This window comes from Chelmon rostratus, chromosome 21 (assembly GCF_017976325.1).
Source record: "Chelmon rostratus isolate fCheRos1 chromosome 21, fCheRos1.pri, whole genome shotgun sequence".
NCBI classification, from domain to species: domain Eukaryota; kingdom Metazoa; phylum Chordata; class Actinopteri; order Chaetodontiformes; family Chaetodontidae; genus Chelmon; species Chelmon rostratus.
This window is the reverse complement of record NC_055678.1, coordinates 3,881,129-4,003,024: the sequence shown is the minus strand read 5'-3', so window position 1 is coordinate 4,003,024 and position 121,896 is coordinate 3,881,129. Positions and strand designations below refer to the sequence as shown.

General features: G+C 42.6%; 8 protein-coding genes across 14 annotated transcripts; 2 read left to right on the top strand and 6 right to left on the bottom strand.

The window, feature by feature from the left end:
- Positions 1-11,473: 11,473 nt before the first annotated feature.
- On the bottom strand, positions 11,474-14,465 carry ch25h (cholesterol 25-hydroxylase). The gene is made up of 2 exons (XM_041962845.1): positions 13,993-14,465; positions 11,474-13,767 (listed from the first exon to the last, which is right to left on the bottom strand). Exons 1-2 carry the CDS (start codon positions 14,413-14,415, stop codon positions 13,432-13,434), a joined length of 759 nt encoding a protein of 252 aa, XP_041818779.1. The 5' UTR covers positions 14,416-14,465; the 3' UTR covers positions 11,474-13,431.
- A 613-nt stretch (positions 14,466-15,078) lies between these two features.
- On the top strand, positions 15,079-22,884 carry LOC121624742 (interferon-induced protein with tetratricopeptide repeats 5-like). Its single transcript, XM_041962598.1, has 10 exons — positions 15,079-15,236; positions 15,903-16,082; positions 17,683-17,872; positions 18,711-18,902; positions 19,286-19,513; positions 20,359-20,503; positions 20,591-20,714; positions 20,821-20,962; positions 21,188-21,235; positions 22,175-22,884. Exons 1-10 carry the CDS (start codon positions 15,232-15,234, stop codon positions 22,370-22,372), a joined length of 1,452 nt encoding a protein of 483 aa, XP_041818532.1. The 5' UTR covers positions 15,079-15,231; the 3' UTR covers positions 22,373-22,884.
- Positions 22,885-23,246: 362 nt separating this feature from the next.
- noc3l (NOC3-like DNA replication regulator) lies at positions 23,247-33,202 on the bottom strand. Its single transcript, XM_041962691.1, has 21 exons — positions 33,065-33,202; positions 31,568-31,772; positions 30,797-30,923; positions 30,476-30,630; positions 30,287-30,358; positions 29,575-29,705; positions 29,275-29,436; positions 28,551-28,644; positions 28,283-28,458; positions 27,422-27,550; positions 27,194-27,325; positions 26,548-26,628; positions 26,365-26,465; positions 26,219-26,291; positions 26,042-26,105; positions 25,882-25,953; positions 25,306-25,487; positions 24,725-24,853; positions 24,287-24,384; positions 23,841-23,925; positions 23,247-23,645 (listed from the first exon to the last, which is right to left on the bottom strand). Exons 1-21 carry the CDS (start codon positions 33,071-33,073, stop codon positions 23,499-23,501), a joined length of 2,424 nt encoding a protein of 807 aa, XP_041818625.1. The 5' UTR covers positions 33,074-33,202; the 3' UTR covers positions 23,247-23,498.
- A 206-nt stretch (positions 33,203-33,408) lies between these two features.
- Positions 33,409-40,261, bottom strand: LOC121624793 (TBC1 domain family member 12-like). Of its 5 annotated transcripts, none has more exons than XM_041962692.1 (14): positions 39,089-40,261; positions 38,487-38,589; positions 36,982-37,109; positions 36,786-36,868; positions 36,554-36,686; positions 36,285-36,391; positions 36,099-36,167; positions 35,915-36,006; positions 35,726-35,797; positions 35,327-35,485; positions 35,046-35,155; positions 34,584-34,741; positions 33,971-34,074; positions 33,409-33,881 (listed from the first exon to the last, which is right to left on the bottom strand). In XM_041962692.1, exons 1-14 carry the CDS (start codon positions 39,805-39,807, stop codon positions 33,840-33,842), a joined length of 2,079 nt encoding a protein of 692 aa, XP_041818626.1. In that variant the 5' UTR covers positions 39,808-40,261; the 3' UTR covers positions 33,409-33,839. The 5 variants fall into 5 exon arrangements, with proteins under 5 accessions (XP_041818626.1, XP_041818629.1, XP_041818628.1 ...); XM_041962695.1 differs by having other exon boundaries at positions 35,357-35,485; XM_041962694.1 differs by having other exon boundaries at positions 36,569-36,686.
- A 431-nt stretch (positions 40,262-40,692) lies between these two features.
- si:ch211-207i20.2 (uncharacterized protein LOC568537 homolog) lies at positions 40,693-45,967 on the bottom strand. Of its 2 annotated transcripts, none has more exons than XM_041962834.1 (5): positions 45,583-45,967; positions 44,812-44,971; positions 44,652-44,710; positions 44,475-44,574; positions 40,693-42,399 (listed from the first exon to the last, which is right to left on the bottom strand). In XM_041962834.1, exons 1-5 carry the CDS (start codon positions 45,757-45,759, stop codon positions 41,375-41,377), a joined length of 1,521 nt encoding a protein of 506 aa, XP_041818768.1. In that variant the 5' UTR covers positions 45,760-45,967; the 3' UTR covers positions 40,693-41,374. The 2 variants fall into 2 exon arrangements, with proteins under 2 accessions (XP_041818768.1, XP_041818769.1); XM_041962835.1 differs by having other exon boundaries at positions 45,542-45,666.
- Positions 45,968-46,834: 867 nt separating this feature from the next.
- Positions 46,835-50,579, bottom strand: nudt13 (nudix (nucleoside diphosphate linked moiety X)-type motif 13). 2 transcript variants are annotated; one of them, XM_041963075.1, is made up of 9 exons: positions 50,539-50,579; positions 49,457-49,576; positions 49,229-49,371; positions 49,037-49,144; positions 48,810-48,916; positions 48,525-48,650; positions 48,107-48,218; positions 47,819-47,973; positions 46,835-47,643 (listed from the first exon to the last, which is right to left on the bottom strand). In XM_041963075.1, the coding sequence occupies exons 2-9, from the start codon at positions 49,537-49,539 to the stop codon at positions 47,449-47,451; spliced, it is 1,029 nt and encodes a 342-aa protein (XP_041819009.1). In that variant the 5' UTR covers positions 49,540-49,576; positions 50,539-50,579; the 3' UTR covers positions 46,835-47,448. The 2 variants fall into 2 exon arrangements, with proteins under 2 accessions (XP_041819009.1, XP_041819010.1); XM_041963076.1 differs by having other exon boundaries at positions 49,457-49,579; positions 50,539-50,557.
- Positions 50,580-51,031: 452 nt separating this feature from the next.
- On the top strand, positions 51,032-56,301 carry rpp30 (ribonuclease P/MRP 30 subunit). Its single transcript, XM_041962978.1, has 12 exons — positions 51,032-51,155; positions 51,904-51,962; positions 52,368-52,424; positions 52,543-52,608; positions 53,170-53,241; positions 53,453-53,542; positions 53,789-53,905; positions 54,086-54,115; positions 54,198-54,235; positions 54,500-54,579; positions 54,897-54,989; positions 56,137-56,301. Exons 1-12 carry the CDS (start codon positions 51,074-51,076, stop codon positions 56,181-56,183), a joined length of 831 nt encoding a protein of 276 aa, XP_041818912.1. The 5' UTR covers positions 51,032-51,073; the 3' UTR covers positions 56,184-56,301.
- A 113-nt stretch (positions 56,302-56,414) lies between these two features.
- On the bottom strand, positions 56,415-62,861 carry si:ch211-221j21.3. Its single transcript, XM_041963128.1, has 4 exons — positions 62,497-62,861; positions 61,909-62,004; positions 60,138-60,200; positions 56,415-58,353 (listed from the first exon to the last, which is right to left on the bottom strand). Exons 1-4 carry the CDS (start codon positions 62,563-62,565, stop codon positions 58,324-58,326), a joined length of 258 nt encoding a protein of 85 aa, XP_041819062.1. The 5' UTR covers positions 62,566-62,861; the 3' UTR covers positions 56,415-58,323.
- Positions 62,862-121,896: the final 59,035 nt, after the last annotated feature.

Below are 121,896 nucleotides of genomic sequence, written 5' to 3'. Positions count from 1 at the left end.
CAAGAAGCCTGTGGACAGAAGTCAACTACGTCTCCCACGATGCATTTCACCAACAAACAGCCAATCACGGCTTAACAGTGAGCTGAAACTGAACATTGCTTTCTGCTCAAACATTCAGCAGTTTGATCAGCTCAGTTTTATTCACCAGCTTCCTCTCCATCACTGCAGTTACTGAGGCTCATGGGTATCGTAGTGTTTAGAGTCGTGGGTTGTGTCGGGATGGAGATGTCTACATGATGACTATAACATTTCTCTACTGTATGTTTCGGTCATTCAGGAGACGCCACTCTGGTTCTCCTTAAAAGGAAACTTTACTACGAGGAGAACAAAACTTCCTGCATCGGAGACACCACCCACTTTACTACTGATCTGGAACAGAAGCCTTCTGAGTAACTCCAGGAGGAAAATGAACAAGATATGGCAGAAAAAGTAGAATAAGAGCAGATTAAATACAGCATAAAACAACATAGAACAGTGAGCTTTGTCTGTGTCTGTATCTTTAGCTCCAAAAAAGGAAGTGGTCAGTAAACAAGAGGAGACTCTGCCTCCTCGTCCTCGTCCTCCTCCTCCTCTTTGTCTCATGTAAGGAGAGGAAACATTGTGGGTGTGGTCTGCTTGTGATTCTGTAGAAAGTGTGTGTGACTCCTCATACAGACTGTGTACAGTCGTATTTCTCTGTGTTCTTCACTATGTCCTTGTTTAGTTGTGTTCATCTCCTCCTCCGCCCCTCCTTCAGTGTCCCTCATAGCTTCATACCACACTCGCTTATTTCAGCTCCTTATGTCCACCCGCTTTCACTTATCATGCACTAATGTACATATTGTCATGCACATTCACAGCAGATGTTAGCTTAGCTTGCGCTAAAGATATTATTTATGTCATATGAAAAAACATTATATCGGACTCGCTAAATATTTTTTCAGGTGTTAAAAATACATCATATAATCATATTTTTATTGGATTTTGTGTTTCATAGTTTAAATAATGTCTAAAATAGCTCAAATAACATGTAAAGTCGTAATGATCTGTCTACTGTAACATGGTAAAGGTAGCTACAAACAGCTAGCCTAACATTAGCTTTGATAAGCTAGCAGTTTATTGCTAACATTTGTTACTCAGATATGTGAAATATGCTAACTGTCAGTAGCCATTATAACGTCAGTTAGCTAAAAAAGTTCCCTAATATTTGGAAGTGATTTCATGATTGATCATTAAGGCACAGTTACACCAGACTGTGACACAACAAACTACATTTGCACGATATTATATTTTAATGTTGTCAGAATTATTACATTTGCAAATTATATTCACTCGGTTGTCAATTTACTAAAAGCTGCATTAGATTGATGTCTTCGTGTTTCCTACCTGTGTGGAAACTATGTTTCTGTGGGGGTGCACTTTATATTGTTGTTATTGTTATTATTGTCATATGTTATGAATTTATTTCACAAAAAAGTATTATGGTTCACTAACATTCAGTGTGTGTATGTCTGACTCAAGCCAAAACTTTAAGTTGTTCCAGTGGTTAAAATTATATTTGTTTTGTGTTTCACAAGCTAAATTTTATCTGAAATATCTGTAACCAGTAGCTAGCCTGTCAACACCAGTTATTGTTGCTTCTGGCAACTGTAACATGAGTCAGCTACAAAGAGTTGATATTGCTAATACTGATCCCGCTAACCGTTTGAGGGTTACTGGCTTGCAGTTTCCTCTGCATCTAGCCTTTGTGCTAAGCTAAGCTAATCACTTCGTGTCAGTAAATGTATTGTTTCTTTGAAAGCAGTGTCAGAGTGACCTCCTTTATACCCACAGACATTTTTTTTACATTACGTTGCAAATTGTTATAAGAAATAATTTAATCAAAAAACACAAAATAATGAAATTATGAGGTTTTGTGTATTTTTGTATGTATTTTTTACAGTCTCTGCAGCAATCAGCATGTTTAACACACACAGTCTGACAGTTTTCCTTCTGTGTATTGGTGAAGTTGACTCCACCTGCTTCACCTCCATTCATTCACACTCATGCAGCACACACACACACACACACACACACACACACACACACACACACACCCTGCCTGGACTTTGACCGAAAATGGGAAAACAGCTGGACTCCTTACAGGGATGTCTGAAACTGTTTCTGATTGGCTGACAAATATCAACACTCGGCAAGCTGCTCACAACCAGCTCAGGAATGTGTGCCTCTGTGTGTGTGTGTTTGTGTGTGTGTGTGTGTGTGTTATGCCTTTTTTCTGTTTATGGCAACAGAAGACCAATGGTGGAAGAAGTACTCATGTCTTTTACTACATTAAAAGTAGTAATAGTAGTGTAGAAATACTCTGTAGTACTGCATTCAGAATTTTACTCAAGTAAAAGTACAAAAGAATTTGCAACATACTTAAAGTACCAAAGATTAAAGAACTCATTATGCAGGACGGCCCCTCTCATAATCATATATATTATATTATTGGATAATCATTGTTGATGCATTAAAGAACCAGTGTGGGGGTTTAGTGCCGTCTAGTGGTGAGGTTGCAGACTGCACAAAAATGACCAGCCCTTGCCCCCCTCGCAGTGTGTAGGACAAGGATGGGAACATCCGTATATAACCTGTAGGCCAACTCTTAAATATAAAAAAAGCAACCACTTTTTCTGCAATAAAGAAACCAGCATAAAATAGTTGACTATCACAGTCTTCCAAGTGTTCCCTGAATGCAACACACATTGATAGCATAGCGTTGATATCACATCAATGCATCATGCCACCTGTCAACAAAATGTAAGTAGATGCAAAGTGTTGCTCTTTCAAAGAGAAAAGGACAAACGATTTTTGTTTTCTTGAAGTAAAAGACAAACCAGTGTGTCTCAGTCTTGTCATGTGAACAAACTCACAGTGATGAAGAAGGTCAAACTCAAGAGTCATCACAACTACAAACATGCTGAACTGGACGAGCTGCAGGACAAATGCTCTTGGATGAAGTTAACACTCCTCTGTGGAGTTTGGATGCTCAACAAGCAGCTTCCACGGACCACGTTCTGATAGGGATGCTGTTCTGCAGGCAGGTTTTATGGTGAGCTAATAGCTAAGAGGCTGAAACCTCAGTCAGAAGTAGAATTTGTGCAGGAGGACCTTGTTGCTGCTGTGGAGATGCTAACACCAGACAAAGACAAACTGTTTCAGAGTGTCAGTTTGTCTGGAATAATTCATGGAGATGAAGCAAAACCTGATGTGACGACTCACTGCTGATTCTGCTGCCACTTGGTGGCTAAGAGATGCACCTACAGCCAAAGAGTCATTTAACCTTGTAGTGACTGACAGAAGCTCAAACTCACTCCTCCTCTCCTTCTCTATGTCCTCCTGTTCTTCACTATGACCTCTCTTTCTCTGCCTCCTGTTCTCTTTCTCTACCTCCTTCTCATCTATCTCCTCCTTTCCATCCTCCTCTCATCTTCCTTTCCCTCACTACGTCCTCCCCTCCTTCACTATGTCCTCCTCTCCTTCACTATGTCCTCCTCTCCTTCTCTACGTCCATCTCATCTCCTCCTCTCCATCCTCCTCTCCCTTACTACGTCCTCCTCTCCTTCTCTGCCTCCTCCTCTCCTTATCTACCTCCTTTTCTTCTGTCCGCCTCCTCTCCTCCTCTCCCTATCGTCCGGTCCTCCACTGTCTCATGTGTTAGCCTGTGGCTTCCTCTGCAGGAGACACTGTGTTAATGCAGGTCAGTCAGTGTACTCACACTGCAGTTACACTCAGTGACCTGCAGGTGGACCTTCTGCTTCAGGGTAAAACATCAAACCAGGACACAGAGAGCTGAAACTGAAAATCACTTTTTTTTTAATACATTTTTTTTCTTATTTACTTTAATAATCCCAGTGGGGATGGGAAGTGGGAAATGACTCTCTGCATTTAACCCATCACTGATTCACTGAAACACACACATGCAACATGCAACAAAACACACAGGAGCAGTGGGCTGCATTCAAGCACCCGGGGAGCATATTGGGGGTTAAGTGCCTTGCTCAAGGGCACATCAGCCGGCTAATGGAGGGGTAGAGGATACTCAACCACACCCAATTCTTTTTTCTGCCAGTCCAGTGAGGGAATCGAACCGGCGACCGGTGATTTTTGCCTCTAATGTCAGACTCAGTTTGAGCAAACACACAATGTTTTTATTTGACTTGAAGCTCACCTGGACACAGAGATGGCTGTCATTGTTTCACCTGGGCACACAGGAGACAGTCAGCATTTCACCTGGACACACAGGTGACAGTCGACGTTCTACCCGAAAACACAAGTAATTGTCAGTGTTTCATCCGGACACACAAGTGACAGTCAACGCTTCACCCGGGCACAGAGGGGACAGCTGATGATTCACCTGGACACACAGGTGACAGTGAATCTGTTTTATGCTGCTTCATACGTTGTGTCAACCCTCTCAAACCTGTCTACCTGTTACTTGTGTTGTGTGGCTGCAATCTTTGCAGGTGTTTGGTTGACGTTTGGCTTGTGCTGTCGCACCATCCCATGATGTCACCGATCACACCTGATTGGTTTCTGTTCTTAGTTTTTTCGTAGTTTGCTGATTTGTTTGGTCTTTTTTCTTGGAAGAAGAAACACGTGATGAATGGAAAATGATTCTGGACTTCTAAGCCAGGAGTTTCCCAGAAAATGTTTCAGCCGGCCAGCGAGACATGGCAGGAAATGAGACCAAACAATACGCCCACTCACACAGACAAGGTCAGCTGGCTGCCGTCATCCAGTCCTGTTCTCTTAAGATGCTCCAGCTCAGGATTTGTGGCTGCAATGAAATTTTCAAGCAATCCACATTTTCAATCATCTGGTGCCAAATAAAAGTCAAAATGAGGCTGTGGTTGAAATGTGGTTAAGAGTCATCACAGATGAAGAAACAAATGATTAATTTAACCAAATAAAGTAAATTCTGCTGAGCTGTGCAGCAACACGAGCATTAACAGTTGACTTCTTTTTCTTACTGAGTGAAGACGGGCTTTTTATTGTTTCACTGAATATATATATATATATATATATATATTATTATTATTATTATTATTATTATTATTATTTTCTTCCAGGTGTCTGTGGTGTCATTTCTAGTCAAATTTGCAGGTATGTGTCTAAACGAAGGTCTACATTTGTTTGGGAACCACAGTGTGAGAGTGTGAACGAGTTGTGCTTTACATGTGTTGTACGTTAAAAAGTGGCCCTTCGGCTTCAGTTTGAGATAAGATTTCGTCCTGCTATCAGCCACAATCACTCAGATACTTTACTTTGGTAAGGATAGAAATACACACTATACAAATACTCTATTACATGTAAAAGTCCTGAATTGAAAATGGTACTTGTGTGTAAAGTATAAAGCAAAAGTACTAATGATGAAGAATGTTTCTTCTCATAGTGTTATATTATTATAGAATATTATGTTATTCAGTTTGTAAGATCATTTTAATGATGCAGTTTTCAATGTGGAGCCACTTTTATTTATTTTGTTTTCTTCTGGGTAGATTGGTTGTATTACAGTACCACATCATATCATATAAGAATATCATGCGTTTTCTTGAGTAAAAACTGCAGTATTTCCCTCTGCAGTGTAGAGCAGTAGACATGTAAATTAGCAGAAAATAGAAATACTCAAGTAAAATATAAGTATGATTATCACTTTTCAAAACCATTTAAGCCGCACAAACCACTGTGGCTTTAAGTGATCTAACAGTCAGTTTCTTGAAAAACAAGACATTAGAGCGGATCTTTGATCTGTGGCTGAACAAACGCAGAATAAATCCTTGGACGTGACTTTGGATTGTAGGAATGTACGAGTCTCTCTGCGATCACCAGAATCTGAATTTACCTGCACTGAGACACCTGTGAAGTATCGGCCGGTTGATGCTTCATGGTACATCAGGGGAAGACAAATCTGAAAAGGTCTCAGAGCCGAAGAGATAAGACAACTTTGATCCGTTTCCAGTCTCAGTCCATCGCCTCACTTCTTCATTTTCACCATCGATCTGATCAGGATTGTTCAGGTGACTGATCCTGTTCCAGCCTTCAGGGTGAGACTGTGATGACATTTTTGTTTTCAGAGTTTGTCCCATGCTTGATTTTACTGGACCACAATCCCAGTTCACCAGGTGTATCAGACACAGCACACCTTCTTCTTCTTTGGTGAATGCTCTGTACATCCAAATGTTCTGGCCTGCACAGTCCCAAATTATCCAATTATCACAGTGTAACTGGGCCAGTGGTGTACATTTACTCAAATACTGTATTTAAAAACAAATCCTTTTAGCCTGTGAAGTTGCTCTCAGCAGCTTCCTCTAGGTTCAGAGAGGACGCTGCAGGTGGTGAACGTCGTCTCTGCCCTGGTTGTGTTTGTGAAGCGCAAAAGTCTCAGCTGCAGCGTTTTCAGTGGCTCAGTATGAAGGAGAAATTACAGCATTTATGTGTTGCGAAATGGGTCGGTCATGACACAACAGATTTCATCCGATCCCCTTCCCCCTTAGTAGGCCTTTCCTCTGAATTACACACCACGGAAACCTTCACCCCCCCCAGCATCAGGATTCATCATCTGCCACATGCTGCAACGCATCACCCTGCACTAACTTCGACATTTTAAATAAGTTGGTTGCTTCGGTGCAACAGTTGTTGCTTGTTGTTACACTGCAGATGATGAAGATCTAAGAGCACAGTCTGTTCTGTTTATCTTCATTCATGCTGAATAAGAGCTTCCTCTCATGACAATATTATGTAACGGCCCAATATGTCACAACAGGCCTCAGTGTGTTTGGGTGTGTGTGTGAATTTGTTTGTCAATCAGGTTTCTGATAAAAACCGTCTGAGGTACTGTTACTTGCAGTATTTTTTATACTTACATGTATAATTTTCAGTCTGTAATGTTGTACTTTTTGTTTCACTACATTTCTGTGACAGCAGTTACTGTTTATCTTGAAGATCGAGATTTTAAAGGTGCAGTATGTAATATGTACGTAAGAATCTTAAAAACGTTGAATAATGAACAAATATTGCAGTTCTGACATCCTGTTAAAGATGTCTTTGTACCGTGTAAAAGAGAAACCTGCTGAAGTTTTTTTTTTTATTTGAAATCACAGCCTTTTTCTGCTTCCTTCTCTTTGTGCTCATCCTCTTCTGTGTTCCTGCAGAATCACTGATGATGTCGGTTCTCTTATTATTTGCTTCATGTAGCACAAGAACTCCATTTGCTCTCTTATGTCACAATGTTGCACAGTCTCATTGGCGCTACGTTTAACGTACTGCTGTCTGTAAAGCCTCAATTCAGTAATTAGACTGTTTGGAAATTAGCCTTGTGAAATAACTGGCTAGCCGAGCTAGCTTGCCCTGTATTACAGTGTGATACTACAGCGATGGTGGTTTCTGCAGCAGTTGATGTTTAGTGTTCACACAGTCACAAGGAGACTGCGTTGATGTTATTTTACAACATGTTCTGTGATATCCCGACATTATTATCTAAAATACATTTAAAAAGGGAATCTGCTGGTCCTGTGTCATCAGTGGACACAGCCACATAAAGTTGTGTGGCATAAATAGGTGACTGAGAGGTAACATATATAGATTAAAAAGACCCTAAAACCGATCCTTGCAGAACCTCACAAGGTATTTTGGAGGTTTTGGAAAAAATATTGAGGAACAGCAGTTAAAAACAGTTTGCGACAGCAGAGTGTGAACTGTGTGAGCGGCTATATTAAAGGCAGCACTCAGGTTGTTTTGCTGCTTTACTGCCATCTACATTTGTCCTGATGTCACTCGCTGCTTTAAAAAGGGCTGAGATCAGCCCTAAAACTAGACTGAAACACTGCTCGAGTTAATAAAAGTGATCAATTGGATGTAAACACGTTTTTTTCTGAAATTTTACCTCAAAATCGATGATAGGATAGGATCAAGGCTACTTTCCTCGTTGCATCAAGCGATTAAAAGCCATTTCAGCATCAGCCAGGCTAAAACTGTGCAGCAGGGCCTCACACTGTATGCTGCAACGCAGCACAACAGTCTTGGTCCTGGAGGATGTGTTCAAATCCTTTCCTTCAGTAAAAGTATTAGAATCAGTGAAATGTACAAAAGTACACCAGTTAAAGCTCATCGACCTGCCTCGACAGGTGAGCCACGTCACTGACTCACTCTGAGGGGGAGTTCAAGAATTTGTACCAGCTACCAGAGCCAACGTGGGAGCAGAGAAAGTTTCAGAGACGCAGTGCCTGCGTAGGTCGAGGCATGTTTCTACAGGTTCAGGATCAGATCCAGGAGAGGGAAGCCCTAAAACACTGCAGAGCTTAAATGCTGAAGGTGAAGTGATAGTAAAGTTCAACAAAAGCTGTTCAGCAGGTCATCATGTTGGCTGATGCTTTGTAGGGCTTCACACAATGAAATATATAAAGCTATAAATATGTATGTGTGTGTGTGTGTGTGTGTGTGTTAAATAAATGAAACGTATGAAGTCAGTACATTTTTGTCACATTATGTCATTTTAGATTATTAAAGCAAAAATCAAAACCTAATTTGGCTTTGAGTTGATCTATTTGTTCAAAATCCTAATTACAACCAAAACTGATGTAGATTTTTGAGGCTTTGCTTTACGTTATTTGATTTGACTTCTGAAATCAAGTGATTTATTGGAGCGATGGTGTAATAATCCTACTAATTTTCACTCCATGTGTTTAGAATCACAGCTGAAAATTTGTGTATTAAACGTTTTTTACAACCTGGACCTTATTTGTAGCATTAAATACGCCCATTTACTCACCCAGACAACTTTGGTGGCATTTGGAATCGTTTTGAAGAAGCTAGCCCCAGAGGAGCGGCGCGTATATCCATATAATGCGAGTACTCGGGGCATCCATGCGCAGCCTCTATATAACGCATAATCTGCGGCAAAACTCGATCATATTTCAATATTTTGTTATGATATGCTGGTGCTATTCCCCTCTGAGCCGGCGGTCGGCTAGTTTAGCTGTAGTTTGGCGCAGCGATGGTTCGTTGTTGCGTATTCGTAGCCGACCGCCGCAGAGTTAGCCGTATTGTGGCTGGCTGCTCGCAGCGGCCGGCGTTCAGTAATGACATCATCCACGTCAGAGGAAGTTGTCTAGAGATGCCGGATGTTGATACCACTGGCTAGCACCAGCATATCATAACAAAATATTGGAATATGAACGAGTTTCGCCGCAGATTATGCGTTATATAGAGGCTGTACGCGCCGCTCCTCTGGGGCTAATTTCTTCAAAATGACTCCAAATGCCACCAAAGTTGTCTGGGTGAGTAAATGGTCGTATTTAATGCTACAAATAAGGTCCAGGTTGTAAAAAACGAAAGTTATCCTTTAAGTATTTCTGAACTTGTTCTTTGAAAGTGCTGTTGTTATCATTATTTTTGTATTAGATTTAGGTTTTGTAATCCCACTGTTGCATGTAATATTATTTGTATGTTTGATATATTTATATCTCAGTTTTCCTGCTAAGTGAGGATGCAGGATCTCTGTGTTTGAGGCTTCAGGGTTTTCCCATCTTGTGGGACAGTTTTGGCTCGTTTCCAAGCTGCAGACACTCTTGATGTTGAACTATATTACAGTAAGTGACCTGGCCTGCAGCCTGAATCACTTCCCTTCTGAGGATTTCTCCTCCCAGTCTTTGTTCTACTTAATTGTTTTGTGCTTTTATTTTGAGTGCTGTTTTCCTTTTACTTGGGAATTCCACCTTTTCTCTTTTATTATCCAAACATCCTAAAGCTTTGGTCTCCCTTCACTTCCTGCGTGATGTTGACTTCCTGCAGATCTCTGACTGGATCTGACCGTCGTTCAGTCCATGATGAGTCAGTCGGAGCTGAGGCAGGGGCTGCTGGGAGTCGAATACTTCTCCTGTGACTCATCAAGTGAAATGTGTTACTCTCTGTGTGTCACTCTCTTATCAAAGGTTTGTAAATGTCAAGAAGGACTCAGAGTTAGTGTGAAATGGATTCAGTGTGTTTGACATCGTGCTGGTGTTTTCCCGCTGAGGCTGCACCTCAAACACTCACCATGTTTCATCAGATCCCACCGTCCTGTGGACACGTCTGTCACACTGTCCATCACTTCTGAGCATGATGAAAGGAAACGAGTACATTTTCTCAAAGTACTGCACTCAAGTTCCATTTTGAGGTACTTGGACTTGGCAGAAGCATTTCTGATTAACTTCATTTCAGAGAGAAATATTGTACTTTTTCACTGCATTATATTTATCAGCTGTAGATACTTTTCAGAAGAAGATTTCAGTAAGATTTTACAGAAGAAACATGTCAAACTTATGTACTTTTACTGCTGATACTTTACAGGAAGCTGATAATCCTTGTGTACTTTTACTGCTGATACTTTACAGGAAGCTGATAATACTTGTGTACTTTAACTGCTGATGCTTTACAGGAAGATGAGCGCCACCAATCACCAATCGTACCTGACCTCAGACCTGGATTAAAAACCAGATGCAGACCTTTGAGTGATCAGTCTGAGAACTCCTGATTTATAAAATTGAGGCAACTCACCATTGAAGTATCATAGTAATCCATCGATAACAATGACAAAACGCTGTGATTATGTTGGCAAGGGTCCAGATGATCCAATCAAGCAAATTATTTAGTCCGAAATACTTTAATAATCCACAGAAAGATGTTTTAGCATCTTATCAGTTTAGCTGGTGGACGGGCTAATCTTCCATGTTTTTTCCAGTAAGCATGTACACATGGGAAATATGTTGGTTTCAAAATGGCCGCTGCACCTCTGACCTTTGGATTGACACCTCAGTTGACCAATTAGGATCTTCCATGTCATGTCCATACCCAGTAAGAGCCAATGAGAGTCTGCATTGAAAGGAAGTGGCCTATTCTCTTCTTTTGTGTAAAGATCGAGCTAATTGCAACTGAAAACACACATCATGACGCCTTATCCACCTCCGAGCTCAATAAAAACTGATAACAATACCACAGAAACAGAATATTTTCATGTGTCCTCCAAAAAAAAATTGGCATTTACTATTCTTATCTAGATAAATATATTTATATTTAAGCCAGGCATGTCTAAAGAATTCCATCAGAGCCGTGTGGCTGCAGGCTTTTGTTCCAACCAATCAAGAGGTCACCCAATTATCAGCTGACGCCTGAGATCAGCTGATTAAATGAGTCCAGCCTGGTGTGCTCCTCCTTGGTTGGCATGAAAACCTGCAGCCACATGACCCTTTATGGAATAGTTTGGACATGCCTGATTTGAGGTATCTATTCTCATATTTAGGCTATATACCTTTTATATTGAAGCCAATCACTGTTATCACGATTTTAAACTCTATTTAATATCTCTGCTGGCTGTAAATTACCTGCTGAAGGCTTTTCAGAATTGGCTATACAACGTGCCAACCATTTGCACAACTACTTGGAATATTTGGACTGCTTATTTATTCCACTGCATTTAATCTTCAAGTTCAGTTTTATATTTGATCACTGCAAACACACACTTCCTGTGCAAACACACACAGAACAAAGAGTCATTTATCAAATAACACATGTGAGGAGACACTACACATTTACACACACTGTTAAATATTAATATAACAAAGCATGTTGTTTCTTTTCCTCACCTTTACAGTTAAGTCAGAGAGTTCGGATGAGTTCAGAAACCTCTTGATTAGTTCAGAAAAGATTTTTTTAGATCAGTTCATAGTCTCACAATCGATTCTGGACCCTCCTCATCAGTCAAGAAACATTGTTCACAAACATCCCGAACACTGTAGAAGCTTTTTCTTCTGAGCACCTCAGAACCTTCTGGATGAACTCAGAGACATTTAGCTGCATCCATCATTTCAGATCCCTGTTCATCTCCTTCTGCAATCATGCAGAGGCAAATCTACAGCCCTTAGTGTGGGAAGCTTCATAAATGACTCAGAGTGGTTTGACATTCAGGGTGGCAGAAAAATCACAAAGCAATAAAAAGATGAAGGAACAATAAGTGTGTGTTTGTGCAGCAGTGTGAGTCATTACTCTAACACAACACACACACTTTACAAGTGCTGTGTAAGTGGGAGAGGTGGTTTATTACAGCAAGGAAATAATTTGATTCAGGTCACAATGTCGGGCACTCTGACCAGACAGATTCTGAAACAACGCTGTCTTTCCTGAAACATCAGTTTCAGCTCATATGGACGTTGACATCACAGTGTCTTCCTGCATGAATGGAAACGTCTCTAAGTGTTCCAGTTTAACCAGCTGGGACAGTCGTCGCTCTATCATGTGTCACACTGAAAAGAGCACAACTCAAATTTGTGGGAAATGTGGAACAAAATGAGACACAAATATTTAGCTTTTCTTCACAAAGTGTATTCTCAGATCAGAGTAATAAAAATACTGTTTTCACATTTCATTAAGTCACATTTTCCTCCTGTTCATCAATCTTCATCCACAAACATGCATCAACTCACTGATTTACTCTCTTCACCTTCTAAAGCAGCTTCAGTTTCACACCTTCACAGTTCAGTCATTTGACCTTCTTTGATCCGTCTTAGATAAATATCACAACATGAATATAATAAAAGAAAATTCAAATAAAAGCATGGCGTTCAACATTTTGCATGATTGTTCAATATGAACATTTTTTTCTGATGCGATGAAGATGATCTTTAATATGTCATCTTAATGCCGCATAGCAGCACATGCACATAATTCTTCAGTGCTCAATGTTACACTACAAAAATCTCCTTTTCCACAAGTCAAGTTTCAAGTGTTATTTTCTTGATTGCAGTCAATTAATCATTCTGTTCAGTGTCAACACACCAAAACATTTCTCTTCAAACAAGTTGATTTCATTGAGAAGAGTTTCTACATCTACGTGTTGTAAGTAAATGAGGATTTTAGACAAAATTATGACGAACACTTTGCAGTGTGAACAGATCAAGTCAAACAGGCCTCATTAATTTAATCAGTTCTGGTTGAAGTTCTGAAATAAATACATGGAAAAAAAAATAGATAAAGTGTGTAAATAGTATATAGTGTCAGTCTTTTAATATAAAAGACGTCCTACAGTGGAGATTTCTGCAGCCCATCAGCCAGCCACAGAAATGTCTTCATCTGAGCTTTAGACCAGATCAGATACCTCTGGAAGACTTGAAAAACCTTCCCAACCACTTCAGGACCCATTCAGAAAACTTTTGATGTGTTCAAACATTTACCTGGTTCAGAACTTCTGTACCAGTTCAGAAATCTTACAGGCAGTTTTAAAACCTCATCTTTAGTTTAGAAACTAGTCTGTTTAGCTAGTTTTCAAACCTCTTGTTCAGTTTAAAAAATGTCTCTTTCAGTTCAGAAACTTTTCGTTCCGGTCTGAAACTTACTGATTGGTTCTGAAATCAGTTTTCTCCATCAGTGCAGAAACTCTCAGTCGTGTTGTGTGCACAACGTCCCTGCCAGCCAGTCCCAGTGGGTGAAGTAGGGGGCGTAGTTGCACTTGGACTTGAGGTGGTGGAGGTCGTGGTGGCGGGCCCCGCCGTACAGCCCCAGCGGCACCAGGCGGTGAGTGGCCCAGGGTAGGTCGTAGCCGCAGTGGTCCTCCACTGACAGCCAGATGTTCACGACGAAGAAAGCCAGCTCAGTGAGCGGGTGGCAGCCCAGCAGGACGGTGTTGGCGGTGGCGAAGAAACCCAGGCAGAGAGTCTCCCAGACTCCGGAGTACTCCGCCGTGAGGGCGAAGGGAGAGGTGTAGGTGTGGTGCACCTGGAGGAGGAGAAGAAGAAGAAAAATGAGATTGGAGTCTATGTTTAAGGGGGTTCCTCACTGATTGTCCTGCTGTTTTCAGTATTAATAGCATTACTCCTTACAACTGAACGATGATGGTCATCATTTCTTCAGAATGATTGATTGCCTGATGGTTTCAGCTGTAGATACAGGGTTTCCATCTGTCACTGGTAAGTGATAAATTGTTTGAGTTCAGATACAAACCTTGTGGAAGTTGCGGTAGAGCCAGGGCACTTTGTGTTGCAGCAGGTGCCAGATGAAGCTCTGGGAGTCGAAGAGCAGCAGGCAAGCCAGCACCTGAGCCAGCAGGTGGGGCAGGGACGGGGCCTCCTCGGGCAGGTGGATGGGCCTCAGGTACCAGTGCATCACTGTTAGCGGGAAGATGAAGACCAGGTGATTGTAGATCGTCAAAGCCAGGCAGCTCCACATCGAGGCCCAGCTGACGGAGCTCTGAGGCTGCAGCTTGTACCTGCGCACCAGGGCCCACCTGGTGGACAGCAGGTCCAGGAGTAGAAAGGGCAGGCAGAAGGACAGGTAGACGGACAAGGAGAAGATAACGGGGAAGAAAGGTGAATGCAGGAGGGAGGCGTGCCCCAGCAGGAAGTTCCAAACAGGCTGCAGCAGCATTCTGCCATCAGATTCAGCTTCAGTCTTTGTGTGTTTAGTCTGAGTCTGGGCTCAATACAACGGTTTCATCATCCCAGCTGCCTTTATATAACCTCTGCTGGATTCTGGACTCCTCCCATCATGCCCTTATAAGGACTTCTCCTGCCCTTTGGGAAGTCAGTAACAGATGAGGAAATGGAAACTGAGCAGCGAGTTCAGACAGAGTTTGCTGCTGCTGCTGCTCACTGTTGAAATCGAACAGACATGGTTTCGAGGATCAGTGTGTGTGTGTGACAGCTCGCAGTTTTTACTTTGATTTATCTTCATATTGTCTTTGTGTAGCTTTATGAACTGCCTGTCTGCATGACGGTGAGCTCTTCATGCCAAGTAATGGACACCTGAGGGTGAAACCTCAACTAGCCAGTGAGAAGACACGTAGTCTACACGTAATGAGAGACACACCTGAACTTACACAAACCCGCCTGACAGGCTGACAGCTCTCTGAATCCAAATATTTCCATTATTTTATCATCATAGTGTCTCATTTATGTGACTGTTAGTGTGTCATGGGATGCTTTGTGAAAGCACTCTGGATGTTTTAGATCAGCATGTTAATGTGAGAGTGACTCTGTGACTTTCCGCCATGAGAAACCTCACTCTTCTTTACGTGATTTCAGGGGGACAGTGAACGCATCAGGTTCCCTTTCGGTTTCATTTCTTCGCTTTGAGCCTCTGATCAGTTTCTGATCTGACTGACGAAGCAGCTGTAACATCACCATCATCATTACCATCTGAACTTTTGTCCTTTCAGATCAATGAGGAGGTTTTTATTTCAGTATGAGGTAAGTTTGCTTCAGTTTAACAGCAGTTTAGCATGTAGAAGAAGCAGAGTTATAACAGTCTAATATGTTTGTCTGCAGATATAGAGACAAGTTAACTGGTGGCTTTTGGTCTCTTTGTGGTAGTTTTGCATGTTTTTATAGTTGTTGTGAGTCTCTGTGTTGTGGTTTGGAGTCTCTTTTTGGTGATTTTGCATCTCTTTGTGGTGGTCTTGACTCTGGTCTGTCATAATTTTTGCAGGTTGCAGTCGTCACTGCAGTAGATATGAGTCAGTTTGTTTCTCCTCATGTTTTTTTGCACTATGCGGGTCGATACAAACATCATTTATAACATTACAACCTGACTTTACTCCTTCATATCATACCCTCATTGCAGCTGTAACATAACTCCTTATCCAGAGGAGCACTGAATGATCTTACTGAGGCTGCAACAATTGCTTTCATTTACACGAATAACCAAAAAAAGAGCAGCAGGCGCTCAAAGTTATTAAGGTCCAGACCTCAGGGACCTCAGAGGTGTTAATCTGCCTCTTAGTGAAAACCACCAGTTAATAATAACATTATAAAACTGGGTTACGATTGCGCCTAAGCTTGTGTGTACAGTATGTGACAATAACGTGTCTTCAGTGGTGAACAGCCAATAAGCATCCTCTCCTCTGTGACCTGCAGTGACGCTAGCAGCACTCTTCTCTCAAGACTGCAGCAGCTGCAGAGTCGCTTCACCTGGGACCTGAAGAAGGAAGAGATCGACCTGGACAACCTCAGCACTCGACTGCAGGACCATATAGACCTTCAGCTGGGGCAGCGGGGTGCAACGGCTCGCTCCTACAGCTTCTTGGCATATGTCAGGTAAAGTGTCCTCTGCTCACCCGGCTGAGAGGCTCAAGGATTGTGGATTTGCTGGAACAGTATATCTTTCAGAGCAGGACGGTGTGAAGATTAGTTTGTGCTTGAAGGCGACAGAAGAAGAAGTTGCCTGTAGCTGACTAACAGCCATTAGCTTATGATCTGTAAGATGCGAGCCAGGTAGGCATATCACCAAAAAGGCCACAGGACCAGATGGCACATCTGCTTTTCTGCTCAAATCCTGTGCAGAGGAGCAACAACAGCTTGGTACCCCATCTTCCAGAGATCTGTGGATTCACACACAATGCCCAGTCTATGGAAAAAATCAGTAATCACTCCGGTTGCTAAAAAACTATGTCCTGTGGCCAACAATGACTTCAGGCCTGTGGCTCTAACCTCCATAGTCATGAAGTGTTTCGAGAGGATGATGGTGACTCTGCTCAGGAGGGAAGTAGATACACACTTGGACTTTTTTCAGTTTGCCTATAAGCAGGGTCGAGGCACTGATGATGCTATTACAAGTGTCACTCATCTGGTCAGCAAACACCTCGAGGACCCCAAAACTTATGCACGTGTGTTGTTCGTTGATTTCAGCTCAGCGTTCAACACCCTGCAGCCGCACCTGCTTCTGGGAAAACTGAAGGAGATGAATGTTAATCCTTACATTCTAAAGGTGGTATCACTCCTTCCTGACACAGCGCACACAGCAAGTCAGGGTCAACAGCGCCCTCTCGGAACCAAGATTGATAAGCACAGGCGCCCCACAGGGCTGTGTCAGCTCCCCCGGTCCTCTTCACATTGTACACACACTATGACTGTGTAACAACACACTCAGAGAACTTTATTATAAAGTTCTCTGATGACACAGCTATCGTCAGCTTGTTGCATGCGGACGGTAGCCCACTGGACTAGTCATCAGATACAGCATTGCGGCCTAGTACGGCAACCTGACCTGAGGTCACAGATTGCCAGTCTGGTGCGGACTGCCATGAAGATTATAGGGGTCAGGAACCATCCTCCCCTCCAGTTGCTTTATGAGCAGTCCGTCACCAGACTAGCACAGAAAATTGTGTCTGACCCGACTCACATTTTACACCAGCTCACAGTTCGAGCTTCTACCTTCTGGCAGCCTCCTCAGGGGGGCGCCAGAGAGGCGAAGAGGAGGCAACTCAGCCTCCTCAGAGTCATAACTGAGTCAGATGTGAACAAATGTTTATCTGTTTCTGTATGACTTGTGTGATCATGTCTCTGATGATCCAGAATAAACCTTCAGAAATCCACTGAGAAACCAGAGAAACCAGATTCCTCAGAACAACAGATCAGCAGATACACTGAAAGCCTCCAGTCTGTTGTAAAAAATCCTGTCACTTTGGTTTGGACTGGGGGCCTCAGAGTTTTAGAAACCTCGGTGCAGTGGCTCGGTGTCTGGTGTATCTCGCTGTCTCACCCTAGTACCTGAGCCAGTGCACGCTCACCGACACTGAGGGGTTGTCTTCAGTCTGAACACCTGCTGATGTACCTGCAGCGCCAAAATGTTTGGAAACAGAATAAAGCATAATTTAGCAAAAAAGTTGATGTAAACATTATAAATGTCTCTCCTCAGTTATCTTCAGGGTCGACCAGAGGAGGCGGTGTCGCATCTCGAACAATCAGAGAAGATGACCAGAGAGTGTTACGGTGAGGAGAGCACGCGGCGGCTCATTGTGACGTATGGAGACCTGGCCTGGCTGAAATACCACACCGGAGACTACACACAGTCAGAAAGTTACTGCCAGAGGGTCCAAGACATACTGGTATGTATCAGCGGAGGCTGCTGACTCAAAAAACTGGAGAGGACAGGAGCAAAACCAACGCATGTCATGTCATTTTAAACTAATCGGCTAATACCTCTACTGTCTTATGCCCAACAACAAACTAAGGAGTAAAACAAGAATTGTCTTTTTGTCTTGATAAAAAAAAAAAAACTACCCTAACTTACACAGAACATCATAATCAGCTCTCACCATAATGAACACAAGGCAGTCAACAGAAATGACTGCACTGCTGTTGTATTGTGCTGCATCAGATGGTGGAACTCATAAACTGGAGGGACGGAGAGAGAAAACAGCTGAAAGTAGGCCAAGTAGGACTTGCTGACTTCCTGGATGAAAAGCTTCAGTTTCATGACCAGTGTGGCTGCGTGTGTCCACCTTCCTCAGCTTGTCCTTCTGCTCCACCTTGACACCACCAGGTCTCATCAAAATTAACCACGAATTTGGAGACTGACAGCGCCTTTCTCACCTGCCCTGCAGGTGTCACTGTTGAAGCATTTAAATCAGAATTTCAATATTGGATTTATTCCAAAGAAGAGAGAAACATCATTTTTAAATGAGTGTGTGATTTGATAGTGGTAATTATGTCAACCAATTACTCATTGTTATATTTTAATCTCCCTCTTGCCTCTAAAAAGCAGCCTCCTCCGGTATTCACACACTGCTTTAGGACACACTTTAAAATGTGTTGAATCCCTATGAGGAACTTGTATTAATACTTATTTCAATTGTGAACTCGATCAGAGTCACCACTCAGTTTACACAGCTTCTAAATCTAAGTGCCGTTTCTTTCTTCACCCGCCCTTCCTTTTCTTTACAGTTGATGTATCCAACTAGTTCCTCCACAGTTCTCCACCCAGAGGTATATGGAGAAAAAGCTTGGACCTACCTTAAGTTTAGGAAATCGTACTACCCCAAAGCCATCGACTGTTTCCGTGAAGCACTAAAGCTGCAGCCTGATGACAGCGAGTGGACTGCCGGTTATGCTATCGCCCTCTACCGCACAGAACCGGTCAGTTTTCTAAAAAACATAGTTGAGGTCTCCATCAATGGTGATTATTCAATCAGAGAATTTAATGTCAACATGTTTGATTGATCCCACACCAGAAAATTAAGATGTTATAGACAGCAGTGATAGCAAGTATAAAAAGGAGATGTGGAAAAAGAACAAATAGACAATAAAAAGGGATTGAAAATAAAAATTAACTATATAAATATACATTATATACAAGAAGAGTATACAACCAATATTGCACAGTCAAAATATACAACACAGTCGAAAAAGACTGCATGATCACAGTTAAAAAAGCTACTAACGTTCTTGGCAACTTGGATTGTGAGAGATTTCTAGCGCATGAATTTAAAACAGTAAACTGACTGGACTCTCATTTACAGAGGGCGTCAGAAACACCCAACCAGGACGAGGAGTCACCGGCCACTAAACAGCTTCGCCGAGCCCTGGAGATCAACCCTGACGATGGTGTTCTGCTGTCAATGCTGGCTCTGAAGCTGGTCGACTACAAGAAACACCAAGAGGCGGAAGGCCTGGTAGAGAGAGCGCTAAAGCTCGGTCCCGACAACCCTCATGTCATGCGCTACATAGCCAAATACTTCCGCATTCAGGTGGGTGTGAATTACTCTGAGGTGAGCTGAAGAAAATACTTACTATGATAGACTAGAATTCAATTTGGGCAGGCCACTCAGGGGGTCATCACAGTCCCCCAAATGAATTATGGAGTCTCCTGGTGGAACCACCTGTCGGATCCCATCCAGGCACTCGAAAAGGCTGGATAACTCAAGCTAATCCATGAATACAAGAGAGTCGCTGGGATGTAAATTTTATCATCAGACGGTGTACACATAGGCTTTGTATGGACATCTGAGTACCTCCAATCTGTTGGGCAGCCGCTACGATACAACTCATCCTCCAAGCGGACTCCAGAAAGTAGCATAAACAACTGCTATGCGTCCATGATCTGTTGGGAGTGTAATCTAAGATTCAGCTTTCACTGTGAGATGTAAAATTGCACTGAAGTAACCTGGGAACAACTGTAACAACATTGCCATTTCATCCGTTCCATGAACAGATGCTTGATTGAGGAAGACTTCAAGGAACTGGTCACTCTTATCGTTTGCATTTTCCGAGTTTGGCTACTTGTCTTTCTTTGTTCTTTCACTATATAAGGTGAACACACTTTTGGCAGAGAACACTTTGGACTAGTCCTCCATGCTGCATGAAGTAAAAGAGATCTGATTCATTAGATCAACTTTATTAATCTCCAGCTGGGGAGATTTTGTAATTCCATCACACCGTGTTTGCAGTTCTTCAGAAAATCAGCAACTCTCAAATCTACAAGAAGAATTTCTTTAACAAGGCGACTGTTTGATCTGATGGATGGGGGGCTAATAATGCGTCTTCTTTTGTTTCTGACCTAAAACTGAACTGAATGTGTGTGTCCATGAGCCAGGGCGAGGACGATCGCTCTATTGATCTGCTGAGGCGAGCACTGGAGAGGACCGACCATTCGGCTTTCATCCACCACCAGCTGGCTGTGTGCTTCAAGAAAAAGAAGATTGCTGAACAGAGAAGAAAGCCAACCTTCGACAAGCAAAGTACAGACACACACACGTAGGTCCAAAGGCGCTTTCCCATAATATGTAGAACTCTAAGCTAAACTATGTTCTTCTGCATTACTCTAGAGGTGAAGCAGTTGAGGCATCTCTGTATTCAGCACCTGGACAAAGCTGTGAAGATAAAGACTTCATTTGTCCTTGCGATTGCGGATCTGGCACTACTGTATGGAGAGGAAAAGAATCTGAGCAGGTACTCTGACTCTTTGACTTAATTTGACCAACCATTTCTCCACTTCTTCGTCTTTTTGTTCGTATGCGCTCCTCATCATCATCGTCGTCATCTCTTGGTCTCTCAGGGCTGAGGAGTTGTTCCAACAGGGCTTGCAGAATTTATCGGGGACGGACAAAAGCATTTCTCAGGTTTTTCATCTGCGTTACGCTGAATTTCATCACTATCACACCAAACAGGAGGCTGATGCGATCTCTCACTACACCGAGGTGGGTTTACGTCTGTATGTGTGTTGTATGTTGACATTATACTGAATAAGATCAGCTACACTGATCCACCGTGTGAGAGGTACAAAATGAAATGATCGATACAATTCTTATTATATGTATAAAGACATAACATTTAGAAAAGCAGATGTTAAACATCTTTATGATTGATGACTGGCTGTGTCCCTCTGCTGTACTGATCCGTGTCCTGGTTTACTCACTCAACAGGGTCTAATGTTAACACAGAACACATGGGAGTGGAGACAATGTGCAAAGGTGAGCATCAGGTTATACAGAACTGCTGACGCCGCTGTGCAAACCAAAGGTTATGTACTGTATCTGTAGTTTTGGTGGCTCTCCCGTTCTCTACCAAAGAGCAGTACAGTAAAATCAATGAAGACTACCATCTCAGCCAGTCTCAGTGATACTGTACTCAAAACACACAGGCTTAAACCCAGAGACAGATACATATGACAGGTATGATAAAAGTCCAAGGTCATTTCCAAAAACATGCAAGGGTCAAATACCAGACCAGGCAGGCAAATCTGATAAGCGACAATGCAAAGCCAGAGTCAGGCTCAGGATCAGGCAGGCAGAAACAGACAGACATGAACAATGCTGGAAAGCTAGGCAAAAGCAAATTATGTGCAGGTGGAGAGATGGGCAGGTAAGCTCAGGTGAGGGGAATGGCAGGCTCTGGAGTGACAGGAGTGTTGGAAGGTCTTTGTTGGCCACGTAGAACCCAAAGTACTTCCACACTCTGCTTCTCAGATGCTTTACAGTTTAATTTTTTTCCTGCGTCTGAAACTGAAGTGTGAACAGTGGCAACCCTGAGTCCTGTAAAGGGTGACGCTTTATCAGCAAGATAAAGGAAGCAGATAAAAGAAGATGTAGGTGTAGAGTGGCCCGCAAGCTGGAGGCCAGATGCTCGACAGTATTTAAAGGAGGGGTGATTCATTCTGGAGAAAGTTGGTTGATATTTACTGAATTTGAAATGCAGCGAATGTGTACTATTGAGGGGGAGGGAAGGAGAGATGGGGGGAGGAATGGTAAATCTGGTATGATAATGTTGAATCGCACTCTGAAGAAGGAGAGACTTAATTTCACGTGTTTCTCAATGACTCACCCCTCCTTTGGCAGCCGGCAGATGTCACCTAACGTAACCTTGAATAGACATAAATGAACCTTCAGATGTTGCTCCTGCTTTTCCTTCAGAAGTTGAAGCAGATCGCAGAGCGACGTCTCTCAGAGGACGAGAACGACGACGAGGCTTACGGCCTCTTGGGTCGGGTGGCCAGAGCTGAAGGCGACAAGAAGAAAGCTGTGGAGTATTACGAGAAAGCTCTGGACTGCAACGACAACGAAGACGAGTACCTGTCTTCTCTCTTAGAGCTGCGCATGGAGCTGCAGTGATGAAATACAGAGAGTCAGCGGTTCTTCTGCAGTTATTCTGAGCTCATCAAGCTGTCAATGTTGTTAGGTTTCCATTTTATGCCTTTTTCAAAATGTTCTCTCTTAAGAGCTGCAAACGATACATTAAACTAGTTAGTTTGACACTAAAGCTCTGCTGATGTTTGGTTGCACCACAGACATGTAAGGTTCATCTTCACTACCGTGGCAGAAAGTCCAAACTAGCCAAAATAAAAAAACCTGTGGCCAGTTAGTGAAAAGCCCTATACTTACTGCAGTGTTCACTGCCGTGTTGTTGTGCCCAGTTATCTTTGAACACTTAGCTACGCAATAGCAAAGAGGCTAATGGCTACAGTATGGTGTATTGTCACAGGTGTAGTTTGTAGCCGGTATTATTCTCTATGTAATCTGATGCACACCTGTGTAGAATCAGCTCATTCAGTGCGCTGATAAAAAATAAAATAAAGAAAATGTGTATGTGTGTAATAAATGAAATGTGTGTAAATAAAATGCATGATTCAAATGTATAAGCATATTTTTGATGGTGTGGAGACACCTGCAGGCCACAGCTGGACCATGATCATATGAAAAACCTTTCACCTTCGTCTGGAAAGCTGCAAATCACAGGAACCGCAGTGCTGTGAGATTAAATCCACCTGAATATAAATCAAAAGGCCTTTTCACAAAAAATACCACAGATCATCCGTGGTTTCAGTTTTACTTTGCTGATCGTTCAGAATCTGGATCGTGAAACGTGAAATTAATCATTGAAAAACTTAACAGTATAACACGTACTGTATGTGTCTTCTTTCACTAATGATCCAAAGAAAAACCATCACTACGTATGAAAACAAACATCTTAAAAACAGGATTCTGTTCCAATAAAACACAAAAACTTTTATTCAACGGGAAAAACAAGTTGAACCTCTGAAGAAATATGAAAAGTGATGAAGAGCATCTGATCACTTCTGTCTGTACAGGCAGCTCGCTTTGAATGTTCCTTACACCTCCAACTGCTCCGTCTCTCGACCCGCTCACATCAGGCTGTCATGTTCTTAATATCTGATAGCAAAGATTTTTATTTTGATTTCTTCAGACCAAACGAAGCAGCTGTGTGTGTTTGTGTGTGTCAGTGTTCAGTGTGTGCTTGTGTGTCACTGTCCGGTGTGTGTGTTGTATTAAAGTCCAGCTCCGTCTCCTCGGTGGCGGTCAGGGCGCTCTCGGCTCGCCTCTGCAGCTCCGCGTCCAGCAGCGTCCCTCCGAACACAAAACGATCCTGATACACAGAAACTTTTTGAATAACAGAATAAACTTTCCTGACAAATCTGTGCATATAAACATGACACTGATCAACAATCAATGAGTCGTACTGACTGAGGTTGTGTTAAACAGTAAAATCAAAGACTCTTGAGATGAAACATTAACGTTTGTCCTCTAAAATCATCTAAAACCTTGAGAATGATTTTATCACCTTCTTCTTGGTGCCAGGTGGAGCCACAGGCGGGTTAAAGGTCATATCTGTCACACTGTAGACATTAAACAGCTCCACCGGAGACCTGGACAGGAAGTAAACACACAGCCACTGTGTCAGATCAAAGAAATCCCTTTTTTCTGAAGGAGCATTACACTGTTTCCAAATGTTATAGGATTCATTTAAATATGATCTCGATCAGGATTCATGCCTCTGTAAACATATTGAATCTGAAATCTGAGCAGGGAGGTTAAGTGCATCAGAACAAACCCTCCTAAAACTCTCGTGTTCAACAGGAAGAGCTGCTGAAATATTTCTAAATGCACATTTAAATTCAAGTGGGTGAAATAACACCAGACCAGATTCACTGTTAGACTCACTGGAGCTCAGGGTGTGGTTATAGAAAATCAGAGGGCTGCTCCTGTAAGGTGTGCAAGCGTTCGTACCTGCGGCTCAGCTCCACACTGAGTGCGCCGGATCCTTCACTGGGAGCTCCCTGACACAGGTGGGCGGCAAACTGCCGCACGACCGGGTGGTAATGTCTCTGTAAACACGCAAAAGATGATGTCACTCAGTTTAATTATGTGTGTCTATATACTTGCAGTGTGTGTGTATATAAATATATACCTACAGTGTGTGTATACCGCTGCAGTGTGTGTTTATACCTGGAGTGTGCGTTTATACCTGGAGTGTGTGTGTGTGTATTTGCACAATGTGTATGTGTACACCTGCAGTGTGCGTATATACCTGGAGTGTGTGTGTGTATTTGCACAATGTGTATGTGTACACCTGCAGTGTGCGTATATACCTGCAGTGTGTGTATATACCTGGAGTGTGTGTTTATACCTGGAGTGTGGGTTTATACCTGGAGTGTGTGTTTATACCTGGAGTGTGTGTAGCTCCCACAGTGCTGTGTTCTGTGCGTTGCAGTGTTCAGGTTCGTCCAGCTCTGGCAGGTAGAAGCCGCTGCCCTGAACCTCGTTATCCAACAGGAAGTCACACTTCGGGAAGGCCTGAGACACACACGTGCACGCACGGACACAGTTTTTCTTTATCTGAATCGAGAACCTCAGGACAGAGGGTGTTGCATGATGTGCAGCAATCTTTACAGATCTGTCTGAGCCTTCTATTTATCAAGTTTCAGCTCAGATATGTCGACTGCACTCCATACATAGCTGAGTTTCAGCATGCTAACGCTTTGTCAGTTGGTTCGGTCAGCTACACAACAGCTACACCTGCAGTTAGTGGGTGGAATTATTTCTAACAACTAATCAGTAAGAACTAGTTAGTGATTTGCAGCCTGCTTTGATTTACTGATGATGAAGCTAAACTGAGTGAACGCTGATATTAGCATGCAGCCAAGTCTGACCTGAAGAACAGCTGCTGCCACTGACTGATGGAAGTTATCCTTTTTCTCAGGATAATTCACAAACACACACACACACACACTCTGTCTCTGACTTACATGCATGGCGGCTCTGTTGGCGGCGAGGATTCCCACGCTGGCGTTGGGCAGCACGTGCAGACTGAGGGTGCTCAGTCTTTTGACGAACGCCATCGCCCTCTGCAGGGTCACCTGCTTCTTGCGGCGGGTCAGCATGGCATCCAGGCACTGCAGCACGATGATGTTTTCATCATTGGGTGCCCCTGAAACAGACAGCAGCTTTTAAGTCTCAGTCTTGTTTGAAACCACCTACAGTAGCAGCACGTACTGATTTGGCCAATCTGCAGCCTGTAGTACGCAGCATGCAAACAAAGCAAAACTTTCAGTACGTCAAAAACATCCAGATGTCATACTGATTCTGCAAAAATCTCCAGTCTGCATCGGACCAGTCTCTCATCTACTGTGTCCCACAATGCAAAGTTGCACAGTGTGGAAGTGGATAATGGCAGAGGGAAGCCAGGAACACCACAAAAACTATGAAGTCTGTAGCGACATACAGAATGTAGTACATACAGTATGTAGGAACATGCAGTATGTAGTACAGAGACATTAGAGTCCAGTGAAGAGACAGTGAAGAGGTGACGGAGCGTCTCTGACCTGCGTGCAGTTTCAGCAGCAGTCTGTACAGCTGAGAGTAGAAGGTGAGTGGATCGATGTTCAGGACGTCACCTGAAGCACACAGAAACAAGAAGAAACTTTATTGATGCAGGTCAGCTTGACAGAGGCTGAATCCAAACACACACACAAACACACACACCTTGTCCTGACAGTATGGTGAAGACGGTCTGGGTGCAGTGGAGACTCTCCCGATTGGTCAGATCCTGCAGAGGTCAGATCAGGACGATCAATCAATCAAACAATCGATCAGTTTTGTCAATAACAGTGACTTGTTGGGGGGGGGGGGGGGGGGGGGGGGGTCAAAGCGAATACTCACTCCTGATTGGATGAGGTTTTGCAGCACGTTGAGCAAGTCGTCAAAAAACTCCAGGTTGATCAGGTGAGCAAAACTGACAGGAAGTGACATCACAGTCAGTACGACAGAAATATTAATGTGTGTGTGTGTGTGTGTGCGCGTCATACTTAGCCAGGCCCTCCAGTACAGCAGGAAGCAGAACAGACTTCTGAGCTTTCTTCAAGATCCTGAAGTAAATGAGGAAGACGATGTTCAGAGTCTCTGTGTGCTGAGGAAGAGGAGGAAGAAGAGGAGTTAAACTTTAATCTAATTTCTCATATTAAAATTCCATCTCTCTGCTTTTGACTCACCAGTTTGATCTTCTTCTCTTTGCTCTCTGAGGCTTCAGCCTCCAGCAGCTCTTTCTCCAACTTCTCCTCTGCCTTCTTCCACTACGCACACACACACACAGACACACACACACACACAGAGTTTAAGTCAAGGTGTACAGGTGACCTCAGGCTGTGTGGTCAAACAGTTCCAGCAGGACCACCTGAAAACTCGACTCACGGGGAGTTAATTTAAATCATGAAGGAGCTTCATGTCATCGAACTGACTCAGCTTTATCCTGAAACATGTTCGGAGCTACAGGACAGGTGTGTCTCTTCACAGGTGAGCAGTGACTCTGCTGTCCTGCTCTGAATACAGAAGAGTGTGACTGAGGAGCGACCACAGGATCCAGGGTTTGATCTGGACACATGCCGAGCAGCAAGTTAGCTTCGTCGGTCAGCGTGACGTCTGCACCCTGAACACCTGTCCGTTGTGTACCTTTGTGTACAACCACGTCTTTTTGTGTTGTTTGGTGCAGCAGGACGTCTGCGCTTCATGTTTCCAAAGACCGCAGATCCATCAGACTGAGTTTAAACCTTTCATAAAACCAGCAGCATCAGGGGAAACATTGCAGAGCTTCAATGAAGAGCTGCAACAAGATGATACACAGAAGAAGAAAAGATTTACCTTCCTCTGCATCCTCGACAGGTTCTTCTTCTTCTCTTGGTTGTTCATGAACTTCTTCTTAGGTGCAGTGTCCTCTATGTCCTTTTTCATCTGCACCTCCTTTATCCTTAGACTCAGCAGGGTCCTTAGCACCTGATGAGGGGGTGCAGTACATTCCATCAGTCTGTCTCAGAGTTTAAAAGCTGACATCATTGGTTGTGTGTGGTTTGGGTGTGTTTGATTTGTTACCTCAGGCCTGATGTTGTAGTTGAGGCTCTTCACAAGGCCGGAGATAACCCGCACAGTGGCCAACGCAGTCCCACCCATTTTGTCCTGCTGGAAGAGCTTCCTGAACGCATCGCAACACATAACTGACACCTGTAACACACAGAAGCACCTGAACGTATCATAACACGTACCTGACAGCTACCTGAACAGCATCAGACTGGTCTACCTGAACAGCATCAGACTGGTCTACCTGAACAGCTTCAGACTGGTCTACCTGAGCAGCATCAGACTGGTCTACCTGAGCAGCAACAGACTGAGACACCTGAACAGCTTCAGACTGGTCTACCTGAACAGCTTCAGACTGGTCTACCTGAACAGCTTCAGACTGGTCTACCTGAACAGCTTCAGACTAGTCTACCTGAGCAGCGTCAGACTGGTCTACCTGAGCAGCAACAGACTGAGATACCTGAGCAGCAACAAACTGAGATACCTGAGCAGCAACAGACTGAGATACCTGAGCAGCAACAGACTGAGATACCTGAACAGCGTCAGACTGGTCTACCTGAGCAGCTTCAGACTGGTCTACCTGAGCAGCAACAGACTGGTCTACCTGAGCAGCAACAGACTGGTCTACCTGAACAGCGTCAGACTGGTCTACCTGAGCAGCTTCAGACTGGTCTACCTGAGCAGCAACAGACTGAGATACCTGAGCAGCAACAGACTGGTTTACCTGAGCAGCGTCAGACTGGTCTACCTGAGCAGCTTCAGACTGGTCTACCTGAGCCGCAACAGACTGGTCTACCTGAGCCGCAACAGACTGGTCTACCTGAGCCGCAACAGACTGAGATACCTGAACAGCAACAGACTGAGCCAGTTTCTCACCTTCTTATCAGGGTCGTTCATCAGTGGGACGAGGACAACGATGATGTTGTTGTGGAAGTTGAAGTGAGGCAGAGCGAGCAGCAACTCGCACAGGCATCGAATGGCGACTTCAGCGAGGCTGCGGTATGACTGGAAACCCACTGCCTGACTACGCTTCTTCTTCTTCTGTTTCCAGTCTAAAGATAGAAGTTAAACACACTGACATGGTACCTGTATCTTCTGTTGTCATGTTTTGTGTATGTCATTATATGCCGCTGCGGTCGTGTACCTTTGATGGTCTGCTCCAGGTCCTCCAGGTAGAACTTGTACTGGCTGACCAAACCTTCTTCAAACTCTCTGAGCTGCTGAGTCTCCTTCTTCACCTGCAGGACAAACCAACCAAACACATTGACAGTACTTTTATTTATTTTACACTTCTGATGCCTTGAATACTTGCACAGCTGTTTTCAGTGAGTGAGTAGTGGGGATGCCCTGATCAATCAGGAAGCGATCATTATTGACTGATGTTTATTCAAATTTGCGAACGGAAGATTAGGATCCATGCTTTGGTGGTGAGTTTAGCTCGCTAGCAAACATAAAGATGAAAAGCCTTCACTCTTCTGACAGATTCTTTATTTGATGATGACACTATGCCTAAAGTCAGTCTAACATTTGATCATGTGATCAGGATTCACTTCAAACTGAAGCTGACATTGCTTTACTGTTTATGCTGGTGGTTAGCCTGTTGAATTTGGCGTTAACATGTTCCACAGTTAATATGGCTTCTAGCATCTATTGTAGCCCACAGGCTTGAGCAGTGTCAGAGTTTTTAATATTGAGGGGCAGTCAAGAGGAACTATGTGAACGTTCAGCCCCACCAGAGGCCAGACCAGCAAGACTCAAGCCAAGACAAACATTTACAACCGCTGGTTTACAAATGAGAGAAAAGCAAATAAAACGTACTAAAAACAACCAGATAAAGCCTGGGTTAAATGTAAACACACGCTGGTTACCTTGGCAGCCTTCTCTGCAGGGGTCAGAGGTCGTATCCTGTAGGTGGGGGTGATGTCTTTAAAGATCTCCATCAGAGATACCATCACCAGCTTCCGGACCGTAACCGCCACACAGGGGTCAGACTCCATCAGCATACCACGCAGCTCCTTCAATCGCTTTATCTGCTCACACACACACACACACAACAACACACACACTTTGTGTTAAACGTGAGTACTGAACAGCTGATAAAACACAGAATTATTAAATAACATTTCTTTGGTTGTCTGTCTGAGCCCAGATCAACAGTCCAGTCTTACGTTGCGGTAGGGGTCTGAGATGATGGCTGATCCCAGGCTGGCGATGCACAGCTTCTTTTCATTTATCTTGTGAACTCTGAGCTGCTCTCTCTGCTCTGCTGTCAGCTCTGCGGAGCTCTCTAGCTCCTCCTCTGCACAGGAGGACACATTACAGGGTTAGAATTTATATATGCTGGATATGGACACAACTCATTTGGCAAGAGTTTCCTTTTGTTGGCTATGGGTCGCTTGGCTCACCTGTGAAGATAAAACCGTGTCGGACAAAGTGTCAAAAGCACACATTGGAACACATTCTTAAATATGACATACTGGGACACATTGGAAATCTCTCTCTACTTTAGCGCAGGGCTGTATATAAACGGCAGGTCTGTCTCCACTCCTATTGCAGGAACCACTTTTCTGGTCAACAATTCTGCACATACACACAAAAACTGGCAGGTGGTGAAAGTTGGCTGATTATGATTGAAAAGTGTTACAGGCGACAGACTGATGAACATGTCGTCGCCGGGGGAAAGTCTCAGTGAGTGAGACTTCTGTTAGGGCTCCTAAATTTTTCCTACCCCCTCTTTTCATTCCAGCATGTAGGTGTGCACACGTGTGTCATGTGTTTTCATGGTGTTACAAACAGCTTCATAGTGAGGAGCCACCGCAGTGACCGAGGCTTGTTTACCTCCACCTGCAACCAGGTTTCAGGGTCAAAGGTCATTCATACCGTTTTCAAACTCCTCCAGCCCGTCCGCAGCATCTTCTTCCTCATCTTCTTCCTCTGGCTGCTTTTTGACGACTACAAACAAAACAGAAGCGATGTCAACTCTTTAATCTACAGATCAGGAAGTGGATCAGTTGGTGCATCAGCGAGTGGATCAAGTGGATTATTGAGTGGATCAGCAGTGTGTCGTACCTCTCTCTACACTCTGTGGGATGACTCCTGTCTTGTCTTTGATTGGCAACAGGTGGATGACTTCTTTCTCCTCCATTCTCGCCATTTTCCGGGGAACCTTCTCGTAACTCCGAACTACTTCTGAGCTCCGCTTCTTGCCGCCGTGCACCGGTCCACTGGGACGCCCCACCACACGAAACAAACACACTCGAGTCACTGTGTCTTTATCTACGATCTACGGTCAAATCTATCAAAACTTTTCCACGAGGAACTGACGACAGTGATGATGAACTTCCTACTTTGTTCCATAACATTTTAGGTGTGTGTCTGTGTTGGCGTTACCATGACGACAGGTCTCTGGTGATGAAGGAGGCTCGACGTGCCATGGCGGTCATCTGTTGCAGATCATCGTCCTCTACCATGTCCAGCGGCAGACTCTCCAGAAACTCCTCCTCATCCTCCTCCTCATCTGTCAGAGACATTCATGAGAAAGGTTCACACCACAAACAGGTGAGAAAAACTCTGAGCAGTGCATCATGGGAGAAGAAGTCCACTTTTAACATTTAACTCCACTGAAAATATTCTGAAAGTGTGTTTTCATGAGGAAAACGCAGCAGACGATAAAAAGATTTTATGAGTTGACACTCACTTGAACCTATGTAACTTGCTGTGAGGTAATTTATTATGCTAATTAGCACATTAATTAGCCAAACATTCTGCGCTACATCAGCTTACTTTGATGTAGAACAGAGAGAAGAAGAAAATCTGAGTCATTTGAGAAACTGCAACCAGAGAAATTTTGACTGACTGAAACAATTTATCAATTATTAAAAGAGATGATTAATTTTTTGCTGAGGAATTAATCAGTTAATCAACTGACAGCTGGCAGAGAGGTGGGATTATGGGAAAGTCTGTGATGAAGGGCATAGACATTTGGAAAGGTGCTCATGAGTTCACCTCATGAGATCTTTAAAGCTGTGCAGCCACAAGGGGTCCAGCTCCAAACTGGACAGGATGAACCTGTTCCAGATCAACTCTGCTACCAGTTTGTTTTTTGAAAGCTGAAAATCAATGTTTCACACCAATCAGCCAATGAGCAGCCCCCTCTCTCACCAGGTCTCTTCCTGTATGTTTCCAGCGGGCGGGGCGTCCTGATGGCGGCATCCTTCACCGCCTGTCTCAGCTTCTTCTGCTCCTTACGCTGCTTCTTGGCGACGTTCTGCTGCTTCATCTGACGGTTCTTCAGTTTGTTTTCTAGCTTCACGCCACTCGTCTTCAACAGGCGGCGGAACGTCGGACGACGTTTCTTTGACCGAGGCTGGAGGGAACAAGGAAAGGAAGGAAGACAGGAAACAGGAGTTAGAATTGTACAACATCAGCATATTTCTACAGATAAAACACACAGGAATTTAAGTCTTCACTACCAAACAAATACTGAATGATAATCAAGGTTATAGAGGTTTCAAACACATTACAAAGAGCTCAAGTTAAATCCGATATAATGTGTGCTATGTTTTATTTGACATCCACCCAGAAAAAATTGATCTTTTGTTCTGAAAGTGCAGGATTGTCAGTGTGATAATGCAGATAGAAAAATATGATACCCTTAAGAAAGATATAAGAAAGAGATGCATTTTAAACTGAGATGAAAGAGTAAAGCAGCACATTCACACATGTTTGGTGTTTTATTAAAGTTTATAATATCATTGGTCATGATATCAGCCGTCATTAGCGCTGAATGACACACAAAAACACTGACATTGTGGTTATCTTGACAGATGAGCTCTGTAACAAACATTTGGTGATTTGATGATTTGTAGGCTGCAGCACCACAGTGCTTCAAATCTAATGATTCGTTCTGACACATTTTACCTTTATCACAAAACTGCAGCTCATATGGAATCGGCCATATTACAGCTTGGATATTATATGAATTAATTGTACAGTCCTAGTGGTCATTGATTAACTACCACCTGTCTAAACAAACAGCTGGTCAGTGACTGTCAACACTGCATTGAACATGTATTTTTAGTCAGGACAGGGCTGAGGGCATTAGCACTGACTGTATCCCAGCAAACACTTAATTTAACTGTGTGCACATTCATAGAAACCGTCTCTAGATAACTATACGGATGCCGATTTTATCAAAAGACTGAGGCGATTCGGGATATGCTTTATACTATGTTCAACACACTGGGTACCTTTCACGCTTAAATTCGCATATTCCTCTATGGAGTCTGGTGCCACACAGAAATGCCAGGTACTGCTCGTGCAGACAGGCAGATTTAATTAAATCAAACTGCAGTTTCACCAGCGTGAAGAGATTACATTCTGTAAGATAGAATATAACAGTGATAATTTTCTGTTTGTCAATATTTTAATGCGCTCCGGTGTGAACTTGTTGCAGTACTTTTGAAGTAAAAACGGAAACTTTAAATTCGCACATTTCTCAATGAAATCTGGTATCAGACACTAGTTAAATAGGAGGTGATGCTTGCGCTGAAAGGCAGTTTTATTTAAGTGTTAACAGCAGTTTCAGCAGTGAGAGCATGAAGCTCTGACAGAACAGACTCCGCTCCGCAAAATGATCGTTTAGCGGTGTGAACTTACCGGACCCATGGCGGCACAAACTCTCCGTGTCCCTCCGCAGCTTCCTCAGTGTGTGTGTGATAAAGTGTGTCGATGTGTTTCGGTGGGAAAGTTAGAATCTGTATCCACACGCGTGTCGATCAGAGAAACAGGTTCAGATCAATAACCCGGAAACACTAAACCGAACTGATGACGCAACAGCGACACTAGCGGCGGGAGGTGAAATTACACAAAACAATCTGAACGACAGATTCTTATTCTTATTCGTTGAGCGGAAAGAAAAAAAGACAATGTTGGTCCATGTCATTATTAAAAATGTTCAACAATCAAACAACAATGAAAACAAAAACAGGTACCGCTTTATTTTAAAGGTCTGTTATTTAATTAAACACGTCAGTGTTAACAAATAAACAATTTTCACGGAATGCTGAGCTGTTCGCCACTAAAAGGTTCATCTAGATATGAATTAATATTAATTCAAAGAAAGTGCAAGTGAGTCCATTCCAGAACCTATCCAAGGAATTTACAATTATAGGAAGGTTTGGGATCTGTAAAGTAAGAGGTAAACATAACTGAGAGTTAATCTATATGAGCTTTTCTAGAGCTTTAACTCAGTTTGACTTTTAATGTTTTATTACACAAACTCTTAAAGAAAAATACAAAATAAATTAAAATAAATTTTCTGACATCTGACATCATTTTGATGAGATTAACCCTGTAAAGCCCAGAATATGAAGGCGAGTTCAGAAGTTTCAATGACACATTTTAAATAAAACAAATAAAAACACACTGTGGATCAGCAGCTGCTTGTCTCTGATTCCTTGTACGACGACAAAACCTGAGAGAGAAAAAAAAAAAAATTCACTCAAGCTCCGTATTATTTTATTTTTCCTACAGAGTGATCAGGCTGCATGTCAGATCACTCACCTGACTCCACTTCCTGTTCCCACTTAGCATGGGTGAGGCTGAGATGCAGGAGAACAACCTATCAGAGAGCAGCTCTTCATCAGGGAGGCGGGACAGGAACTGAGCTGAGAAGGACACAACAGAACAGATAGAGTAGTTTTCCAACAGGATATTTCCTGAGGATCAGTGCTAGCTCCTACACCTGATGTATTGATTATGTGCCTAAAAATAACCATCCCTCCTGGAAGACCATGATTAAGTCTCAAAGTCACCTCGGACGAGTCTCAACTTACTCAAAACTGGTCCAAGTCAAGTCTCAAGTCTCAAGTGAGACAAGTCCAAATTGAGTCTTAAATCACCCAGAACACTCAAGAAAAGTCAACGACTCCAAGTTACTTGAGATAAATCCATGTAAAAACCCAGGTCACTTGAGACAAGCCAAAGCCGAGTGCCAGGTCCTTGTCAAAGTGCACATCACTCAAGATGAGGCAAATTTGAGTCTCACTTCTGTCAGGTCTGAAGTCACCTGAGATGACTGAAGTCAAGTAACAAGTTTTGACACGTCTTTTTAAGGCAAGTCAAAAGCTGATTGGCACCTGTATGAGTGAGGTCACTGAGATAACCACATGCTCACCGATGCTGATGAGGTCCATGTGCAGTAGGACGTCCTGGTAGAGCCTCAGGATCCCCAGAGCTGTCCTGAACAGGAACTCCTCCCCGTCCCGGAAAAAAACGTCCCAAATTCTGCATGCCACGTCCAGAGGGAGGGGCTTCGTGTAGAGAGACAGGATCCTGGAGGGTGAATGTGTGTGTGTGTGTGTGTGTGTGGGAATGTGAGTGTGTGTGTGTCGGGGGGGGGGGGGGGGGGGGGGTTAGTAGGAGTGAATTATTTATTATTTATTTCATTCAGGCATTTGTGTTTTTACACTGACTTCATGACTTCCACGTTTTTCTGAATATTCAGAAAAGCAGTTTTCCTGTTTCCCATTTTTGTGCTAAGCTAGGCTAGCAGTTTCTTCCTGGACTCTACTGGACTCTGTTGACTGCTCCGTTAAAGCTCACTTTATTTGTGGTCTGGTGTAATTCAGAGGCTCACCAGTCCATGAGGTAGAGGTCAGGAGTCAGACCCGAAGACTGGAAGTGAAGGAAGAGACGAGGAAGAGTCTCCTCGAAAAAAACCTGGAAGGCCCCGAAATATCTGAGCATCTACAGACAGACAGAGAAGGACAGACAGACAGACAGACAGACAGACAGACAGACAGAGAAGGACAGACAGACAGACAGACAGACAGACAGGCAGTGCTTAGGTATTTAGTTGTGATGGTGAAGGTTTGGGTTGGGGCTTAGGGGATGCATTATGTTAATGAGGGCCCTCACAAGGATGGAAAGGCAAACATGTCTGTGTACCAGCTGGTGGTCCACTCTGTAAAAAGCCAACTGACAGGGTCTGTTGATCAGGTTGGAGAAGCTGATGAAGGCTTCAACCTCGTCCATGTTCAAGATCAACATGGCTGCCGTGGAGGACATACCCTGCACCTGGGCGAGAGACATCCAGAGAGAGTGAGACAGAGAGAGAGGTTGGGTAAGGTGGACTCTTCTTTAATGACAATCCAACTCATTTACAATAAGACAAATCACACTAAGGCAGGTCCTGTTCATGTCTCAAGTCACCTGAGATTATGTTAGTTCAATGTCAGGTGTCACTGTCGGGAGATGCTGTAAGTCAAGAGTCCAGTCCTCAAACCAAGTCCTTTTGTGTGTGTGTGTGTGACTCACATATCCCACATCAGGTCTGTAGCAGGTGTAAGCTCCAAGAATGTTTTGCAGCAGGTCGTGGTAAGGACCACCCTTCAAAATAAAAGCCCAAATTTACTTCCTGTCTCTCCAGTTTAACAGACATCTTCTGAATTATGCAGGTTATGGTTTTTCTACTTGACTCTATTGTCCTGAGTTCTACTGTCCCACCTTCTGGAAGACGCAGAGTGAGGGGAAGGTTCTGGAAATGTCCCGTGTGATCAGCTCCAGACTGGACTCTCCGTCAGCCAGTGATGCTCCACCTGCAGGTCAACATCCCAAGGTGAGTCATCCTGGTTAAATCTGTCCGAACTTTCAAATTCAGGTTGAAAGTTAAACTACGTATGTTTCTTACCATCAGCCTGCGTCTCAGTGAGGTTCCTCCACTTCTGCTTCGCTCTGGAGAGGAAGATTTCATACAGCTCTGAGGAAGAGGAGGATGAAGGTCAAAGGCGGGAGGAAAATGTTTTCTGAAAACACTTTTTTTTCTCATTAATAAATATGAGGGACAGAATTTAGAAGTCTTTCAAGTTGACCATGCCTGCGGTGATGTTGAGCTCGTTGCTGATGGCGAGGTTCCAGACTCGTCCTCGCACACTGGGGGGTAAACCCGCCCACCACAGGTCCCGGGCACGACGACTCGACCTCCTGACATCACCACAGAAACACCAACATCATCATAGACAACTGACATCATCACACTCTGACATCATTGGAGAAACGAGGATGCCAACTGCTGTATGTGACAGAACTCTAGCAGCTAGGTGATAATAAGCTGATTAATCCTGACAGTTGTGGTTTAACACACACACAGAGTGGTCGTACATGGAGTCCCATTGTGGCAGGATGTGCTGGTTCCAGACCAGCGTGGCGCTGGAGATCACCTCCTCCTGTCTGACCCTCTGCTTCATCTGCTGCTGCTTCTTTTGAGCCTCTTTCAGCTCTGACAGACAGACAGGAGGCATCATGAGGGTTTACTGTGTGTCTGTATGCACTCTGTTAAACTCCACCCACCTGGGATGTGCAGTAAGTTAAAACAAACCTTTCCGCTTGGCTCCAGCCACCATCTGCTCGTACTGCTGTCGGTGTCTCTGGGTCTCCTCTGCTGACTTGGCTGGAAGATTCCTGCACACAAACAAACTGTCAGGAAACAAAATGGCCGCTGGAGACGCTGAACTGCCAGACAGGAAGTGTTTAAACAAACAGTGGACAGACACAGAGACAGGAAGAAGCCGTACGGTGGTCGGTCCTCCAGAATCAGCGCTGTGGTTGACAGCGGCTCGAACTCCACCTTCCCCCTGCTCTGCTGCCCCGAGGCATTATGGGTAGGAGAGCTGCGGGCTGCGACCTGCCGCGCCTCAAACTCCTGTAATGACATCACAAGATGAGTCTCAGTCCCCGTGACAACAACTTATGAAAACAGAGAGATGGAGGTGACTGATGGAGGACAGATGGGATGAGAGCTGGTCCAAACGATCAGACCCTGGGCTGGATCCCCAAACTGTACAAAGACCTGAACACAAAACCAGAACCTGAACTCCTCTTTCTCAGTCAGTGTTTTCTGAAGTTCTGCCTTCAGTCTTCACTGGTCCAGAAACAGACCCGTGGAAGTCCAACTTGAACAAAAAAGACCTGGATCAGGACCAGGACCAGGATCAGGACAGTTTCTCTCGACGAATGAAACTGACGTACAATGTTCTCATTGCTCAAAACTCCTACTGATGATCATGTGTAGACAGACTTACACAAACTCGAGCAGAAGTGAATTCACACTGAGCTGCAGAAACTGAAGCAATGAGAGGCTAACAGAAAGAACGTGATGTGTGATGAAGACTGATGAAGACCGCGGGTTTAGATCTGCAGTCAGACCGATGACAATGATGATGGTGGACGAGCAGTAAAGAGTCCCTACCCCAGAGTCCTGGAGGTCTGGGGAGGATCGAGCGCTCAGACTGACCTCAGCACTCTGCTGGATGGAAACAAGGCAGCGTTATCTCACTGATCTGAGCTCAGACATACACTGCAACATCCCAGTATAACACTCTGACCGGCTGTACAGGGAACAATCAACAACTCTGTCCTTAATGCAAATATCTCAGCAGCCAATCGTGTGGCAGCAGCTTGCATTGTCGTCGTGATGAAGAGGTTTAGTCGTTGTTCATCAAACATCTCAGAGACTTTTGTAGAGTTCACACACAGTGGATCCACATCAGATTCAAAAATCCACATCAAGACTCTTGGGATCCTTTTCAGAGCTCTGCTGAGATCAGATCTACTGCAGCAGCAGGTCTGAGGTCTGAGGAACTAAATGAGGAGTTTTGTCATGAAGGAATGAACGGAGAGTGAAATCTCCACAGTGTCTCCACAGGAAATGACCTTCGAATTTCTTTAATTTCTTTGTCTTCTTCACTGGTTTTGTTCTCTCTGCTCTCTCCTTCACTCTTACTGGACTGAAGATGAGTCAGGAAGCTGACAGCACAGATGAACTGTGGTTTTAGCATTAACAGTAAATATCTGACCCTCATCCTGATACAAGAGTCCGTCTTTGATTCATGAATGAAGTGGGACACAAGTTCAGGTTCAGGGCTGACAGTTTATTATCTCCTAATTGTGTCTATATGTTTTCATCCTTTTATTGTGAAGTACTCTGTGATGTCTAAACATTAAAGGTGAACATAAATAAACGCTTGATTTTACTTCACATCAGATGCGATAGGCTCCTCACAGGAAGTTCACTCAGTACCTGCTGGATGAGCCACGCCTGTTTGGAGGGACTCTGTTTAGGAGGAACTTTCCCAAACAACTTCCAGCCGGCGACACTGTGACTGATGGAGCGCTGCTTCCTGCTGTACATGCGTGCACACACACACACACAGTCGCACGCACAGACACACACATAGATAAGTTTAGTCTCAACCATCATCTGCTGCAGCTGCAGATTTTACACATTTTGTATTGTGGTAAGGTCAGGTGGTTGGACCTCCATATACTTGCTTCCAAGTCTAGTTTAGCTTTTTTCAAGTTTGAAATTTCATTTGAATGTTGGAAAAATAAAATACTGTAATGAGTCATCTGAATTTAAGATTTACAGTCTACGTGTACAGAGGAGGGTCCAAGGTACTTGACTACCACTACTGCTATCTACTAGTGATCTATCAGCACTCATTGCTTTTAAAATAAATGGAATGAATGACATTAATTTTAATTCGTGTGACGGCCCTTGAGTGTCATTCTAAACACGACCACCAGGTGGCTCTAAACTTAGGACTCTTTCACTCACTCTTTTCCTCTCAATTACCGTTTTCATGAGTAGCCTCGTAGTGACCGGCCTCATGTCTGATTTACCTGCTGAAGTACTCGATGATGCCTGGCCTTCTGGACTGCAGCTCAGACTCTGACCCCCTGTCGTCCTGCACCAGTTGACCCGGAGCACTCTGCCTGCGAGCGCACTCAAACGTGTTCCTGGAGAGAGCAGTGACGGCAGGAAGATTGAGCTCGCCGGGTAGCGGCGGCTCCGTGATGAAGGCGTCATCATCAGAGATGACCTGAGGTAGGTCAGAGGTCAAATCCCCCTCCAGTGTCTCTGAGTCAGAGTCTGAGGTGAGGGTCACAGGGTTTAAGTCTACCTCTGAGGTGGGCTCATCCAGGTGGAGGTTGGTGGCTCTGGTAGCCCCATCCTCACATGGACAATCACAGTGGTTAACCTTTGACCCCTCGGTGCAGGACGCCACACTGTTGGAGCACCCAAGTGAACAGTTCATTACCACAGGCCCCGCCCCCTGACCATCACCTGTCATCCTGACGTCAGAGCACCATCTGATTGGTCCTTGTGGACAGTCGTCTGACCTGGAACAGAACGCACAGGTGGCAAGAACCACGCACTGCATCAGAGGGCTGGACGCCACCTCCTCGCCATCTCCTGAGCACGTGACCTGCCGAGCACCTGGACAGGCTGCATGACCCCGGGTGATGACATCAGCAGAAGAGGAGGGGTGATGATGATGACACAGTGAGGGCTCGTTAACAGTCACTGGTGAAGAGGAATCATCATCGATTCTTTCCATTTCACTCCAACATCCGCGACAGTTGTTAAGCCTTTATTTTGAAGGTCCAGTTGTCCTCCCGGGTTTTATCCTGATGGTTAAAACGCTGCTTTCCATGTTGTTATATTACAGCTTTTATTTTGAAAGTAATCCTGCTGGTTTTCGGACTTGTTACATTACATACTATTTTGAAGGTAAAGCCCACTGGTTTCCGGTCATGTTGTCGATAACTTGTCGGTAACTCTCCTCTCCGTATCTTTCGTCAGCGCTGCGGGGCAGAAACGAAGCCGGCTGCGGCTCCTCCTCTTCGGTGAGCGGACAGCAGAGCCCTCGGAAGCGTCATGCCGGGGCACAGAGTCCTCAGGTCGGCAGAGTGGCGGTCATTCCAGCCGCTCCCGGTTGTCTCTCTGCCCGGTCGCTGCTCTCATCCTCGGCGGTGACAGGTGAGCTCGCAACGGAGAGGCGCCATGTTGACAGATCTGTTGACGTAGAGGCAGCGTCAGCCTGACGTCAGATGTATTTGTGGACATCAAGGACTGATAAAACCTGCGTTGAGAAAAACTCGACTAAAATATTACTTTCAAGAAGTTATCTTATTCTTAATCTTAAGAATGAATTCCAAACATCGAAACACTTGATTGTCGGCTAAAAGCTGTGTGTTACTGACTGCATGCTTCTATTTTGCACATTGTTCTTGTTATTAAACACAATTAAAACTGATGTTGATTTATGGATTTTGTGTAAAATGTATTATTTATTTATGAAACTCCAGTCAAATATTGTACAAAGAAGTAAAATAATCTGTTGTTGCATTGTGTAAAATGTGGTACTGAGTGTCAGAAGTGTCCTGTGACCATAGGCTCACCATGTAGAACTGTTGTTTTAACTGGATGCTGACAGATGTGCTCCTTCCACAGGTGTTTAGGTTTTATTATTTATAACAAATGAAAAATATCATCTAATAAATTATAAAAAGCAACAATGTGCATATGTACACATTTACAGACAATTTCAGCAACATAATTAACAGAATTAAAAATCATGGTTTCATAATACAGCATTTCAATGGGTGTGGCTTATATCAGGCATTATTATTTGTTCCACATTCAGTGTCTGAAACACCAGAACAAACCAGGTAACACTGAGCTGAGAAAGGTCAAAGGTCACAGAGTCCTCAGTTACCTGAGGAGAGAGGTCAACCACAAGTCCCAGATAGCTTTGCTGTAAAGAATATTCAGACACTTGCTGGGCAGCTGAAGTTATATGTTTAGCTTAGTGGAACTCATTGGAGAAAGTCAGAAATTCATTGATTATTTATAAATATTGATTCTGATGTCACAGCTCTAGATGGAGGCATCTCCCTGGTAACAGACACTGAGGTTCAAGTGTTAAATCTGACGGCAAAACAGGTCCACTTCCTGTCTGACATCCACCCTCCCTTTCAAGAATCAGAGTATTCTATCTTGAACAGAACATTAAGCAACATTCAGCTTTTTATATTCTCTGAGTGTTCCAAACTCCATTGACGAAACTGTAAATTTTATTCCAAACATGTGGCAGCTCAAAACTGATTCCTGGCTGGTCACATTCACGCGTAGCCGCACTTGTGCAGCTTCAGGTTGCGTTGGTCCGAGTATCTCTTCCCACACTTGTCACAGATGTACTGCTTGCCGCCGGCGTGGACATGCCTCTTGTGCGTCCTCAGGTGGCTGCCCTGGCTGAAGGTCTTGCCGCAGATGTCGCAGGTGTATGGCTTCTCTCCGGTGTGGACACGCAGGTGCAGTTTCAGGCTGTTGGCATTGTTGAACTTCTTGTCGCAGGAGCTGCAGGCGAATGGCCGCTCTTTAGAGTGTGTGCGACCGTGTGAGATCAGGCTGCTCTGCTGGCTGAACGTCTTGCCGCACTCCTGGCAGCTGAACGGACGCTCGCCGGTGTGGATCCTCCGGTGGATCTTCAGGTTCACCGACTGGCGGAAGCTCTTGCCGCAGAGGTCGCAGGTGAACGGCCTCACACCGCTGTGGATCCTTTGGTGGTTCTTGAGGTTGGCGGCGTGGCGGAAAGTTTTGGGGCACTGCTCACATTTGAAGGGTTTCTGTCCGGTGTGGATGAGCTCGTGCGTTTTAAGCGTGACAGCACGGGTGAAGCCTTTTCCGCAGACGCCGCAGACGAAAATCTTCTTGCCGGTGTGGGTGTGTGCGTGGCGGTGCAGGTTCTGCAGCAGGTTGAAGCGGCGGCCACACATGTCGCAGCCATATGGCTTCTCTCCGGTGTGGATGATGGCGTGCGTCTTGAGCTGCGTCTGCTTGGAGAAACACTTGCCGCACTGCGGACACTCGTACGGTCGCTCGCCGGTGTGCGTCCTCATGTGACTCTGCAGACTCTGCCTCTGACGGAAAGCTCGGCCACAGACGCTGCAGTCAAACGGCTTCTCTCCCGTGTGGATGCGGTAATGAGACTTCAGATTGCTCTGCGACGTGAAGGATTTACTGCACGTTGTGCACATGAAGTATTTCCACGTGACACTCTGCAGAACAAACTCCTGCGTGCTGGAAACTTTCTGCTGCTGCTGCTGGAGGTCAGAGGTCACCGGCTGAGCAGCTTCAACTCGAGCTCCTGGAGGAAAAAACACCAACTGATTAAATTTAAGTCTGTCTTTAACTGAGAACAACGAAAAGCCTTTTTAAAAAAACTTTTCTGAGTGTTTCTGCTTGTGTGTGCATGCCCTGTCCGTGCGCATGTGAAATACGTTTGTAACATGTATGTCTGTATGTAATTTATGTGTGTTTTTCTGTCTTCTTTCCTTATAAAACTGTTGTCTCCTGTCTTTGAGCTAAGCTAGGCTAACCACAGCCCCGAGCATGCATTGCACTTGGACAGGAAACTGATAACTGACTCTGGACAGGAAATCAAGAATTTCTCTGTTTGATTCTTCCTTGCAGAGCTTGAATATACAATGTGAAATTCCTGCAATTTAAGGAGCAGCTTCACTGAAAATCTTGTGGGTGTGGTTACTGGTAAAACACTTCACACACTAACCACAGTCAATCACATGTGAGTTTTTGTCAGTGACTGTCTGATGTGATAAACGTTTATTTTGTAATCTCTCCTGTTTGTTGGAGCTTTTATCTGGGGTCCGTTTCACAAAGCAGGTTCAACAAACTCTGAGTGTAACCCTGAACTCTGAGTTGATCTACTCTGAGATAGGAAACTCTGAGTTTTCGATTCCACAACAGCAGATTTGAGTTAGTTTGATTAACTCAGAGTAGGTTCACCTCGAGTTAAGCGCGTGCACCGCAACTATAAAAAGACAGCATCAATGGAACCCCGATTTGAGAAGTCACCATGGCAACGGGGAAGCAGAAGGCTGCCTACTTCACGCCACTGGAAATTAGACATTTTAATGCGCTCATACTGCGAATATGAACACGTTTTTAGACGGAAGTCCAACACCGCTGCAGCTGCGAAGGAGAGGGAGACGGCGTGGGAGAACATTGCTGCTCGGGTCAATGCGTGAGTATAAATGTAGTCCTTTGAACTCACAATAATATTACAGGGCAAAACTGCTTGAATGGTTGCCTATTAATTTATTTCATTTAGGTGCAATCCCGCGGGGGAGACGCGCACTTGGCAGCAGCTTAAAATGAAATATAAAAACATGGTTCAAACAGGTAAGACCTCGGCATGATCTCATGGAGGTAGCAACCTCATTTTGATCATGTTTTACATTGTAAAGTAAATATTAAGTGGCTCCCTTTCATTGTAAAATTGGTTATATTGTGTTCATATAATGTTTTGTTTTTTGTTAACGAATGAAATAAAATTTAAAAATGAAAAAAAAAAAAGTGTTCTCATCTATATCATGTTATGTTAAATAATTAAGCCTATATTTAAACTAACACAGACTAACACCTAACTGTCTGGAAAAGCAAGAACATCGTGGTCTGATAAATATCTCCCGACGAATATTTAATTCTCTGCGCAGTATCGCTGCACCTTCATCCACGGGATCATGATCAAAAGACGTTAACATGCCATGTTAACGAAAAAAGTCACCACCTACTGTGCCTAATGGACTTGACTTGACTGACTGTTTTTTTTAATGATTTTTTTTAATAACAGACGGCAGAACTATGCCAAAACTCGTCTGCCGACTGAATGAATGAATGAGGAAATGAAATACGGTGTGTGGTTGAAAGAGGACGGAGACACAGAGAAACTCTAGGTTCCTTGAGTAAAACCTGGTCCCGACCAGGTTAGGTTCATTGAGTCAGTTACCGCAGTAACTGACTCTGACTTTAACTTACCTCTGTCTGTGAAACAGGCTTGAGTTACCCCTCTTTCTCTGGTTTGACTTACCTTCCTATGTGAAACAGAAAACTCAGAGTTTCCCTCATTTCAGGGTTAACATGCTCGGAGTTTTCAGTAAACCTGCTTTGTGAAACGGACCTCTGTATTTTGTGCATTTAAAAGATCTTAAGCATGATGTTTTTCCGCTTTGCCTTTATCTTAAGAAGCTACCATTACTGAAACATGGCACTTCCTGTCAATGTGTCAAAATAAAAGGCCACCAGGGAAGTAGACAGATTCTGTCCGATGAACTACCACATGCTTTTACTGTGAAAGAGATGGAGGAAGTGGTGAACAATGGAATGGACATCAATCTGATCTGTTATTGAACAGGTACTCACGCTCAGCGATTGCTCCGAGGTCGATGTTGCCATGTTCGTCTTTAACGGTGACTGCCAGTACAAAGGGATTTTCATGTTCCTCTGGTTCCTCTGGTTCAGTCTGCGCTAACACAACGTACAGACGTCACAGTCAGGTCAGTGAACACATCACTGATGAGCAAGTGAGGAGGGTCTTACCTGAGTGGATCTGTGCGTGTCGGAGCTTTCGAGTCGGACTCCGTACGAGTGTTCGACTTCTGCAGTAGACAAATCACACGGCACATTAGTATGACATTAATGTGTGGGAGCTTTCCTGATTGGTGTGTTTGATTGGCGAAGGCAGGGCCCACGAACATACCAACACGCGCGTTGTTGAGGACGTTTAGGATGCTGGTCTGCGGTCTTTTGGCGCCCCTCCTGGACTCCAGCTCCACCAACAGTTTAGCTTCATCCACGATGTTCATGATCTTCCCCAGAGCCTCATTCCCCAGAGTCTCCATGATGGAGGCAAACAGCACCTGACAGGTCAAAGGTCAACCAGACAGATGCCAACATCAAACACACTTCTGACAGCAACTCTTTACAAGCTGGTTCTGCAGGTTTGACTGTGGATTTTCTGGTGTCACTGAACCAAACTAAAGCCCTCGTGAGGGAGAATGAAGTTGATCTGAATCTGAGGCAGAATGAAGAGACTCTTCATCAGGGTGGAAACAGTAGAAACAGATTGTTTACGTCTGACAACACAGACAACAAACTGGTGAAATTGTTTTCACATGAAGAAACAATCATGATATGAAAACATTATAAAAAAGCAGAAAAACAAAACATTGAAATCAGAAATTATTCATTTACAAGACACACGACAGGGCTGCTACACCAAGTCAATCAAGATCACCATTATTTTATCACGATTATTTAAAATGAATATTCACTGACTTTGGAAACATCATGCTTTTACTGAACTTTACTGAACTTTAAAAGAAGACTTGGCTTTTAGACAGAGGATTTCCTTGAACTTCAAACATAACTTTAACTGAAAAACAAATAAAATAAATGTCCTGATAATAACATAAATACTTGTTTAATACATGGTGGTACTGGAACCAGGTCCAACCGTCTCCCTCCTCACCATCTTCTCCAGGCTGTCGGGCTGCAATTTTGCCCGCAGATGTGGCTCCACTTCGTCGCCCCCGGTCTGGTCCTCCGGGCTGTCCTCCACCAGCTTCTTCAGCTCCGCCACAGCAGCGTGGACCAGAGACTCCATGACGGCGGCCAGCTCAGTGTGCAGGCCCACGGAGGAGCTCATCCTGCCCGCCGACAGCCGCCGCCACTCCCGCTCCACACAGCCGCTAAATACGGCTAACGGCTAATGCTAACTAGCTGTGCGAAACATGAGCTTAGCTCGGTTTGTTTCACTTTGTTTTTATGAGATAAAACGAATGAAAAGTTAAACTTTAGAAGTAAATAACTGCCATCGGCTGGCTAACAACAAACTGTTAAGAAAAGCTGCAGGAAGTGTTTCCCATTTCTGTTCCGGGTCAAACCGGAAACGTTTCTTCTTCTTCGGTTGGTGTGGACAGAGGACCAGTGTTACAGTATTAAAAGAAAGCCAAATACCCGCGTGGACACATGAGTTAGTGTAGAATGCTGAAAGAGGATTTCTTGTATATCTTGTCTTAAGTTATTTTGTAGAACATTTCTTCTCTTTCTTCCTCACATTGTTTAACATGTAGTGTAACGTGCTCTGCTGTCAGTAGTCACATGTCTGTTGGTATCACATTACCTTCCAGTCTGTGTTTGCTGCACTTTGCTCCTGCCTTATTGAAACTGTCAAATCAGTGTCATTTTTTTTTTGTAATTCTTACTGTCTGAGCCATCATATGACCTCTGTATGTTTGTTGTACTGCTGAATGGATAAATGAATGGATGAATGAATGAATGTGGCGATGAGGCTGAACCAGTGACCTTCCTCCAGTGTAAACTGATGATCATTGACTGACCTGTTTCTCTACTTTGAGATGTAAACTGAACTCCTGAATGTATCTGTTGGTGCATCATCTCAAAGCCTGGTACTGAATGTCATCTAACCTTCTCAGAGAGCTGCTGGTCCTGCACAGATCTAATTGATCCAGTGAATATGGCCTTCAAAGCAGTCCTGTGTGAACACCTCATTATGTTTCATTCTGACTGACTGAACATTTACAGCTCCTTAATTCTTTCATCCAGTCAGTTGTTTCACTCTCCAGTTCTTAAGTAAATCATTTTACAGGACACAGGACACTTCTGTCACTGCAGCATTCTAAAGCATCATCAACAGATGAAGACACAGGTTGGAACTGTAGCTATAAAAACTTTATTTAACGGTTGAATCCCCTTCAGGACAAGAGATATGATTGGCTAATGGAGGAAACTCACCAATCGAGCAAAAGTGTGTGTTTCTGCTAGATAAAAGTTTGCAATCAAACAGTCGTTAGTTCATTTGTCCGTCTTTCACGTTGCTGTGAAGTTTTACTGGTTGATGAACATGATAAATTTCACTGACACACATCACATCTTTTATTTAGCTTTAACTCCTGTTAGCAGAGATTACTGTTACTGGATCACTGTGATCCTGAAGAAACTAAAAACAGAAGGATTCCCAGGTCTGAAGAGTCTTCTTCTCTGAGTGGATTCTGGAGGTTTATTCGGGATCATCAGAGATAATGATCTCACAGGAAGTGAGGTCACAGCTGTGTCACCGCTGCAGTTCCACCCTCTGACAAACTACAGTTACTGACTTCCTGTTGTTCTTACACCTGCATGCACCTGTCTCCCTTCTCCACTCCACCTGTGGAGGTTTGAAATCCTGTATGAGATGATTCAATGTGATTTTTGCTCCATATGTTTGGCAACAGACTCACAGCTGCAGGGACATCACATGACCTCCAGTCCTGACTGAGGTCGCAGACTCTAAACTCTCCATCTGGATGACTGCTGGATATCTTCAGTTAGGATGTTACTGTCCTTCCTCACCACGTCGCTGGCGGTACATCCACTCCATGATAAGGCGGTTAGCGATGGCGTGTTTTGGAGGAAGCCAGAGGACAGGGGGGTCACCTCTCCGGGGCGGAGTCTTCACCTGCAGGGCGGAGCTGATTTCCTCCACACTGAACCAGCGAGCGTCCTCCAGCTCTGTGTGGTTAACGTATAACTGCACGACAAACAGCACAGCAGGTCAAAAAAAATATCATCAGTTAATTAATTGCAAAATACTTGGCTACAGAAAAAAATCTTTAATTTACCCAAAAACACAACAAACACCTTCATCTGAATTATAATAACTAAAACCTGTGAAAACAGCTGCACCTGGAAAGAGTGACGCTCACCTGAGTGTGGGCGGGGCTAACCGAGGCGTGGCAGCCCAGCATTAGGGAGCTGTGTGGAAAAGGCCAATGCTGCGAGGAGCTGTAGGAGATGCTGTGGACCTCCAGACCAACCTCCTCTGCCAACTCCCTGCTGAGAGTCTCCTCCAGAGTCTCACCTGAAGGAGCGAGAGACAGACAGAGATGGAATAAACAGGAAACAGGTTGGTTAAACAGAAATATTGTCATGAAACCAGGTACACAGACAGGTAAGTCTGTAGACAGGTGGGTGTGTAGACAGGTTACACTGACCCATGTCACAGAAACCGGCCAAAGCGCTGTACATCCCTCGAGGGAAGGACGACTGTCGGCCCAACAAACACCGTTTCCCATCAGACACCAGGACAATCACCACCGGAGACATCTGGAGGAAGACCAGGAGAAACCAGTCAGCTTGGGATGAGAACTATATACAGACTACCTATGAGAAAGTAACAAGCTGGTTTGGAGCTGGTTTGGGTCTGGTTTGAATGTAGTTTGAATCTGGTTTGATTTGGGTTAGGATTTGCTTTGGATCTGGTCTGAAACAAGTTTGGATCTGGTTTAGATCTAGTTTAGATCTGGATAGGAGCTGGTTCAGATCTGGCTTAGATCTGGAAAAGATGTGGGTTGGATGAGGTTTAAAGCTGGTTTGGATCTGTTTAGATCTGGTTCAGAACTTGTATGTTACCTTGGGATAGTAGATGATGCCGCTGCTGCTGCAGACTCTCTGACTTCCTGCCTGGTTGCGGTGGGTCGGCTGGCCTGTGGCGCTGCAGAAGCCGCTGGTTTGATGCCACCGCAGCAGAGCCTGAGCCTGCAGGACACAACCGAGGATCTAAAGTGACTCTGAAGCTGGTGTTGGGGGTGGATCATGAAATGATTCTTCTGCTTTTAGGGGAAAAATATCTTATGAATCAGTATTATTCTGAATGAGATGAAGATTTCCTGCAGTACATTAGTTGTAGTTACCCACCTTGGCCACTAGAGGTGCCTCTGATCCCGTCAGAAGAAAGAAAGCTTTCCTCAGATCAATAAAATTTCCTTCACAAACTTCCTCTACTGCTGCCTGATCCAGGTCTCCTACAGCACCAAACACAGACAAGAACACCACAACATACAGAATCTAGAGCCAGTGTGGACTGCTGAGTTCAAAACGTTTTCACTGTAACAAACAGCATTCTGGATTTAATGTGGTCTTACCAACATCCAGACAGAACTGAGCCTGGTTCTGTTCAGAGCAGCCAATCAGAACCGACTCCTTCAGCAGGGGTCTATCTGAACCGAGTCTTTCCAAGATCAACTGAACATCTGAAACAACGCACAAAATGGTTCTGTACCTGAGCTTCTCTGATGTGTACTTGCTGCTCTCTGCTTAGTTCTGTGGTTCTGTACCTGAGGACATCAGTGCTGCTGGTCTGAAGGTTCCCTGCTTTGTGCGTTGCAGAAGAGGAGACAGACGATGGAACAGGAAAATGTGAGCGTTCTGTAGTGCTGCAACACATGCTTCATCATCCTCCTTGAGCCTGTTCACATACCTGAGAGAACGAGTCAATCAACCAATCCGTCAGTCAATCATTCAGTCAATCAGTCAGTCAAACGGGTTGCTGTGAGTTACTGAACCTCATCCTGGAGACGAAGCCAGAGCAGCAGCGGGTCAGAGGGTATTTTGTAGAAGAGAGGAGGATCTTCAGAGGCCTGAACATGGCTGTCTCAACTGGTCTGAACTGTTCTGGACTGACTCTGCTGCCAACACACAGATTAAGGAGGAGGAAACACAACAAATAATTTCAGATTTCAGAAATTTTTACAAGAATTCATGTGATAAGAATCAACTTTAACCTTCTCATCATTTGGAAAACTGCTAGCTTAGCTTGGCACGAAGACTGAGGTAGTTATCAGACTGATATCTCAGTAAACGCTGGTCAGACTGACATGAAGGTTTCTATAGATGTTCATGCTCTTCAGAGGATGAACCCTCTATCTTTTTTTTTGATTCCATGATCTTTCTTCTAGCGCCACCATCAGGACCAACTTTACATGTTTTTATCTACTACTGGTAAGAATAACGAGAGAATTAATTCCAGATTTTATAGATTTCTTCCTTGAAACAGTCAGATTTCATCACAACTAACCACAGGATACCTTTAACCTGAAAGGATGTAAAGTATGGAGAGGAGACGCTGTTAAAGCCTCAACATGTTGTTCATGTGTGGAGAGACAAAAATGCTGAATCCCCTTAAAAAATCTAGCACTTAAGACTTTTTTGTTGTTTTACATAACATTATATAGCTATCACAATATACCTTGACCCAGAAATCTAAATCTACCGGTTCCACTGGAAATTTCGGCAGACATTTAGTCAAACAAGCTGCTTTATTTAATCAGAAACAGATTATAGCATATATGCTTTTACAATTCACATGATCTTCGTCCGGGAGACACTCAGTTCTTTTTGTGTGAAATAATAATAAACGTTCAACATCCAGTTTCTGCTCTGATCAGATGAATGCTGACACACCAAAACAGTCCGGACTCTCAAAACTTTCAATGCTCTTCAACAAAAACAAGGGAACCATAAAGTTGCCAGATTTTGAATGAAGCTTGGTATGAAATGGCCTGCAAAGCAAGATTCAAGGGTACGGACAGCAGAGCTACAAGCAACCACATCAATGTGTTTTAATGTTTAACTGTTGGCGACGTACTGCGTGTTTGCCCTCCTTCTCCCTCTTTTTCTTCTTCGCTTTCTTTCTTCTTCTTCTTCTTTTGAGTTTTATGGCGGTTGGCATCTATATAAAGTGCATTACCGCCACCTATTGGATGCTAACAGCTATTTACAGTGTCCACCCAAGATAGCAGCCCCAGCAATTAATCGCTACAGTTACATGTTACATGATTTGGCCAGGAATTCATTTTAATGGGCTTGTTGTTCAGATGTTTCAGTAATAATTTCCAATAATGCTGAATTCTATTATATCTATTATCAGTGAAAAGTCTTTTGGTATAAATTAATATAGTAACACACATTTGAACACCTCAATGTGTTTAGAAAAACAATTAACAGAAATGTTGTATGTCGTTTAAACAGTTACAGAGGAGTCAGAAAATATGATTTTGTTTTTAAAAGAGACTAGATAAATTTCTGACTACAGTTGTTTTGCAGTGGAGGACTACAGTTCCCATCAGGCCATTCGGCTCCACACGCGTGTTGCAGAGTTGTGGCCACCAGGCAACAGCATCATGTCTGTGTTTATGGATTTAAACCTGAGCTACACGACAGATAAGAACCGACTGCAGAGTTTGATAGAGACGGCAGCTCACCGTGAGTCTCCTGCATCCAGGTTTCACTTCAGAAACAGCAGTTTAACAGCGGAAATTCAGTTCCTGCTTAGCGGGACGCTAACGCTGCTAGCATCGGAGCTGAATTCAAGAGTTTCAGATGTGGTGGACAGTTTGTGTTCAGGGCCGTCTGTTAGCAGCTGGTTCAACACCTGGTAGATCAGTGTGTGACTTATAAAACAGTCCATGAGCTCAGAAAACCTGCTGAAAACTTTCCACCAGACTCCATGTGAAAACCTGTCAATTTTAAGTTTCCCAGCTTTTTGGTAAAATGACAGGTCTTCTTACACAGAACTTATCTCGCTTTTTTTTATCATTATAAACTTGGTTAATTGATATAAGGGTAATTTATGATTTTTTTTGTTCAGCTATGAGGGTCCATATGGTCTTATATTTCTAGTAACAGACATGAACAAGACTACAAATCCTTATACCAGACTCCGTTCAAAAATCTCTCTAGTTAAAATGGTTTCATAAAGAATAGAAGTTGAACATAATTTAATGAAGCAAACCTTCTGCTGTTTGTCAACAAACACAAAAAGCTACCATAAACAGAAAAATATGAAACCATAAAACCTGATTGGAATATTTTAATAAAGGTTAAGTATTATACAATCTTTGAATTCTTAGAAGCTGTAAAATGATAAATGATTGTTTTGTGATGAAGGTGATCAATAAGTTTTGCAATGAACTGCAGCGGTGAGTTCGTGTATTTTGTCTGCTTCCCGCAGTCGGTTTCTCCACAGTCGCCATCAACTATGTGTTTGAACCGACGGCCAAAAAGAAACAGGTGAGTGTCCTCACCTGCTGCGCTGCCTTCACGAACAAGCAGTGAAACACAGACACCATCTCAGCTCTGTTTATTCAGTTTTTGGGACCCAAATGAAAAAAAGCTGATGTGCACCTGAAGGCTTTTGCTCTTCAGGAAAAATCAATTAAACTGAATTCGATCGAAAATTCGATCAGTTAATCGTCAGAAAAAACAATTCTGTTAATCGATTCATCAATTGAGTAATTTTTTCAAATCAAAAACAACATGAATATTTTCTGGCCAAAACAAGACATTTGAAGACGTCACGTTGCATTCTGAGAACCTTGATTTTATTATTATTGTTTAATCGATTAACTAAATCGATCGGTTGTGATGAGACGTGATTATTTTATTTTGTAAGTCTGTTTTCTTTCCTGTTTGAAGGAGATTCCCTCCCCGACGCCCATCAAAGATCTGATTGATCCGCTGCCGGTTGTACAGGTACGATAAGGACGAAGCTGATAATGACGACGATGACGATGATCATGACGATGATGATGACGATGATGATGATGATGATGATGATTCTTTTCTTGACGTGTTCCTCTGTCTTCATCAGGGTCGGTCCCGGCCAATCAGAGTGCTGAACAGATTGACAGTTGTGATGTCAGACTCCAGTCACTTTGTGAGTGTTGATTTTATTTTTATTCTCTCACTTCAGCTGCTTTCAGTCTCATTTCTCAGTTACTACGACGTCCATGCCTTTCCTCGCCTCCTCTCCTCACTTCTTTCTTCCTCCCACCTGAGAGGAGGTGAGGAGAGAGGAGGTGAGGAGAGAGGAGCAAGGCAATAGATGTATATAACCACACAGATTCATTTCGCTGAGACAGAAAACAGAAGAACACTGAAGAACATTTGGGATTATTTGATTATCAATATATACGTTGATTACTTTTCTGGATCGATTAATTGTTGCAGCTTCAGAGTTCTCAGTTGTTTCAAACCACTGATCCGATCAATATTATTACTCGTGAAAAATATCTTTTATTTAAACAGCATTTGTTAAAAGTGTTTAGAGTTACCCATCCCAGTCTGTCAGCCAATCAGCAGTTGGATATCAATCACACACAGTTTGATCATTAATGCAGATTATTTATCAGAGAATAAAGTTCACACATATTCTGCATTGTGTGTGTGTGTGTATGTGCGTGCGCGTGTGTGTGTGCATGCGTTTGCGTGTGTTCAGAGGCCAAATGCTGCAGAGTATCGGTGTTTCGACCTTCTGGCCATCCATCCGACCACAGAGAAACTCTTCCACGTGAGATTCACTGACACTCTGTTCACACCAAAGTAACTAAGTACACTTACTCAAGTACAACTTAGAGGAAGTTTCTTTGAGTTGTTTAACTTTATATTTCACTGCATGTATCTGAGCGCTGTAGTTACTGTACACATTGATAAAACTATCATGTAATTTTTACCCTCACCCTTACTGAAGTTAAAATCTGAATGTGTGTGTGTGTGTGCAGGCAGCCTGTATGATGTATGATGTTGACATCATCTGTATCACAGTGACAGAGAAGCTTCCCTTCTTCTTCAAGAGAGCGCCGGTCAGCGGGGTAAGATCTGTTCAGAGTATAGTCATAAACATAGACGATCAATCGGCGACATCGATCTCTGACTCTGTCGTCAGTTTGTCAGAGCGGAGAACATTCAGGAAGCAGCGTCTCGTTTAAAGCTGCTGTTTCACTCTGTGACCACAGCTGTGCTCTTCATGAATGTGATGAAAGGAAACTCTTTCTTTTACGAGTGTGTAATTATAAACATACATAATGTTATTATTTTGTGTGTGTGTGTGTGTTCAGGCTGTAGACAGGGGTCTGGTGTTTGAGGTCTCGTACTCGGCAGCCATCAGAGACTCCACCATGAGGCGCTACACCATTGCTAACGCTGTCTCTCTAATGGACACCTGTAAAGGGAAGGTACGTCCTTTTTGTCAGGATGTGATGTCACCTGTCTGCACGTTGGCAATGACTCAGCTTCCTCTTCGATATGGTATGACATTCAGTGTTGTCATACTGATGTCAGAGGAGGCAGAGCCTACAACACCTGTAGTGTGACTCACCTGTGAAGGTAAATCAGAGTGTTTGTGTGTCTTTCAGAACGTGATCCTGTCCAGCGCAGCCGAGAAGGTCAGTGATCAGTTTCCACCTGTCGATCGATTGATTACGATGAGCTGATCTCTAATAATCATTAATGTCTGTGTGTCCTCAGCCTCTGGAGCTCAGAGGCCCATATGACATCACCAACCTGTATCCTTCTACTGTGGCTACTGCTAAACGCTACTACCACTGCTAACTGCTAGTGCTAAACGCTACTACCACTGCTAACTGCTAGTACTACAAAGTGCTACTGTTACTGCTACTGCTAATACTGCCGCTAACTGCCATTGTTACTGCCACTGCTACTACTAGTTTAACAGCATATCCAGTTGTAATATATGTATGTAGTATTTGCATCTGTGTGTGTGGTTGAACCACAGTACTGCGAGTTGTTCTCCTGATCTGGTTCCTCAGAGGTTTGTTGTTCGGTTTGTCAGACGGAGACGCGAAAGAAGCCATTTCCTCCACCTGTCGGTCAGTCGTTCTACATGCAGGTAAAACTATTGCAAATACTGAATACTACTTTAAATACTACCACTGTAAATACTAAATGCTACTGTAAATACTAAATACAGCTATAAATACTAAATACTACTGTAAATACTAAATACTAATATAAATACTAAATACTACTGTAAATATTAAATACGTTTTTTTGTAAGTTGGGCTGCAACGATGGCATAATTGGCAAATAATCAGTTCTTTGATTTTCTAGGCACATAATTGATCTTGTGGTGTTGAGCAGGAACCAGTGATGAAGGCAAATGTGTCCCCTCACTGTTTGATTGTTTGTTTGTTTGTTTGTTGTCAGAGACGAGGAAGACGGCCTCTGGGATCATCTACACCATGAAGAGCTGCAGTGAGTCGTCCTGCCAGGAGGGGGCTCCACCTGCTGTTGCAGACTGTAGGTTTACTGCAGGGAAATTGTCAAAGAAGGAAGCGTCAGTTTGTCACTGTGTATTGTGAACACACTCTGGTGCTGCAGGTGAAAGCTAGCGTTAGCGTGGTGGTAAACGGGCTGGTGCCTCCTTTGAGTCCCCTCTCAGCTGCAGGTTGTCAGGATGGGTGATGGAGGTGCCGCAGTGTAGATTTGTTGTCATTTAGCTGATGTTTCATGTGTTTTTAACCCACATCTGTAGGTTAATTCAATGATTTAAGTGCATGAAAGTTGCGTTCTAAATAGATTTATGAGACTGGAGCCTCCATGTGATTGAGGTTAGTGGTAGACTAACGTTAGCAAGTTAGCTAAATGAACCCTGAGCCCATTAGCAAATCTTGTATAACGTAATCTACCGCTTCTGATATGGAGACCAGGCGTGAGGCAGATTACAGCAGACAGATGGGTGCTGATTTAGTCACAGCAGAGTTCTTTTTGTTGTTAAGCGTTGTAATTAAAGTTTCTGAAATTTGCCCTACTTGTTTCATAGCTGATGGTTTCAGCCCATCAATGCACAATTACTAAACATGTATGAAACGTATCATTTCAATACGTGATATTCCCATAACATCATTCGTCCTGTCAGTCATCAGAAAGCCTCCGGACCGAAACAATGGAAGGGAGACGTGATGAAGAAGGTCGACTTTTTAAATTATTATATGTTATTATTTATTTATATATGACTCCTGTAAAGTATGTCTACAGTCGTATTTAGAAACAAGCGAATGCACACATTGAGTCAGTCACTGTTCTCTGAAGCGTCTTCTTTCATTTGGTCAATTCATCTCTTCATCAACGAGCGTATGACGTAGATACTTTCTTCCTGCTTCTCCTATACGCTTCAATAGAGCTGAAGCAGAGCATTAGAATATAGTGATATGATGACGTCATGACTCTTCCTTCTTTCACAGTGTTCTTGGTTTACTGTCCAACATGTCATTGTTTTAAATCATCAGATAGCCGTTTTGATGGTCTTTTGTACTATTTTATTGCGAATTGATAGACTAATCAATCATCAAAACGACTAGAAGCTCTGACTGCAGGTGTGATGCAGGTCACTGAAGCTGAAGTGTCATTTAAAGGTGGATCTGTTTTCTTTGGTTTACCTGAACAGGTGACACTCCTGCAGCCAAGAGAGCCAGATGTCACCTGACTGAGTGATTGACAGCTGAGGAGGGCGGGGCTCTGGACTGAGAGGGGGAGGAGTCGACAGTGATTTCAGCTGTGGTTGATAATGAACTCGATATGTTTTGTTGTTGTTGGATTTCAGTGTTTTTGTTCAGACAGAGTAAAGTTTTTGAAATTACCAACTACAAACAGTGTTGAGTTGACTTTTTCAGTTCGAAGAAAACAGACCTCACACCAGTTTTCAGTCAAATATTTTATTTTGAAATCAGTACAAATGCAGTGCTCTGATTGGTCAGCCCCAAAGCAGGAAATAATGTCATCAAAAATAGAGCTCTGCAGGAAGCTGCTTTACATTCAGTCAGATTCAGTAAAAACTGCTCCAAAATATAAAAATCTCCCTCATAAAAATATAAATCTATAAACAGGAAGACTCTTCATGAAGAACAAATTAACATTTGAATTTATTTCCCTTAAATGCCAAAACCCCTTTAAAGGGAGTCCAGTGAGAATACATTTTTCATTATTTTACAAGACCACCTTAAAAAAACCCTTAAATTTTAGCTGCAACAGACAGAAACTGTCTGAATCTGAAAACAACGGCTACATCAGTGCCTTTTCTCTGACACATAAGACAAACTAATGTCCGTTTTGCAGTCCGATCAATACTGATATTGATAATTGAAATAATCAGATGATAGTTAATTAACACTTTGATGTGGCTCCCTTCAATTTGTGTTAAAAAGAAATCTGACAGAAACATTTTACCTCAAACATAATTAGCATTAGCTGTTACTGTGTTGGATATGGTTGTAAAGGACGATTCACATGTTTACGTCAGATCTTTTTGAATGTGACGCAGAGAGCAGAGAGAACTTCAGTTCTGTTGCAGACATAAGAAAAGTTTGTTTCTTACAACACCAGGAACTAAAATTCAGGAACAGTTTGTTTTGTGTATGTTTAGATAAGAACGAGTTTAAGCAAATGCTCATTCAGTATTTCTGTTCTTGCTCGGCCTCTGGTGGACACCACAAGTCGCTTCTGAAACTGGCTCAAAGACCTCGTGTACATGGTCTAAGGAGGAGAGCTGTGGGACGGTGCTGGGCCTTCGGTTTTTGTGATCGATAAAGTTTATCTGATCTTGTAAATGTCAAAGACATTGGACTCTGTGATCAGGTGATTCACTCACGACTAGTTCAGCTTTCAGCTGTGAATTCACCTTGTTGACCAATATCAAGCCATCCTGAACGGTCTACGGTCAAATCACTGACCATGTCAGGGTGACCAATCACAGCAGAGAGTCACTGATTATAAAGTAGTTATTGATAGCTGCTTTAAAACTACTCATATCAAACTTGCGAGTTCACTGCACGTAGAATCGCGAATCGCAATTGTTGCATTATTGTGTGTGACGGAACATGTGAACCAATCAGACATCAAGTAGGTAGAGGAGGGCGGGTTGAGGGGCAGGGCTAATACAATGATGTGGTTTATCGATCGTACATTACGCCATTAAAGGAGCTAAACATTCCTGCTGATTCTCCAAACTCTGTGTGATGGTATGTTCAAAGACAAGTGGACACCTGAGAAGCGAGAGGGGATGCTGAACAGGAGCCTTGTTGTTGGAAAAATCAAACCCAGAAGAAAAAAACATGAATTTTGTCATTTCTCCAAAGTCTGGCTGATTTCCTTTCAGTTACTCATTTCAAATCAGTCGGTTCAGTTCAACACTGTAAGTCAAAGTGAAGACCTGACTGTCATGCAAACTTAGACGTTGGAGGGTTTTAAACACACCATCCATGACAACTGAGCAAACTGAGGAAGACCATTAGATGTGGCTGAAAGCTCTGGAAGCTAGTTGGACTTTCAGCTGAGAAAAGTTTAGAGAGAACAAAGCTTCACACTGGATCGAGAATGTAAAAATAATAGTTTAGTTAAAGGGACAAAATCTGACAAACAAGCACCTGATTGGTCCTTTAAGTGGGTGAGGTCATGATGACATCATCCAGCTGGAGTGAAGTGGAGAATCTCATTGGACGGCTGTAAGACAGTGTCATGACTGGGCAGTTTCTGATGTGCTAAAGGTTTTCCAGGATGACTCGGAGGTCCCTGAAGGGGTCAGGGGATTGGGATGCCTCCTCTTCCTCCTCCTGTATCAGTGGCGTTGATTGGCTCCTCAGTGGCCCATGATGTGGTTGATGTGACCCTGAAAACACATGAAAACTTAATCCAGTAAAGATCAAAGAAAACAATCAGTACAATAAACCATTGTTCTTCTTCTCTGATCTTAGTCCAAAATATATTGATCTCGTGATGCAACCACAGTGATGTTTCAAACAGAAGAATGGTCTCTGACGGCCCTCTGGGGGCCTTCTGTGGGCCCTCTGTCAACCTTCTGTCAGTTTAATCATAGTAGTTAATTTATTTAAGTTTAATTTAGTTTTAGTCTTGTTTTCATCATTAAGATGAAGACTTAGTGTGTGTTGTTGCTAATGCTAGCTTCACATCATTATGTTACTGCAGTCAGTGTTACAGAGAGGAACATGTTAGTTACTGGATGTAACTCCAGGTCTGTGAGTATGTTTGTAGTCCTTTACCTGCATGTTATTGCAGCCACAATAAAGCAGATTATTTCTAATATGCTAAAACTTTTATCACGGTAATGACGTGTTGTAAAATCCATGTCGTGGCAGAACGTGGCGATGGCAAGGAAACCGGTACACCACCCAACCCATCTATGATAAATATTTTTGTCACAGATTCAAGTGTTTAATGCGAGCCTATGATAGCCAGCAGAGACAGGCAGCAGCTACAGAGGTCTGGTAAGATCACTTCTGTCTAACTTGAAGTCTTCAGGCCCATTGACACAGTTCCCTCTGGAGACAATAAAGGCTTTAACCTCCTTTAAAACATATTTTTCTATTTTAAAGTGACTCTGCAGTGTTATAAACAGGTGTACAGTCAGGTGGCTCCACAGTTGGAGTTGTTGTCTTAGGTTGAGGGTCAGGGTATAAACCAGCTTGAGCAGCTTTGATCATGTGAACTGTGGCCACTCCTTCATCCAAAGGTAAGGTTATTATCATCTGTTTACAGCCTCTGAGTCATTCCGTCCATATTCTTCAGATATCAGGACGAAGTGCTGAGCCAATCACATCACTGCTTCATCCAAATCATCTTCCTCATCTCAGCCCTGAGCTCATACTCATCAATCAATCAGCCGTACATCTGCCAATTTCATTCAAATAATCACATTTCCTCCAACATCAGAGAGCAGCAGATGTGTGAAGGAAGTTCAGAGACAAGTTAAACTTTACAGTTTTTTTATTGATCAGGATCAATAATCTGTCAGCTGCAGCAGCATCTTTCCTTCAGAGCATTTCGAGTTGGATCTTTTTCTGTATTAAACAGGTGTTTAAACAAGAAGAATGAAGCTTGTATTGCTTCTGTTTCCGACCTCTCTCAATAACTTTTCTTTATCTCTTCTCAGCTTGTGCTGATTGGTGATCAGATCAGATATTGGCGACTGAAGGGATGATCAAAGATTGTTTTTCTCTCTGATCTGAGCATTCAGAGATGATGTGGGGCAGCATTTTAAACCAGTCTCTGTTTTGTATCTGACAGCCTACAGCTTCTCCATACGTCTGCTCACCAAAATGTTGCTCTGGCTCTATGAGACTTGTCATGTTATCAATTATTGATTGATGACACTGATGATTTGGTATGAATGTATGACTATTACAACTAAAATATTTTAGAAATGTGTTCATTCACCCCTGAACACTTCAATTGAAGTTCAAATGAAGAATGAAATCAGGTCAGAAATCAGGTCAAAGTCGTCTGGCGTCACTTCAAGCTGCTCATAAACGTCTGTAATAAACAAAGGTGCAGCCGCCATGTTCACACACTCACTGTCTGAAAGCAGCTTCAGTTCAAACACCTGCTATCAGCTGTCTGATTGATACCGGAACACACACGCACACACACACTTACTGGTTCTCCTCCGAGACATCTGGGACAGCAGAGCAGAGGAGGTCTGGGCTGGATCACACCAACCTGCATCAACACATCAATCAATCAATCAATCAAAATGTATTTATATAGCACTTTACAACACTCAAGGTGACCAATGTGCTTTCCAGTTAAAAACAAACAGTAAAATTAGAAATGAAAACAGATGAAAAGAAAGCAACAATAGAACACATATCAGGGAAATAGAAAACAGATAAAACTGAATAAAATAAGATAGAATAAAATAAGATATGATAAAATAAAATAAAATGTCACCACATTACTGTGTATTAAAAGCCAGTCTGAAAAGATATGTTTTGAACCGAGTTTTGAACCAGTGTTTATACCTGGCCCTTGGGACTTCCAGTAATAACTGATATGTGGACCATAGTGCCCTGTTTGGGTTTCGGACGGAGAAGCTCTGTCAAATAAATAGGAGCTAGGCCGTTGATGGCTTTAAAAACAAAAAGTAAAATTTTAAAATCTATCCTAAAAGAAACTGGAAGCCAGTGGAGGGAAAAGAGGACTGGGGTGATGTGCTGACGCCTTGAAGGGTTCGTCAGGAAACAAGCTGCTGCATTTTGCACCAGCTGAAGGCGGCTCAGGGCAGACTGGGAAACACCAACATAGAGAGCATTACAGTAGTCTGCTCGTGAGCTGATAAAAGCATGAATAGTCCTTTCAAGGTCAGTGCGATTTAAAAAAGGCTTTACTTTAGATAAAATACGGAATTGATAAAAACTTGCTCTGACCAAGTTATCAATCTGTTTGACAAATGAGAAACTGCTGTTAAAAACCCCAAGATTCTTTACAAGTGGTTTTAGCTTAAAAAACATAGAGTCTGAATCTGCAAGAAAATTGTCAACAAATAGAATAAACTCGGTCTTGTCCTTGTTCAGATGAAGGAAATTGTTCCCCAGCCATGACTTGATGTCACTGATGCAGTCTGTGAGGAACTGAAGAGCAACACTTTTGGTTGGGAACATTGGTAAATACAGCTGGAGGTCATCAGCGTAGCAGTGAAATGCTAAATTATGTCTCGCTATAATTGACCCCAGCGGCAACATATAAAGTGAAAAAAGCGAAGGTCCCAAAATAGAGCCCTGGGGAACTCCACAAAACAAAGAGGCAACAGAGGAGGACAGGTCACGAATCATTACAGAAAAAGTCCTGTTGTCTAGGTAAGACACATACACATACACACTGGCATGTCATCACGGCAACAGCACCCAAATATCACAACAAACACCTGACATGGACCCCTGCAGGCATCAGGTGTAATCAGTACATGAGCATGACACAGTAGTTAATAACAGACAGCGGATAAGAGGACATGATCAAGTGTTCCTGAATGCTCAGAGTCTGTTCTAACTTCCATGAAGACATTTTAGATTATTACAGCTGTGTTTCTTTATAATTTTATTCATCTTTTGTTTCTACAGCAGCCTCCAGTCTGTCCACAGGAAGTGTGAACAAATGCTAAAGAGGAATAACAAGCACTTACAGCTCCATTACAGTCTCTTACTAACATTTACTGCATGTTTATGTACTGATTATACACACTACATAGATGAGGTATTACATGTTTATAACTGATTATACACAACACACAGACTTGTTATATAATAATGTAAATATAATAATGTTTAATGTTTAAATGATATGTAATGATACATTTTGTGAGCAGTTAACAGGACAATCACAGAACTCTTAATGAGCCTTACTGTCTGTTGCCATGACAATCTGCACTGACCTGCTGTTCTTGCTGCTGACTGGACAGAGTAAAAGTGTGGGACGTTTCCATTGGACACTCAGCTGACCGGACCTCCGCCTCCAAACACACTCGCTTCTAAAAACAAACATCTTCATCGTCACCATCATCATCATCATCTTAATCATCACCACCATCATCTTCATCCTCAGCATTACCATCATCTTCTTCCTCTTCATCACCATGATTGTAATAATCATCATCTTCATCATCATCATCTTCATCACACTGGTCAACAATCAACTTTCTGATTAAAAGTGATTTTCAGTTGATTGATCACATATCGAGATGTTTATTCACACATGAATCATTTCTGCCTAATGTGTGCTCACAGCTTCATTCAGACGTTTAGCAGACAGTGAAGAAGAGGAAGAAGAGTAAGAAGAAGCGTGTTTTCCTGTTCTCTCTGTCTTGACTAAGACGTCTCTTCAGTCAATCGACTGACACAGTTAGGCACTAAAGTCAAATCTGACTGTAGGAGACATTAAGAACAACCAGTGCACCCCTTCATCAGCATCATCATCATCATCATCACTCTCACTCCCTCACACACACACACAGCTCTCTCACCGCTCTGCAGCTCCACGGCTCCAGCTCTGTTTCCAAACTTCTTTTCTTCAGGGGGTTTGCACACTGCATGCTAACAGCTAACGGAGCCAACGTCCCTTCTGAGCGATTTATGTTCCGGACGCACCGGGAAGACTTCAGTTTAATATAGCCTGGGAGCTAACCGCCGGTAGACCTAGCTCCTCTGCTAGCAAGTTAACACGTTTAGCATTAGTGGATAATCCAGAGAGTTCAATTGTTCAAACTACGGCCGGAAGTTGTCAGTTTCCCGCTAACAATGAATGAATCCACTAGATTAAGTGCTCGCGGTTTGACTGTGTGTTAGCTGCTCACTTCTGTTGTTGTTGTTGTTATTGACCGACCTTCTGTCGACCGGCAACTTCAATTTAAAGCAACTACATTCCCACTTCCGGTACCAAGTGAGCCGGGTTCTTCAGATTAAAAGTTTTTTTTTGCAAATTTCTCCTTGGAGATAAGTAAAGTATCTATCTATCTATCTATCTATCTATCTAAAAGCACAAACGGGTCCGATTTGATTCACGTTATCGTCAAAGCGCATGTATTTATTTTAGCAGTTTATATATTGGTAATACTGTTGACTACTGAATAACATAACGCTGTGCTTTGTTTGGTTTAAGTATTTATTCCAAAAACAGAAATGCAAGACACTGTAACATATTATAATGTTAATAATTTAGATAAGTAAAAGCAATGGTAAATTTCAGATATTTCGATGTGTTTGTAATTTGCTTTTATTTTGTACACCTGAATTTTCCCTCCGGAATCACTGGCGGTTTATCCGATCTTATTTTGAAGCCCCTCTCACGTTGGATACTTTTCGCACATGCTTCCATTTCAAATGGTGTGACGTCAGAACGGAGCAAGCCAATCGGAGCGAGCTAATACTCTCACGAGATTTGGAGACTTCATTTGGCCTTCGATCCAAATTCAAGTTTTTTATTTGTGCAGCATTTTTTTGTCCGCAAAATGCTTTATGGTGTTTTTCCTGTTAGAAACAACAACATTTAAGGAGCGAGGTGAGTCCGTTTCTTCTTCACTGGCTTTACAGGACGTCAGTTTACTGCTGTAATAACTGTTCCTGACCAGCAGCTGGCAGCAGAGTGCTGAAGATGATAAAAATGAACGTGTTTTTACTGGACGTTTCATTGCTGTGACTCACAGCTGTTCACCTGGTCATACTGAGGTCGTGCCTTTGAATACTGATATTATTATTTAATATTTCATCTATACAGATTATTGATTTTTATTAAGAGTCCTGCTGGGATTTTTGTATACTGTCACTTGAAAATATAAAGTCAAATAAGTAAATGAAAGTTGAGAGAAAATTTAACTCAACATTTAGCTGTTGATGATAAAAAAAAAAAAACATTTTCTCCTCCACCATCACAGCAGAAAACTACTATACCTGGTTCTAAAAGTAACTTTGAGGTACTTTAAACCTGCTGTCCTTGAGTATTTCCATTTTATGCTATTTTCTCCTTCTACTCCACTACATTTATTTAACAGCTTTTCTTACTTTGCATATTAAGAGTTCACAAACAAAACTTATGATCAGTTTATAAAATATGATGTTAGCTACAACTACAACCTTAAAGTACTGCTTACAGATGAATACTTCAATAATATAATAGTAAAACACTGACTTGAGCCACTCTACTTACTAGTGCTTTTACTTTAAGTACATTTTGTTGCACCTGCTTTGTACTAAGTGAAACTTTCGGTGCATGTTTTTACATGTATTTTAATACTGTGGTATTACTGCATTTACTGAAGTACATTAATACATAAAGTGCATACAGATGATGTGAAACAGGCAGCAGCTGAGGGAGGAACGTATTTACTGTCTGCTGGTTTTCATATGAAACACAGAGACAGGGAGAGAGACAGAGAGAGAGACAGACAGAGAGAGACGGAGAGAGACAGACACAGAGAGACAGACAGAGAGAGAAAGACAGAGAGAGAGAGAGGATGGACTGATGCTCGATCTCCCCTGAGAGTCTGTTAAACGAGTGGAAGCTGTTTGAACAAACAGAGCGAAAGAAAACAAATAAAGAACGAAACAGACAACAGAGTGAAGGTCAGAGAGAGGAGAATGATGGTTATTCTGCAGACGACACACCTCCTTCATCCCTCCATCATCCCTCCATCCTCCATCCTCCGTCCATTATCTGTCTATCCCTCTGTTTCTCCTCCCTGTTGTCCCTGCTTTTCTTCTGTTCTTTCTTCCGTTCACGTCACTCTCTGCTGCAGAAGAAGGAGCAGGTCAGGAACGCTGGTGGAGCGTCAGTGAACTGGATGATGTTGAGCTGCAGATCCTGGAGATCCTGGAACAGATCAGACCAACACCCTGACCTGGAGAGGACCAAGACCTGCAGCCAGGTCCTGCTAACCCCCGACCTGGATCAGTTTACATCATTTGATCTGAAGCAGAATCATCAGTTACCTCTCTGTCTCTCTCATACACACACACACACACACACACAATCTCTCTTTCTCGCTTATACACACACACACATTCTCTCCCTCTCACACACACTCAAACACACACACACACACTCTCAGGTTCACTCCCTCCATTAACTGGTTCCCTCTTCAACCACTCAAATGAAATATTAACTTTAACGCCCTTTACACTTTTATTGATTTCTGTGTGACTGACAGCTGACACTTACACTGTGTTACTGTGTGTTTGTGTGTGTGTGTGAGAGAGAGATTGTATGTGTGTGTGTGTGTGTGTGTGTGTGTGTGTGTGTATAAGGGAGAGAGAGAGATTGTGTGTGTGTGAGAGAGATTGCATGTGTGTGAATGTGTGTGCGCAGTATAAGTCACTAATGTTTGAATTATTGTTCATATCTATGATCATCAAAGTGAATTTAAAGATAACGAGGTCATGACACCCCTTCAGACACATGACCTGACGTCACTCATTAACTGGCCAACAGGATGCTGCCTGACAGGTATGTGTTCACCTGTCCTGATGCCTTCTGTCTTAAATGGATGCAGGTCGGAGACTAAAATAACAAAACATGAGACCAACTTTAGGCTGTTATGGCTAAGATTACTTTATGTGTGTGTGTCTGTGCGTGTGAGTGTGGATTTTATGTCACTTTGATTGACAGGTCTGAAAGCTCTATGATTGATTACCCTCCAACCAACCAGAGCCCGATGTGTAGACCCACCAGTGTGTGTGTGTGTGTGTGTGTGTGTGTGTGTGTGTCAGCAGACTCTGTGAGCTGTGAAGTCTCTATTACAGTGTGAGGTCATCGGCCAGGGGCGGGGTCAGAGGTCAGACGGCCGCCCACACAGAAACAGACTTTACTGAGGTTGTTTCTGCAGCTGATAATCAGATCCTTTACTTCAGTAAAAGTACAGCTACCACACTGTACAAATACTCTGTTACAAGTTAAAGTCCTGCATCGAAAATGTTGCTGCAGTAGTATGTATGTAATATAATCAGGAGAATGAACTTCAAGTATTAAAGTGAAAGTACTCAGTGCAGTAAAATGTCCCTGTGACTGTTCTGCTGTTCTGTCTGATCTCATCAGATTATTGTGACTCAGTCGTTCAGGTCAAAGCAGGATTTTACTGTTGGAGTTGTTGAAGTGGAGCTCATTTTCAACGATTTTGTGATAATGATTCTTTCATTCTGGATGAATCTGCTGATTATTTTTTTATTGTTTGGTTTGGAAACACTGTAAAAATAGTGAGAAATGTGGTGACGATGAGGCCAAAGTGACGCCTTCACAGTGTTTGTTTAGTCCAAAGCTCGACATTATTACAAACACATTCAGATCATTCAGAGGAAAAGCAGCAAATCAAACATCTGAGAAGCTGAAATCATGCTCTTCATGAAGCTGCAGTCGTGTTCCATCATATTTAACTTAGATTCATTTCCTGGAGACCTACCCTAACCACAACCTAAACCCAACCTTAACTCAAGTCTTCACCCTGAAATTTAATGAAAAGTTAATAATAATCATTATGGGGACCTGCAAGTCCCCACAATGTGACTGTGCAAACAGATTTATGTCCCCACAACATGAGAAATACATGGCCACGCACACACACACACACACACACTCACTCACATACACACTCACACACGTAGACAGACAGACAGACAGACAGACAGACAGACAGACACACACTAACACACAGACAGACACACACACTCGCACAGACAGACAGACAGACACACAAACATACACACAGACACACACAATTACATGAACACAAACACAGACACAGACTGACAAACACGCACACACACACACACACACACTCACACACGTAGACAGACAGACAGACAGACAGACACACTCACACAGACAGACAGACAGCACAAACATACACACACAGACACACACAAATACACAAACACACAAACACACACAGACACACACAATTACATGAACACACAAACACAGACACAGACTGACTAACACACACACACACACACACACACACACACACACACACACACATACACACACACACACGCACAAACACACACACAGCCTGAAATCAATGGACAGGAACACGTTTGGCTCAAAGTCAACCAAAGACTTTCAGGTGAAAACAAGAAACAAATAAAGAGAGAAGTCGTTCCCTTGAGTACTGAACCAATCAGAGTCACAGGCTGTGGTCGTCATGGTAGCCATGTGATGCTCGTTAGGAGCAGTAGCTTTCTGTAGTTAATAATGTGTTGATGATTGGCGAGGAGGAGGAGAGAGAGAGAGGAGGGGAGAGAGAGAGGAGAGGAGGAGGAGAATGAGAGGGGGAGGAAGAGAAAGGAGAAGGGGAGCAGGAGGAGAGAGAGGAGGAAAGACAGAGAGAGAGAGGAGGAGACGAGTAAGAAAGAGTGGGGGAGAGGAGGAGGAAGAGATGAAGGTTTTCATTGATTTTCTGTCAGTTTCCAGCAGAAAGAATAAAGAAATTCTGTTTGGCCAAAATGTTCAAATAACGTCTCAGAGGAGAGAAAGAGTGTGTTTGTGTGTGTGTGTGTGTGTGTGAGTGTGTGTTATTAGTGTGTGTTTGTGTCTATGTGAGTGTGTCTGTGTGCGTGTGGGTTATTAGTGTGTGTGTGTGTGTTTGTGTGTTATCACTGTGTTTTTATGTGACTCCTTAAGTTAAAGTTAATGAAACTAAACTGATGTCAATTGGTTCCCTCATTAAGGCCACACACACAAAGCCCCACCCTCCATGAATCCACCTGTCAGTCAGTGAAAAAGTGTGAAGAAACTTTTGAACTTTCTGTTTTTGCAGTAAATCTCTGACTTGAACCCTAACTATTACTATTTGTTCAGACTGAAGATGAATGTTTCGGCTTCGTTTACTTCATGCTTTTACACTCTCATATCGTCCCACTGTGGAAATAAATGATTGTTTTTCATCAATGACTGAATGTGAGATTCAGCTTTACTTTCTGTCTGGACAGAGCTTCTTGGTCAGAAATTAAGTTCTTTTTAAGACTTCAACTAAGAAATCTTGAAACATTTTATATCATATCTTGTATTTATATCACAAACTTCCATGAATTCATGTTAAAAGTCAAGCATGTTCTGTCAGTTGCAGTACTACTGCCATCCTGCTGGTGGAGCTGTGGTTCCACAAATACTCACTGTAGAACTGCAGTAATTCGACAGGAGCTGCTACACTGCTGATTGCAGTGTTTGTCAGCTGTGTTGAATCTCTTTGATCAGCTGAAGATTCATGTGATCAGTGACATCATAAATCAGTCCATCATTCACACAATGTGACAGTCAAATGTGTGAAGGTCAAAGGTCAAAGCACATGGAACCTGAACCTCCACAAACTGTGGGCCTCAGGGTGAACTTTCCACTCAGAAGAAAAATGACCGAAAACTGTGAAATTGACCGATCATATTCAAAAAGATTCTAAAAGATTCACCAGAACACGAGCAAGGACAAATAAAAGTGCACTGATTTCTGCAGGACACACACACACACACGTGCATGCACACAAAGACACATGCACATACACACACACGAACGCACACAGGCACACAGACACACATGCACACACACACATGCACACACAGACATGCACACACAGACATATATGCACCCATGCACACACAGACGTACACACACGCACACACACACACAGGAACACACATAAAAACACACACACATAAACAACAGACACACACACGTACACACACGCACGCACAGACACACAAATAATACACACATGCGCACACACACACGGCCACATAAATAACACACATGCATACAGACACACAGACACACATAGAAATATACACACACACACATCCACAAAAAAACGCACGCAGAGATACACACACACATATACTGCTTTTTTGCATGTCAGTGTCTGACTGAGCGTGTCACCGTGGCAACAGATTTACATACAGAATTCCTCAGTGGGACGTCCGAGGACGACATCACATGACCCTGAGAGAGAGAGAGAGAATATTGTTTCCTATGAGACTCGGCCGGTGTCTCTTTGTGTCACTGCATCTGTTTTATTTTTCTCTCTGAAAGTCAAAGTGACGAACCTCCTGCTTCTTCTTCTGCGTCTTCTTCTGTCCACACAGCTTGACCTGTGTGTGTGTGTGTGTGTGTGTGTTTGTTTGTGTGTGTGTGTGTGAACGACATGTGAAGGAATTAAAAATTAGAAAAACAAAGCAACGAACTACAAAATGTTACAAAAAGCTTCAACAAAACCAGAAAAGCTAAAAAAAACATTATAAATTCCAAAAAACTACAAAAACCTACGAATAAGATACACAAAACTGCAAAACAATTAATTAAATATTGCACAAAACTAAAACAAAGAACAACTACGAAATTATAAATCCTCAAAAATTAATAAATAAAGAAATTAAAGGCAAAAATTTATAATATCATAAAACTAACGTCTGAACGGTGCAGACAACTAAAATCAAGCTGTCCGAGGACATCAAACATTCTTGACAGATCAGGAAAGAACTGGTCGATCAATAGAAATAAAGTCAAAGATTAGAAATAAGACATTAACGTGGTTCACTGAGCATGAAAACAACTCACAGTCAGAGCTTCACTGTTGCCTCAATTCATCTGAAATTTTAATTTGTGAATTTTGTCTGTGATGTTCTGCAGAGATCCACCTCTAACTTCAGCCTGAAATCATCTGCACGGTAACAGAGTCCGCAGCTCTCTGGTTGGATGATTCGCTGTCTCTTGTATTCTAACAGTTCTCAGATTGTTGGACCTTTGGATTCGTTGGTTTCTGGCTGCGTCTCTTGCAGCCACTTTACCTTGAAAAGACATCAGAGAGGTCCTGGAATAATCTGCAGGATCCTGGAGAATCCTGGAAGTGTTTTGAGCTGAGGGACTGAGATCAGTTTGAGTCCAGACCGTCAGAACAAAGAACAAAGAGCTTCAGGAGTCTGGAACTGATCCAGAGTATGTTTATCAGAGAGGACAAAGTGGAGCTGTGGGACCCTGCTGCAACACACACACACATACGCGCGCGCACACACACGCACTGCAACACACACAATGACTGCTATCCACACACACACACACACACACGCTGCTACACACACACACACACACACACGCTGCTACACACACGCGTACTGCTACAACGCTGCTGCAACACAAACACAAACTGCTACACACATACACGCATGCACACACACACACACTGCATACCGCACAATCACTGCTATCCACACACACTAACACACTGCTACACACACACACTGCTACAACAGTGCTGCAACACACACACAAACACTGCTACACACACCCTGCTGCAACACACACACAAACACACACACACACACATACACTGCTACACACACAATCACTGCTATCCACACACACAAACACACACACACACACACATACAGTGCTACACACACAATCACTGCTATCCACACACACTAACACGCTGCTACACTCACACACTGCTACAACAGTGCTGCAACACAAACACACACTGCTACACGCACCCTGCTGCAACACACACACAAACACTGCTACACACACACACGCAGTCACTGCTACACACAGACACAAACACACACACACACACACATACACACAATTACATACCCAGACATGCAGAGAAACACACAATGAAACATACACACATAAAATACAATTTTGTTTAAAATATGAGGAACTGAGGACATTTTTACTAAAGGAGGACATTTTCCTGAAGTGAGGACCTCTGGTCTTGTCTCTACGTCAGCGTCCTGTGCTCTGTTTCAGGGTGTAGAGTGTTAATGTTCGAATAAGGTCGTGTGTAACATGCTTTCTGATCATGTTTCAGTACACATATGGTGTGTGTGTGTGTGTGACCTCCTGATGCTGCTGCAGTTCATCTACATGTGGAGCAGAGGGATGATGGAGGTGTGGAGTCAACAGATCAGATTAGAATCCTCTGATGTGGATCATCCTGTCTCTCTGTCTGTAACCATAACATCAGACAGAGACAGACAGAATGGAGGAGGTGAGACAATTGTCTTTTGGCAACACAATATTAACAGAGTGTGTGTTTACAACAGGATGGAAATGTCAACGACAACAATAAAGACCTGACAGGAGGAGAGGAGGAGGTGCAGGAGGAGAGGAGGAGAGGAGGAGGTGCACGAGGAGAGGAGGAGGTGCAGGAGGAGAGGAGGAGGTGCAGGGGGAGAGAGTGTAGATCTCCTCACTGTGTTTCTTGTAAATATGTTGAATTTGCAGTTTGTGCTGAAGTAATTAAAGAAGTAATTAAACACACACAAAAGTGAGTTTCTGTGTGTGTGTGTGTGTATGTGTGTGTGTTTGTGTGTGTATGTTCCTGTTTATGTGCGTGTGTGTTGTGTGTGTGTTTCTGTGTGTGTGTGTGTGTGTGTGTGTGTGTGTGTGTGTGTGCGTGTGTGTGTGTGTGTGTATATGTGTATATGTGTATATGTGTGTGGGATGTATGTGTATGGTGTGTGTGTGTGTAGGAGGAGTGTCTCCTGGGTAGCATGTTGCTAATTAAACAGTGACGAGTTTCCATCATTTCATTACGGTGTGAAAAACATCAGCACACACAGGATGAACGGATGAAACGTCACATGATGGTGAGCAAACCGGTCCTCCAGCGAGAGCTGCGGGTTCAGCTTCCGATGTTTTCATCAGAACTTTTGAATTGTCCTCATGAATCTTCTGTGGGCCAGAATGTGAAAACAGTCCCCGTACAAACAGAATGAGTTAATGTCCAACACAGACAGGTGCAACAGACGCCATAATGGACAAACAACAACTTTCCTCCATCCAAACGTCTCAGGATGGTGATTTTTGAGGCGGAACGCCATCCTGCCGTCGGGCTGTGGTTCGCCAGGTTGTAACGACAGATGGGATGAAATTATACACAGTGTGTGGATTGTGTGTGTAGATTGTGTTTCAGATGTAACCTTGGTGATGTCAGACAAAAGTATAAAACTTAAAGATCTGTGTATGACGATTCTTCATCCAACACACGGTGTTGGCAGGTTCAGACCTGGATACGAGACACTTCAAACACTTTGTCAAGCAGCAGTTTGTCTTCCTTCCACGTCTAGAAAATACAAATCAGAGGTGAAATATTTATCATATATATATATCTAATATCCATTTGGTTCAAACAAAAATGGAAATGCATGGCAGTGTCTGAAACTACAGAGAAACACTTGATGTCGATGTTAGGCTTCGGTCAGCTTTGGACATTCTGGGTTCACAGCAGGGCTTATGGCCTGGTCAGTGATGTGAGTGATGCTTGAAGAATTACAGACAATAAGACATTCATTCAATGTATATAAAATTTACCACCCTCCCCTCTGAGACTGGAAAGCCTCCCTCATTACACTTCTGACTTAGTGTGGCAGAATGTCAAACCCTCCTTTCAGTAATGAGACACTCATTCACAGTCCCACCCTGCAGGAGCAGTTAGCACCTCTGTCTGTAGCTACAAACAGTGTCAGCAGAGGCAGGTGATAACAGCTTCATGTTATCCACATCGCAAATGTTCGAGTGACGCCTCGTTATGTAATATGACGCGACGTGAGGAAAAACATCTCTCACGTCCTGTAAAACATAGAAAATCCTGCATGAACTTTTCAGATGTTCATTTTCAGACTAGGTTAATTATAAAGTTCCTCAAAATTTGAAGTGCAAGTTGATCCTTAGTATCTACGTGCAGCCTCTGCACTGATGAGTTCAGGACTGTTAAGATGTAAATGATGCACACTGATTGGATCTCATGATGGGGAGGCAAACAGCTGAGCTAACTCTGAAGGTCAAAGGTCGACTGTTAATGAGAAAATATTTTATTGAACTCTGAGTTTGGGTTCACTTCACCAGGAGGCTCGCTGGAGAATCTGCATCAGGTAAATGAATTCCATCGACTGCAGCGCGTTTCTGGATGTATACACACTGTAAAACACCTGGCTGCGAGGTCACAGGGTCGGCTGATAATGAACAACTTTCCACTCATAAATGAACTCCGAGTCTCCACCGGCCTGATGAGCCCACACCGACTCTCTGTGAGTTTAATCAAACTGCAAAGAGGCAGCGTTTGACACAACTGAACTCTGTGGTTCAATAATTAATTCACACAATATGACCTGAACACACACACACACACACACACACACACACACACACACCTCGCTGCATAACGCTACAGAGCTGCTGTGGTTCAGATCAATAAAACGTGTTAAATATCAGAGGAGGTTTGGTGTGTGTTCACTGCCCGGGTCACATTCAGATTCACTGAGGTCAAAAAGCTCCGGTTTAATGAGAGAAGAAGAAGAAGAAGAAGAAGAAGAAGAAGAAGAAGAAGAAGAAGAAGAAGAAAGGAGGTAATAAATGACACACAGCTAGGAGGAAGTCGTTTAAAACAGGCTCAAAGCAGTGAACTGAAAACAGACAGATGGGGACAGAACGCAGTTATTCAAAGCCTGAGCATCAATAAACCAGCTGCAGGCTTCAGGTGAGCTGATGTTCACGTCAGCTGTTTTCATTTTGGGAGGAGTTCATAAATGATTTATGAACAATGCTGACACACGACTCGATCTCAGGTCAAATCCTGCTCACATGTCAGCGCTGACATTAGTCCGTAAACATCACAGATGTGCGGGACAGCTTTGTGTCCACACAAGAATCCCACAACTTTTAATACAAGTAAAGCAGAGTCACATGAGCAGAAACTAATCCGATCAGATTAAGACAAATTTTGTTTGCTATTTCAATAAACTGATGAAAACATATGTTCTTCAGATGAAGTCAGAACATCCGTAACTCTGAATGATCTGATCCGACATGGCAAGCTTCAAATCCACTTTCTCTGGATTGAATTTGTATCCAAAACCTGGATGCTGTTGAAACACAGGTCGACGTGTCTGTACCTTTAAATCAGGTGTGGCAGTCAGCAGGTGTACAGACTCACTGATTTTATTGATATTTTTGTTTTTTAAAAACTGAATTTAATTTTGTTTACCTGGGGTGTGATTGAAAAGGTGGTTTTGGTTGATTTGGTTCATTTTCCACGTTATTTTGTCCAGAAGTTTTGATCAATTATAAGACTGAAATCATCACTTTTTCCAAAATAGAGTCTACTGAACATGTACGATTACAGTTTTTTTTTTACCATTGCTTAAGCACAATTTTGGAAACAGGGCGCATAATTCACACAACCACACACACAAGTAGCAGAACACCTCAGCTCTTTTGCAGAATGAAATACTTCATTCAAAAATCTAAAATAATTTATAAAAACCCAATTTTGTCACCATATGGCACACACATGGTTCATATGATCTGATTCTGTTTGAACCAGTTACACACTGCTGTGCTCAATCTAAAGCACTTTGAATATTTCTAAGACATCACTCTACATATTTTAGTCTCTCTGCTTCTAACCCCGAAAATACAATTCGCTGATTTTATTGGACTAATTAGGAGGGAGGAAACTGGAGCACCCGGGACCCAGCAGTGAAGCCGAACCACTGTGCGTCCCCTCATTCTGACAGTTTCAGCTCCACCTGCATCTGCTGGTGCACTGCTTTGTGGGATTGAAAACAATGGTAAATGGTAAAGGGACTGTATCTATGTAGTGCTTTATTAGTCTTACAACACAAGCCTGCATTCACACAATGGTAGCCAGGCCACCTGCTCATTACGAGCATTAAAACACCGATGTACAGCATCAGGAGCATCTGGGGTTCAGTATCCCGCCCAAGCATACTTCGACATATAGGCAGCCGAGGCCAGGGTTCAGACCAAAACCTTATGATAAGTGGACAACCGCTCTTCCTTCCCAGTCCCCCACAGTCCCTCACAGTTAGCAGTCCTTCATGTCAGCACTGTTTCAGGGTTCCAAACAAGCTGCAGCATTTTTGTGTTGTTTTGTTTGTTTTAATCTCGAGGAGGCCCAAATCTGTTGTGTGTCAGCACCAGTCTGCTTCATCCAGGGTCATGAGATGCTTCATGTTTCATGGTCTCTGCTATAAGACCAAAATCTTGGACCTAGACTCTGTGTTGCCATCATGTAGTCACATTCACAGTGTAATACTCTGGACTTCTGACAGAGTAATGATGGTGCCCACCTCCTCCTCCATCTGCAGCTGCTGGTCTGCTGCTTTATGAGAAGATCACAAGTAAAATGGTGGTGTCGATTAAAACACCAACGAAAACTGCAGCCTTGCATATTTCAATATTCAATTTGTGGGAGGCAGACCTCTTTGCAAGATGAGCAGAGAAGTCTTTGATCTTTGCCGGCAATGACTGGACCAAGGCTGTCTCCAGAGCTGGATCCTCTCATGACATTAGAAACAACACCCTCTACTTACTGCCAAACTTCTTCTGCAGGTCTTCTTCTGATATCAGTGAAATAAAAAATAGTTATACTATACTATACTGAACTGAAGAAAAGACCAAAACCAGAGCTGGATTTTTAAAATGTCCATGTAAAATAAACCAAACACAGCAAACATGTCTGTAATTATGTGAGGGGAACTAAGAAGATCAGGTCTGTCCCAGTCACACAGACAGAGTCCTGAACGCATCTCTGGTCCTGAGTAAATAGAGTCTCACTGGACTTCATTAATGGGAGGTGGAGAGGAGCAGAGGAGCTGTTTCTGTCACCATCACATACCAGGCTGTTAGCAGAGCAGGATCAGAAGAAGTTTTTGGCTTTAGATTGTTTCCACAAGCGTTAAGCGTGTGCACCTGGATCACAGGGCAGGTATTCTGTCCTTCTGCAGTGTCTCTGAAATCATGACTCTCCTCCACGGACTCCAGACCACATTCACTCAGCCCCTTGACTGAGCCCCTCGAACCAAGACTAAACCAGACCAAAACCAAGAGTAAACTAGATCAGAATCAAAAGTAAACCAGGCCTGAAACAAGACTAAACCAGACCAGAACCAAAACTAAACTAGACCAGAATAACCCGGTGTGAACCAAGACAAAACCGGGTGTGAAACAAGACTAAATTGGATATTAACCATTTGTTGGAACAATTTAAATGTTCACTTTAAATCCTGACGATCAAGCGCTCTAAGGCCCAACAACTTGTCTGAAAGTTGTGTGTCTGGTTGGTGTAACTGCGCCTGACCTTTGACCTCTGACCTCAGTGGATGAAGCCGTTCAGGCTGCAGCAGTGAAGCTCTCCTCAGAGGAAAAGATCGGTGTGTTTATCGAGCTGTCTGATAGCTTCACTCTGTAGATAACATGTTTCTGCCCATCCGTCTGTCTGTCTGTCTGTCTGTCCGTCCACCGTTTACATCTCAAATCACTTAGCTGCTAAACAAAACACACATCAGTCCATCCACCCGTCCAGTCAGAGCTGCTACACTTCATTAGCTCAGAGCTGTGACTGTGTGTTTGTCTGAAACATGGAAAGTCCATTAGAACAACAGCAGCAGGATGCTAGCATTTGCCGCTAACAACTCTTCTCTCTGTCTTCTCTGATCCTCTGGAGACGAAGACGGGACCATCAATCATTCTCCACCTCCGCCTCCTCCTTTTTAACTTTTTAATACAGAGGGTTAACCTCCCTCTCCCTCTCTCAGGTGGGTGATTAAATCAATTAAATCAGTCGTTCTGTCAGGAGAGAGACTTAAAGAGAGTGAGAGATGAAGGTGAAGTCTCTTCAGATCACAGTTGGGAGGATTTCTGTGTGTGAAGGTTTAATCAGGAGGTCGTTAGCAACACTTGACGTCTTTAACGAGGTTTTCCAGCAGCTCAGCAGCTTCATGTTCCTCCCACGCGCAGATTAAGAGCTCGTTAAAGGTTGGGAGTCCCACGATCTGGGAAAACACAGCCACCACACCTGAACCGGGCCAGGACCAGGCCTGAAACAAGACTAAATGAGGTCAGAAGCAAGACTAACCCAATCCAGACTCAAGACGAAACCACGGCAGAACCAGAACAAAACAGGGTCTGAAGAAAGACTAAACTGGGCCAGAATCACGACTAAACCATGTCAGAACAAAGTCTAAACCAGGCCAAAACCAATGCAAGACCATGCCTGAAAAGGTCTAAATCAGGCCAGAATAAAAGCTAAACTATGGAAGAACCAAAACCAGGCCAGAACCAAGACTAAACCAGGCCACAATCAAGAGGGAACTGGGCCAGAACCAGGATCAAACCAGACCAGGTCAAAGACTAAACCAGGTGTGAAACAAGACTAAACTGGACTAGAGCCAAGACAACCAGGCCGGAACCAACACTAAACCAGACCAGAACCAAGTCAACCAAAAAACAAAACAAAACAAGGTTTCTGTCTTTTTTTCCTGTTTAAGTGGATTTTGTAAAGTTCCTGGGGACTGATGTGTGATTCTGAACAGTAGAAATAAAGATGTGTTTATAACTAAATGAATAACTTTCCTTTGAGTTTAACTTCTGACAGTCTCACGTTGAACTCTATTTATTTATTATTCAACCTTCATTATAACCTGAGCAGCTCCACAGAATGAATGAAATCACCGTTATATGTCTTTCTTCTTCTTTAGAGTTAAATCATTTTCTCTCCCATTAGTTTGAATGGAGACTGTGTCAATGGTTACCATGGTAACCTTGGTTAATGAAGAGCAGCTCTGAGCGTCTGAGTGTCGGATTACATTCCTGATCACATTATGTCCACGAATAATAACAATAATAATGATGGTAAATGTTTAAATTTTAACGCTGACGTGGTCGTTAACACACCTTCACTTTAATGTTTTATTCATCTCTTCTTCTTTGATTATAACGATCAGAAGGTTTCCTCTGTTCACTCTGATAATGGAGACAGAACAGGAAACTTCCTCCTCGCCTGCACACTCACAGATACAGATATGATTTATTATAGGTTATATTTAGGTTTATTAACTTTATTTTGGCAAGGTCATTTATATTCAATTTTATATGTTTCATTTATAAATATTACTTTAGTATTATGATTGATTTGATTAGGTTTTAGTTCATTTTAGTTCAGATATTTAACTCTTATTTTATATCATTTATTTTGTATGTTAAATAAGAGTGATTTTCTTTTATATATTTTATAAATTGTTTTCAGTATATTTTATTGTTTATTTTCATTTCTTTAATTGTAGAAAAGAGATTGAGACCTTACCAACTCTTTGTCTGCTTTGTCCAGTTGAGAGGTTCAAGGCTCAAGGACTATTTGGACTCAAGAACGCCTGAAACGTCATCAAGGACCTCTGAAAATCCCAAAAATCCATCTTAAAGACCCTTGGAAAATCCTTAAGGGCCGTTTGAACCTCCTCCAGCACCCCTGGAGCCAGATCAAGGGAATTCTGGAACAGGTCCACATGTTCCAAAGGGTTCCTTGAAAGTCTTCAAGGAACCCTTTGAACCCCCTCCAGTGCCATTTAAATATTCTAAAGATCATCTGCTGCTTTCTCAAGGATCCCTGGAATCCCGTAAAGGGACATTATGATACCTCAAAAAACCGAACCCAGGAATGTCATGATCATTTGAACCTCCTCAAGCATCCCAGGAAACTTTTCAAGCACCAAAGGAACCCTTTCATGAACCACTTGCAGTTTCCTGAGGACTAAATGAACCTCTTTGAGGCTATATGGAAGCCCCCCTCGAAAATGTGTTGCCATTTAAACCAAGAACCTCTGGTACCTTGTGAAGGATCCCCAGAACATTTTCAAGGAAACATGAATTCCCTTCCAGCACAACTGGAAGCCTTTTAAGGCCATATGCAACCTCCTCAAGTACCATTTGACTTCCCAAAGGCATACAGACCCACCTCATAGGTTTTTGCAGTCTCCTTTAGTACCTAGTGAATGTTTGGACTTCCTTGAGGATTACCAAAGCATCTTCAGTGACTTTCTCAAGGACCTCTCCAATCTCCTCAAGGACACTCAGAATATGAAGACTAAATGATACCCTGGCTACGGAGAATTGTGCTATCTCATTGGCTGTCAGGCGAAAAAACAGTTCATAGTTTAACTTCTGTTTTAAATCCGAGCTCAAGGTGTATTAACTTGCAGGTTACTATAACAACAGGTGTGTTAACTGACTGGTAAACTAACCACCGAAGCGTTAAAGTGACCAAACACACACAGTTTTTGATCAAGACAGAGTAAACATGAACTATGATTGACAGCTGCCCCCCCAACCTACTGAGACTGGTTGCCGTGGTTTCAGTAGGTGGTACTGTTATAGGGAGAAAGGAAGAGCGAGACAGACAGAGAGAGAGAGAGAGAGAGAGAGAGAGAGAGAGAGAACCAACTGTGTTTTATTGGCTGAGCTGCGCCTGTCTGTCTGTCTGTCTTAACGAGCTCTCATTATTAGCTCGTTAACTCGTTAAGGTGGGAGGGGTCATTAACGAGACAAACTGACCAGCCTCCGGACACACCCTGCACACACACACACACACACACACACACACACACAGAGCAGCTGTGTGATGACCACCTCACATTAAAACTTTAATTTTTTTCCGTTTATGGGTCTCGTTAATGTCTTTAGGGCACCGCTAGTGCCCTGCCACACACACACACAGACAGACAGACACACACACACACACACACAGGTGAAATGTGGTTTTATATTGCTGTCATTAGATTTTACTCAGTCACTGCAGTAGATCTGCTGCTGTCGACCTTTAGGACAAACGGACAGATTTAAAGTGACAGACGTCTGACAGGGACGTTTCTGATCAGAAGCATAAAAAGACAAACTTTTTAATATCAAGAGGATTTAACTCAACAGTGTGTCTGATTCTGGTCAATGTGACCGAATGAACGGGAACAGGTCGCAGCATCCACCGAGCAGAGGTCAAAGGTCATGGACCAGGTGTCAGTGAAAGATCACTGACATTATGTTACGTTGCTTCACAATTGCTGTGGGTACTGAGCCCCTGCAAAGAGCGCCTGAAGCCAGCACTGTGGAGCCGGTCTGCTGCGGTTCCATCGGTGAACCAAACACCACAGCACTGACTGTTGTGGGTAGATTCTAGAGGTGAGCAATGTGACCTAACATTTATATCACAGTATCACAAAAATAAAAGGTATTCCCCACTCAAAACTACCTCTCTTCCTCAGCCTCCCACCTGTGACCTCCCACTGAAGATGGAATCCAGAAAGCTGATGCCCAGTTTCACCAGGACCCTTTCCAGTCTCCAAGTCGAGCAAACCAGCAGCAGTGTACCCTAAGCTCAATTTCCCCTCTGGCATCAAAGTATTCTGATTCTGATTACTGTTCGCTCACTATTGAAGAAACTCTCTGACCTTTTTTTTCTGTTAAATGAAATTAGAGTTTTATTGGAGGTTTTGGGACAAACTGGATGTTCAGGATTTGATTTGTGTGTTGAAAGTTGTCGTCATTTCACAACTTTCACAACAAATGTGCCACATTGGAAGATTTCTACCTTCAGTCCATTTCAATTTACAGTCTCCATCATTAAACACCGGATCACTGAGGGTGTAAATCTGCAGTTTGGATATCAAACAGGAAACACACACACACACACACACACACACACACACACACACACACACACACACACACACACACAGTCACAGCAGTGGATCAGAGTCAACATTAGAGGGAATATGTGATATTTCCCAGGATGCTTTAGGGCACTCTCGTCCTCTAAACTCCGAGCTCTCTGATAGATCTGAACTGCTTCCAATCATCAATCACCTCTCTCCTACACACACACACACACGGGCACACACATGGGCACACACGCACACACACACACACACACACATACACACACACACTCACAAACGGATACTTGTACTTCCATCCTTGTGAGGACACTCATTGACATGATGCATTATTAGCCCCTTACCAGAATCAAAACCACCACAACTAAACGCAATCCCCAACCTTTACCCTCACCTTAATCTAAACCTGATTCCAACCTAACCCTTAAAACCAAGTCTGAACCTTCAGACAGCCCTTTGAAGCTGTGAGGACCGGCCAAAATACACTTCCAAAAAATGTCCTCACTCTGTTGGTTGACCCCCTGTCCTCATTACACACACACAGACACTCGCACACACACACACACACTGATAGATTACTAGCGTGTGTGTGATTGAAGCAGTTTTTTTGTCCAACAGGGAAAAGTCTTAAAGGGGAATTCCACTTTTTTCATCATTTGAAAAAAGACAAAAAGAAATTTAAAAGTGAAAAACTAAAAATGTGTTTCTGAGTGTTCATTCAGCTCTCAGACACATGAAGTCAGAGATGTGAGATCTGATCTGAGATCTGATCATTTAGTGTCTGCAGCTTCTTGCAGCTGCTCTGAACTCTGATCTGAGTCTTCATCACATCCAGAGTCCTGCAGTCCATCCTCTCAAGTCCTTAATGAACAGCAGAACATCCAGACCTCTGATCCACATCTGCCTGGTCCTAAAGAACCTCCTCCTCCTCCTGAAGTGTCAGACTGTTACTTACAGTTTTAGCCATAGCAGCTAGTGTTAATACTTATTTGGCCAAACAGGACTCATATGTAAATGTCTGTCCTGTGTTGCACTATAACACGAGACATAATGATAATTGATTGATTGATTGACATAGTTCTGTGCAGCAGAACTATGAAAACTTTAAAATTTAAATTTAAAATAATATGTATTTGGCCTGTGGGCTGCTGTTCGCCTACCACTGATGTAAAACATCTTAAAAAGACTAATTAATTTCTATAGACAGTTGTTTATGGAATGGATGGCGTTGTGCTGGCCTGCAGCACCGCTGTAAGGGATATCTTTGATCAGAATATGTCCTTTAACTCTGACATAAAATAAACCTCATGGACCGCCCTACGTAACAACACCTGCTGCCTCAAAATGATGCAGAAAAGCTAGTCCATGTATTTTTTACTGGATTATTGTAATTCCTTATTATCAGACTGCCCCAATAACTCTCTGAAGACTCTCCATCTGATCCAGAACCCTGCAGCACATTCTGATGAAAACTAGGAAGAGAGATCATATATCTCTCATATTAGCCTCTGGCTCTATCCTAAATACAAACACATCCTTTACCACACCCCGTATCATATCATATACTATTATATTATTAGTTTTATTTCCACTATTATTATAGCTGTGACTGTAATTATTGTAATTTCTCTGCATTGTGCAGGTCGCCACGTAACAAACACAATTAAGGGTTCTAATAACCTTGCAAAGTCGATCTTTACGGTCGTTTATCTGGTGTTAACAGGTCTGAAGCAACCTGTCGAGAGTGTTGTTGTCCTCTTCCTCTTTTTCTTGTTTGTTTCCAAACAAGAAAACGTAATTTTTCTGGCTCTCGCTCCACTTGCATTACAAATAGAACAGCTTCAGTTCCACCTCCTCACACATGAAAGAATGACAGGATTTATACTATGACCACCAGACCACCAGAGTCCCTGCAGAACCCCCTACCCAAAAACCACAACCAACCAACCAGCCAACCACAACACTGTCAACTAAACTCAGCACTCTCAAAGCCGCTTTTACCTGTTCAAACGTGTCTCATTGCAGCTTTTCTCGACAACTTAGTTCAAACTGAGGATATGCGGTTCATACTCACATTTCATTCATAACTTACAAACAGAAGGAAACGGTTCAAAAACTTATCAAGAACACTATAAACTCAAAAGAGAAAAAAAAACAGATGACCCTCATTTGTCAAACAAACAGGTGGCAGAAATCTGTCATCTGAAGACTGCAGCGTGGACAAGGAAACAAAAACCACAACACAGAGGTGTGGAGTCTGGCTGCTGCTCTGGCTTACATGCACGAGACACACCTGGCTCAGGTGAGTCTCGTACTGCAGATTAACCTCAGACAGGTGTGCAGCCATGGAGACAGAAAACAGAGCAGCAGGACCAAACAGACACACTGACATCTTTTAATCACACATCACACACTGTAATATATTGTAGTATCCCGTAGTATCTTGCAGTATCTTCTCACCTGGCTCTTTCATTTAGGTCATCAATGAATTAAAATGAGTTCATGCATTTTTAAATAGATGTGTATTTTTTTAATTGAACTTTCAGACGTAGCAGAATGTAGCACAGCAGTCTAATTTACAGTAACATAAATTTAACAGAACATAAAGATAGCAGTTCAGGCTATAAAGATAGCAGTTCAGACAGTATGTTTTACATACTGTATGTTCAACAGTATGTAAAACAAAATGTAAATAAACAGGTTTGGTGGTCGAGTTTTAAAGTTTAAATCTTTCAAGTTAAACTGATCCACAGTTTCGTCACACTGACGTCTGTTGACTGTGTGAAGAGACTCAAAACAGTTTGTCTCTGTTGTCAATCAACAGCTCCGACTGATATGACAAAAATGAGAAATGCGTATCTGAGTAAATGTACTTAGTTACATTCCACCACTGCCGGAGTGAATCAGTTGATTCTCACAGATGACATTATAACAAAATATTTAGATCCAGATCGAGCTCCGATCCTGGTTTCCATGCCAGAAAAGTCGCCACATGAACACGGCTGCTGTTTCTATTATTCTGTCCACCCTGAAGATAAAGAGAAAAAGAGGAAAAAGAAGAAGAAGAAGTGTCAGAAACGTGTGTGTCTGTGTGTGTGTGTGTGTGTGTGTGTGTGTGTGTGTGCGTGTGTGTGTGTGTGTGAGTGTGTGTTTCCCCTGGCGGTAGCAGCTAATCTTCTCTGATGACCGCTGGGAACAACATGATCGTCACATCATCTAATGACACACACACACACATACACACACACACACACACACACACACACACACACACACGCAGACACCCACACCCACACACAGACACACACACAGAGACACAGACACACAAAGACACACACACACGCAGACACACCCACATACAGACACACAGTCACACACACACACAGACACACACACACACTCTTCTCAGTAATTAGTAGTCTTGTGTTCTTCCTGCCAAGCTGTTACTGTGCGCTCTCAGCTGCCAATCACAGTGATTCCCTCTGTAATTCAGCAGCCAATCAGCCGCAGCGAGACACAGCGCTGAGAGAGCCCTGCAGCTAGAAGCAGACAGACAGACAGACAGACAGGGAGATGAAGCGAGAGGAAGAAGGGAGGAGAGAGGAGAGGGAGTCAATTAAAGAGATGAAGAGAGAGACGCTCTGCTCGAGTAGAAAGACAAAACCGCTGAGTGAGAACAAAAACGTGAGATTTATTGTTTGTGATTCAGGTTCGACTCACCTGCCTTCACCTGCAGTGACGTCTAACAGCCCAGGCTGTGTGTCGATGAAGAGCCAATACACACTTTACTGGAGCTTCAACATGGCCGTCCATCGTGTCCCTCAGTGCAGATGGACCAGATACCGTCTTTACTATCATTTCTATTCTTTCTCCACAGACACAAGAGAAAAAACATCAATGTATAAAACAAAGAAATGATAATAAATATGAACAGACACACAGATATTCATGCTCTGGTTTAGCTATGACAACAATGATAATACTGTATTAGAAGAAAAATTCTGTCTTTTTTGTCACATCCAAATTAGAAAGCTTTTTTACACCGTCTTCTCCAAGTTCACTCAGCATCTGAGGAAAGTTATTTCATAGTAATGACTTCAGTTAGCATAACTTGAGGTTATTTATAAAGGGCAGTGAATGACTGAAAGGAAAGAGAACAAAGCAACTATCTTCCATCTCTGAGGATGGACTGAGCAGAACCCTGAAATCAGCCAGGATCAAAGAAAAAGAAAACTTGGACACAGTCGAGGAGATCTGCTCCAAACACTTTCTCTCAGGGTCAATCATGACATCTTACAGCAACTGCTTTCACTGTCCATGACTTGTGGGGTCCCTCAGGGGACCGTCCTGGGGCCACATAAAGGATTTAAAATCTGCCTGCAATCTCTTTATTCTGGCTCTGGCATTCATGTAAAAGCAGGATTTTACTGTTGTGGTTTGTTGAGGCTCATTTTCAACTATTTTGTATCAGACTAATTCAAACTCAACTAACTATTCTTTTCATTCTGGATCAGTCTGCTGATTATTTTCTCAATTAATCGATTGATTGTTTGGTTTGGAAACTCGAAAAATGTGGTGACAATGAGCCCAAAGTAACGCCTTCACATTGTTTGTTTAGGCCAAAGCTCGACATTATTACAAACGCATTCAAATCATTTAGAGGAAAAGCAGCAAATCAAACATCTGAGAAGCTGAAACATCAAATGATTTTACAGGAAAAGTCACCTAACATCAATCATCAATTGTAACTAGTAACTAAAGCTTTCTTGTGTACTTTAGATCATCAGGCTGAACAGCAGCCCCACTGGAGAGAGCAACACTGAAAATGTTAGCAGTTTGGTTCAATGACACCAGATCAGGCTGACACCTTCCTGTGATTGGTTGTGGTAATCTGTGATGTCACAGTGTCCTGGAGTACATCTGTACATCACTGCAGCAATGAGATTTACAGGAGAGGGCTGATTTGGTCTTTCTCAAATTAATGGCAGACTCTCCTTCCTGATCCACAGCCACGCTCTGGTAAACTGGTCACAAACTGGTCTCACTGGTCACATACTGGTGTTTCTGTCCCCGCACAGAGTTTCTGTTCAGTTTATGTTAATTAAACAGGCAGGGAGGTTCGTTAACACGCTAATGAGCGACTAACAGCCCAGAGATCATTTGCACACTAAAAACATACAATTAAACAATTAGAGTTAAAACTGTTCCTGTAAACAGTCTCGGCAGCTCGTTAAGACACTTTGATGCTAACGAGCTGATATTGGTGCTGCCTGTATTGCTAAGTAATTAAATCATTAGTGTGACATTCAGCTTGTTAGTCTCAAGGCCAGGCCCTCGTTAAGGCCCTTGAAGCTAACGAGCTCATACAGTAAACTAATTAAATGTGAATCCACGACGCTAACGTGTTAACATACACAAACACAACAGAATGTTGGTTTAACCGAGAGTTTGTGTGAAGGGAAGAGACTCATCGCCTGCTGCCGGCGCAAAGATCAAAGAAGAAGAACGAGCTGCATAAACATACACAGAAGAAGAGCCCCCACAAGGTGAGCGGAGAAACAGGTGAATGTCCTCGCAACATGATGAATACCAACCACACACACACACACACACACACACACACACACACACACACACACACACACACACACACACAGGTCTTTGCATCATTTGGCTGATCTGAATACAACTTGTTCATTGAGATAAGAGACTTTAAACCTCTTCTCTCTGACCTGTGACCTCCCACCTCTGACTTGTTAAATGTCAGGCAGGCTGAGGCTGATCTGGATCCAGCTGTGGGGGAATGAAAGAGAAGCTCAGCTGCTCTTTTCTTGTGTTGGCGTTGACGTTGTGTTGGTGTCGACACGCTGCAGCTTTGAACACAGTCAGAGTCCTGATGCTCACAAATGTCAGTGCACACGTTTTTTTCCCCCTAATACAACAGAAAACCACAAAAATGTTGATTTTACTGTTTTAAAGTAAAATACTGAAGGAAATATCGTCTGGCTGGATTATTATTTGTTAAAGTGGACTAGAGGGAGAGAGATCCACTGCTGGGTGAGCTAGATTGACTTTTAACAAGAGAGAAAGCAACACACTGTTCATGAGTTTGTCTCAGCAGAAACAGCCGAGGCAACGTGACATCACACCAGGCTTAGCAGGCCTGTTGTGATTGGTCCAGACTTCACACATGATCAAACCTTATAAATGCTGTCTTTTATTGTAGACCTTTTGTCGAATAAAAACGTGGAACAGGTCCTGTCAGACAGACAGACAGATAGTCAGAGTGACAGACAGGCAGACAGACAGACTGACTGACTGATAGACAGGTGTTCAGGTCTCTGTTAACGAGTCGTCCATCAGCCGTCACTACAGGTAATTAAACCTAAATTAATCGTCCATGTTTCTGTGGCTGCAGCGACGGGCCATCACTGCACGGCGCTCTGGTTGCCCTGGAAACACAATCAATCATCATCAGTGTTGACAACATCATCATCATCATCATCATCATCATCGTCATCATAACTGTTATTACACCAGTGAGATGCTGAGTCTGCGGTCACATTTAATGTTATTTAAAAGTGTGTGTGTGGGTGTGTGTGTAACAGGGAATCAGCTTCTAAGGGCTATGATCTGCATACACTGCTGTTAATTAGCTCTGTCAATCATGCTGCTCTGTGTGTGTGTGTGTGTGTGTGTGTGTGTGTGTGTGTGTGTGAGAACATTCATGGTTCATTCTTCCTCAGTTCCTCAGTGCAGCTTGTGTGTCATTTAAATAAAGTTTCATCTGTTGAGTTAAATTTTCTAAATCTGTGATTTTTAACTGTTGCTCCGAGACTGTAACACAAACTCATTAATTAAACAGAGATAATTAAACAGCGTTGAATGAGCGACAGAGCAGGTAAAAGAACCTGATGGAGGCCATGATGACGTGACCTGACTTCAGAGACAAAGACAGAAACCGAATGTGCAGACAAACATGCAGATCATCATCCCGACAACATGAAACAGACCAGCAAACAGCATTCATTCATTCATGTTTCACTGTCCTTTTGTGACGTGGGTCCAAAATGTCACGGAATCCTGAACCATCACCTAAGCCTGAACCACCTGAAGCTAAACCAACACCTAAGCCTGAACCACTATGTAAAGGTGAAGCATAGAGGACTCTGATCAGCAAACCGTTGTGACAAACAGCATCTTCTGTGAAGATCTGCAGTTTTCAAATCCTTTAAGTCCTCTTGTGTCTTTGTGTTTCCTTCTCCCTCTGCCTCCTGTCTGTCTCTCACCTGTCTGTCTGACATGTATGTCTCACTGCAGGGTGTAGCTCGCAGGTTTGTTCCAGCCTCCTCCTCTCTTGAACACACGTGCTCACAATCAGACAAACTCACCTGCTTCCACAGTATGTAGGCACCAGTGTTTCCACCCAGCTGTGGTTGAATCATCGGTTAAGTACACAAATCCTGCCCCCCTTGTCTGAGATTCAGTATTTGGTTCCGTAACATCTTCAGTGTTCAGCAGTGGAAGGTCACAGGTTTAATCCCTGGAACAGCAGCAGTGCCCTGAAGCAAGGCAGCGGCAGAGAGTCCAGCTGTCTACTGACACACTCACACAGAGCCTCCTCCTCACTAATTAAGATTAATTACCTGCTCATTAATTTACATTCAGCTTCCTGAGGAGAGACATGACAGGTCAAGGACGAGAGAGACAGAGAGATTTGATTTTTAAAAAGTTACTTCATGCCATCAGTTTTTTTAAAAAACGGGACTTTTACAAAAATACAACCATCCTCAAAACACAAATGAATAAATACTCAAAATAAATCTCATCAGCTCCTCAAAAAAGAAGTTGGTTTTCTGAAGTTTACTTTTAATTAGATATTTGACCATCATCTTGTACAAAGCTTTACCATTTACCTCTTGATAGATAAAACAAGTACAACTTTTTGCTTCTGAAAAAGAACCAACATATTTATCTTCACTGGGACAAACAAACACTGAAAAGGATCATCAGTTTATAGCACACCACAGCAGCTGCATTGTCCATGTTTGCACCGGTGAGCTGGACCACATGTTTCAGAGTCAGCGGGTTAGACCTGCAGAACCACAGAGTTGGCCTCACCCGACAGACTGCAGTGGGGTCCTATATATGACCAGTTCCTGGAGCAGCCAGAAGAAAGAGTTGTGGGACCCCCGCCTCTATTTTCAAAAAGTTGCACACCCTCAACAGTCCACGGTAGAACTCAGGTAGTCCACTGAAGTTAAGGTGCTTCAAGTCCATCAGGAACACAGATCTGCCCAGTCCTTCTAGCTGACTCAAGATGGTGCAAGCCAGCGGCCGCCACACTAAGTCACCAGGACCACACAGAAACCTCTGTAGGAACTGAAGACGGAAGGTGGCCCCTCTGATGCCCAGGTGGATCCGGCCCTGTCCTCCTTCGTTCCAGGGCAGATAAAACACACTCTGAGCCACCCAATGCAGTCTGTCCCAGAAGAAGTCCACATGAAGAGCCTGGATCTTTGACAGCAGGTCTGGTGGGGGGTCAGATAGACTGTGTCCAGAAGAGAGCAGGTGGTTAGATTCACCTGAGCACAAACACAAAGATAAGGTCAGGAAACTGAGCACTGACAGGTCACTGGTCACTACACAGATGATAAATTGATGACTCCATAGAAACCAGTCTGTCCCAGTTCACAGCTGGTGTGAGGACCTGTCCTGTTCATCCGTCTTGTGAGCTGTTGTCATGGTTACCAGGTCTGAACTCATGGTGATGCATTGAGGAAGTTTCTAGAAACAACTTGAAGTTAAATCTCTCAGAGAGAAAGTTCAGAAACTTTCTTTCATCAGCTCAGCTTCTTGACTCTGGTCCAATCAGAGGTCTCAGGTGAAGCTCCCTCGCTGCTGATTGGCTGGCTGGCTGCAGGTGATGGCTCGTGCTCTCTCCTCTTTCCTCCGCTGTTCTGCTCTGCGGCCATGTTTAATTCAGCCGTCCATAATGGAGCCAGCAGGCAGTGTTAGTTATTAAAACACCTTTAAAAACAGCTGCTGCTCACTCAGTCCGCCTTAAAAACCACTTAGTGGGTTAAATATTAAGCATGGGTTGTCCTGGAACGTTTCCTCCTTAAGTGGCCTCACTATGTCGAATAATTTAAAGCTGCAGTGTTTCACACTGACTTCAGTCCATTAAGCAGCTGATGGCTGCGAATCAGGAACTCTGGTGTGTTTTAGCAGAAAAATCCTGTTTGGACAAGATATTAAGCAGAGAAATGATTCAAATAATCATCTGAATAACTGAGCAGGTGACTTTGAGAGAGAGAAATCAAGCGCACCTAAAGTATTAAGCAGCTGAGGTCATGATGTTAAACAGTCGGCAGTCAGCTGTGGGTTACTGCATACATTACTACTGAGTACTATGTTACTGTGTGTAAAGTAAAAGTTGTCTGTTTAAAATCTTAACAGCAAGTATACAAAAGTGTAATCTGCAAAATATACAATATTAACAGGAAAAGGCAGAAAATGTTCCTGATCGTGTTTTATTATTACATTATTTCTGAGGTTAAGCTAATTTGAGCTGCTGAATATGGCATATACATCATGTGTAAAATTATTATTGTGGGTTTTAAAAATTCCTTGAAAGTAAGTGAATGTAGCACATTTCACTTCACACCATATGTTTCAGGCTTCCATTTATATGAAATGAAAAATGCGTGTGAGTGAATGTATTTATTTCTGCTTATTTATTTATTTTCTTATCCATTTAGTTTCCTCATGTTGTTTTGTGACCTGGTACCGCTGGGACACCAGGATCAGTTCTTGGACCTTTGTTGTTTACCTCATATATTAATGACACTGGCTTCACACTTCCTGTTAAAAACTGTCCCAATCATAAAGTTAACAAGAGACAGTACAGGATTTAAAGCATCTCTCAGTTAATGTCTGACAAACACATTGTCAGAACTGTTAGGACCAGTCCTCAAACCTTCAGGCTGATCTGATACCACTGACCACTGAATGCAGCGCTAACGTTAATGCACGGTCCTCACCTCTCAGACTGCACAGCCTCTTGGTCTGAGGCGTCGGCATTAAACCACATCAGCTTTCTCCTCATGTTCGGATCATTGGACACTTCTGCAACATTCAATGTTTCTCTGAACTGTCCCACACAAAGAAACTAACAAACTGAGCTACTTTGTACTGTGCATGAACGCACCATCAGGTATGTCATGTTTTAGGATATAAATGTTTTTTAAAGGTTTTATAGTTGAGGATTTTGTTTTTGAGCATCTCGCCACAGTCAGACATTTCTTCTTCTTCTTTTGACTGTTGCATTTGCGTACATTTTGTCTGTCTGTGTGTCTTTGGTCCAGACTGAAAAATCTAAATGTGGTTCAGACGCTCATGTTCCCCTCAGGATGAACTGAAATAACTAGTGTTGTGTTGATCTTCTGGCTTTTCATCTCGCGCCATCATCAGGTCAACAACATGTGTCCAACAGGTGGTTTGTGACTGAACACCTGCAGAACAAATAAAATTCCCATCAGACTCGGCTGGACCTGTGTTTACTGCTAGTTGTTAGCATGCTAAGCTAATATGGTGAACTGGTAAACATCAAACCTGCTAAAGATCAGCTAATTAGCATTGCCATTGTGACCATGTTAGCATGCTGATGTTAGCATTTAGCTAAGCTTTGGCTCTTGGTGTGAGTTTAGTTTTTTCTACTTTTCTACTTGATGTTGCTAGTGTTCATTTCTCTAAAACATGAAGTGATTCACAGTTTATTGTTTACTGCTACTGTGATGATACACACCCAGTGTACTCTGTTACACTTTTGAGTGTACTAAAAATAACGAATGCTACTGTTGCACACCATCGTTTCTCAGAAGTGTGACATGATGGACTTACATGTCACAGCAGAACAGTTTGATGATTTTCATCTGCTGCTCAGTTTGGGTTAAAGCGAAAGTGCTGAAAGTGTTTATTTTCTATGGATGGCAATCTGAAAAAAGGACGAACTGGTGCATCTTAAGTTATCGCTGCAGACGTTGTAACACTTCCTTAAATCACATCGTTTGGATGAAAGTAAAGTATTAAAATCTTTGTTTTGTGGTTCAAATATCCTTCAGTTTGTAAGAGCTGTTATCATTCATGTTACGATGCTAATACAGATAAGTGAAGACTGCGAAACATGATCAAAGGTCAGCAGCACAACATTGACACAGGTTCAGACCTGCTGACACACACATACACACACACACATACAAACACATGAACAGAGAAGGGGGTTATGGGTCGGACAGCATTCAGCCTGCAGCAAAAAAGAGATGAGAGGTTTCCTGTTTCAAACCACTCTGGCACACATTAATAAACCATCACTCACACACACACATACACACACATTCAAACACACACGAAACACAACAAAAACACACACACACACACACTCAGCATGTTTATGTGATTGGACAGATGAGTGTGTGTTGCAGAAAATAGACGACACATGTTCTGTAAGACACTGCACACAGAAAACAACTTTAAGCTGGGATCTGTGTGTGTGTGTGTGTGTGTGTGTGTGTGTTGTGGTAATTGCTCAGACTCATTGGTTATTTAAATGTGAACAAATGGACTCAGATTCATTAAGACAGAGAGAGAAAATCCTCGTTAAACTTTGATGCTGATGGTGAATTTTTCAGCAGCACAGAGCCAACAGAGCTTCCGAGACGTGCACGTGAGAGTGAACGGACTGCACGTGTGTGTGTGTGTGTGTGTGTGTGTGTGTGTGTGTGTGTGTGCATGAATTATCCAGCCATGACATGAAATATTAAAGCAGACTTCAGCTCTGATCTGCATCACTGGTTCATCTGGTGGAACAGAGGAGTCACATACAGACACAGTTAGACGTCATACTGTTAGGAATCATCCGAATAACTATCATATGTTATTAAATATGATCCTGATACCTTGGATCCTGATACCTATGATCCTGATACTTTGGATCCTGATACCTATGATCCTGATACTTATGATCCTGATACTTTGGATCCTGATACTTATGATCCTGATATTTATGAATCTGATACCTATGGTTCTGGTACTTATCATCCTCTCACATAGTATCCTGCTAACATTTGATCCTGATACTTATGATCTTATGACTATGATGCCTATGATCATGACACTCCTCATTCTTTCACCTATGATCTTGCTACATATGATCCTGATACTTAAGATCCTGATACCTATGGCTCTGGTACTCAAATATGATACTGTTAACCGATCCTGATGCCAGTGATCCTGATAAATAGGAGTCAGGCGTAAAGGAGCACATCCCCAAACACAGCCCTTTGTGCGTAAAAGCAGACAGTGAAGTTCATAATCACTTTATTACTGGAGAAATGTGTTCGAATGCAGGCATGAAAATTAGTGTATATCTTATTTTTAAAGGCTACATGTATGTGTGAGTGTGCTTATTTCTTATAACGCACTTTGAGCTGCAATTCCTGCATGAGAGGTGCTGTAAAAATAAAGTTTATTATTATCATTTGACTAACAGCGCCCTCCCTGAATGCAGGGGTGAACATGCGTGCGTATGTTAAAGAGCTCATGATGACACTGAAAAAGTGTCTATTTTTGAAAAATTGGTTTGGATTGTATAAAAGTGGGCTGTTAGAGACTGACCACAGGAAAATCTGGATCCAGGGTGAGACCAGTGGAGAAGCTCTGCTCTGCAGCCTCATTACAGATGCTGAAGACAGAAAAGATTTTAGCCTCTCTATAACAGCTCAATGGTCCAATATGCCACCATCGTCATCATCATCATCATCATCATTGTAATATTCCTAAAAACACATATTAATTCTGTGATTGTGGCTGAAGTTTTCTCTAGATTTCACTCTGTTAACGCTGTTTGAAAATGGGCTGCGGGTTTTCAGCCGAATGCCACCGCGATCGCCATCACACACCGACTCCGGCCAGAGTCCATCACATCACACTAATAGACTGCCAACTGGTCAACACACACACACACACACACTCAGAGGGCGGTGACCTGCTATTACTGAGCTTTTCTGCTTCACTGCAGCCTGGTAATGATGGTCAGCTGTGTGTGTGTGTGTGTGTGTGTGTGTCCGGAAACTAGTAATGTGTTGGTTGAGTAACTGAGTGATTGACAGCTACCCAGAGAGAGAGAGACAGAGAGAGGGAGACAGAGAGAGGGAGGGAGGGATGACAGACAGCGTGACAGGAGAGGAGGAATAGAAATGGAAAATAAAAGGAAAGTGTGAGTGTGTTGACCCGTTGCTATTCTCGTCCAGAGTTCAAAATCAGACCGACACCCATAAAATGACTGCCAAGCACACACGCACACACACGCACACACACACATGCACACTCACACACACACAGAGCAGGGTTTTAATTAGTGATGGTGTTTTAGTTGAGTGATCAGCTTGTAAAGCTAACAATGTTTGCTGCCCTCTGCAAAAACACAACAGCTAATTTAATTCAACACACACACGCTCACACACACACACACACACACACACACACACACACAGAGAGAGAGCTGGGAAATTAACCCAGGTTAAATCAATTTCATTTTGTGCTTATGGGATGAAACTGTGAGTCTGTGTGTCAACAAGCAGCAGCAGCGTTACACTTGTTCATTAAAGCTGCATTTTGCGCCGCAGCTTCTATTATTGACCTGACTGTTAATTCAGTGTGATTAGCTTTAATATGGGACATGTGTTCAGTCGGAGCTGCAGCTGCTCAACTGTGGACGCTCTGCACATTTTATAACAAGCAGACAAACAGCCCGAAGTGCTGCCAGCTCAGCATGAGTCCAAACAACCAAACACTTCAATGGAAAACACTCAGAGTGCACGTCAGCTCAGAATAACAGCAGAAAGTCCTGCTGGCGCCCCCTACTGCGGCACAGGTAATTACACCTGAACGTGGAGAAATCCTGATATCAGTTCAAACAATGAGCAAATTTTTTGATTACATGCAAAGTCAATGATGGCCGATAAGAAGGACGCAAAATCTGTGTTATTCACATGTGGGGGGTCAAGATCAACGACCGATGATCTCTGCTGAAGTTGGTTCTTTTAGCTTCAAACATTCTCGTCTTCTACCTCCTCCTCCTCCTCCTCTTCTTTTTCTTTGTCTTCCTTTTCTTCTTCTTCCTCTTGTTCCTTTTCTGCTTCTTCTTCCTCTTCTTTGTCTTCCTCCGCTTCTTCTGTCTTCCTCTTCTTCTTCATTCTCCTTCTTTTTCTCCTCCTTCTTCTACCTCCTCCTTCTCTTCTTCTTTTTCTTCTTCTTCATCCTACTCTTCTTCTTCCTCTTCTTTTTCTCCTTCTTCTTCCTCTTCTTCTCCTTCTCTCTCCTCCTCCTCTTCTGTCTCCTCTTCTCCTTCCTTTTCCTCCTTTTCTACTCCTTCTCCCACTTCCTCTTCTTCTTCTTCTTCCTCATCCCTGTTCTCCTGCAGCTACATATTTATAATGATCAAAGCAGACGTCCGAACCTCTCCCATGTTTTTAGTATTCAATAAAACTGAAGAGGTTTCTGACTTCTTTGTGTCTGATTTTGAATTTTTTTTTTTTGGCAAATCATTTTCTGTTTACATTTGAGTCCTTAAAAGCAGATTTTCTTAACACTGCTGAGATGTGGAAGTGGAGTCCAGCTGTCTTCTTCTTCTTCTTCTTCTTCTTCTTCTTCTTCTTCTTCTGCTGAGCTGAATACAAAGTGGAGTCGACTGGAGTGCTCCCTTCTCATCAAACTGTTGTTGTGCTTTCTGCAGATTATTAAAAACTGAGTTATACTTTGATTCTGTGGAGCAACTGAAAGAGATTTATTTACAGTTTCATTCACCTGAGTCAACACACACCACCTGCATGTTTCACTGCCAGCAAATCCTCCTAAATCCTGCACGCTGGCCCTTTAAGATAAGACAGATTCAGTAAATATTAAGCGTAATAACTCAAAGAGCTTCAGTTGTTTTCAGAAACCCCCTGCAGTGACAGATGGTGATTTCTACACACACCTGAACAGGTAGAGTCACGACTTCATGTGTTAATAAACAGTTCAGTCGTGACAGCACCAAATATTATAAATATCATTTTACACCTTCATCATCCCCATCGTCATCCTCTTCTGTCTCTTCCACTTCCTGTCTCTCTTTTGTTCTCTTCTCTCTTCAGTTTGTCTCTAACTTTTCTTTTTCTTCTTTCTCTCCTCATCTGTCTTCATCTCTCTCTCTCTCTCTCTTCCTCTCCCGCGGTGTCTCTCGTCCATCTCCATCACTCCATATTAGCTCTCTCTCTCCTCTATTACCTCCCTCTCTCGTCCATTAGTAACACCTGAATCCTTCTATTAGATTGAGGAAGTTGGCCTCATAAATTCGCCCGGCGTTCCTCGGCTGCCGAGCGCCGGCTCACTGTTTTTGATAATGAAAGGATCTGGGCTTAAATTCACATTACCTTTGTGATGTACTTCATGCTTGATCATATCAGGCTCTTTGATTTTATTAACGTCTCTGAATGGATTTCTGCCTCTCTCCCCGTCCATCTCCGTCTGTCTGCCCCCAAACGTTTCCTCCAACGAGGACTTTGTCCTCTGAGGTGCTGCTGAAGGTCGAGGTCGAGAGGCAACCCGACTGCTGATGACAGGTTGCAGAAAGGCATGATGGGAAACTGTTCTGAGGGGAGAGAAGAGGTTAAAGTGATGTACATAACTGTTTTTCTCAGAGGGCTGGAACCAAGAGTCCAAAGAGTTTGACCTCAGAAGATTCAGGATCCATCTCATTTGAACTTTTAGACATGTGACCCCTCATCACAGCGGTGGTGTCGCTGCGAGCGCTTCAACTAAAGACTGATTCTGTTGTCTCAGGTGGTGAAGACACAAAAATCATGTTGGTTCAGAGACGCTGGCAGAGAGTCAGAGGCTGTGAGGAGCGACTAACCTCTGGTTTAAAGCTCTCAGAGCTCCACCAAGGAGGCAGTCAGAGCTCAATACAAAACCCACTGTTCAGGTGCCAATGAATGTGTCCTGATCTCAACAAAAACTCCCCTTCAGGATCCAGGAAGCATCAGTAAACCCAAGTGACTCCTCTTGTGTCCAACAGATGACCTCCTGTAGTCCAGCCAGTGAGCTGCTGTCAGGTTCAGGGAATGATCAGCCTGAGCTGAGAGGTTTGATGGAGGGTCCATGGGCAGAGAGGATGGAGGTGGACAATAATCTGATTCTGCAGAACAGGTGGTTGAACAGGTGAACCATGAATTACGGACTTTTGGGCTTGATAATCAAAGTTCTCACTCAGGACGGACTGGACCACTTCCACTAGTGAGTAAAGTTAGATGGCTGTGACCCACGTGTTTACGATCACTGAGTTATGGGCTGGGACTGGATTGACTGAGGTCTGGACTTTGAGAATCCATGGTTTACAGGGCCACTGAGGAGGCCCTCGGAGGTTCTAGAGATCATTAAAGAGGTTTGATGAGTTTGTTCATGTTTCCGGGGGTGACTGAAGAGGTTCTAGGAATCACTGAGGAGGTTCTAAGGATCATTGAGGAGGCTTTAGCAGTCCTTCAGTATTTCAAGAGGCCATTGATGAGGTTCCAGAGGTCAGTGATGAGGTTCTAGGGGTCAGTGAGGATTTTCAAGGAATCCTCTAGTATTTCTGTGAGTCACTGAGGAGGTGAAAGTTGTGTCCATCTCGTCATGTGACTGAAGACAACTGGAGAAGACAGAGAACAAGTTTTAGTCCAACGTTGGACTGTTCCTTTAAATTAAAAATAAATGCAGCTCTGTTACTTTTAATGGGGGATGATTGTACTGAGCTGCTGATATTTTACTCACCTGAATAAAGGATTTGAGTTCCTCCTCCACCTTTGCTCTTTACAGACATATCTCTCTACATGTGTGTGTGTGTGTGAGAGATATTAACGGGACTTTATGGAGCTCGTATCATGAAAATTGATTAGTCGTACAGAAAAGAAGGTTAATCGAGACCTTAAATAAGAACTATAACTCTCTCCCTCTTTCTCTCTCTCTCTCTCTCTCCGGCAGGGTGGAAGGTGTCACCCTCGGGTGCTTTATGGCGCCGCCGGCCTTAACGATGTCTAACAAAATGTCAGCAGCCAACCAATGATGTGCCGGCAGTGAAGAGAGAGAGATTTAGTCGAGTGGGAAGTCTTTAAGAGTCATTTTAGAGGGAGAGATAAAAGAGAGGGGGGAGGGGGGAGATGGACAGATAGACAGATAGATAAAGGAGGGAGGGGGACGAGGAGGAGGAGGAGGAGGAGGAGGTGAGGTTTAAATCAGCAGAGGTGTTAAAGAGCAGTAATTTTCTGCTGAGACGGCAGTTTCTCCATCATTCAGACGAATGGAAGATAAAGACAGTGTCTGTGTGTGTGTGTGTGTGTGTGTGTGTGTGTGTGTGTTTTATATGAAACGGTTACTGGCCAATTCAGTTGAGTTTGTGTGTTTAAGTCGACGCTTTGTTTTTATATTAAATTCTGCTGATTTTGATTCTTGTCACAGAGAACGAAACATCTGTTGAAATGTCCTCAAGCAAAGTTCCGAACCCATCCAGGATCCAGACCTCCGACCTCGGTCTGTGTGGGATAGCAGGACTGAGGGGGTGGCAGGAGACCAGGAGAGCAGTGACTCGCCTCAAATGGATTTTAAAATAGAGGGTTTGGAGAAGAAAAGAACTCAATGATGAGACTTCTAATGTTTTCTATCTGTCCTGAGAACAATCCATCCATCTATCCATAACCCATCCATCCATCCATCCATCCATCCATCCATCCATCCATCTATCCATAAACCATCCATCAGCCATCATCCATCCATAACCCATCCATCAGCCATCATCCATCCATAACCCATCCATCAACCATCATCCATCCATCCTTCCATCCATCCATCAGCCATAATATGTCCACCCATCCATCCATCATCCATCCATAACCCATCCATAATCCATCCATCCATCCATAACCCATCCATCAGCCATCATCCATCCATCATCCATCCATCCATCCATCCATCCACCCACCCATCCATCCATCATCCATCCATCCATCATCCATCCATAACCCATCCATAATCCATCCATCCATCCATAACCCATCCATCAGCCATCATCCATCCATCCATCCATCCATCCATCCATCCATCCATCATCCATCCATCCATCATCCATCCATAACCCATCCATAATCCATAATCCATCCATAACCCATCCATCCATCCATCCATCCATCCAACCATCCATCCAACCATCCATCCATCCATCCATCCATCCATCCTTTCAGATGTCTGGGCTCCTCACACTTGGCTGGAAATGTGCTGAAGACCACAGTGTGATGAAGGCTTGTGTTTGCACATGTGTTCCCATTACTGTGTTTTTATTGTAGAGTCTGGTTGATGCCGTCCTTCCCTTTATGTTACGGCTGTTTGTTCCTTGTGCTGTTTGTCTCGTTTCCTCTTCTGTCCACTCCACCTCTGCCCAGGTGTGCTACATGTGATGGCTGAATGAGGTGCACCTGACCTGGGGCTGAAGTGCTTAAAGCTCCTGTGCCTGCTTACTTACTTAGCTCCTTACTGCTTGCTATTTCGATATAGTTTGTTCCTACAGTCACAGTACACTTTATTTTCACTGCCATTTTGCTTTTGATATTCTTATTTTGATATTCATTTGCATTTGATATTCTTTCTGTGCAATACTTTTTACTACTGTTTACTATTTGGCTATTTTATTATTATTGTTATGTATATAATCTTTTTACTGCTCGCTATTTTTATATTTTTATTATGTATAGTTTGTTCTTTATAGTCTTATTTTCACTTATTTTACTGTGTGTAATGCTGCTGCTGCACTGCAATTTCCCAGCTTGGCATAAATAAAGTATATCTATCTATCTATCTGTATCAGAAGAGAGACTGCTGGTCTGGTTGCCTCTCAGCCTGGCATTTTGTGTTGCGTTTTGTCTTTTGTTAGCGTATAGTGTTAGATTTATTGTATTGGATGTTTGTATGTCATTTTGTTAATAAAGGCCATGAATTTGTAGTTATTGAGTTGGGTCACGGGTGGTGTGTTGTTCATCCTATAGGGCTGCTTAACCCATTCTTAATCAGTTGCTCTATCGTGCAACATCTGCACAAAAGACAAACAGACTTTCTGGAGACGTTCTGTACCTAAATACAATGCATGCTGGGAAGAATGTTAGGTCCCACATTCAGACGACTCATCACTTTAAATCACCCGCTGGATCAACAGGCCACTGCTCATTAAAATCATTTCTCTGTGTTTACTTCAAAGACTCATAGCCACTGACATCTTTCAGGCCGTTCACAGCATTTTTCTGACTGTCGTCATGTCAGCAGTAAACTCTGCTGCTGAGACTGAACTCACATCAGCACAAAGCCAGCGTGGCTTTTAAACCAGGAAGTAAAGCACAGCTGAAGTGACAGCAGCACTGTGAGGGGGCGGTGAGGGGACCTGAAGTGCTAAAAGCTACTGATTCAGTCAGAGAGGACGAGGCCGCTGAGTCAGTTCAGTCTGGTGAGTTTTTACGTGCCCCCGTGAGTTCTGACCAGCTGATCGACTCGTGAGAAAAGATGATTTGACGATATTACTGTAAACACGATGAGGAGTCAGTGGAGGCTGTTTTAACAGGACAAACTTTACACTGAGAGAGGTTCTGTATCAATTAAAGCAATTAAACACACACACACACACACACACACTCACACTATCCATCCATCATCGGTGTGTGTGTTCACATCAGTAGCAGCAGTGTGTCAGAAATCAGCCCTGAGTGTTCATTGATCAGTTTGGTTATTAAGCATTGAAACTTTCTCTCTTTAAATGCTAATGTCTCTCTCTGTCTCTGTCTCTGTCTGTCTGTCTGTCTCTGTTTGTCTGTCTCTCTGTCTCTCTCTGTTTCTGTCTCTCTCTGTTTCTGTCTCTCTCTCTCTCTCTCTCTCTCTCTCTGTCTCTCTCTCTCTGTCTCTCTCTGTTTCTGTCTCTCTCTCTCTGTCTATGTCTCTCTCTCTCTGTGTCTGTTTCTCTGTATGTCTCTCTCACTCTCTGTCTGTCTGTCTGTCTCTCTCTCTGTCTGTCTCTCTCTCTCTCTGTCTCTCTGCCTGCCTGTCTGTTTCTCTGTATGTCTCTCTCTCTCTCTCTCTCTGTGTACAATTATTTTCCAGGCAGTGAGTAAATCAATCAATAATTCCCTCGTTGCCGCTGCAGCAGAAAAGCCAATCAGGAGAAAACAGGGAATCATATTTATGAAGCAACAAACTGCTCACACAGCAAAACAGTGTGTGTGTGTGTGTGTGTGTGTGTGTGTGTGTGTGTGTAGTGTGTGTGTGTGTGTGTGTGTGTGACAGATGTCAATAACTTCAGTTTTTACATAGAAAGCAAACGGAGACTTAATTATCGCTGCGAGCAGCAGAACCGACGGCAGCTTCACACAAACCGATAAATGAAATTTGAGCTGTTAGTTTGAGCAGAAAAACACTGAATTCATTTATGAAGGAAACAAAGACATATTTGTTATAGATATATATGACTTCCACATTTCAACTATAACTATAACTGAGTTTCTAATAAAGTGATTCTTAAAGCTGTACATGAAAAATCTTTCCTTACGATTTTAGTCCAGTATGGATACTAAAAACATCTTTTTCACCTGAATTTAACTGTTTTCTAAGCATATGAAATCCATTTCTTACCACCAAAATATAACAAATAAATAACAAAATAATTCATTAAATGATTTAAATGCCAAAAAAGAGATAAGAATTTAAATAAAAATAAAAACTCCATTAATTTAAATGATTAAATGAATGAAGACTTTATAAATGATGGATGACAAATGAGATTAACAACTATGTGATATAAATAACTATGTGAAAAAACAGTTTTCCATTCATCCTGGGTCAGCACACACACACACACACACACACACACAGGCACACACACACACACACACACGCACGCACACACACACACACACACACACGCACACATTCGCAGTGGTTGAAAATTGATGCGTCGTGGTCGGCTGAACAAACACGAACAACAAACCACAGAAGAAGAAAACACGTATTGACGAGGAGCGATCGATGGAGCGGCCTCCAAACTCTTTGTCGCCATAGTGACAGCCTGTCAACAAGAACACTAGTTTCTGAGTGACATGTACAGGACATCACCATGGCAACAGCGGTGTGATGATGACCAGAGTGAGGACTGACCGACAGGCGAGTCCAGACCTCCAGAGAAGATTAATGTTCATGGGAAAAAAATTTAACCCAGTGTTACCCAGGTGACTCTGGGCAAAGACGGACTGACACGTACCTGGACTGTAGACCTGTCGGGTCTGGATCATCCTCTGGATCTGGAGGTGAACTCTTTGGTGAGATTTGATCTACATCTGAATCTCAAAGCAGCTGTGTGTTTTTACGTTGGAACCTCATTCTAACTAAACTCAGCATCTTTTTATTAAAGAGTGAAACCGCTTCTGTTGCTTCAGGCTGCGGAGAGAAAAACTGTAATTTCATTTCACCTCTTTTATTTTGACCTGTTTCTGATTCCTCCCACACAGCCACAGACTGGAAACCGCTGCCAGGTGAAGACATCAAGTCTCTGAAATGTCTGCAAGACAAAACTGGTTCCATCATTAAAATCTAGTCCAAACAAGTCCTTATAAGTAAAGGTCGACCTTTGCTCCAGCTGGACTAAAAAATAAGACTTCCTCATTTTCTAAAATTGATTATAGTCGTTCTGTTGGTTTCACTTATTTATATTTATACAGAAAATATCAATCTGCAGAATCTTGATAGTGGTTGCAGAGACAGTCACAGTTACTGTACGAAGGAATGATCTAACGAAGGCTGTGTGATGTGGTTGAAAGCTCTGGGAACAGTTATGTAGGTGGACAATGATTTTAGCTTATTCACCATGAAAAAGAATAAATACTCACCTTCAGTTTCAGCTCCTTTTCCTCTTAAAGCTCAAAGTGACTCCCATGTTTTCTGGTGCAGTAAGTGATGCAGGTCAATGAAAAAGTCTCACTGTGTGTTCGAGGCCTAATGAATCATGAAGTAAGCCGAACATGGAGAAATCAGATTTGAAGTGGTGCAGATTTCTGTAAAATGTTTGAGGATAGACACCAGTGAGCGGTCAGGATATACTGACAATAATTCAAAGGTCTGTATCTGATTGGTCGATTGGTTGGTTTGTTATCTGACCTTCTGCTTCTTAAACCGTTGACCTGAATCGGCCTCAAAGCTCCTGATGGCTGTTTCTATTATTTTGTCCACCCTGTGTTGAGTGCAGCCTCCTGTTTTGCAGGCTGCCTGTGTTTCTGCAGCTGATTGTTGCAGCAGCAGTGTGACTGGTGGAGGTGTGTGATAAGACCGTGCTTGTTAATTAGCAGCTGGAAGCTTTCTGGCCGAGACAAAAGGCACTAATAACGGCTTTGTTCCTCAGCAGATTGCTCTGGTCTCCATTAAAGAACGTTTGAAGTGAAAAGTGGACGAGTTCTCCTGTTTAACCTACTTAACAGGAGGCGAGCTAATGAGGAGAAAGTGGCAATCTGCACACCGGATTATTATTATTATGTTTTCAATGGATTTAAAACAAAAAGCTCAAGTGACCTCCAGCTGCTGATACAACACACAGAGTCACACAGAACTGAACCCTCCGGGCTCCTGTAGCTTTTCAGAGAGCTTTTCAGACTGTGGACAGCAAGGAAGAGCTTCAAGACATTTGAAGGCCAGAAAATAAATTCTCTTACTCTTCATTTTCTCTTTAAACACAAAAATGAACAACTTAACATCAAATCTGACAGCGACGACGACACGTGGAAGGATGAAGCCACAAAAACAACCAAAGAAAATGATAAATGAATTCTGGTGAATTTCAGGGAGAAGCTAGGTGAAAACAAAAAGCTGAGTTAGATTTTTTTTTTTTTCCCAGAGGAAATATTTTGTTCCTTTTTGACATCCAAGTAGCAAAGATAAGAGACAAGAATATCCCCACAAAACATGGCAAGCCATTCAATCACAACTGCAACCCTTCAAGATCTATTATCTTAAAACCTGAAGTATTCTGCCAGTATAACATCATAATTCTGCTCAGTAGGCCTTAAATTGTACTGAATGAAATGGTCTTGTTTGTGTGTGATGTAAAGAAACGGATGAGAAAATCAACACTGCTTCATTTTTACAAAGGTCAGAAAACTGGAGTGAGAAAGAAATAAAATATGGGTTTAGAAGGGAGAGTAAAGTTAATTATAAAAAGCGTCTTAAAACAGCTTCAGAGAATTGAGTACTGAGTTGGCCCCTCTGGGCTGTTAGCAGCGTTAGCCGACATCTGGCCAATCAGTTCACTGCTGACAGGTTAACATCATCCACGTCCACTGTTCTGTCATTTCCTATTAACACACACACACACACACACACACACACACACACAGATGTCCTGTTTGCGTCCTTCACAGCAGTAACACAGAGTGAGGGTAAACTGCCTCTGAAGTTTGTGCATCCCTGTCAGGCGCTATACCTGCAAGGTAGGATCCCACCAATCAGATGGGACAACGTTAATATTTAAGGTTGGTCGATTCTTAAATATTCAGGAAGAAATTGATTGTGGGGGCTGTGTGATTAGGTTTCTTTTGTTTTTATTGTGATTATTTAAGACAGTTAATGTTCCGTTAAATGACTCAACAAACTCTGAAATATTTCGGTGTTCGGATGAGTAAAATGGAACGACTGTTTCATTGTTTATGTGTTTTGAAATCACAAATTGCATGTGTGGTGTATTCTCCAATTTATGTAGCCCCCACAATACATGAGGAGGTTGTCTCCGCATCTGGAGGTTGTCTCTGCATCACATCAGGAGGTTGTCTCTTGATGACACGAGGAGGTTGTCTCTGCATCAGGAGGTTGTCTCTTGATGACATCAGAAGGTTGTCTCTACATCAGGAGGTTGTCTCTGCATCAGGAGGTTGTCTCTACATCACATGAGGAGGTTGTCTCTGCATCAGGAGGTTGTCTCTTGATGACATCAGAAGGTTGTCTCTACATCAGGAGGTTGTCTCTGCATCAGGAGGTTGTCTCTACATCACATCAGGAGGTTGTCCCTGCATCAGGAGGTTGTCTCTACATTATGATGTTGTCTCTGCGTTACATCAGGAGGTTGTCTCTGTTTTGCATTAGGAGGTTGTCTCTTGATGACATCAGAAGGTTGTCTCTACATCAGGAGGTTGTCTCTACATCACATCAGGAGGTTGTCTCCACATCAGGAGGTTGTCTCTGCATCAGGAGGTTGTCTCTAGTGCTTAACAAATGCCAAGATTTTATTATTTTTTTGTCAAACATGATAGAAAACTTTTTGAGTGTTTATCAGAAAAAAACAAGACTGGTGAAGACTCTCTTTTAGGCTTTGAGCAAACATAGTGGTCATTTTCCACTTTCCTGACATCTTGAAAAGGGTTCCTTACCCTGTTTTGAGACATGAAGGTCAGTCAATCCAGAAAATCTAAAGAACTTTGAATGTGTCTTTAAGAGCAGTCACAAAAACACTCTGATGAAACTGTCTCTCATGAGGACCATCCCAGGAAAGAAGACCAGGAGTTACCATCTGACTACACTGAGCAGGACGTATGCAGACATGTGGCGTAGGGTTATATGAGTCACAGGCAAAACAAGACGAACTTTCATTTTGGGATTATGTTGGATGATGTGTTCAGGTTTGTGTAATATGGGTACTTAAAAAATGTACAGCCTACAGCAAGCTATGTAAGGGATAATCCTCATCCTTGTCACCTCTGAAATCCATTGTTGTCAACCACAGAAAACGGCTGTCAGTCTTTGGCTGTACAATCACCGATGTATATTGTTATTTCTTAAGATCTGGGACTGTTGTAGGGTAGCGGGGCTGTAGTTGACGTCATTATTTGGAAGTTGTTTTGCATTTGTCAGTTTACCTTTTCATTATTGTCTGTTCTTGATATGGAAAAACCGAAATGCTGACACACATCAATTCTAAAAGTCGATGGACTGTCTTCAATCTCTTTTTTTCGGTTTTTGGCACGTTCATCTGTAATTTTCTTGGCGGGTTTATTTTTAGCAGCACTTGGCTTGCACGCAAAGGATGATGGGAGTCTGTCTTCTTGACTACTATGATTGTGCCCTCTGCTGTTCAAACAAAAATATAAAATTTTCGACAAGGAGAGGTAGTAAATAACCACGTAATGTCACAGTCCCACGATGGCATCAAGCCATATTTTTATCGCAATATTGAGCAATTTGGTAAATTGTTACGTCCCTAGTCTCTAATTTAAGCCTGTTCCAAATATAGGCCTGGTTCTTCCTAGTCAATGAAGTAAATAGCCATCCACTAGCTGCACCTGCCTATCCTTGAAAGTTCCACACACAGGACGGACGCACAGAGACAGACAACCATTCACAGTCCCATTGATAATAACCTGTCCTTGGACTGTGGGCAGAAACTGGAGTCCCCAGAAGAGGCGCCTGCAGGAGACCATGAAAACTCCACCGAGAAAGAAACAAGAACATCTGGACGGAAAGTTTCTGAAGGATTAAAACTCAAATCTGACCAATGTGTTTAAACTAGACGATCCTGTTACCTCACCTGTGCTTCAGGTGTGTTCATTTGTTGCATATCGATGTGTGCTGAAGTGAATGGACATATGGGTAGGCACGCACACACACACACACACACACACACACACACACACACACAGTAACACACACACACAATAACAGAGTAACACACAGATCCATTAGGGTGAGCAAGGACAGAGCAGAAGATCAGAGTGTTTCTGGAGAGAAAGAACCCCCCCCCCCCCCCCCCCCCCCATCTCTCTCTCTCCCCCGCCTCTCTCTCTCTGCCTCTCTCCCTCCTTTTCTCTCTTCTTTTATTCCACTCATTTTTACATTTACATCAACTCTCTCTCCTCCTCTCCTCCTCTCTCCAGGGAGGGACGGCAGATTGCTTTTCTCACCCTGCTGCTCTAAATGTCATTTTACTGAGAGCAGGAAGACGGACGAGAGACACTGAGGAAGAAGAGAGGAAGTGGTAGAGAGACACAGACGGAGTGATGCAGTCGCACTGACTGGAAATCAGAAATGTGAACAGATTTTTCAGGTTTTCTTACAAAAGGAAGAAGAAGTGTTGAGATTAGTTTTCTCTCAGTCACATGATCACATTTTTACAGGTGAAGAAATCAAACGTCACTGAAAAGCAAAGAGAAAGTCATCAAATCATAAACATCTTTAAAGAGCCGCTGAATCATCTGCAAAATTTAAAAAAAGTTGAAGTATATAGTAAAGTTAAATTATGATTTTAATGTTACGTGTGTGTTTTTGTTATTATGTTGTTTCATATTAAAATGTTTCTTCTTTTCCTTATTTAATTCCTAAATCTACTTCCTACTTATTTCTCTTCAAATGAAAATATCTGAATTCGTATCATCATATTTAATTGTTTTTAATCTTTAATTCTGAGCTGATCATGATGGAAACAAAGGTTAAATCCATCATGTCTCACATTGAATTTGTTTATTTTTACTTTGGATTTTGTTTGGCTCTGACACCGAACATCCCAAAGTCGCACACTGAATTGAAATATCCAGAATTCAGAGCAATGTGACACTGAAACAGAAGCTCTGCAGCCAATCAGGGAGCTCGTTAGGTGTCAGGACTTGTTAACTATCTGCAAGCCTGTCAGCCACTTTCAGATTCAGTTCAGCATGTCTTGATATTTTTGGTTTTTCATTGATTATGTTCAGCACAGACTTAAAAATCTGAGAGCAGAAAGATTGTGTGATTATTTTTTATTTAATCAAGTTTCTCCTTGGTGATGAATAGAGACAATCACTTTCTTTTCTTTCTGTTTAAACCTGCACCATTAAATTAAATCCAAATGTTTAGATTTAACTTTATCTTTATTTTGTTTTTACTGTAATTTTTCTCATTTAAATCAACCCACTGATTTCTGAATTTGTCAGTGGTATAAATCAACTTTTAATGTGACATATATCTTATTCAGATATTTTTTCCCTGTTTTTGAAGTTATATACTGACACTAAAAAATAAGAACTTTTTTTATTAAAGTTTTATTCTAATATTAGAAATGCAAATAAAAAGCGAAAACTGTCACAACAACAAAACAGAAAAATTAATAACAGCACTACATACAAAACTACGAGGACAGTTGCTGTATTACACTACAATTAAAATTGTGATTCACTTGTATGTTCTTCTTCTTATTATTATTATTGAAAATAATATTATTATTATCATTATTATTTTTAATGTTTTTTTTCCAATGTGTGGACGAATGTGCTGCAGTGATGTTCTGTTCCTGAACACCAGGGGGAGCTCTGGGCCTTTTCTGCCTGACACACAGACACACACTCGCACACACACAAACACACACACACACACACACACACACACACACACACACACACACACAACTCTCACACTTTACAGGAAAAAAAGACTCTCTTCCTCCATTTCTTCTTCTCTCACATCTCCACTCTGTTACCGTCAAACCTCCCCGCGCCCCCCTCCTCCTCCCCCCTTCTCCCCTCTCCTCCTCACCCCTCCTCCCCCTCCTCAGAGACCCGGTACATTCAGACAGCAGCAGTCTCTTTGTTTGCAGTTTACTGTGGTTTGTAACAGGAACATACCTCCACGCTGCCGCACACATTTGTCATTATAATTATTATAATAATTATTATTATACTTTCAGCATTTGTCCACTTTTAATTTTCATTCATCTTTTTAATAGAAAACTGCAAATGTCACGGTTAATGTCATTGATTAAAAAATTTTTTCAGATACAATTTTATGTACTTTTACTTGTATCACTGATATTTTACCTTTTTTTAAGTGTCCCATCTCTAAATCTACTTCTGTGGCTCGACACTGAACTATTTAAACAGATCTTAAATATGAAAACATATATTTAAGATCTGTTTAAATAGTAGAAACAGTGTATTTGTATACAACATGCAGTGAAAAGGTGCATTGAGGCACAGATAAGTGCCGAGATGAAGACTTTTATGTTTCTTTGTCCGAAGTGATTTCAAGTGTGCTCATGTTTAATCTTCTACATAAATCATGTGATTGATTTAACAAACAGAGAAAAAGATTGATGACACCTTCATGCTCACACATTCATTCATTCCCATTACTGTGGTCTTTTCAGCTTTGCTGTGTCTTCATGGACGTCATGAACATTTAATGTAGTTTCTCCTTCAGTTTGTTGCGTTTCAGCGTCAGAATGACACAGCTCATTGTTTCTTCTGCAGTGGATCTAATCATTGTGGATTCATAGGACGTTTCCTGGAAGGAGTCGTGTGCTGTGGCTCTAATTAAAGGACAAATAGTGTTTTACATTTCGAATTAATTAAGTACAATTAACTGAGATCACAGCAGGCCAGCTTATTAAATCTGCGTACAGGAAAGAGCACATTTCACATAAACGCAGATTACATTTTCTAACAATAAATGAATCATTGTTTCTGTTCAAACTGAGCTGTTTGTTCACGAAATCATTCCGGAAATGAGCAAAATGAACTCTGATAACCGTCTCTGTTCTCTCTGTATTCATTATTAAAGGGTTCTATCCAGGAAACTTTCAAGATATTATGACTGAATTACTGACGTATAAAATAAAGTGTTTCCTCGAAAAGGAACCAAAGAGAAAGAATCAAGACAGGATCTAAAGTTAGTGGTTGAAATGTCTGTGATGAATCTTTTTCTAAACTCTGAATCTCTGTAATCAGGCAGAATTCCTGTCAATTTTCAGACAGACTTCCTGTCCCTTTCAGACAGACTTCCTGTCACTTTCAGTCAGACTTCCTGTCACTTTCAGTCAGACTTCCTGTCCCTTTCAGACAGACTTCCTGTCCCTTTCAGACAGACCTCCTGTCCCTTTCAGACAGACTTCCTGTCACTTTCAGTCAGACTTTCTGTCCCTTTCAGACAGACTTCCTGTCCCTTTCAGACAGACTTCCTGTCACTTTCAGTCAGACTTCCTGTCACTTTCGATCTGACTTCCTGTCACTTTCGATCTGACTTCCTGTCACTTTCAGCCATACTTCCAGTCACTTTCAGCCATACTTCCTGTCACTTTCAGTCTGACTCCCTGTCACTTTTGGTCTGACTTCCTGTCACTTTCAGAGTCTTCCTCTCACTTTCGAAAATAAGGGAACAGTTCGGGCTCCCTGGGCTGTCCCACCACCCTGAGCACTGTCCCCATGTACCTTACATCACTACAAGGGGACACACAGTGAGTCCTTCAATCACCACCTGCTGTGAACAGTCAGAGCAAGAAGGACTGAGTGACCTGGTTTCTCCATGAAGTGACTGCAGGCAGGTGTCAGAAAAAAGACTGAAAGCGAAACACTGTGAACATCCTGCATCAGATCAGTTCAGCACTGTTTATTGATGTCTTATTGAAGGATATGAACTCATCACTGACACACTCTGCTTCAGCTGTGATGCCGAGAGGCTGCCGGCAGTGAAACAGTTGGCACAGATAGTATGAAAACAGTCATTGGTGGAGGATGATTCTGCCCCTGCTTTTCAGGTCAGCCCCCACCCACTGGCTGAGACACTTTGCAAGCAGTTAGTCTTTTTGGCATGAACTCCCTCCCATCCCTCTCACGTTCATCCATTTCTTCTTCTTCTTCTGTTACTGACGGGTGCTGTCTGAGTGAATGACACCAAGGTTTCTCTCACCCCCCCCCCCACCCTGATCCCAGACCCCGGGGTACTGGTTTACATGCTGTTTGCTGATCAGATTTCTTCAGAAAGACGGTTGTAACCAGGTTAGTTTGGGGAGTTTTTTAGTTTGACTGTTTGAACTCAGCTGTTTTCTTCATGAGTATTGTGAAAAAAGGGTGAGTGACCTTCACCCTTAATGGTTAGAGAGAGAGAGAGAGAGAGAGAGAGAGAGATGACACATATTAAACTTTAATCTGTTTAATGTTTCAGACTTTTTGCTCCTGATGTCACTGTTTATATTATTAACGTGTGTGTGTGTGTGTGCGTGTGTGTGTGTGTGTGTGTGTGTGTGCGTGGTTGACACTGCTGGGTGATAATTGGTTAAAACACACACACACTTGCTCCAGCTGGTTAAATTAGCACATCTCTGCAACTGTTTCCAGGCGGCGATGATGATGATGATGATGATGTGTTGTTACCATGGTAATTACTGAAGCAGAACAGCCATGAGACAGGCGGGGTCAGAAAGGTCAACCATCACTGACACCCCCACCTCCTCCACCTCCCCCACCTCCCCCTAAACTTCAGCTTTTTCATCTTATTTCTCAATTATTTCATTTTCTTGAAATTCTTTGTTCCGACGCTTCATTAGAGAAAACAGACGACGAGCCACACCAGCACTTAGTCTGTGAGCTCTTATTGGACGGTCACTTTATGTCCTAATTGGGCCTGTCCAATTAGATTCCAGCCTTGGTTTTACATCAAAACAACTGTTCTTTGTATTTCCAACATTTGAGAGTCAACGGCTGTTTTCTTCTTGGTCTGTTTGTCTTTGTCTTTAATTCTTCTTCTCCTCTGTCCTGTCCATTCTGTTTCCTGTTTACTCTTCTTGACTCGTCTTCTTCATTTCTGGTCTTAATGTTAACATCTCTCCTCTGTTAGTGTGTGAGTGGCATTAACACACTATATCACTGCTCTAATGACACTATCGCATTCAGACACTGGGCAGTAGGATACTACTTTTAGGTCTGTGACTGTCTGTAGTCACTGTTGTTCTCACTGACACAATATTTCTATCTCGTAAAGCCGAAGTTAGAAGTCAGGTCAAGGTGATAAGGTTAGGATAAGGTTTCTGTGGTCCTGTTATCAGTTTTTACTAAACCTGGTCTACTGTAAGGCCTCATGCAGCGGTCTCACTGTGTTTTCAGCTAAGTCTCAGTCTCTGATATAGTCATCTGCAGGCCCCTATGTCAGTGTGTTCAAGCTTCTATAACTCACAGTGATTCTGACCAAAACAATGCATAAACTCCAACTGGTCCAGGACCAGCATTCAGTTTCCTTTGGGCTAAAATGTGTCGGATCGCTGGTTTAGGCGAATTATTACAGGACTGACACAGAATATTTCTACATTTACAAATTAATCTGATAAAAACATGTCAGAACAAAGACAGTCTGTTTGTTTTATACAGAAACCTGAACCTGTGTGTGTGTGTGTGTGTGTGTACGTGCAGTCATATATCTGAGCTAATGGGAGCCCGCTGACATAAATTCACCTCTAACAGACGTTTTAATGCAGTGAGGCAGCAGCTGCAATATGAAGCTGTAATAGACTGAACACACACGCACACACACACACACACACACACACACACACACAAACACACACACATACAGAGTGTAAATCACTGTGACTGGATGAAGATGATGTGATGATGATGGAGACTCGGGAACAGACTTATGGTTCTCTGTACTCGTGTGGACGTCGTCTAAATGACATTGTGTTGCTCAAAGGCTCCTCAGCAGCTTCCTGTTCACCGATGATGTATTTCCTGTATCTGCAGGAGGAAGCTGAAGACTTATTGAACATTTGTACCTTTCACTGACGTTGACTGGATGTTCGACCTGACACTTTGCCTTCATAGAGGTCGGCTCTGGTGGCGGCGGCAGCAGCGCAGCTGGAACGGCCGTGTCCGGTGGAATCGAGCCGTCACAGAGGTGGAGACGCTTCTACGAGTTCTCAGTGGTAATTATATAGTTCTGATATGACGGCTCAGTCTGAGGAAGTGATTCTGAACGTGCAGAAGAACTATGAAAAAAACAAGTCTTCACACAAACGCGCACACACACACACACACAAGTTTGAATATGTGTGTGTTTGCAGTGATCTGAAGTCGTCAGGTTGAAAAGAAACACAGTTGTTAATCCGCCTGGCAACACAGAGCCTATATCCTGTTATAACACACACACACAAACACGCACACACACACGCACACACACACACACTGGATAAATAGTGTTGAAAGGATAAACTGTCTCCTCTCTAATCCTCAGGTGTAGGATTACAGGATGTTATTGGCTGAGCCGACGGCTGTAAGCTGATCTGGTTGGTCAGAGATTGTTCACTGCCGACGAGCCTCTGAGCAACGACACAGCTGTTGAGCATCCTGATAAACCCCCCGGTCACCACAGTCACATGTTTCTTATCAGTGTTCACTACAAAGGAGGACCTGTTTAGCCTAGCTTAGCACGGACACTGGAGCGGGTGCATGTGTTTGGTAGTAAATGAACAACATGACACATGTCATTCAACATGTATTTCCATGAAGCCAGTTCCAGATGTTTCTGTTCTGTATCAGCTCCACTACAGCTCTGAATGCCTCTGACCCACATGCCCACCCACAGTCAGGGACTCACAACAGGGTTCAGTCCACCATGATCCGATCCACACTTGCCAGTACACTAGACCCTGACTCCTCTCTTTGTGGTTCACACAGGTGGTCCACCAATCTGGGATAATCACCATGGATTCCACTCAGGAACCAGTGGTTTACCTGGTCCAGGAACGGGTACCAGTTTCTGATCCAGGGCAGACTGCTCGGTCCCCAAGTGGTCTTGTTTTAAGGGTTCTCATTTTCTTTGTATGCTCACCTGGACCAAAAGTTGCCTTTATCAGGAAGTCAGAGCTAGTTGAAGGCTAAAATGAAGAGATTCGTTTTCAGCTTTCTTTTAAAAACATTCAGTGAGCTGCTTCCTGATGTCTGCAGGTTTGTTCCAGAGCTTTCAGGTGTCACTGACAAAGGCTGCAACCCCGATTTCCTTTCAACTGTTTCTGGAAACCTCCAATAAACCAGCAGCAGATGATCACAGTGTTTTGAAGGCAAATAGTGAAAAAGGCAGTTAGGGATGTAGCTTTGTTCTAGTCCAGGGGTCGGCAACCTGCGGCTCCGGAGGCGTATGTGGCCCTTTCATCCCTCTGATGCATCTCCTGAAAATAATTATTGAGCATTTAATAAAACGTATTTTATTTTAGTTCGTTCGTTTTGAAACAAATCGCTCGCGCTCACAGATGACATTTTCCGGTCCTGCGTAAAGATGCAGGTGACGGCGTTTGATTAATAATTTAATTGCTATTATTTAGCATATATTCATATTTTTTCATTGTTCAGTGAAGTAGTCATTTTATTATTCAGGTTAACAGCTGACTGCACGCGCTGGTAAGAGGATGACGGCACGCAGAGAGTGGATGCATTTTTACCTTGCTGCCGGTGGATAATTTAAGTTCAGTGTTTTTTTCATAAATGTAAGAAGGACTCCAACAGACACTGAGAATTTTACTTGAAAGTACCTTCAACCCAACATCTTTTTGTCGGACTTCAAAATGTTGTCGTTCAGTGATTTCATAAATGCAGCACATTATCGTTTGTTTGTACATAGTATAAAGGCGAAAAAACATTATATGCAGTGTTATTTTATTTGACATGTCAAAAGGGTTTTCTTTACTGTGAGAAACGGGTCCAAATGGCACTTTGAGTGGTAAAGGTTGCCGACCCCTGTTCTAGTCCATTAAGAACTTTGTATACAAGGAGGACGACCTTAAAATCAGTTCTGAATTTAGGAAGCCAGTGCAGAGCAGCTAAAACTGGACTCATGTGCTCTCTCCCCAATTGCTTCTGGTTCATAGTCGAGCTGCAGGGTTTTGAATGACCTTAAGTCTGTCAGTGGTGCAGTGGGGGGCCAGTAAATAGTGCATTATAGCAATTGGGTCATCTTGAAATAAAGTAATGTTGTTTCTAATGTGGAAAAATTAAATGATGTTTTCGTCACCTTGCTGATGTGGGAGATCAGATCAGACCTTGATTTGTAGCCTCAGATTTAATCCAGGCATTTAATTTCCCAGATTACACAGCATTTCTCTTTTTGTTTTAGGGCCGACAAGAATTTCAGTTTTGTTCCGAGAAATTATTGCTCATCCATTAATTTGATGATTAACAGACAGTTGGAAATGGATTCTATAGATGCAGCATCATGTTCAGCACAGATGTACAGTTGTGTGTCGTCTGCATAGAAACATACATGGTGCTCTCTAATGATGCCGCCCAGTGGCAGCATGTATAGTGAGAACAGTGATGAACCAAGGCAGCTCCCTCCAACTCCAAAAACAGATGGTCATGTTTCTCAGACACATGATCTTCAAGACTAACATCAAACTTTCTCCTCTTGTATGTATGTTTGAAAGCAGTTTAACACACAGTCAGAAAGACCAACCAACTGTTGAAGACCATTGATTAAGATATCATGGTCAATCCTCAGGTGTTTTTGGAGTATTCCCCAACTTTCCCACTCTTTTATTGCTCCTGCATTTATATGGCACGCTTGTGGTCTACCAAACCTTGTGTTTCCTGGTGTTCTTGGTGATGGAGCTGATGTTCAGTTCACACCTGGCTTCAGGTCCTGGCTGATGATGGTGCCCAGGAAGCAGAAAAACTCCACTGCTGGAGAGTCAGACTGGGTGATGGGGGTGGGTGGGGCTGGGCTCTCTGTTCCTTCTCAGTGTCTCTCATCCTCTCGTCTCTCTCTATACATAATAAAACTCTGGAAGTCATCTCAATGTCATTTCATATTTTACTTTCTCTGCTTTTATTTCGTTTGGTTTCCTTTTGAAAGTATATTTTTTATTCTCTGCTCTGTTTGAACATTTTATTGCCTGCTGGAGAAAAAAAAAACTTTCAGGTTTTAATATTCAGGAATGTTTCCTGTTTAATATTCTGAATATTTTATATTCTGGGCTGAGAGTCCGTCTGTATATTGACATTTATTCAAGACCAGAGAAATCTATCCATCCATCCATCCATATATATCTAGTATAAAATATATATATATATATATGAATTCCCCTTTACCAAATGAAATTATATATACATATATAATTTTATTTGTTTAACTATTCTGTCATGTAATACAATTCATTCTTGAGTCATTTTACATCAAATTTAATTAATGGGTTGCATCTATTCTTTTCTTTGATGTATTTAAGTAAAGAGTCAATATTTCAGCAGGAAATATATCTCACATCACATCCAAGTGATGAAGATCAGAAAGTAAAAGCTCTTTTATTACACAGAGATTTGATGTTTGGTTCAGCTGAATCTTTTATGGGTGAACTGACAGAGAAACTTGAGCTTGAAGTCTTTGTTGAGTTGTGTTTCACATCAAGAGCTGAAGTGATAAAAACTGCCAAATGTTGTTGTTCTGATGAAACAGAAACTCAGAGAAACAAAATCCCACCTGATGGAAAAATGGCATTTTAAGGACAAAGTTATAATATTTTATAAGATTTGTGATTTGTGATTGACATGCTTATAAAGCTCATTCTTACATTGGTTTCTGAACAGAAATGCTGAAGTATTTAACTAAAGTAGTAATACAGTGTCTGTATGAAGTAAAAATTTGTCTGACATCAACAGATATGATTAATAAAGTTATTTTTAAAAAGGACACATAGAATCTGCTTCTTCATTCACACCTGAACATGCCTTCCTCTTTACACCTGTTTACAGTCATTTATTCTGTGTGTGTGTGTGTGTGTGTGTGTGTGTGTGTTTCTACATGTGTGATGTCACTATGACAGATGAATATGAGGATGTTGCTGCATAATCTGAAGGTGTTGTGCTCAGTGTGTGTGTGTGTGTGTGTGTGTGTGAGTGTGTTTCACTCCCACACCTCAAAAAAGGTAAATTGGTGAGACTTCACCTCCATCCTCCACCCTCCTCCTCCCCCTCCTGCTCCTTCAGCCTGAGCTCTGATTGGCCGAGCTCTGTTTGGACTGACACATCTCTAGAGTGACAGATTGATGAGGCGGACGGCCGCTAACGCCTCCACACACACAGACACAGACACACACACACAGACACAGACACAGACACACACACACACACACACACACACACATTTATTATTATTATTATTATTATTATTATTAGCAGTCGTAGCAGTAATAGCACTATTATTATTATTATTATTCATATCATCATTATCATTATTAATAAGTAGCTGTAGTCTGAGCTGCTGTGCTTTAATTTACAAATTCAACTTCTACACAGCAAATGAAGCCACTCTTTATTTCTTTAAAGGCTGAACCACCTCATGCTGGATTACAGTGTTTGTTGTGGACCGGATGGCTCAGAAGTCCAGTACCAGAACCAGTCTGGTTCAGATCAGACCAACACGTCCTAAAACCTAAACGACTGAAGAGGTCGATCGCCACATATCTGACCACTTTACCAGTGACGAGCGTACCAGACCGTCATCATCACGCCGTTAACATTGTGAAATGGTTACAGTTTGCTTTGGTTCAGACAACAAAACTACTTGTTTAGGTCCACATCACCATGTGCTTGATGAACCCCCACCCACTGCACTGATGGGAGCACTGAAAATGTTACTTCAGTGAAAGTATGATGAGGAAAATGTACTTGAAGTATTAAAATAAAAGTATTGAGTGCAGTAAATGTCATGATCTCATTAGATTATTGTGACTCAGTCATTCATGTAAAAGCAGGACTTTCAAAAACTTTCCAGGCTGTGAGTCCAAATTCCAAATATTTCAAGGACCAGAATGTGTGTGTGTGTGTGTGTGTGTGTGTGTGTGTGTGTGTGTGTGTGTGTGTGTGTATGTGTGTGCGTGTGTTTGTTGTCGGTGTGATTGATGAAGGCCAGCAGCCAAGGTCAGCCAACACCTGCACACAAACACACACACACACACACACACACACACACAGTGTTAACAGTGTCTGCGTATTGTATGAGTGTCAGTTTCTGGTCTGTGATTTATGACCCCCCCCCCCCCCCCCCCCCCCTTCATGAGCCATCTTCATCCTCCTCCTCCTCAGTGCTTAAAGAAGAGAGAGGACAGAGTGAAATGTGCAGAAGGAGAAAGAAAGCTGACGTTAAAAACACACTGATCCAAAGGTTTAACAAAGGCAGGAAGGAAACACAGAGAAGGTCCAGGACGTCTTTAGCTTAGCTTAGCTCAAAGACTGGAAGTAGGTGGAAAGTGTTAGCCTCGCTCCATCAAACGAGAGAAAATTCTCTCCTGTGTCTGAAGTTGTTCGGGTCGCGTGTGAATCCGTGTACGTATACCTCCGGTTGTCACATGAGAAATGAATAGCTGTTTCATTCTTCATGTATTATTGATCATTAAATGCACAACTTCAGTTTAGCTTGTGTTAGCATCACAGATGTTTTAAAGATATCTTTTGACATTCGTGGATGTACTGCTTGTGTCGACAGTTGATGGAGATCAGTTTGCTGGGAGATGCTGCTGCTGCCTTGTGATTGGCTCCCGGGCTACAGGTGTGTGTGGTACCACTGCTGAATTTGACCTGATGAAGATCTGAAGACCAAACTATCAACAGTGTGCAGGAAAATTCCTGATTATGTTTTCATCAGGAACGCAGCTGACTCTGGCCACAGAGAGAAAGAGAGAGAGAGTGTGTGTGTGTGTGTGTGTGTGTGACTGTGTGTGAGTTCAAGTGTGTGTGTGTTACAGTAACAGCTCTGCAGCATGTATTAAGCTGCTCTCTATGATCTCTGTCATGTTTAATGAGCAGGTGTAACCTCTCTCTCTCTCTCTCTCTCTCTCTCTCTCTCTCCACCTGTGGTGCGTTCAGGCGTGTCAGATCAAACACACTCTACATGCAAACCATGCAAGCTGTGAAATGTCATCAGTTTCACACGGAGAGCGCAGAGTTTCACAGCCTGTCTGAGCTAATGAACGGATGTTAGTCCATCCAGGTGGAAAACTGTCTGACACCAAGTGTGTGTGCGTGTGTGTGTGTGTGTGTGTGTGTGTGTGTGTGTGCGCAAGTGGGTGTGATCAGTTTAACCTGTTTAACCTAAGCCAATCACACAGCAGCATTCAAGCTGCTCTCTGATCCTGTTAACACACATCTGTGAACTTCATCCACACACCTGATGCGCAGCGTTTGACTCAGGTACGTCTGAAAAGCAAGTGTTCACATGCTAAAGGTTTGTTTCAAAATACTTCCTACAGGTGTTGGAAACAAACGAGGGGAGGTTTCTCTAGCTGTCCAGAACATTCTGAGTGCAATCTATATTCAGCTTTATTCTGCAGCAAAATGCAGTTTTAGTGAACTTAGTCTCATTAATCATTTTAACATCAGCAACTTGCTAAAAATAGAGAAAAACCAAAGGAGACGGTTTCACAAGAAAGTTTCTAGTATGCAACATTGAGGATGCGAAGTTTATAGTGTTGTTGAGATCACTTGCAGAACCTTCTCAAGTGTCAGAATAATTTTCAGAAATCTTCTAGTGGACTTAAGAGTTTCTTCTGCAGTCAGTGATGTTAGTACAATCCTAACATACCCTCAAAAGACAGTTTTTGTGAACTCGTCCAATCAAGACAAGTTGTAATGTGTTTACGGGCTCAACATAGTTTTTTTGTGACTGAGTTCAAGATAGTTTCAATTCTATTCGTGATCAATTCTAATGTATTCCAGATTTTTTTCAGCGTGCTCAAGATTGTCTTCAGAGTGGTCAGAAGTTTTTCGATCACACGCAAGAAAATGTTATTGCTGTTTGGGAGGTTTCCAGTGCACTAAAAATATTTTGTAGTTCCCTCGATCGTTTCCAGCTTGGTGCAGGATGTTTGTATTGTGCTCCAGAAGGTTTTCACTGGATAACTTTTAGTTTTGGTGCAACATTGTCTCTAAATAGCTTCATTAGGATTTTAGTTGTGCTCCAGAAACTTCCAGCATCCACACAGCATCTGGTCCTCAGAAGGAGGACAGTGATTGGTTGCCCCGACGACTGACAGTATTCATTAGTGACAGAGTTTTCAGTTTAAGTGTTAACAGGAATAAATCCAGTCAGACGTGTTGAACCACATTCAGCCTCCATGTGAAGACAAACAGTCACAGACGTGTGATGAATTATTAATGTTTGTCATTTGAGCTGCTGTCATATGTTTCAAAAACACTTCAGATCAGAACGAAGCCGCAGTCACTTTAACACGACAATATACTGTTACTGACACACTCTGATCCATTATTAACACGTGTCATGTTAGAGACAGTCATCTGCATCGCGCACACACACACACACACACAAACACACACACACACACACACACACACACACACACACTGCAGGCTTTCAGAAACACTCCATAATAATTTATCTTGAATAAAATATTGATCTGCTTTTAATATTTATTCTGGCTTTTAGGCGCCTACTTCTCTGCCTGCCTAGCTGGAACACACACACACACACACACACACACATTTTATTTTAAAATGTAAAAGACGACAAAATAAAAATGTTCATCCCAAAGCTTTTTAACTTTTAATACAAACTGACGACAAAAAGTGCTTAAAGGCTCCAGCACACATCTGAATCTGTGTGTGTGTGTGTGTGTGTGTGTGTGTGTGTGTGTGTGTGTGAGTGTTATATGATGGTTTAAATGGACGTCGGAGTGAAAACTAAACCTCCACTGTGTTCATATTTATTTCATTAAAAACATCAGCTCTGGTTAAGACTTGATGTCTTTAATAAAATAAAGATGAACGTTGACATTTTTTCACAGATTAACTCTGAGAAAATTGATTTTCCATCTAAATGTATGAGTTTAATGAATATTTCAGGTCTGATTCAGATGCTGGTCATCGTCTGGGATTTGTTTTCTTTAAATATTATAAAAGAGTAAATTAATATTTTTCCGCTCTTAAGAGCTTCGTTAAAGCTCAGTGACACGTTTCCTGTAAAGTGAAATATGAACGGTGAATATTTTAATGTTTGTTGTGTTTATATCTTCATGTACAGACACAGTGAACGCATCATCAGCTTTGTTAATTTAGTCTTGATCATTTTGTCTTTATTTGTATTAATTTTTATATTTCTGGATAAATGTTCTGAGTAGGATCTCCTGTGTCGTGTAGTTCTGTTAAAAACCACAGCGAGGATCTTTACATTTTTTTACAACTTTGCACCATCGCTGTTTCAGCAACATCCAGTTTCTCCAGACGTCCGCTGACTGCTGTTCTGTTTTTATCTTCATTCAGCTTCAGGTTGATCAGCAGCAGAATAACACAGGAAGTAAAAGTCTGAATTAAAACGTGTTCAGTATGTTCATAAATGAGAGGAAATGATTTCACGTTTTAGAATGAAACCTAAAGATGTGAGCAGATCCAGATGAATAATGAAGGAGTTACAGACAGACAGACAGACAGACGGGCTGCAGGTCTGACAGACTGAAACATTAACGACCCTGGATGGAGAGGTCAAAGGTCAGATTGGTTGTTCTGCCTTTAAAAGAAGGATCCCACATTCCTTTATCCGGATGTTTCCGCTGAGGGGACACACTGTTCACATCAGCACACAGAAGCTTTTAGAAAAACACATTTACTGTCAGCAGAAACTCAACTGATGCAGCTAAAAGATGATGGATCAGGATCAGGGCTGCTGGATCAAGCTGGTTTAGCGGGTTTGCAGCTTTCTTTCGTTTGTGGCTCCAAATAAGCAGTATTGTAAATTAAATGTTTAATGGCCGTGTTCAGGATTTAGAGTCTCAAAAGAGACAGACTTAGATACTGGACACATGAAGGTCCAGCTCTTACCACACTGGTAGGCAGATGATTCGTTGAACACTGGCAGTTTGTCCGGGGTTTTATACTGTGTGGTCCTGATTGTATGATGTATGATTGACTGACTCTATGATCAGCAGTGAACAAACATCAAGAACGTCAATAAAATAAAAAGTATTGGAGCAACGTCAGCTTCAACCTTTAATTTGTATATAATAATAATAATATAATAATATGATATAATATAATAATAATAAGAGCATTTATGATACTGCTTAGCTCTATGAATCATGTCATATTGCTAACCATTTCTCTACCATAAGCTAAATCCACAGCAGTAGTTGTGGGCGTTTGGGTGGTGGATGATGTGTAACATGTTTGACTTTGAAGTTCATGATCTTCAAACTTAATCTTGGTTTGTTGATGATGATCTTCTCCCAAATACTCACCAAGAGTTTTAGTTGCCTAAAACAAAGCCCACTGTGGCAGCAATGTGCTAATAGGTACCTGACCCAGTGTCTGCACTCTGTCTGTCAGGTGCATTGGATCAGTGGGCGTGGCTTCACACCTGTTCTCCTTCTTTAAAGATGATAAATTAATCGACCAGTTACAACAGAATTAATTTTTATCTGCCTCCAACATTTATCCTCCCCTGTCACTGATCCGACCGGCAACCAATTATGTCATCAACCTGGCATTTAACTGCCCACATAACTCACCACCATGATGACACTTCTGTAGACAGTAATATGCAGAGCAGGA

Coding starts and splice junctions, on each gene's coding strand:
- ch25h (XM_041962845.1), bottom strand. CDS start 14,415: ATGCTGCTGCAGCCTGTTTGGAACTTCCTGCTGGGGCACGCCTCCCTC. Junction 13,768..13,992: donor TCTACCGCAACTTCCACAAG/GTTTGTATCTGA, acceptor CTCCTCCTCCAG/GTGCACCACACCTACACCTC.
- nudt13 (XM_041963075.1), bottom strand. CDS start 49,539: ATGTTCAGGCCTCTGAAGATCCTCCTCTCTTCTACAAAATACCCTCTG. Junction 48,917..49,036: donor TCAGTTCTGTCTGGATGTTG/GTAAGACCACAT, acceptor TTGGTGCTGTAG/GAGACCTGGATCAGGCAGCA. Junction 48,651..48,809: donor AGGCACCTCTAGTGGCCAAG/GTGGGTAACTAC, acceptor TGTGTCCTGCAG/GCTCAGGCTCTGCTGCGGTG.
- si:ch211-221j21.3 (XM_041963128.1), bottom strand. CDS start 62,565: ATGCAGTGTGCAAACCCCCTGAAGAAAAGAAGTTTGGAAACAGAGCTG. Junction 62,005..62,496: donor AGCCGTGGAGCTGCAGAGCG/GTGAGAGAGCTG, acceptor GTTTGTTTTTAG/AAGCGAGTGTGTTTGGAGGC. Junction 58,354..60,137: donor GATGTCTCGGAGGAGAACCA/GTAAGTGTGTGT, acceptor ATGTGTTTTCAG/GGTCACATCAACCACATCAT.
- noc3l (XM_041962691.1), bottom strand. Junction 29,706..30,286: donor GCTGGAGGAGTTTGAAAACG/GTATGAATGACC, acceptor CCTCCTGTGCAG/AGGAGGAGCTAGAGAGCTCC. Junction 28,459..28,550: donor CCTGGAGCAGACCATCAAAG/GTACACGACCGC, acceptor TTCTATCTTTAG/ACTGGAAACAGAAGAAGAAG.
- si:ch211-207i20.2 (XM_041962834.1), bottom strand. CDS start 45,759: ATGAGCTCCTCCGTGGGCCTGCACACTGAGCTGGCCGCCGTCATGGAG. Junction 44,575..44,651: donor ACACGCACAGATCCACTCAG/GTAAGACCCTCC, acceptor GTGTTAGCGCAG/ACTGAACCAGAGGAACCAGA. Junction 42,400..44,474: donor CCTCGGAGCAATCGCTGAGC/GTGAGTACCTGT, acceptor TTTTTCCTCCAG/GAGCTCGAGTTGAAGCTGCT.
- LOC121624742 (XM_041962598.1), top strand. Junction 17,873..18,710: donor AGAGGGTCCAAGACATACTG/GTATGTATCAGC, acceptor TTTTCTTTACAG/TTGATGTATCCAACTAGTTC. Junction 19,514..20,358: donor CCAAATACTTCCGCATTCAG/GTGGGTGTGAAT, acceptor TCCATGAGCCAG/GGCGAGGACGATCGCTCTAT.
- LOC121624793 (XM_041962692.1), bottom strand. CDS start 39,807: ATGGAAAGAATCGATGATGATTCCTCTTCACCAGTGACTGTTAACGAG. Junction 36,392..36,553: donor TCCATGTACGACCACTCTGT/GTGTGTGTTAAA, acceptor TGGTGATGTCAG/GAGGTCGAGTCGTCGTGCCC. Junction 36,007..36,098: donor CACTGAGACGCAGGCTGATG/GTAAGAAACATA, acceptor GTTGACCTGCAG/GTGGAGCATCACTGGCTGAC.
- rpp30 (XM_041962978.1), top strand. CDS start 51,074: ATGTCTGTGTTTATGGATTTAAACCTGAGCTACACGACAGATAAGAAC. Junction 51,963..52,367: donor CGACGGCCAAAAAGAAACAG/GTGAGTGTCCTC, acceptor TCCTGTTTGAAG/GAGATTCCCTCCCCGACGCC. Junction 54,580..54,896: donor GTCAGTCGTTCTACATGCAG/GTAAAACTATTG, acceptor GTTTGTTGTCAG/AGACGAGGAAGACGGCCTCT.